We start from the raw sequence: 124,549 nt of genomic DNA on the forward strand, positions 1-124,549 counted from the left end.
CCCATAGGTACCAACCAGGATTCCATACAGCATTGAGATATTAAGTAAGACATAATTAAAACAGAAAAAGCACTGGCTGCCTTAGGCTCAACTACTTACTGAGCTGTAATTGCTAACATGAAGAGTTATCTGGCATTCAGATTCAGTAACATGCAGCACACTTACTGAAAATTTTCAGAAAAATCTGTTTTCAAGATGCTTTAGCCAAGGTTATCTTATGTAATTTCCTTGATTAAGAAAAATAAATTTTTAAATAACACTATTAAATAATTTGTCTTGATAAACTGCAAAAATATTTCCTAAATACATGAGAACTATGCAAAGTGATTGCAAGGAAAGTTTATAGTTATAACTGGAGTCCTCCGTCCTCCTCTCACCTGGAAAGCATACAGTATTCCCTCCACTTACAACCAGGAATAATGTTTAATGTGCTCATGTCACATCTCTGTGGCTGCTTCCTTGTCATGTCTCAGAAGAGACTTTAATGACTCAACCTACAATACGAAAGATAAAGGTAGCAAGAATGATCAAAACTCTGGATTAGCTTCTGCCTGGGGAAGGACAAACTTTCAAACTTTCTCGTTTGGGTGTCCCTTCTACTATATACAATGGAGAGAAGAAATGAAGCTAGCAGAAGGCAGGTTCAAAATAAATGAAAGCAAGCTTTTTATTTGTCTTTTTGGCCTTTTTTTTCCCCTAAAAGACACAGGAAATGATAAAAATGCTTGCCACAGGAAGTTTTTAAAAAGCAATAAGCAAATTCAAGTATAAAACAAAAAACTATCAGGCTAGAAAAATACAAAATATCACTGATGGACCAGTAAGTCTTAGAAAAATGCTGAAAGAACATTCTGGTAAAGTACTACTTGCTAGTACTCTAGAATGTAGTTGGTTACAGACATCCCCAGGCATCTGTTACTAACCTCAGCTGGAGTGAGAATTCTGGAAGGGACGGTCACTCAGCCCAGCCCCAGGCAGCCAATGTGACAGACCTACCTCCAAAAGCCCCGGGACCATTTCTTTCATTCCAAACAGAATGAGCACTCCAAGCTTTAGCCACACAGTAACTAAGTATTAATATTAATCCCAGCACTTGTTTTCCCCAGTGCACTGCAAAAAACAGAACATACTGAAAATCAAAATTGCTTCAAACCTTCCTTTGTTGTGCTGTCATGTCAACAGCTGCTCCAAGTAGCCCCCATTCCTCAGTAAAGATGCCTAAAAGCTAACAACTTTTCACTGATCATGGCCAAGTGCATAGGCAAGGATCATCCTGATCTACATCAGATCTCAGATTCTGATCCTTATCACACACAGACTCACAGACTCACAGAATGGTTGAGGTTGGAAGGGACCTCTAGAGATCATCTGCTTATCTTAATATTTCATTTCATCTGAAGATTTCTATCACAGCCAGCCTGAAAGTTGTCATTGTGCTTAAGCTCTCCAATAATAGAACATTTCAAGAAACACTTCATTCTGCAGTTGTGTATAGCTTTGGGCAATAGATCTGTTGTTTTTCGGAAACAATCTGTCACCCGAGTTGCTTGCTTTTCCTTTATTAAACCTTAATCCAGGAAACAATGCACAGAACATTCCCAACATTTATTATGAACCCTCAAGTGATCAAAATTAAAATCTTCTCACCATATATTAAGTATTTTTATGAAGGATTCACATGACTCATTTTTCTGCAGCAGTAATTAAAGCAGAACTAATTACTAAAATACGTTTTCCAGATTTTCATTAAGAGCGACTGTAATTATATTTGAAATGGCTTAATTATTGTAAGGCTAGCTTATAAAGTGTCTTGACCACAGTTTGTTTTCCTGCATGTGTTGCAATACTGTATTTGCTACAGATATATATATATATATATATATAAATATATATATATATATATATAAACACAATAAAACATCAGAATTGCCCAGTATTCTAGAACATTTTAATATTTATTTGCAACCAGCATCAGTAAACCTTGAGTATTTTTAGGATTGGCCGCACTTGGGAGCTACAGTTTTTCTACATGTCAAAGATAATAAATATGTGTGTTCAGTGTGTGTTTAATTAATGGAAGTGATAGCTACGCACAAACTATGCTGGCCTAAAGGCACCATTCTCTTGTTCCTGACATAAGGTTCAGGTTAGTATTTGAAGAAATATGGCTCTCAGTGAAGGTAATAGTTTAGGAATATTATATTTGTAATTTGAAGGATTAGATACAATTGTAATAAAAACAACAATACTGATCTAGATTGAGTCTAACACATCAAAGATCCAACTCAATAAGAAACTGAAGTAATACGCCTTCTTCTCACTAAACAAGTTCTGCAACTAATACTATACCACATCAAAAACCCCTCAGAGATTTTACAGTCTTTTCTTACATATTTTTGTATGAGAAATTCACCAAGACATCTGCTAAAAATCTTATCTTCCCATTTTGACCTCTTCCTGCCTATGCATAATGTGCTACTTTCTTGACAATCTCTCTATTCATACACAGTATTTTTTTCTCCTCATATTATTGGTTGGGTTCTTCTTTCATTTGAAAGAAAGAATGACTTTATTTTTGAAAAGCCGATGAATTGGATTCCCTGCTATTTTTCAGGTCTTAATTACATACACCTATATGCCCTGGGATGTAATTAAGAACACCTATATCCATATATAAATTAACTTCTTGGTTACTGTTGATTTATATTATTCAACTTACATGAAACCAAATATAACATGAACTAGTGTTAAACCAGCATGCTGACAGATGGCATCAAGTGAAACTGGGAACAGCACCAATAATGAATATATTGTTCAGAGGAGATTTTAAAAAAAGGGTATTAAGAAGTATTATGATGAGGTGTTACTTGAAGGCCACAGTGCACTCTCACCCAAAGAGCTCAGCAGAAGCACTTGCAGACTCAGGGGCATTTTCACATGTGGACTATTGTCCAGTGTGTTTTTGGCATCTAAAGGTTTCTTTTCTGAGACACAGAAACCAGGATGGTCACTGGAAGAGATCTAAAACAGACTGATACTCTAGCAAGAGCCAGAAGATCATACCAGCCTTCAGGTAAACCTGAAAAACTGCTCTGTATCAATTCCCTACTTTTCAAGGTTCTGTCGCCTCTAAAATTGCAGTTACCTCAAACCGACTTGCTCACCTTAAATATCTCTCAAATTTATGCCTAAGTGCCAAAAGTCAAGTAGAGAATAAACAACTTTATTTTATAAACAGAATTACAGAAAGCAAAATATCACTTAATAGAACTTCAAGCTGCTATAAATCTAATTTGGCATTTTAACTATACACAGTCAACAGCAAAAAAAAAAAATTGCCCCAAATAAAAATATAATCCAACATCAGTGACGGGTTTTCTCAACGGCAGTCCGTATCAAACGATATTACTGTCTTACTACTTTATGAATGAGATCCATCACTCAGTTTTGCTCAGTATCCTAAAAACCTGCATTAATTCATTAGACAAAGCATCTGAAACACATACTTTCTCAATAACAGAAATGTCAGTTCTAACATGTAGACAGTGAGGTTTAATAGAAAGCAAGTATTCTACACATGTATTCAAATAATGGAAGCGTTGAAATTTGGACATAGTAAGAAAAAAAATGAAAGCACTAAGGTTTTAAGCTGCCTATATCATCTCCTGTTGGAAGAAGAGAAGGATGCTTTGAACAAGGATGCTTCCTTCTTTCCTTATCTGGAATGTTGCAGACTGCGAAGCGTCTATATTATATAGAGTTGAGCATTGGCACCAAAGTGCAAAAGATTTTTAAAACACAGTGCTCAGTCAGAAGAAATTTCTCTGTACTCCTTTTTCTCTACGGACAGCCACACTATCTCTGTCCCTCAGAGAGAAGGAGATCCTTAGAACAGAAGGAGTTATAGATATATCAGTATAAAATTTATCCAAAGAAATATATTTTGTCAAATTTTAGGAAATGTTTTACTGTTATAAAAAACTTTGTTATATATATATGGTAATATATATACCTGAATAATCTGGAAAAAAAAATCTGTAAATTATTCCAGTAAGAGATTTCATTTGAAATATCTGGAGAAAAAAAAAAAAAAAAAAACTTATCTAAATTAGTTAAGATCCTCCTTTCTGCACAGTTACCACCTGCTCCAACAACGCTTACCAGATCTTTTGTTCACTTTCATGTAGTAAAGAAATCAGCTTCCAAAGTGGCAAGTAGGTGTGCAAAAAAAGATGAAATCCTCTAAAATGTCATAAAAAACTCTAAGATTGTTAAGTGGTTATAAAAAAGGAACAAGTCAGACTGCAAGGGAATATAGACCCAAGATGTTAGAGCAACGTTTGGTTTTGGCAGTTCAGTCTGGAATGTCTGGTCCTCACTGCGAGGCCTGGGGAATTGGAATGGTCACAACTCTTCATGGGCATGACCATGGTCACCGTCATTCCTTTTATTTCTGTAAGAAAAAGAGTGCAAAGATTATACACACATTCATGAGGAACAGTGTGAATTTCACATCAACGGATTTCAGATGTCCTCACTTCTCTAGAGGGTTTTGGAAATGGGAGGGTATGGGTGGGGGAGAGGAGGTTCCCTACTCAAGAATTCCCCTAGTGTTTAAGAGCTCACCTCTCGCACGGTTTACTGAAAAATTTAACCCACAATCTAGTGAATAGGTAAATACAAAATAACTCCTTCAAACAATAATCCTCGAGAACCCAAGTGTAGGATTTCTCATTTTTATTACAGACAACAAAGTTCTACAAAGATTATTGCTGTAGTTATAGCCAGGGCAGAGTTTTCATTACCTTAGAAACAAATAATCAAGAGTCACAGTGTAATTCAAAAGCCTAAACACAATCATCTAGAACTATTTTTGCCATTATGTGATGTGGGGCCTTGTCAGCCATTACCACCTTACAGTTCAGCGCCACCCCATGTCATCTCCTATATTTTCAGAACAAAGCTGGGGCATACATGCCATGCCTGCAGGGAGCTTTCCACAGTTTCCAGTGTTACTAAGCAACAAAGCTACAAAGCAAATGTAGCTGAACACTGAAATAAGAAATGAGAGTGACAACATATAGAGCTTCCTGAGCAGTTCTTTATTTTTGGTGACTTGGTCACATTAGCCTTTACTAAAAAGCAAACAAAAAGGAAACAAAACAACTCCCAAACCCCTACCCACTCCATCACCCTTCAACCCATTCAAGTATGAGGGAAGCCTTTCTTCTCTACAGCCCTCTTACGTATCTGGCACATGAAAACAAAGAAGCGTCTGCCAGGCACAGCACTGGGTGTTTTAAGCTACTGACAGCTGGGCAACTACTTGAGAGAGGTTGCAGCTTTTGAAATTCTTTCTAAAAAGGCCAGAATCATTCACGTCCACCAAAAGACAGACCTTTGATATTTCCACAGTTTATAACATTACATCTAGCAGGTGAAGCAGTGTTAACCTAACACTTCCAAACCTGATCCATTTTCTTCATGGATTTTATAAATTATGAGCAAAGGTTATTAATTACTTTTTCAAGTAACTGCACAACTAAAGCAATTTTCAGAGGGTAGCTCAAGCTTAGCTCTTGTACTATGTGAAAAATAGTTTCTGAGCAAGCTCAAAGGCAAGAGGTAATTGGTAATTCAGGTTGCTTGAAACAACCTTTAGATCTAACACGAGGCCTCTGATACAAACAACTGGGATAATCTTTCTGTCTGTGGGCAGAGGTTAGACATCCTACCTTGATCATCCTGGACTTTTTCACAGCATTCAATACTGTCAATGTAGGTATGCTGTATGTCGCAGGAGTTCAGTGTCTCCTACTAACAATAGCCAGGGTGTTTGTGATTGCTTTGTAGTTCAGGAAGACTCAAATTCTTTCATAATGGCAATTTGCAGGTGACACAAAGCTAAGAGGAGTGACTGATGGACCAGATAGTGTCCTGCCTTTTGGCCCTCAAAAGGCTGGAGTAATGGGCAGGGAGGAACCTCATGAAGTTCTACCAAGGGAAAGGCAAAGCCCTGCAGCGGGGCAGGAACACCACCAGCCACCACGACAGGCCAGAGGCAGCAGCTTTGCAGAACAGGACCTGGGCACCCTAGTGCACAAAGCTGCACGTGAGCCAGCAACAAGCCCTGGGGGTGAAGGTGGGCATCAGCGTCCCGGGCTGCCTTGGGAACACCGGCATGAGCCGCCTGAGGGGGTGACGTTTCTCCCCTGCACAGTGTAGGGGAGGCCACAGCGGGAGTTTTGTTTCCTTTTTTTATCGCACTTATACCAACAGAGGAAAAAGTCCAGCCTCAAATACAAATATGCTGGAACTGAAGAATACACCAACTGAATGAGGGCCTAGTACACGGGTGTTCCTTTGTATATTTCTTTCACCTGATAAGAGGCATTAAAACTTCAATATGCAAAGCTTTTAACTCCTTCTCTGTAATTGTACTGGTACAAAAAACATGACATATGCTTTGTATTTACCAAAATGGCCCAAATTCACTTATGATAAACTACAGTCACTTGACCAAATGTCACAGGAAACGTCATAGTGAGAGTACTGTAATATAACTGGGAGACCCTTAAAAGAAAAATTCAAATTTAAATAAAAATTTGCGCGAGTGGGGACTTACGATCAGTTCTTGCACTTAAGTGCATGTTTCATTGCACCAGTTTGTGATAGTATATACCAAAAAGCCCCAGCACTCGTCAAACCAGTCGGAATGCAGAATAGAGCAGAAAATTGATGCTACTTTTTCAAACTATGTTACTTACACATATATGTTATTGAACCTGTTTCACATTGAAGGTTTACCTGAAATATTTGCTTGATGGCATTTTGATTTTACTCTTCATCTTCCTCTGCAAGTTCAGTTTCTTTGTGCACCACTACTCTTGTGACAGACATGTCAGGGTGCTGTTCTTTGGCTTCTTTGATTGCCTGTGCCAGGGCCTGCAAAAATATTTGAAATATAACTTCAGTGGCTACAAAAAGATACTCATAGAGACGTGGGAGGTAGACAAGCTGTACTGGAAGTTTTCATAATAGACTTCTGAGCAACTAAATTTCTGAGTTTGGAAGGTCTCCATCAAATAAATGAACAAAAGAACACCCCTCTTTCTTCCCTTCTCTTCCCCCAGTATTAAATCTGGCTTTGTAGATTTACTGAAATTTCCAAAAAGTAACAAAAGACACCCATAAAATAACTTACTTACTTTATTCCATGGGAAAGTACTCCTATACCTGAAGTTTTAGAACTTTTACAAAAGATTCGGCAAATAAAAGACAAAGCAGTACTAGAAGTAAAAGTTGCCCCCCCACCATTTTTTTTTTTAAACTATCTGGTCTAAATACCTTGCTGAAGCTCCAGGAGAAGATCATAACAGAAATGTCATTCCCAAAACAAGAATCTCCTTTTCCTCCTTTTACTAGTTGAAGACAAAATTCTCTAGTTTAACTCGGGGAAGTATAACTGGTCAGTTTCTTTTTAATGCTTTCTCCACATTTTAAGAAATTTTATCCTCTTAAGAGATGTGTCACTGCACATTAGGTTTCACAGCCAACCACAGAAGTGCACTTCTGTGGCAGAGCACACAAAAGAGCTCTGGTTCCTTCATCTGAAACTTATTTTGGCCAATTGCATTACTGATGGAACAACAAAAGAAATCACGAAGAAGCTGAAAGGAGCTGGCAAAGGTACTGTATGGCAACAACAAACTCACAGTCAGTCTAGCCTCAAGCACCACTTAAAATATATACTAGAAGCAGGAAGAAAAACATGATGCAACAAGAAGATGGATATTAGTTTAAAAATGTGAAAAGTTCCTGAGCCGTAGATGGTAGTTAAAAAAGAAATAATAAATTTTGAAAGAAAACTGGAAGAACATCAACATTTTCCACCTTAATGATTAACAGGCAAGGAAGCTGAAGATATGATAAGAAAACATGTACAGAAGCATACATAATGCACTGGAACAATATCGATGTTTGCTCTTGTATTAATTGTATTTTTTTATTATTAGTTTGTGTTTTAAGGTACGCCAAATGTATTCTATGTAGTACAAGTGAAGATTTAAAAAACCGGCTGTTCAGATTTAAGAATTGCTGTTTTATATATTTCTTCATTGTTTGAGGCTTGATTAAAGTCCCTCATCCCTGTATCACAGGAAGTGTATGAATCATTTGTATTCTGAAACTCAGTTTAAAACATCTCTTCGTTAAAAACTGGTTAGTGATGTAGAGGGCACAAAGACAAAAGAATGCAGTTTCATTTTTTTTTACTTCATTACCTTAGATTAAAGGAGGGCTAGGAGAACAGTTTTACTAAAGCGAAAGTATTGTCTGACCTTTTCAAACATCATAAATACATTAAAGGGATGTCAAGGCAGATACAAACCGTGCCTAATGCTTAACAGCTCTGTCATTTAATTACAAGCTTCAAAAAGAGATTGAATTTGTCATGAGACACTTTCCAGAGGTACATCAAAATCTGAAATTAGATTCACAGAAAGCTCTCGCTATGTCACGACCGAGAAGTTAAATTAAATCCTGTTGATTTGGGTAGCTACCATAAAGTTAGAGTTGGATTCAGTGCAGTTTTATGTAGAGGTAGGCATTTTAATATGTATTATTTCCACTGATTGTCAATTAACTTTGTCATTCCAAAGAAGATCTAATTACACTTTTCTCCAAGTTTTGTCTATGTACTTCTCAAATTCAGCTAATTGAGCAGATAGAAGTGATAGTAACTTTCTTCTAAGACCATAAAAAATTGCAATCGATTTTGTGATAAAGATCAAAGACACTTATATAAGGCTCCAGTGAATCAACAATTACATTTCTTTCATTATACGCAGTTTTGCACATAGAGAGCAAAAACTATTATTTTTGAACTCAAGTAGTTTATGCCTTAATATATTTCAAGGATTTCATTCAAAATGAGATTTGCATTCAAATGTTGCTGACATGAAGCATAGGACTCCTGCCTATCTAGATTAATATTTTAAAATGGATGACTGTAGTAATGCTTTTTTTTTCCCCATTTGGCAGGAAAAAGCACTGCACAGTACTATTCCAGAAAACGCAATCACTTTAAAGAGGGTAGAAAAACCACTCCTGTAATCTGCAATGCAAAGTTGCAAATGTTTTTTCCTCAGTTATACTCTAAATACTCCTCATTCAGAAAACACGATTGCTAACAACTTTGCTGCAATTGCCCGACTATCCTAGCATCTATCTGATTCTTCATATTCAACTTATTTACCTATTTTTTTATTTTTGGAAGAACTTTTGGATGACTGGACTGTTAGCAACACACTGGACATATTAACAGCTCACACACTCACCTCATCATGGTCAATATCTGCATCTCCAGTAATGACAATGCGCTTCTCAATTCTTGTTTCTGATACCCCACCTTTTACCATCTACAGATGGCACAAAAACAAGAAAACATCTTTACAGTTATTCCGTATAACCAGGAAGAGGATTCGCAAAGCACTCCTTTCCACTGCACTGAAACAACGGAATTTCTCTGTCAATGGACTGCAGTTAGCAGTAAATATTCTTGTATTTTTTTTTTCCTCTCCTCAGTTATGCAGCTAGATATATTGTAGTGATAAGAAAAGCCTAGAAAAAAAAATCCCAAGAAAAAACAAGCAAGGAGGGTTCCTTCTGTGTTTTTAAACTCAAGTTTGAACACATCTAGAAGCACACACGAATGGGAGTTCCAACCTCCTCCATCAAATAAGACTGGCAAGATGCAAGATGGAAATAATTGTGCCTTGTTTCTTCCCATCTCACTCTAATGATTAAAAAATTGTTGCTTAGAGAAATATTTCTAAAAATAAATTAAATCCTATGCTATTTTAAGTCCTGTCTGACAGAAAAGAAGAAAGTAGTTCTTAAGAAGCATTAACTGTATTAGAAAAGTTTCAAGATGATTCTTTCAAGAACATTGTTAGAAAAATAACATTTCAATTTTTTCAGGTTCCGATATTAATAGTGAAAGTTCATAAAGCCTTTTGAATCAATGATCATCAGTCTACAAGAAAAGATGTCTTTCTAGTCATTTTTGAGAAGACTAAAATACTTCTCATTTAAACAGTTGCTTCCTAAATGAAACATTTTTTTTCACATCTGAACTTAACAAGAAAATCCCACTTCCTAATTTTGAATGGGTAAAGCATATTTTATTCAGTAAGGATGGTGATGGCTAATGAATCCAAGAAGTAGGAGATTGAAGGGCATCTGTTGGTTAATCTATTTAATAAAATATCATATTTTAAATTCTAAGCTCAGTTTCTGTTGGGTGACTTTCATCTCAACTTTCCAACATCATCTCTGCAAGGTTCTTCTGCAAATGCAAATTTATCTTTAGATTATTTGTTTGCAAAACTAACCACTGATGCAGTGAGTTACTGTTCCATTCTGTGGTGACATGAAGCTTTTTGTCTTGGCGGGAAAAAATACCCCAAAATGTACCTTACATTTTTCCTCTTCCCTTTTTCTTTACTTCAAATAATGCTTTCTGCAGTCTTCTCAGAAAAAATATGCTAACAGTTCAAAGACATGAGATGAAAACTCTGCTGTTAGTACCCATCTTTTAAATTTTTAGAAATGCTTGCATAAATGATGAAAAAAATAATACTTGGTAGCTCTAACATACTGTGAAGAGATATATGAAGGAGATAGCTCATCTCCCAAAACACTTGTTTGCCAAAGCAATCTAACAGTATGACTTGTTTCTAAATCTGCTTTAGAAGCAACAGTGCAAGGAAGAACACCACCAAGATGAAAAAACAACTGTGTCTGTACATCCTTATGGCAGATTCCATTAATGGGGCTCCTGTGTTTTCAAAGGCTGTACACAGTGAATGAGAACAGAATCAAGACTGTAAAAATCTAGGTCCAAACACCTTGTCTAACCCCAGAAATCACACCTATATGAAGTACTGAAGCACTTCAGCACATTTCCATACCCTTCCCTGTCCGCTTCCCAGATGTTCTCCCTTATTCAGACTTCTCTGTTGGAAAGTCAACTCACTCCATATGCCTAAAATGAATCCAGTCTATTTTAAGTCAGCTTTGTTTAGCAGAACAGAGGTCTGAGGAGCTACATTAGATATTTTTCAGTTCAGAGAGACTTTATCCATCTTACCTTTGTGATGTGTGTAGTTGTGGTAGTGGAAATTGATTCTGATGTAATTGTCTGTGCACTCAGCAGGACACCAGCATTGCTGCCTGGACTGCCATCAAACTGTGAGAAGAAAAAAAGGTTTTATTTTTCATACTTTGGCATTAAAAAAGAAATGTTTTAACTTGAAAAACTGCATTTTTAATCACTGAGCAGACACTTAAATCTTCAGTTCAAATGGAAAAAGTTAAAAACCAAAAATCTGAATAGAAGCTGTCAAGTTTACTGAATTGTGTAGACTGTTATGTTTTAGTCTTGGACAAGATTTATAATTAAAGTTGGTGCTCTTTTCAGGGGCAATTAGAATTAAATCAAATTTCCAATAGTAAATATGGCTTTACATTTGCAGACAATTATAAACTAGCTTTTTTTTTTTTTTTTTAATAAAAGAGGGGTTGGGCACTGTTAAAGTAATAGTTTCTTCAGTCCAACTAATCCATAGTCAAAGCATAGTCTTGGCTGCTAGAAGTAAGCACAGGTTTTTGTAAAGCATTTCTTGGGCATTATATCTCTTTAATTCGAGCCAGAAAGGGGTGTAATAAAACTTGACTTGCAAACCATATACCAAATGATAGATCAAATGACCAAGTCACTATACCTGTGGAGATTCATATGTGATGGTTTTAGTCTCTGTTTGAACAATTGGAACTTCCTTAGTGGAGATTTCAGTTCTCTGTGAAGCATCCGAAATGGTTACCATCTCTGTTTTCACTACTGGAGGCTGTGGTGCAACAGACAGAAATAATTCAAAAGACGTAACAAAAAGTCTTGTGAACTGGACCAAGAAAGCGCAACGAAAACCCTGTCAAAAGCGTAGCAGTAAGATAAATATTTTAAACCATTTTCCCAATCAAGAAGCAAAAATAAACAAGCAAAATGAAATAAGGACTAATAAACCAGTTTTCTAGTTGTCGTAGCCAACTGTGAGAGGGAATTCTAATCTCCTAATAGCATTTGCTAGAGTTGCTAGCACCGAATATATTAGAAAGTAATTTCTAAAACTAATTTGCAACATAGGTATTTAAAATGGGTGAAACAGCATCAGCAGGAAAAAAAAAAATCTACCTTAGGTAAATGTTCCCTTAAACAAGAAATTCACAGCTAGCTCAGGTGGATAAACTTCACACTAGACTTCACCAGAAAAAGTATCATCTCAACTAGCCTAGCTGCAAATAAGGACTAAAAATTCAAGAAAATATCACAAAACGTTTGCTTTTCAAAGGTACTACTTCTGGGTCAGAAAGACAACTTTGACTTTTGGTTTTTAAGCAGGCTACATTCATTGTACTAAGTCTAGATATCAATAGCCTCTTTTGACCTTAAAAAAAGATTTTACCCACTTAGAGGTCTGCTAGTTGTGTTCTCCACGTCAAGAGGGCAGTGATTAACAAGGAGATCCCTAAGCCAATGAACTCGTGACTTACGGTATTGCAAGAGACTTTCAATTATATTCAATAACTTAAGGAACACAAGTAAAGCCTTTTATAATTCTGCTGGATGCATCACTTGCTATCTCCCATTGATTTCAAAGGCACTTAGGAAAAAGGTCCTAGATCCTTATCTGTATTTCACACACTTTCACACACAGGTGGCTTTCTTGCCTTCTAGAAGACTTCCCACTAAGATAATTACATGTGCATTCCCTTTAAATATCTACCCAGTTCCTAACCATACTTATTCTAGCCCCCAAATCCATAAATATTTTTCAAAAAAAAAGAGAAGGAAAAAAAAGAAAAAAAGAGCAGCAGCAGATAATAGCGGAAAAAAAAAAAGGTACAAAAATTGTGACTGACATTTTCCAATTCCTTTTCCGATCACAATTACAGGTCACGGACATGTCAAAAACAATTGACAAATACAAGACGAGACTTAAAACAATAAAAACATGTAAAAAATATATTATGCATGTGCCTATAAAATAAGAGGGAGAGAAAAAGGAGATGGCAGCCTTCGGAAGGTTTGCTGTACTGGTGACTTGCATCCAGTTCTAGCAAAAAGCCAGAAACCATAACTGAAGGAGACAGAATTTCTCTGCTCTCAGTGGTTTCCCCTTCCAAATGATCTGAATCTTGCTGAATGCCTGAAGAGCTGGAAGAACAGGAGAAGAAGAAAGCCAGGTATATTTTCACCCCGAGAAACCTCTCTGTTTAATCTAGTCGTCAAACTGATCTACCATTTACCTCTGAACAACAAATTATTTGAGGTGCAACATCAATGTCAACATGAGACATATCTCCATTCAGTCTGAGCTGCTCTTCCTCTTTTTCTTCACCTACGTCTTGCTTCACCTCCTCTGAGACCTTCTTCTCTTCTGTAGCTAGGGTAACTGCATTTTCCTGGACCAAAGCTTCAGCTGCAACTTGAGCTACGTGCTCAGCTGGTACATGTACTTTACTGCCTTCTGTTGTAGCTTCTACAGGCTGCATTATCTTTTCCTGGTGCTCTTTTTTCCTGTTTGCATCATCTTCTTCTTCTTGTTCTTCCCTGATGACTTCCTCAATTGCCCTATGATGTGGCTGGTATTCTCCCACCTCTTCATCCTCACTCTCACTACTACTGCTGCTGTTACTATCTGACGGCAACGACGATGAGTCCTTTTTGGCGAGGTGTTCCACCTTACATGTTTCCCCAGCATCAGTAGCAACTTGCATTTTCCCTTTGTTGGTTTCGTCTATGACTACTGCTTCTTCTCTCCCAACCTCTGCCTGCTTCTTCTCCTCCACTATGTCCAGAGTCTCATGTGAACTCTGCACAAAAAACACGGATGAGGAAAAACAAAAGTATAGTATATGAATAAATTAAAATGATGAGAGAAAAAAAAAAGAGATTAGCTGATGGCTGGTTCGTGTCATGTAGAAGACAAAAGATGGTTGTGGTGGTTAACTGAAAAGGGAAAGAAAGAATGAAGATGGATTGGAAGCGTCAAAGCCAGATTTAACTATGGAAAAATCAGTAGAACCTTATCAGCATCGCTGACTCCAACGCAAGGCCTTTCTGCTCGGGAACCATGCCTCTGTGAAACAAAAAGCAATCAAAGGACACAAATGAATGCAATTTCTAAGCACCAGGAAACACAAATACTTAATATGCTACACAAAACACAGGCACATCCCTTTACAACAGCATAGCCATGGCACGGCAAGCTTTAGGAATGTATATTGGTGAAATTAGACAGGTAATGCGCGTTTACTGTGAGAGCCGCAAAGAACTAAGCTCTTTTCCTTCCACTTCATTAAAATATTCTACTCAAAAAAAAAAAAAGGATTTATTAATTAGGATAAAACAAGATAATTATGTAAAATGTGAAAAACCATGAACACACTAGTCAGTCATGCTATGGAGGCAGATATCTCACATCAGGAATTAGTAACAAATAATATTGCTGGAAAACAAAAACTTTAGCAGTCTCCTATCAGGTTATCATCACGCACAATAAGACTTTATTGGAAGGCTTTATTAGTTCAGCTGTGGTCTGCCACTTTATGAAATTTAACAGATAGTAAGGGGGAGATTGTTTAGGCTGGTACGTTATTAAAACAGCAATAGGCGATCACCAGGATGATGCCGTTAGGATTCAGTGTGCTGCTCGAACGGTGAGGGTGAGTAAACTGCATTAGTATTTCTTCCATGACAAAGTGACGCAATGGATATCTGTAGGTTAGATTTAAAAACTCCATAACTTGGGTTTTAGGTCCCCCCCTCCCCCGCTCTCCCAGCCAATCTTAATCCCCCACACATCATCTGTGACTTAATCCCGGCTCTCGCGGCACTTCCGCCGCCCCGAGGCCGTCGGGCGCTGACCGCACCTGGCGCGGCGGCGCGGCGGCCTCGGCCTTCCCGGCAGCGCCCTCCGGTGGCCGCGCGGCGGCGGCGGCGGCGGCGGCCAGGGCCTCGCGGCTCGCCAAGAGGGAGGCGATCTCTTCCGCCAGGCTCTGCGCGGGCGAGAGGAGGGAAGCGGAGAGACACGTTAGAGAGCGGCAGCCACGGCCGAGCGGCGCCCCCTGCGCAGGGAGGGACAGGCGGGAGGGAAGCGCAGCGCACGGCAGCAGCGCAGCACGGTGCGTGTGCCCGCACACACGTGTGTGTGTGTGTGCGCGCAGCGCGTGTGCCCGCCAAGCGGCTCTCTACTGCACACCAGGAAAGTCACAAACATTAAGCGGAGGAAAGAAGCGATAAACATTTTGTGGAGGATAATTCCTTAATTCTATAATATTAATTATAGATTAATATTGGGATTATTTCCATTAAAAAAATAATAAAAAAATCATTTCTTAGCATCTTGCCCCTAGTGGTTCAAAGCTTCGGGCACGGAGTAGTCAAGTACATCTTCTTTGAACATAGCCAGAAGGCTAAAGTAAATGTATTCACTGTAACTTCTAAAGGTTGTTTTTCAAGTAGCTATTTGAAAAATATAAAATCACAAAACAAAAACAACTCCCCTCTGGCCCCCAAATCCCACTTAAGCAGATCTGTATTTATTAAGGAACCACTTACTAAAAGCCTTGCCCACTCTATTGGGAATTTTTGGAAAAAGGGAATTGGGAAAAGTTATATTTAGTCCAGTCTACTTTCTGGAGCGCTATCAATCTGTGTGGTAAAACAAAAATTAAAATTTGTGTGGGCACAGCCTTCTGAAAAAGCTCTAATTCTCATCTCAGTTTTCCTTCCACAAGCTCTTGTATCACATCACAAGCAGGCAGTTAAAATAAAAAGCCAGACACATAACAAGTATAATATAGATGTAACATACATTTTGCTAACATTAAATATTTCTATCTTAGGAAATGCAGACAATCAAGGCAGAAGCACATTTCAGAGGAAAGACAAAACGCAATGCAGAGAACTACAACATGCACAGAACTACTTTTATATTAGCATTTTAGAAGCCGGACATGTATTTAAGCAGCACTGTGCTACTGTGTACATAGTACTATGCATAGTACTACATGTATGGCATGCAGAACAGAAAAGAAAGAACCACCCCTCTGTTTTCCTCCTACAATAAAATTTAAGTATCATTCAAAAGTGGCTAGGAAAACAAACTGAATGCAAGCTGATAAGATCAGCAATGTTGCTAAATTTGTCATTCATCAGGGTAATGTGTTACCCTCGCTTTCTACTCACCCTAGTTTATTATGCCTAACAAAAGTTAATCTAATTATAGTTTACAAGAAAAGCCAAAAATAATTCATGATGCCTCTGCTGTACTCTGACACCACATTTATTCCAACCACTCAAAATTGTAATATAGAAAAAAGTCACAATCTCTGCTTGCAGTCAGACTGCACATCTCAGAGACACGTATCCCCCCATCTATTTGCATTTTACCATCATCTTTTTTTTTTTTTTTTTAAGTCTTCTGATTTTTTTAAAAAAACTTTTAAAAGAAGGAAAACACTAGTAGCTATGTGCCTGATAACACAAGCCCTGTCCTATTATGCATTTCATATAGATTAAGCAAATAGATGGCATTGGAAATCTTTACTATATTTACAATAATTATGTATTATGTATGTATGTATATATGTACGTATCACCCTCTGTAGATCCTTAGCTTCCTAGCAAGCAGTCAGGCACATGCAGAAACACTAACATGAAATATCGCTTATAAGCAAGCAGCAGGTTTGGGTAGCAGGGAAAAACGTTGATTCTGGATATCCAGACTCAACATTTCAAGTATTTGTAACATCCATACCAGTATACCATATTTTTGTCACAATTAAGTCACAGATGCTGTGCATTTAAGAGGTACAGTGGTAAAAATGAAATTTAACTAAGATAACATTTTTCATACTTAGCAAAAAGACTTATTGACCTGTATTTTCAGTGAAGCAAAAGGAAGGGGAAAAAAAAGAAAATTAGCAGTAGTAGGTAGCAGCTTTACTCATGTCTATTTTCCGAATATCCTATCAAAAAAAAAAAAAAGCATTCTAGCAATAAACTGAGCAATGTCGACTAATTACAAGACTAATAATACTAATGAGGCTGAGCATTGTCTACAAATACCAGGCAGGTTTATCATAAGTCAGGGGTAAGAAAGAACTTGGACTCCAGATTCTCTGTATTCATGAACAAATACTTCAAGAAGAAAATGTGCTGTTTTCCAAACCTGGTATTTATTTATATATGTTACTGAAAAGGAACCTATGGCTCCTAGTCTATTTTAATTTCAAATTTTAGGTGGTGGAAAACAGTTCAAAAGTGATGTCAAAAAGCAGCATCAAATTGCTAGCCACCATCGCAATCACACTGCTAGACACACCACTAAGTTTTTATACCGTGCTTTTCACTACAACAAAAACGTCAAAGCAACTTACGAGGGGAGAAAACTTCTTCCTTTTCATGAGTGAAAAAAAAGAGGTGCAGAAGCACGGACATATTCAGAACCAGGCTGCATTTCAAATGAAGCCGTTTTTACTACAGCATTATTGATCTGGAAAATGGCTACATAACAATATACCCCGTTGCAATGCAAACAAAAAATTCTTGTGCATGAAGTGTCAAATAATTTCAAAGTGTGCAAACAACTATTTCCACCTGGAATGGAAATATATTTTGCTGTCATCCTACTCACATAAAACAAATAAAGTAATTTTCCTGTGAAAATTGTATTTTCAAGTGGGAGCCACTCAGAACTTCACACCTGGTTTGGTGTTTAAGCAAAATGTTGCTAGAAAATATATATATATATATATGTGTGTGTGTGTGTGTGTGTGTGCAGATCTTGGTTTAAGACTTAGGCTTCTCCCTTCACTACTGGCTTAAGCAAGTTATTTCCATCAGGGAAAAAAAAAAAGGAAAAGAAGAAAGTGCACCAGCCAGCCCATAGCAGATAAAGCACAAGGGCAGTAGGTCTCAGGGCAGCCACCTTGTCAGTCTCCTCTGGTTTTGCTTCAGCAGTCCACGGCATTGCAGTCCATTGCTTCTCCCTCAAAGGCGGCGTTTTCAATTGGAAAATGTAGTCTCCTTTTTTCTATTTGGTTTTCATTTTGTAAAACCAGCGTAAATCATTAAGCAGTGAGACAGACACATACTACACATAAACATAAAGCCAAACTGGTCTGAAAGCAACACAACATAATAAATGAGAAAAAGATAAAAGTGCAATACTGGAAGTCTAGTCAACTTCAACACAAAGAAATTGACATAGAAAATATACACAAGCACATAATAAAAAATAATCTGCACCTTTACATGAATGCTTATTGTAATAGGGAAAAAAGTATTGATATTAGATGAACCAAGGTTTCTGGAACATTTGAAAGCTTGAGTAGCATTTGTGTCTACCCGTACGCTACTACACTCATCTGAAGGCTCACTGCCTGCCAGTGACCACACTTTTAAAAACAGTCATTAAAGAAGTAGCTGTGGTATCTGCACACACTTGTGCATAGCTCAGAGCACGTAAGTCTCTTGCTGAAGTAAAGCCTTGATAACAAAAATCATTTGATAGCCTCAAGGAAGCTTAATCTGGAAGTTCATCCCTCTGGGGCATGAAGATAGAGCTGAACAAGTGCAGTGAGATTAGTACGACAATACATTTTGGGGCCTGAGGCGGGGGCAAAGTAAGGGGAAAAAAAAGGATAAAGATAAACTGACTGCTTTTGAAGACTGATTTGCCTTTCTACTCAAAGAACCAGCAAATAACTCTTTGTAAAACTGTTAAGTTTCAGAACAGCAACAGAAGTTTCTTTGAGTAGTTTTCTGGCCACAAACATTTAGGATATCATCTTTGGAAAACTTTTTTTCCAAACTGCTCTACTGAGATTCAGTCATATAGGAGATATGGAAAACAATAAAGCTAAAAGGTCCTAAAAGTTTTTGAGGTCAAGGTGAGTAGATTTTAAGAGCTACACTAAGTATTTCTCAAAGAAGCCAATGTCATCAGCTACTAGATCATGTGGAAGACCTCCTGAAACACCATACAGCTGCTTACGCACACCCCACCTGAGGAGAGTTAAAGAGGCAATGGAAGAAGAGTTTTATTGCCATTGGAAATCTAATTTCATAAAACCTGGGTAAACCAGAGCGCATTTTAAGCTCTGTTTAACAGAGTAAAACAGGGCCATGGCTGCAGTTTTTTTTCTGGCAATTCTAGCTCAGAGAGCTGCTCTCCCAGGAGGAAAAGATCCCACCCTGAGGTTAGGAAAGTCAGGTCCAACAGTAGGCGGTAAAGAGTCAACACGCACTTAGTACCAGCAAATACTCCACCCCACGGGCTAGAAGAGCAGCATTAAGGCACAGGACAAGCAGACCCGGGAGGGGAGGCGCATGCAGGGCCGGGGCCGCCACGTACCGCGGGTGCCTGCAGGGCCGCAGGGGGGATACGCCGCTTTTCCCACGCGCTGGGACGGGGCTCGGGCGTGGACTCCATGAAAGTGCGCTTGAGCTCACTAATGCTAGCCTGGTGTTTCAGTAGCTCGTCCTGGGTCTTATCCAGGTCCTAGCAACCCACAACGTAAAACAAAGTAGGACAAAACACGACAACAAAAGCAAACTTAACTGTAAAAAAGAAAAAAAAAAAAAAAAGGGAATCAAACCAAGGAAAGTGCCTTGTGTGTGAAGAGCCAGCCTTCTCTGAGAAGGGCCTTAAAGTAAAAAAAATAAGGCTATAAGGAAACTAAGTTTTTTTATTTTTATTTAACAGAGGGCTGTTTTGATCCAAATATGATGCTATTAGCCTTTCAAAGCAGTAATAATTTCCAGTAGTTGCTTGGCTTCATTGAAAATTTGTAGACATTGAAGCAAACATTTAACATATGGAGCGTTGCAAAAATGCATCCTTTCTACTGCAAGCCCCAGGAAAAAAGAAAAAAAGTGCAGACCTTATTAGAGCCCCAAGAATGCAAGCACCTAACACCTGCCTAACCTCGGAGGGGCTCCTTCTTGTGCCTATCACATAGGCGTACAGTTATTAGAAGAATCAGATTTAAAGACTTTTATCTGTCAGTAACACATTTAACTGCAGACAGAGCAGTTGAGCAGAGATAGTCTTTGTGGATGTCGATACTTGAAAGACATCTCCTTTAAACTGCACTTAATGCAGACAAGCACCAAAGTGGACATCACAGTGTGAATACCAGATTATATTTTATGATATCTTATTTTCAGTCCCTCCTTTTACCCTGTCAGGAGCAGTGAAAAGTCTAGGTTGGGTATGTACAATGCTTGTTGAACATTCAGTGGTGAAATTCAAGTTTAAGACTTACATCCATTTTTAGGATGGAATTAGAAGATCTACCATTCACTGAAGTCAAATATGCACTATCATCAATGTAATCATAATTATTGTTGAAGCTTTATACAAAGAATGTATTTAGATATAATAATTGAAGCCAAGTAACTAGATTTGTAGAAATATTTCCTATACTTAGTAATAAGACCATTTTGAAAAATTACTTTTAACAATTTAGAGAGGATTTTTTTATGTTCCCCAATGTTTACAATGCAAACACCTGCATTAAATAATGAAAAACAAATAAAAAAACACCAATACACACAACTCCTCAGTTCTGATTTCTTTCGATTGGCTTTTCCAGGACCAAATAACAGTTTGATGCTGCAAATTTATTTCCAAATTCTGCAAATGTTTACACATGCACTTAATTTTAAATGCTAAGAACCCCATTTCTGGCACCTCAGGTTTATATTGTTATGGGACTAATCCTTTACTTTTCAACTAGGACTAACACGCAGGGAATGTTAAGTATGTCCCCGAAAGTAGCTATCCATTTTGTGTATTAAAAAAGCATATCAAAGAAGATCCATTACACAACTGAAGCTAGTAACAATTCTGATGACATAATTCTAAAATCTAAAAACTTGGCTTGAGACAAGGCACGTTTCTTGGACTTGTTCAAAGCAAAGTTATGCAATACACACTTATAGCGTTTTAATAAGTTATACACAAGCAAAGTTTGAATAGTGATCAAAAGCTGCAAAAAGCCAAAAAAATGGATTAGTTTGGTTACTGTAATCCATACATCTCCTTAAGACTGGTCAAAAAGAATGATTAAAAAGGACTATTTTTGCGACAAAGGGATTTATAGCCCCATTTGGATGGATAAAATAAGCTAAAGAGAGGATTTTTCGCACTTTCTTTAGTTTCTAGATTTTGTTATTAACCACAGTAAGGACACTGATTGTAACTAACTAGAGACAAGCTATGATAAAATTCTGCAGATTAGCAGACTCTATGAAAATTCTTATTATAAGATCTCTACTTCAGTAATAAGTAAGAAGCCTAAAGCTCTTTATAGTTGCTCATCTTCAGTGAGACACAACCTTTAGGAAGCAAAAATTGCTTCTATTTCAAAAATGAAATAAATAAAACTTTTTTAAGCATATCTAAGTTTTCATTCAAAAATCTGATTCTAACAGAAGTTTACCAAAGCTTGTAAATCAACAAGTGTCAGAGCCAGAATTACTTTTTCAATTCTACCACTGCTTGTGCCTTGTTTGGTAACTGCTGATTAAACTGGTGAAAACTCAAAGCCCTGCTCAAAAAAGACACAAACTTTCAGCAGCCATGTATAAAAACACCATTTAGAATGATGAACTGGACCACTGTGAGTTAGCTAAACAGGGCTATTATTCCCAATTGTCACCTTGAAAACAGCTAGCAAAAATTCACATTCAACATCCAAGCTAAGCTTTTTTTTCTTCTTCTTCTTCTTCTTAAAACATGAAAACTAGAATTATAACATGCAATATATCCACTTTTCCCCATGCACTTCATGCACTGTGTCCATAACAGCCTGCAAGTGACCTCCCATCCCATGCAACTTGGCAGCCACAAGAAGAGAAAGTTTTCCTTATATTATATACAAACCTCCAACATTAAATTGCTATGTCTGACATAAATATTTTCCCCGTCTACTTTCAAGGAATGTAATTTCTGTGAAATTAAGTCACATAGACAAAAAAAAAAAAAAAGGAACACAAAATATATCACTAAGTAAATAAAAATGATCAGACAGTTAAATAAAGAAAATAAAATGGTAAGATGAGGAGACACTATTCAAACAAAATGCAGAGAAACTTTAAGGTACTAACAAGGCAGGCAACTACAGCCAGATTTAATCAATAAAAAAAAAAAAGTCCACCTTCTGCTGTGCTTCTTCCTCTTCAGATTCCAGCTATGCAAGCACATGGCAAATCATCAAGAAAAGGAACTGTTAACATCTGCTTATGCAGCAACAGAGGCTTCAACTCATTGAAAATGCTGCAACTATATGCTATATTTACAGACCTTTACTCTTTTGGCCCCAGATGTTGCTGAAATTATTAAGCGACCTTGGTCTTCCTTCACCTATATTTGTCGTAGAATGACTGAAGTCATATTTGGTGCAAGTGGAATGAAAAATGGAAATTTCAACACTATATCCCTTGCTTGCTGTACTTTCCAGTGCTTTTCCCATGGACAGATGAAATTAAAGAGGTAGTAAAGAAAAAGGCTGATATGTATCATTTCTGTTTTAAAAGCCTTATACTCTGACAAATTGATGGGAAAATGCAATTTAATGCATGAGCTTATTTTGGTAAAAGGGTCTAGGATTTAAATCAAACAACTGCCATAACAAACTGCCTTGAATGCTCGAAGAATGTTACTATGCGGGAGGGAGCCCCTTTTAATATTATTATAGTCCCTTCCCATTTTAATAGGACTATATTGCTGTGCATGCTGTTGGAAATGACAGCTGATCTCCTCACCTGTCCTACACGGCTCCTGAACGCGCATCTATGGAGGAAATGCAATCTTTAAGCAGCAGCCTGGCCCCAGCCTTCCCACAGGTACAAGCACCAATTCCAGTCTTTGAAAAGGTGCATTTAGACCTGGGCCCTCTGTGAGCTCCTAAACGTGAACGCTGCTCTATTCGCTGCCTGCACTGGCACCTTTTTGATTGTGTGTGAATGTGCAGCGAGGTACATACAGCTTTTATTCCTCTCTTGCTTATCTGGGCTTTTATATTTTATGCAACTTTCTGTTACAGGTTTAATCAGGTCAGGGAAAAATTGACATGTTTAAAGTCATGTTTTTTCAATACTTTAGACTTAGATTTGTGTCTTTTAATGATGTCACATCATATTTAGGAACTACTTAATATATCTATTCTTTTGACTGAATCTGCTAACTATGAATGGGCTCCCCTCTTTTTTGGTTCTATAATATTTTGTTTCACATTTCTTTTGGAGACTGACCACTTTTTCTAGCACATGGTCTAGTACTGATAGCATGCACAGCAGACCCAAGACAGGAGGCAATTTCTCAGCTACTCCAGAGCAAAGTACTAGTGTGACTGAGGTTTCTGTAAACAATTTTAATAGCACATTTCAAAAACTGTTTAGACTGCAGTGTCTGAAGTCTGACATGTAACCTGCAATCCAGTCTAATGAGCCAAATCAGTCTCCACCTTAACTATTGCTGGAGATTAATGAAAGCAGTTAAAAAAAAAAAGGGCTGTGGACAGACTCAGCTTTGCACACACCCTTGTGGAACAGAGACATCCAAAATGTGGAATCTAAAAAGCTCATTTTAAGTTTACAATTTTCTGAACTCAAAATAGGTTTTCAAGTTTCAGTTTTCGGATTGAAACAGAACTTCGGAGATGTGTATTTCAAAGGCAACGCACTGAGAAGACATGCATTTTAATCCACAAATAAGTTGCTACTGCAAATAGCACAACAGAATAATGTTACCAAAGCAATCATATTTATATGTCTGTTATTTCACTCCTTAATGTTTTGAACTACAAAGTAACTCTACCTGGAGCTCGGTACCTCTGTAACTGAGTGAAATTATGCATGCTGTGTGAATTCAGGCAAAAGAAGAAAAAGTTATCTCTTGACCAAAAACCTCTTAGTACTATTGTGGGCTGTTTTTGACAAATGAGAGAACTTACCAAGAAACAAATACACGTGTGTGTGTGTGTGTGTGTGTGAATACATACACATGCACGTATACATATACACCCACGCACACACTTGGAAGTGTGCAAAACTGAGACATCTCTGGGAGAAGTGCTTTGGAAGCTATGCGGAAGCATTAATGTTTAAGCAGCAAAATTACACACCTCCGCTTCCTCTGCTTTGTCATTCAGGTCATTGTCATAAGAGGTGACAAATGCAGTTGCCTTAGGCTCCAGGTAGCAAAGGGACAGAGCAAGAGGAAGGGAAAATGTGAGCGATAAAGGAATAGACTGGAAAGCAGAGAAAAGCAGCACAAAAATAAGGAGAAAAGAGGGGATGAAGGAAGGGGAGGTAATAGGAACATAGTGCTGAAGGCCAGGTGGGAGGAAAGAGATGCAAACATCAGGAAGGCTAGGAAAACTCAGATAACCATCCTCATCAAGCAGCGAATGGAAACTAAAAGGAAAGCATCTGATAAAGCTGAATGAGACGCAAAACTCGGTGCTTTTGTAGTCCTGTTTATGGATTTTTCCCTCCATTATGGAAGGGCATCGACTAGCTAGGGGTCTATTATTATTTGGTGAAGAGATTTCTTTGTCATTATGATCTAGTGTTTCTTTCATGGGACTGCACTCCAAGATGTCTGGGATGGTAAGGATGGGCTCCACAAGGGGGTCTTCCTCTGAAATATCTGAAAGCCTGTCCATGTCGGGGATGGGCGCCAGCTCTGCCGGGTGGGATGGCACACACTGGATGGGCAGTGGTGGTGGATGAATGGGAGTGAGCGGAAGAAATAAATTCTGTGAACAGTGGAAAATGAAAATACGACAAAATGCAAGTTGGTAGGCACAAGAAGAAGGGAAAAAAAGAAATTAGTAGTTAGTGTTTTTTTTTTTTTTTTTTACTTAGAAGCAGGAATAGCTCTAATAACGCAATAGAAACACCAAGTAAAAATAGAAAAAAAAAAACGTTTTACGTTCATGTTCATTTTATGTTCATGTCCAACTTGTTTACTTCCACAGATTATGGAGCTGAACCCATTAGTCCTGTTTTGCTCTCAGGATGTTAAGAACTTTGCACTTCTGAACTGTAATAGTCACTTACAACAAATGGGAGCAGAAACACATTCAAAGCCTTGGCAGAAAGGTCGGGGGACAGTGCAGAACACGAAAGACAAGCTGGCACTTTGATTACTGGCATTACAACCATGTCCTCCAAGATTTAAACAGAGCCAAAAGAGAAAAAAATATCTGCTTTAGGAGGAAGAGAAAGCTGTTCATAGAGTTGGCATGTGTAACAAAAGCTTACAGAACAGCCTCATGGAAAAACCTCCCAAAATACTGCTTTTTTTTGGTTGTTGTTTCTTCTCTGGTGAAAAGATTTAAAGATACTATCACTTTGGAACGAAGGAACTATCATTATTTTACCAAGCCCAAAGAATAAGACACAATAATTTGTTTAACCGTTTTTTCCCCATTAAGAAGTGTGCATGTGTGTACTCCTAGACTAACTTAAAGTTTTTCAAACTTGCTGCGGAAAATGCAGCTGCTGGTATTTGTTCCCTTCCCACACTGGAAAGAAGTGGGAGCATGTGAACTGTGCTAAGAAACTCAGCAGAAACAGACCACAAAGCTACTTAGTTGTGTCCCCCGCCCAAAAACTTATACTTCATTTCATTATGGTAATTTTTAAAGGATGAAGGTTTTCTGCAATACCTGCTGGACCAAGAATATTGCTATCCATCATAATTACTTAAAAACAGCCATGATATATCCAGTTTCATGGAATGCAAACAATGAATGCAAACAACTGTGGATATGCTAGTCTTTTTTTTTTTTTTTTTAAAGTCTGAACAAACCAAGAAAGAACCAAACTCCTACTTATCTCTTGGATATTTTTTTCTTCAAATTCATGCAACCTTTGAGATATTGTACTAAATTAGTAACAATGAAAGACAAAACCCTAGAAAGAGGCAATGCCACACAAGGTTTCATTCTCTTTGGCTTGTATACACATGCATTAAGTTAAACATACAAAAAATATTTGAAAGTTATCCTTAAATATTTGATGTGGTGTTCCATACAACTCTGAAGTGACAGGCACTAAACCACATACACACACATCCCCACATGGATAAGAACTTTGGTGTGAAAGTCAGACATACCTTTCCATCCTGAATCAATTCTAACTGTGGAGTTTTGACTGGGCTTCCATTTTCTTCTCTGCCACCCTCTTTTAGCTTGGCCTGACCAGCACCTTCAATGTCAAGCACTTTATCTCCAGCAGGTCCCCCTCTGGCGGTAGAAAAATCTCTCAGCAGACTTTGGTCTGAGATACCTATGGGAGCTAAAAAAGAACAAAACAAAACAATGGGGTAAGTTGGAATTTTTCTTTTCAAGACTTTTTAACAAAATTATTTTATGGAGGTATCAGTAGTGAGGAATACATTGTTGTTCATCTTCTTGCTATGTATCATGCACTTGGCATGCAAGTAAGTGCATGTCATAAGATATTTGAGTCAGGTAGATATTTAAATATCAAGTTTTTGATTGTTCTTGAAAGATATTGAAGATATTACTGGAGCAAACCACCACAACAGCAACAACAAAGAACACAGTGCTGGTCGCAGTCTTGCTAATGAAGCCCAGTACATGCTGGCCTCTCCTTGCCGTGAGGACATGCTATTGACCTGTGTCCCACCTTAAGTCCTTGCTTTGCATAGCTGCTCTGCAGGCAGTTGGCTCCAGCCTTTGCTGGGCTGCGGGGTTATTCCTGGACTTGGCAGGACTTGTCACTTTGAGGTCGCTTTAAAAACCAGAAGGGAAAAGCGGGGAAGGAGCCCTTGCAGAGCCAGAGAACTCGGCTCAGCAGCCAGGAAGAACCGGAGCGACCCTGGCCCTTGGCAGGGCTCCGAGGGAGAGGCAGGGAGCGGGCGCCCCCAGCCGCGTCCTCGGCTCCCGGCGGCAGCGCTGCGGGCGCGCGCGGCACCGGCCTGCCTCGCTGCCTGAGCAAGGAGCGACGCAGCCAAGCCGGGCTTTGGAGAAGTGTCATTGGAACTGTTGTGGCCTGCAGAGGGCAACACCACCAAGCTGTCCTAGTGCTGCTCGAAAGAGCTGGGAATACCAAAGCAGTCTTTCCAGAAGAGTTAAAAGTCTGGGGTTTTTTTTTTTTTTTTTTTTTTTTTTTTTACTGGACAGATTACCACAAGAGTTATATTCTCTTTGAACTTGTCTAGGACGCTAATTTCATGTTTCCTCCCCTCAAGGATTTAAATCGTCAGCTATATTTTTCACTCACAGATAACTGGAAAAAATTGACTACGCGCCCCTCAGCATATACATGTAACACACGTTGGTGAAACAGTGATGATTGGGCATACAACAATGCAAGATATCTTCAGAGTTAGCTATATATAACTTCTAAACACAAAAATTTGGGAGAAAAGATGTCTGGCAGACTTTGAAGCAAAAATGCTGCTGCAAAGGTAAAATAATACAGTCTAACGTGGTTGAATTAAGAGACATACTTTTAAAAATAGTAGTAACATTCTGTCAGTCCCTCTAAAATCAATGAGAGCAGAGGCATCACAGCCCTGCCATAATACACAGCTTTGCACATTCAACTTAATGTTTTGCACATCGTGTCATATAGATGCAATGCATGTACATGCAATAGGCAGAATGAGCATCTCCTCGCGGCACTTTCCTAGTAGTGCCGTAGATTTTAGGCAGTAACTTAACTTACTATTCAGGTCTGGTAAAATTGACATACACGTAAGAGATGCAGTTATCACCAAACTCTCAAATTCCTGTTAATGAACATTCCAACCATCCATCGCAACATCAGTCACATCAGAATGCCATCATGTAACGGGATCAGCACACCAGGCAGGCCAGGGGGGTTGCGTACCTCCGTCCAGGCTTCTGGAAACCCGCTTGCTCGACGTGCGCTCGAAGTGCGGCGCGGGCCGGTCGATGAGGTTGCTGGCCTGCCGCGTCTGCGCTTGCGTGCGCCCGCTGTAGCGGAACTTGGAACCCAGGGTGAGAAACTTGGCTTTGGGTGGCTGCTCTGGTGAGATGAGTCTAAAATGTAAATAGGACAAAAGTCAGTTGGAAAAGGCTTTGGTTTGTGCACTTAATGAGATACTTGAAAGCTCACAGCTTCAGTTCACTGGGCACGATTTGGACACCTCAAGAAAGGATTCTGCCTGAAACACTGAGAAGACTTCCAAAACTCTGTATATTATTTCATATTTGCATTTGGTGATGAAGTAAGGCTGAAAATCATCCCATATTCCACACTGTGATCAAGTATCTGGGATTGTCATCTTTAGGTGCTATCTTGGTTAAATGCTATGGATAGCTGAGGCCATGTAAAATCCTCCAAATTCATTTTGCTGAGAATATTATTTACTGTGGTAACTACACCTTTCTCTTTGACTGTCCTTCCAAAATTTCAAGGTTCAAATAAGGCAACTGTTATTCCTCAAAGTCAGGGAATGAGGGCTCAAAACTGCATAGAAGGCTAGACCAAGTTATAAAAAAGAGCGGGATATTCCTCCAGATGACTGGAGAGCTGGTGACCTAACAGTAATAAATTTAACAAGCTAGATGCAGATTCCAGTTTCTTTATGCCACGTAAGGATTTATGTAAGTTGATGCTGGTTGGTATTGGGAACCGAGTTCTGCGCTATTTCTGTTTGCATCCAAGTGCTGCTGTCAACATCAGACATGCTATGATGTCTTCTGCTCCTTCCCACCAGTTTTTGGCTTTGCATAAATTTGAAGAGAGAGGTCCTCTGTGTTTCCTTATATTTCCTCAGTATAAAGAACTGCAAGCTCCATTTCAGTCTCTCTCATACTTCAATATCTGAGCCATCAGCTTGAACACAGAGGGTACCGATTGTTCGAGTGCCATCCTTGATGATAGCACCAACACAATCATCTCTGCAGGATCTTTTCTTGTTTTGGCTTCTCTAGAAAGGTCTTTGACATTGTTCTCTGGATCAACACAGTGCTGAAAATACATGCTTACCTAGGATGAGCATTTCTATGTCCTATTCACCTCTATGTAACACTGAGACACTACTCCAGAAAGAGCTTCTTGACTTGAAGAAGTCACTGAACATCAGCTTCTTTCCAGCAGAGCAAGAAACTGGTATGTCCCTCGTATTTAGGGTGCCACAGCTGGGCAAGGGAGACAAGGCCTGCTTCATTCTACTCTTTCTGAAACATTTTGCCTGGGCAATATCTGTCAGAGGAGTTGGACCCCACATACATTTAAGACTGTTTCCAAAAGTGAGTTCTGAAAAGAGTCAGGCGTTCTAAAGATATTTCACAAAAACTGAAGATTTTCAGATATTTAGCAAGACCAATGGTAAAATGAGGTGGAATGCTATTTTTTTTCCTCTAAGTAATTGTTTACAGCTTTGTCAATGCACGATCCAGAAGCATCCAAATCCTACATGCCTGAGATGCACATGCATATCCTCATCTGTACAAACACATTTTTGAAGAAAGTAGAATTCTGAAGACAGAGGAACCCACCCTTCTTCATGACGGGCACATCTAAAATAAAATTACAGAATATCTAGAACTTAGTTTTCATTTGTAATGCACTCTTTGCGACAATTTCTGACCAGTGTTTCCAATATCGAGTATATTATGCATTGACAGAAAGGAGGCTTAGAATGTTTTTCCAAGGTTCTTTCTCTATTTCCCAGTCTTGGCAAGGCTACAGCATTAATCGATGCTTTTATCTTCCACCCTGCTGAGATAAACTTTTAATCTCTTAATAAGGAGAAAAAAAAAAAAAAAAAAAAAAAAAACAAGAGAACTAATTACTTCCTGATTAAGGGCAACTGAATGAATTTTTTGTATTTAAAGCTTAATTACATAGAATAAGTGAAAATTATGCTGCACCTTTTTAAGAAAGTCTGGAAAGACACTAAAACAATTACAAAAGTTTCAAATAAAATAGTAAGCAGCTATAAACAGGTTTCTGCTGCTGTTCATTAAGATCCTAAATTGCAATCTAAGCTTAGCTAAAGAGATTAATGTTGAAACATAGTGTGACAGTATTTCTTAAAGCAGGTTGTTGCTTTTTGAAGATATTACTGGCATCCTATAAGACTGAGCCAATAAAAAAGAATCCAGTGACGTTGTCAGCTTTGTTATAGCTCATATATAAATTTTGACATATAATTTTATATTATTTATAAATACACATTAGTATAATACCTTATATTATATATTAGTAATTTAGGTTTATTTATATAAGCACTTTTATAACTATATATAAATGCAGCATGCAAAGATGGATATTAATGTAATTATTACTTGAGGAAAAACTGAAGCTTTACGAAGGCAAAATACAATTTTTATATAACATCTTATGATGTTATGTAAAAATACTATAAGGTCTGGAAACTAAAAACGTACATCTGGATAGCATACATTTACTGTGGTGTCACATGCTAGGAATACGTATAAGCTCAGAAAAAAAAAAGCTACAGTTTCTTGGACTACAGCAACTGCTTTCTGCTGTTTATCTCCAGACACAAATAAAGTTGGATTTATTTTACTGTTTTTAAATCAGGATGAGAGGTCCTAAAGGTTTTCTGTCTGATTACATCAGTGGAGTATGTGGATTTTACAGAACTGTTGCAGTATTTGTTATTTAATTTATTGTTAGAATGTCATTCACGGTCAGGAAAAGCTACTTCTGATAGGAATAAAATCCAATTAAATTTGGAATTAATTTCAGAATTTCTATTGAAAGATTATCTAATAAGTAACAAAAGTGCTGAATTTTATGTTTGCAAATACTGGTTCTCAATTTTGTATTTTTGGCTTCCATAGGATTTTTTTTCCCACTTTGGTCTATTTTGTTACCATAAAGTTTGGAAATAAAGTTGCGTAGCAAAGCAAGCTACTGCATAAATTATTTCATTTGTGCTGATATATTTGACTGATCTTCTAACATAGACAAGATTCGCATGCCATTTGTGGTATCAGACGTCACCAGCAAATTCAGGTTTCAAATTTTAGGAAAGGATGGAGTGGTGAACTATATATATATTTATTTATTTATTTATTTTTATTTATTTATTTTTTTACAAATTTAATTAATGAATTCTATCAAAAATTTAAAAAAAAGATCTTTGAAAAACTTTTCAGAAAAACGTGTTTCTAAATCAATTATTTAGAGAACTATTGTCAGTGGTTATATGAATTCTAACACTGAATTCAAATGTATTCTATACTCACTGAAGAACTGAACTGCTACCTACCAGTTACTGAATAAAATGCAGAGAAAGATATGTATTATTACATAAACAAATGGCACTCTGTTCTTTAAAAAAAATGACTCTCTGTTCTTTAAAGAACGACAGTGGACTCAGTCCAGTCTATAAACAAACACAAATTCATCTGTCAGCATTTTATATACTCAGCAGATTCTTAAGAGTGAATGAAGGTTACTGCCAAACCCCAAGAGCTTCTGTTGAAGGAGCACATGGGTGTTGCAGGTAGCCAATATGAGGAGCTGAACTCTCAGGAAGGACTGTATATGATCACTAGCTTAGTTCTATATGATTATCACCTTGAAATGCAACGCAAAAAATATAAGCAATTAATTACTTGCATCAATGATTGGTAGGGTGTTTTCTGTTTAAGAGGTGTTACTGCTTTGAGAAATTAGGGAGAAAGAAGAGAGAAATTCTGTCTTCTTTCCTCATATCTTTTCCAAATACATCTGTATTTGGAAGTACAGGAGTACTTCCTCCTGTACAGGAGAGTACTTCCTCCTGTACAGGAGTACTAGCAATACTCCTGGGGAACCTCTTGGCAACAGGGGAAGCAGAACATTATCATTTACCTGAAGAAAGTATGGTGCTCCACACAAACCTTCCATAATCTTTTAGCAGCCCGATGGTTTGGCAGTTTGAAACCAATAGTGCTCTCAAACTGTTCCAGCTGGAAAGAATCCATAAATTAATTAATACATCTCTTTAAATTTCCTGTTAAGAAGCAGGCAGAGTTCATACAGTTATTGGAAAAAGCAGTAATTCTCTTTTCATAACATTTCAAAAAATACCAGTTTCCAGCCCTTTAATGTAATTATATTGTCTGGACTAGGTATGAAGGGTAATAATCACATTATCATTTCCTGTACTAATGACTCCTTTAAGAAAGTCAATAATGCTCCAGTGTTCTTTGCTAGTTTTCTGACTAGCTGCCCAATGTATTCACTTTTAAACTGCAAGAAGTCATGGTACTGTGGGTTGTGCTACACATTTTACTTGAATAAAAGTCTAAAATCCACATTGCAGTATTAATCTTATCTGATTTCATTTACTAACTTCTTAGTAGAAATATTACATCTTATGTTCTTCTTGCACTCCCAGATGTTACCTATTTGAATTCAAGAACCACAGAACCACTACGTTACATTTCTGACTTGTAAATTTCAAACAAAATCACTTCATCTTTTGAAATGGAGGAATTATCAATATTAGTGTAGCTTCTGTCACATCACGTAAAATCTGCCTGCACTAAAATATTTCATTGACTTCTGCACTTTAATAAGCCCCCTTTCTGAACAGGGTATGGAAATTGCTTTGTGAACTTCATGAGTGCACACATATACACAAAGTGCTTTGAGAAATTACAAATTGTTTACAAGGTTGTGTGAGCTAATAATCTGTTCATAGAAACTTCAACAAAAATAGAAAGTATAATTAATATACTTTTAAAGATATCTCAGACTTGTCTAATTGTTTTTAGGTTCTACAGTGGATTTTACATCAAGTTAAAGTAGTACATTCCTCTTATATAAGGCTGCAGGGGAAAATAAAAAAATGATGTGACTTGCCATTTAAAATTTTCACCAATATAGATCAGAGTAGCAGACAATACACAGGCTTCCAAAAGCAATTCAGGAATAATTTTACACCCTTTTCTCAAGATAGATATAAAATACCATTAATTTATTCTTATAGTAAAAATTAATTATACCCAAGAATGTGTAAGGTGGTAGCATTATGCCGTTCATTTCTTTGCACACATTTCCAGTTAAATGTGTTTAAAAAGTAAACGTGCCTCCCTCAGTGACTCCCATAAACATATTAGAGCATCTGAAAAGCAAGATGAATTTGCAAGTTCCATACTGTCTAACAGAAAGAGTTATAAAGTCCTTCAGGACAAGTCAGGGCTTTAGTTACACCCGTACAACTTGGTGCCTTGACATTTGGTGAACGGCTATACTGAAAGGAGGAACAGAGGCTGGCTCTCCCCAGTACTGTCAGCTTGTGTAGCAGTAAGTGTGGCAGTGTTACTAGCTTTTATTTTAAAAATAATTTACAGGCATCTACTAGCAAAAAAGAAAATGGATTTTCTGTTTGGTATACATTTACTAACTAAAACAAGTACTAAATGTAAGCAGTAGAATCTGAAGAGGAAAGTAAAATGCTCAATTCCAAGCTTAACCACGGCTCAAAACCCAGCATAGGCTCGTCAGGAATCATCCTGACCTCTGAAGGAAAGGGGAAAAAAAAAAAAAAAGTGTGTTATCTTGGTGGTGGATAGAAGGGATCTCAAAGTGCTAAGCTATGAAGAAAGTGTTACTTACTTCTGCTGGCCTGACTTTGATGTAGAAATTACTTCGCTTATAGGAAATTTTTAGAATTTTTGGCCACGCAAAGCGGTTGATACGGAGTCTGTCTTTGTAAATGAGCAGTCCATTAGCACATACACCGAGCATGATATCCACACCTTCAGAATCCTGCCACATGAGAGACAATTTCAGAAAATTTAGTTTAATAAAGTAATTATTTCTGGCATACCTTGAGAGAAGAATGAAGCAGGGCCTTGTTTCATATTGAAACCTGAAAGACTGTGAAAACAAGATTCTTAAACGAGAAATAGCCAAGGAAAGTTGGGGGATTTCAGTATTGGTTTTGGCACTCTATTACTATATGCCACAGCTCTGGAAAACTCTCTGATATTTTGGCAATAGAAACTAAATTAACAACTTAGAAGCAAGGGAAATGTAGTGGCTGTACAACCAAATACTTCAACAAATATTAAAGTGAGATAAATTTAAAAAGAGGCTTTTCTGACTTAAACTATTCTATAAAAAATATAGGAAACAGTGATCTGGTGATTACAGTGATCTTCTCCATACACTTATTATTGCAATAAGGATACAGAAAGCAACAAATAGTTTGGGGGAGAACATCAACATCACCAGGCAGGGTCTCTAAAGCACCCTGCTCTACTGACAGGGTTTGAGTGGAGCAGGCTGCAGAAACAAGTCCTCAGTGAGAAGGCTTAGACACTGTACCACCCCACAGGCACCCAGCAGAACCCATGTCCTCCCAAGCCACACACCAACCATATGAAGTGCTCATGTTGTACTGTCATTAAAAAGCAGCCTCACTAGCAGATCTCCAGCAGCTGCAAACAGGTCCTGGCCATACAAACTCTTGCAACTACTTCACTATGACAAAGCAAAGTTCCAAAACCCTCTGAAAGTGAGAGCTCCTTAGAGCACTTCACACGAAGTGCCACACTGCACTTGGATTAGAATATGAATAAATATTACAGACATATTTAATGTACATGGACAGAAGTATATTTCCTTCAAATATTTCTAGGGAACACAAGGAGAAGTCCATATTAGTACACCTGGCAGAACAAAACAAGTTCTCCAGTATTTAGAAGACTTTTCTTCTTTTTTAAATATAGGACTGATATTCTTACCATGCATGAATTTTCCTAATGACTTAAGTCTCTGCATGTGTAGGAGAGGCTGGGGGAGTTTGGTTAATTTTTATTTTTTTAAATAGAAAAAAAAAAACCCTAAAATAGGGAAAAAAAAATCCCCTTTTGATTCCACCTCAAAGATGGAAAGGTCCAGTTTCTACCCCTTCCTTCTCCCCTTTTTTTAAACAGTCATGATATTACAAAAATAATCACTGATTCTTTTAGGCTTTACTTTGTGTCCCCAAGTCTCCTTGGCAAGAAAAAAAACTGACACTTAAATTTAGATATGCTTATGAATAAAATACCCTTTCCAGGTTGTGTATAACTATGCATTTAACAAATCTAGACTGAAAATAATCCTAGGAATGCCAGATCTGTAAACTGAATAATTATTATGATCAAAAGATAAAAGGCTTATAGCTAAGAATTAAGGGAATGAAAATTTTCAATAAAGTAATTGTACAGACTACGTCTTTGATAGTAAGTATGTCTTCTCCCAAAGCAAACAAATGAAATTTCAATACCTTGGCATGATGTAAATCCACTCCATACATGGAGAGTCTCTTGGCGTTTTCTAGGAACTGAGAATCTGCCTGTGCTGGAGACAAGCCCCTAAAACCATTGAATAAACCTTCAGTTAATAGGCAAAATAACCGTGCATCATAGAACTCAGTGAAAACGTGATATTCAGCCATGGAGAAAAACTTCTGTTGAGAAGGCAGCAAAAGCCTTGTTTCCCTAAAGAGGGTTTGTTCCTTCCTTCCTAACAACACCACACACATGAAAGAGGCTGTAGATACTTGGTAGAAGAATTCCAAAGCAATAATAAACTTAATTTTAGTAGTTTTGCACTACTCTTAAGAGAAATTTACAAAGCGCATGTTTCTGCACCACGTAGTAACCCCAAGTATCTGTAGAGGCTGGGGCGGACCTGCTGGACAGGACCCTGTGGTCCTGGTGGACAAGTTGACCATGAGCTCTCAGTGGGCCACAGTACCAAGAAGATCGGGGTATCTGGGTTGCCTGAAGAGCACTGCCAGCAGGTGAAGTAAACCTCCCCTTTTATTCAGCCCTGGAGAGGCTGCATTTGGAGTGCTGGGTCTAGTTATGAGCTCCCCAGTGCGAAACACACACGTTGCTCCAGCAAAGGGCTGTTGAGATGAAGGGACTGGAATATCTTTTATATGAGCAAAGGCTGAGAGAGCTGGGACTGTTCAACTTGAAGAGGAGAAGATTGAGGGGGTATCTTATCAATGCGTATAAGGATTTGGTGGGTGGGTGGAGACAGATTCTTCTCAGTGGAGCCCAGTGACAGGATGAGAGGTAATGGGCACAAATGAAGACAAGGAAGGTCTGCCTGAAAGTGAGAAAACACTATCTTACACTGTGGAGGTGACTGAACACTGGAACAGGTTGCCTAGCGAGGCTTTAAAGTCTCCATCCTTACAGAAATTCAAAAGTTCTTTGGGTAGGGTCTTGGGCAACGCATTCTACATGACCCTGCCTACGTAGGTGGCTTGGCCTAGGTTATCCAAGGTGTCTTCCAACCTCAACCATTCCATGATTCAGTGAAAGGACATAAATGTGACACAGCATGACAATTTATTTTATTCCCACTATATCTTGCACACCTGTGTGTTTTGTGTAGCTCAACAACTTTTTCTTCCATTTCTTGAGTTTGATTGGGTGCAAATTGGAATTCACTGATATAATCACCACGGTGCTCCTCTGGGTCGTGATCCCCCAGTTCAGCTTGCACGGTGTATGACCCAAGGAGGGCGTGAGTCACAAAAGAACAGGGCAGTCGCCCCGAAGCGATATCCTGGCGAAGCTGTAGGCACAAGAAATATCTGCAAGATGAAGGAAGAGGGAACAAACGAAAACAAGAACAGAGATAGAGTTACCCATGGCAAGATTTATAGGAAAGATGGCAGAGTTTCTTTACATATATGTGGTCTCATAAACGGACTTTGTGAAGTGAAAGCATTAATAACTCATTACACCTGATTCTATTTTTGAGCACTATTACTGCATAGTAGATTGACTTCACATTGTTAGCATTATTTTCATAAATAATCTGAAAAAGAATAATTTTGATTTCCAGTGCCAACAAAAAAAACCCACAGCTATCAAACCAAACTCACTGCTAATTCTGAACCAAAACTGCCTGTTGAATTTTCCATAATCTTGAAAAAAATGGAAAGACTCAATTCTGTACACTCCGCTCATTGGTTATATTAGTTCTAGAAGAGTACTTTTGAAGTGTTGACAAGTTCTCAGTAGACATCAGTGAAAAACTAAAGTTGATTTTTTTTTCATGTTTTGCTGTGTTTTAAGGATCTATTTAGTACTTATGTAGTACACTGTTTCCAACAGCCAGGCATAGAAAACTACTAAATTATCTTGGGCCTTTTAAGTTTTGCTCTTAAAAAACGAACCTCCGCACACATACCTTTAATATATAGCATATGACTGCTATATAATAAACGAGCAGCCCACAATACACCACTAGTTTCTTTCACTATGATCATTCTTACCCTACCTTGTCTGTCTTCCTTCCCCCTGAAATCACCTCCCAACTTATTAAATTCCTCTTTCTATGCTTTCTTCCTACAATTTTTCAGTTTGTCTTTAGTGATTTGTGTTGACTCCCTTTGCAGTTGTCCACAATCACTTTCTTGTACCCAGCAGCAGTTGCCACCACAGCTTCAGCCCTTGAAAAAGCCCTATTCAAATTCACTCTTAACCACTCACAGAATAGGCTTATCCAGGTCACTTCTGATGAGGTTGGCAAAGGCCTTCCATTCTAAATGAATTAATTTCTGCTATCTCAAGATGCCTTTTATGCCATGGCTCTCCTCATCTCCCCATTCCAAAAAGTATTTGACGTCTGTAAGTATTCTACAGTAATATTTCCACGTGCCACTGCATACAGATTCCCCAGCACTTTACCCCTCCGGAAAAGTTCTGCCATTCAGAGGCCATCAAAAAATCACAGTATTTAAGTCATGAACTGTGCAAACCTGGTGATGTCTTCAGTCAGCTGTGAAGGATCAGGAGGATAAAACTTCACATTAAAGGTGAATAGCCAAGGTAAACCTAAACATGGAGAAAGCCTGATTGTTATTCCAAACAAGCTTAAACAAAGAAAGAACCTTGCCAAAAACTGTTAGGTAGTTTCATTCATTAATCACTGAACTGCTAAATAAATTTTTTCTTATTAATAAACTGCAAAAAGAAATATCTATTATCTTCATCACTACCCAGTAGCTCCTACAGCAAAGGATTAGAATCTTAAAACAAAATTTCTTATGCTTTATTCACATTAAGTTACATAAATATCAAAAGTGTTTAATTTGAAAACCACCATTTACCACTACTATTTTAAGACCTTTGAGGCATTCTGTGTTCAGCTACAAATAACTGTGTGCAATGAGTTTGCAGTGATTTCCAAAGCACTCATGTTCCCATCCTGTTTAAACCGAGAGAAGCTGAAAGTACTGTACAAATGTGAACATTAGATGTACGAGTGGAATGTATCGCATACAGGGGAAAACTTATAGTAGCAAACTATTTGTATTTACACAGAACGTTTAGCAAAGTTGTTCTTTTTTTTTCCTGGATATTAAAACCATATTTTTTCCTAAAGCAGTTTTAACAGTAACTGCACTTTAAACTTGCTTTTATTCTCATGTTTTGAAATTATTAGCAGCACCTGTACCTTTTCAGTAAAAGCATGCTTAAAACCAGAATAACAATTTGACAAAGCACAAAATGCTGCCTTTAGTCATATTTCTAGTTTTAAATTAGCCCTCAAATCTTAAAAAAAAAAAAACTCATAAATAATCAAAATCAGTTCTTAGAATGTTACTTTTTCCAGCATTGTAATTTTATGCATGAGAGAATATATCACTGGAAAGTACCAACAACTTGGCAAATATAAAAATTTCCAAATCCAAATAGATTTATTACAAGGTTGGGATACATACATAATAGAAAAACCTAAAGTAGGAAATAAAGTTATTTAATGGTTTGTTTTTACATGCTACTTCAAAGCAAATACGGTTAAGTTTTTCCATATCTTGCCAAACAAATATTACACTACAGTGTTGTTCAGCCAAAAATAGCAAAGACAGATAAGAAATCATATTACATTATCAAAACAATTAATATGCTTTATTGTCTCTCCCTTTTTCCTAATGCAAATGAATATTCAATGAAAAGTCTTCCTGAGAATAACCTTCTATTAAGAAAGGAGAATCATTTTATAAAGCTTGTTAAGTGATGGACATTTAACACTCAATAGAGTTATAAAAAACTGTTTTGCACACAGAAGAAGTCATGCTTTGAAAAATGTGCATTTTGACAAAAAAATCAACTGTTCCAATTCCAAGATTTTGCTAGATAAGAGTGCTGAAATGATTTTATTTTTTACAAAACTATTTTAAAAGTCCAAAGCTGTTAAAGGTGAAAAAGTCCTTTATCTCAATAAAAATTTCTGATGCAAAATTCAAAAGTTCATATTTTCAGATTCAAGTATTCATTGCAGCATTTTAATTCCCACAAAATTCTGTTTAAATGTGAGCTTTTCATTTTTCTACCGCCCGCACAGCTCCTCTTCTCTTTTGAGAGCTGAGGATTTCAGTGCATCTTCGCAGGCCTGCTAGTAGTTTATTAGAACGACAGTCGCTTTCTGTAGAATGTAAGGCAGGACTCCTTAACAGAGAAAGCCTCATTTATCCAGTGTACAAATAGTCACTGGATATGATTTGCCTCATTGCATAATCTAATATACCACAAGACAGAATTAGACCAAAATACCCTGAAAAAGTACATCTAGTAACATCTAATACATATAGCATGAAAAAAACCCCAAAAACACACACGAAAAAAACAGAATTAAAGCTATAATTCATTAACCCACTTTCATCATTTAAGGGAACTAGTCTTATTTAATGAATTCTGCTAGCCCTGTGTAAACCAAACTGATAGAGAAAAATAATCAGGATGAAAAGCATCCATGTAAAGAGTGCTTAGGAAGAGTTGTCATAAAAAGTGGGGGGTGAGGGAATGAAAGATGAGTGACCAGTCCTTCCGCAGTGATACTAACCTGTATTAACAACGTTTTCCTGAACGCTGTGAAGCATTTTTCCTGGTCTAAGTTACAGTTAAACTAGCCTCAGGCTAACTGCTACTTAACCGATTTCTGTTTCTTCTCACCTTTTCTACAGTTACTCTTCAGAAAGCACAGTAACCAGGCAACCTGCACCCTGACCAAAAATCTATATCCTCTGCGAAAAGCTGAAAAGAACATAAATCCTCAAATCTAAAGACTGAAAATTTCAGATGTCCACTCATACTAAATCCTATAACTAATCCATAGATAAAATGTTGTAGTTGACTTTCTACTTAATCTCTGGACAGTTGGTAGACTTATATTTTACCTGATTACTGAAAGCACATTTATCCTCTGAAAATAGACTAGCAAGTACATCACACTGTTTGTGTACAGACCATTTTTATGCCTTTTTTAAATTATTTTTATAGCTATGCAGCAGAGACATACAAAAAATATTTGTCTTGGTGTAATAATGCACACTATTACACTGGTGCTTTGAATTGGCCAAAAAACAAACTCCACAGATTTGATATTTAAAGTGGTATTTAACATTCTGTCCCAGATAATGCTTTTTGTTTTGAAGCTTAACACAGAGAAATGTCAAACATTTTATGGTCAGCTTGTTACCTCAAAAATGCTTCTGAGGCAACTTTAGGCACATTCTTATAGAAGAATGCAATATAACCAACCAACAGCATACAATTAACATGATTCATCACATTCAAACTGGGAAACCAGTGGTTTTTTTATTCCAGTAAATGCCTTCTGTGCCATTTACTCATGATACTGCTGTGTCTCAGCTAACATTTCTAGAGTACTGTGTGACTAAGACAGATAAACTGTACACAAAGAGATGTAAAACTTCCCCTCAAAATTAATAAAACTACTACTTCTAAAATTTTGCTTGAATCACCTTTAAGAAAATAAATGACATAAGGAATATCCATATCCAAAACCATCCTGTCAAAACTTTAAAACGCAGAGTCTGGCCATCGTTCTACCACACTGAGAAGATTCAGCTCAAACTCAGCCATCAGCACATTGCAAAATCCTTTTTTATCGTTAGTGGAGATATAGGAATTTCTATAGCACAACTCTTCTCTTAGCACATAGAGCTACAAAATTCTCAGATCATGGTATCCTGTCTCTCATGATCCTGTTTATGAATTTATCACCATTTGGTGCTGTTTGCTATTTGAAAATATACATACTTAATTATATCAATAGCCTTCCATATCGTTCTCTTTCCTGGGCAGTCTAGTGGCTAGCCAGTATGGTAGAATATATTTTAGGACGCAAAAAGGCAAAGTTCCATGACACCTCTAGGTCTCCCTGAGTTGCTGGCTGTGTAGGTCCTATTATCGCATGAGGCTCTGGTTTGTCAGCACTCTGGTACAAATCACAGAATCACAGAATGCTCAAGGTTGGAAGGGACCTCTAGAGATCATCTAGTCCAACCCCCCTGCACGTGCAGGGTCACCTAGAGGACATGGCACAGGACTGCGTCCAAGCGGGTTTGGAAGATCTCCAGAGAGGGAGACTCCACAGCCTCTTTTGAAATATAATTCATGTTCTTTCAATTCATCAAGTAAATTAATACTGTCAATTTCTGAATGAAGATAGGAATGGGGGGAAAGGAACATAGTAGTAGAAGCAGCAGCTTCATGTTTTAAACTTCACGAGCAGCTTGAAATGCGCATAAAAATACCAATGCAAATGTCACTGTAAGATATCATTCTAAATGCCCACTGAAAATCAAGATGTAGAGAGGAGTCCCTCTGAACAGTCTTCAGAGTTGATGAGGAGCAAGGTTAGAGCTTAGATCTCTGGATTTGCCACAAGCTGCTTTAACTCCTGCACTACTATATCCTCTCCAATCCACTTTTCATTGAATCAGATTCTCTTCATCCCCTCAACAGCTGAAGCGAATCCAGCAGCAAGGCAAGCCTCCTGTTTTCACTCCTTTGGTAACCCATTTCTTAATGAAAAAGGAACAACGCGCCCCTTTTCTATTACATAAGTATACAGTTTAGTCATCAGCTGGGCTACTAACTTTAGGAAAAACTATTTCCATGCAAAAATAAAGACATATAATATCTCAATTCAGAAATACTTACTTCGAATTTGCCTCTTAATTTCCTTTGAAGGATCTAGCCAGTTCTGGAAAAAAAAAAATATATATATATTAAAACCATTTCAGGCTGAAGACAGTTATGTAATTGCTTACTTCTCAGTTAAACCTTAGATTGTTCCACAGCTTAGACCTGTTCTGCTTTAAAACATCCTAGGAAATCCTGAAATTAAACATGCGATTTGCTAGTGGGTCTGCCTCCACGGGCGCATAACAAACTACGTTCTCGGTCGTCCTATTATCTTAGACTACACTGCACAATACTGAAAATTGAATAGTTGGATGGCATTTTCTCATTTTACTGATTTCTCCTTTCATTAATATAAGTGGCCATTTCCAGGAATAGCTAACTAATCTCTGAAGTTACTGACAATGAGATTTCTTTTGATGTCCAAAAACATACTTCTTCCCTCATTTGTACATCCATTTTAGTTCTGATAACACTCAAAGGGGATTAGAAAAAATAAAGTTTTTTAAAATTATTAGTTTTTAATTTTTTTTGAATATCCACCAGGTGAAACTCTCTCTGCACAAGTATGATTTCAGCACTGATGCATAGGCAAGGTTCAAATCCAGGTGCTCAGCTCTACTTAAGAGTTTTCTTAAGTTATTAAGAAGTGTTTGTTAGGCAAATAAAGTTGTCTTTTTTTCCAATATTTGTTGTTCTTGTAACACCAAAAATAATGTTGTACAAGCTAGAGCAAAGTAAGTAGCTCACAGCATTTCAGTTGAAGAATCACTTTTTATACTGTTACTGATCACCCAAAATATCACTTTGGAAAATGAGACAGAGAAATCAGCAAGATGTATTCACCAGTAATTCAGGTTAAGTTGTTTACTTTTATCTACAAATGTTATTGAAAAGACTGGGTAAAAGACTAGAAATATAGGCCTTTCAACTGCAGTTATGGAAAACTTAGGCCTGTTTATCCATTTATTTCCAGCAGGCAGACACACACACACACACACCACCATACCCATGGAGCACACGCACAGTGAGCGCTGCTCGCAAGCTGCAACTGAAGGAGAGAAGTACGCGGCAGGGAAGCGCCAGCAAGCAACTGCTGCGCTTGCAGTTCCACCAGGCACTGCACACAGCAGCAGCTTCACTGCCAGAGGGCACCTCAGTGCCAGCACAAACCCTGCCAAAAGGGAACCTCCTAAGGATACGTCTCTTGCCTTGGGAAATAGCTGGTTCCTTTATACGGGGCCTGGCTTCTCACTCCGTGGTGCCAGACACTGCCTTGGACAACTCTTCTCCAACATGGTGTCCTTGAGAGTCCTCTCCACACAAAGTTAAATTAATTTAAAGAAAAACATGCTATGATGCAGTTCTATGGGCCTGTATGTGTTAGGAGAACACGTAGCTATTTAATAGTTTTGCCTCAGTGCAAATCCTTCACATTGATCATTTCTGCTGGTAAAGATCATCTCTGCTGGTGCTTTATTGCGATGGCTCCACATACTAAGCTCCCTGTTGCAAAAGATTTTGATCCAAGTCAATTTTGTCACTAATGCAGCCTGCCGACATTAGATAAGTACTATTTACAAAGAAAGCTAAAAATTTATTTATACATGTAACTAAAAATGTAAGGATAATTTCTTTTTTTTTTTTTTCATTAAAAAGCCAGCAGCTTCTACATTTCATAGTTATTACAATTCTTTCAGAGTTACTCAGTCATAACTTCATTACATAAGAAGGGATAAAAAAAATCTCTCAAAAAAAAAAATCTGGGTATTGTTTAAAGGAAACATAGGAAAACTATCTGTTGGAAGACCGTTGACACTGAGAGGCCTTGGAAGTCAACAAAAGTCTTCAAACAATTTTAGCTGAGCTGCATTTCAGCAATAGAATTGTCCTAGATTTCCAGTTAGAAAGCCATGGTTACAAAGCTCATTCAATTACCAAGAAAACTAGAAATACTTTAAAACTTTGCATTTCAGATATTAAAATATTTTTTTTTAAAAAAAAGGAATAGGGATATATAAGTATAAAATATAGCACGGCATAGCTATGAAAACTAGGATATGTGGTTTTGACACAAATAGGACAAAATAACATACAAGGCAGAAGATGCTGCAAAATAAGAATAATCCTTCCTTTACAGAAATTATACAGCTGATTTCTGTGTTTCTAACTTGTAACAGTATTTCCAACTAAGCTTGAGCTTAGAGCACAAGCTTTCCAGTGCTTCTACAGACCAAGTGCAGTGGGAATGAACCATTTAAGAACTTTAGCGATTTGTCCTCTCCTCCCTCTGCCACCTTTACAGAGGCAAAAATTACTTGTTTAAAGCTGGCTCATCAACAGATGGCTAGAATTAGTGCACAAGAAGGAGGAGAAAAAAAAAAGTGGTATTATTCATCAGCACTCAGCACCAACATCAAAGATTTGCTAAACATCAAAGATTTGTGGTATTTTTATCTGGGAAGGTAACAGACACAGCATAAAAATGCATTACAAAACTGCTGCTAATATGAAAAACAATTCAATTAAGCTTAATACAAAAAGGTGAATGAGAGGAGAAAATTTCAAGGCTATAAACTTTTTTTGGCAGGAACTGCTGAAACCAACTTATCCCTCACAAATCCATAACAAAGAGGTATAACTTCAAATGGTTTATATTAGCAAGATCTTTTTCTTCTAGCTTACTCTTTTCCTACTTTTCTGTCACTCCGTGATCCTTAGATTTCTTTTAATACTGTACAATAATGAAGTTTTAAGCATTTACAAGAAGGAACAAAACTATCTTTCGCAAACAGCTTTAGCAAAACCATCCGAAAGATGACTTGAAAACTCCTTAATTTTATATTTTGCTTTAACAATTTTACTTGTATTCTATCTATTGTACTAATCATCACAGTAGGAAATCAGAAAACTGGTTGCAGATGGCCCATGGACGCACTGGGATTAAGTAAAGGCAAATGACAATTGGTCAGTGTCCCTAAGCATCTGTCAAGCTCTGAGAAGTCCCTAAGAATTGCTTATCTATTAAAAAAAAAATCCATAAAGCTCCCAAATTGTCTTTTTTTTTGCTTCCTTCAATTCCTGACTTCAAGTTGTACTACAACCTTGCCTTCCTCGCCTTTTTGCACCTGACTTAGAATTCTGCCAACTCTTTTTTTCCCCCCTCTTATCTCTCTCATCGGTTTTATCAACACAGTCAATGTGCTGCATGGTAGCTTAGACACAAATAGAGTCTTAAAACTTGAGTACATCTCTCATGGGCTGATGCTGCTGGGTATCAAATATAGTTTGCTAGTTACTGAGCAAAGGGCAAGAATACGACAACTGGCCTTCAGGGAAGGATAAGAAAAAACACTAATAAAAATACAGCTGTTATCATCTTGTTGATATATCTAAATTTGTAAAATCTCTGTCAGTGGCACAAAACAAGTAATGTCCTAATAGCTTTGGAAATCAATTTAAAATGAAAAGCTCATTCATCTTGATCAACTGGCAAACAGACAACCCCTGCTTAACAAGCACAAAACACTGCGCATTCGGAGAACAAAATTACCTGAATTTCCGAATTTAAAGTACCTCCCTTCTCCAATCCACAACTGACCTCTCCTTCCTTTTCCTTCTCACATTAAGAAGGAAATCGGAGTGAATGTTCCAAGGAACATAATAGTTTAATAATTTAGCCTTGATAATCAATCTCTTTCCAAATTACATGTCCAAAGTAGGGATAGAGGTTCCCCCAAACACCCCCCCTCTCCCGTCAATTAAAGATTGAAGAAACCCACTGGTTTACTTGAGTTTCTTAGGAAGCCTGAATCGGAAAGACATAATTTATATTGGTCCAGACTTTCCTGCTCTGCTTTTAAAAGTTGAAGCCTGAAAAAAAACACAAAGCCTTCTATATCAAGTACAGTACTCATGCAATGACGTTTCCTATCACAACAACAGAGATTTTAAAATTAAAATATTACTTTTTTTTTTCATTTCAATTTGCAAGTTAAATTAGTTCTAGTAATTGAATGCAATTGAATGAATGCAATTAACTGGCTTCAGGATTTTTCTCATCTCAGCAATCTAGGTGTGCTTGACAATCCTCTTTGTAAGCCATAGCAAGAAGAGTATACTAACAAGATGTATTTAAAGTCTTAGTTGAATATAGTCATATCAAAACACCTCTTTTAAACCAAGTCTTTCTAAAGGAAACCTTCAATGCCCGTGATGAGCTAACTCTTGTCTCATCTTTACAGGATGCCAGTATTTTCATACTTGAGACAAGCTGGGAAACTACTGCAAAGTCAGGTAGCAGATATCCTTCTGCTTTAAAGCAACAAATGAGCACATTGTTACATATCTTTTCATAGATGTCAGTATCCAATACATTGCAAGCTTACAACAGACCGTCACTGCCATTTTGGGACGATTTAATCAAACAGTTTTTCACAGCATACATTTAACGCAGCCTCCTTAATTGATCACGAGCAGCACATAAGAATACGCAAAACAACAACAACAAAACCCAACAAGAACTCCACAGACTTACCTTCTGATCCGAATTCTCATAGAACACCAGTCCAAAATAGTCTTTTTCCAGTAAATTGAGATGCTCACATACTTTTTCGAACAGCACCTGGCCTTTTGATCTTTTCTGAAAAACGAAATTACTGTTAGTAAGTGTTTAGTTTTATGTACACATTCAGCTGACAAAACAGATTGCTGTAATTGGAGAATAGTAATTTTTAAAATATTAATAAGACATTATAAAGCTTTGTTATGATACACTGCTAATAATATTTTGAGTGATATTTATATATATAGCATTTGTCAGTGCTCGTGTGTTCTATCTCTCTTATAAACATATATATAAATATATGTATATATATTCATGACAAAGATAATTTTTAGGGGGGTAAAAATTTATCAAAATCCGACTTGAATGGATAGGTAAAATTCTGCACCATTTTTACACAACTGAAGTGGCAAGAAACTCACTAAATTGCACATGCAGGAACACGCTTCAAAGCTGCTTTTTAAGTTATCATAAATGTAAAAAGTTGTATTGTTTTTATCTCAATTTATCTCAATTTCCTTTTATCTCATCCTATTCATGCATAAACATTTATAGAAAAAAAAAAAAAAAAGGGATCTTTGCCTGCCTGCAGAAGAACTGCTAAAAGGATCCTGACAGGAAAAATGATCATGATAATATGAGTTGATGTCAATTCTTACAGTCAAACTGCTCAAACGCAGCATGGAAAGCTATGTTTTTCCACTACACTGTCTTTGACAAACCAAAAGAGTAAGTACAGCAACAAGAGTGAGGAGATGTCGGAGTCTGGAAAACGAACTGCCCTAGCTAAAGCACTATGCAGCTGAGAACTGTCACATTTCCTCCTACTGATTATCTTTGAGTCAAAAAAGAAAATAAGACAGATCACATCAAACCAAAAAGTTAAGCCCCTCCCCCCAACACACACGTTTCTTTTAATGAACGTGAATAACTTCTGCCTAACACTCAATACTGCAGAGATTTTGACGGGTAGAAAGAATGAAGACAAAGTCGCTTTGCCTTTTCCCATATATAACCGTGTGATCTCTCAAAGCAACTAAGCCACTCGTCAGGTACTCCAAGATAAAAACATGTTTTACGGAAGTTTAGTCTGCCTAAAAATAATTTCTGTAGTAGTCATTAATGGAGTCATTCCCTCCACAAATGGAGGGAAAAAGAGAAGCAAAAAAAATAACAACAGAAAAGAGAGATCACAGGTTTGTTTGATGTTCATTTCAACAGTACAGTCAGCTGCTTTATAGCAGCAATGAAAGACAGACACTCCTCAACCAGCTGCTTCTGTAGCTCGCAGGTACAACAGCCTCAGCAAATGGCAATTAATCCTGAAGTTTTACCTGCCTTTCCTGCACCAGAAACTGGTAATGTAAATAAGGTTATCCCATCTCTTCCTATTGCTGGTAATTAAAAGCAGGCCAACATGCTATTTCTGAGTGCCAGATTTGGGGAAAGGATTTGTTGCACTGGTGGTGGCAGCTGGCAAAAGATGAGCAGTTTTGGACCAGGCAGCTCGCAGTGTATAATCAGGGCTGGGGAGGGCTGGAATTTCTCTGCAGGGTGAAAATGCAGCCGCTTGCTGGAACACGAACGGCACGTCGCCTCGCCTCTTGAGCCGAGTCCTACATGCTGCCGCTGCTGCTATTCGTGGCATTTATCAATGAGGCGACAAGCGGGCATTTCTGGGAGCCTGGCGGCTCACAAGAATTTCTGTGTTTGCTGACCCTGCAGATGCCGGGGGATGCCAAGCGCGGCCGCGACGCGCGGGAGCCGCCCCAGCAGCCTGTGTGCAGGCCCCGGCACAGCGGGGTAACTGCGCGGGCCCGGCCCGCCGCGCGCGCTGACGGGCTGCGCCCATCGGCGGACATCGATTTGGAACCACGGAGCGAAATTCTCAGGAGACACGGTTACAAAGCAAACACCTTCAGCAGCCTAAGCATCACAGAACGTTACTGGAACTTTCTCTGGAATTTGAATCTTCAGAGACAGGTCACCATTTCCCCAGCAGGTTAAGTAACCAATGTGTCTCCTCAACTTCAGTTGAGGAAATCAGCTATTTAGAGAAGAGCTAAGATGAAATGGGAATTAAACATAAGAGAAGTTTTCAAGAATTGTAGCCTGCTTGCTTGCATATAGTATATATAACCTTTCCTCCATAAATCACTGCATGTGTCAGCAACCATAACTATCAAAAGCATAGTCCAGATAAACACATTTCAATGAAGGCAATCTACCAATTACTGCAGAAATAGCATACGCTATCATTAATTCCATCTCTGAAGTCACTTGCTCATTATGGGTTAAAAAAAGGGTTAAAAAAAAAAAAAGGCTATCCAAAGAACACATAATATAAGCACTTACAGACAATACCCAAGTCTTTAATATATGTAAACCCAGAGTGGCCAGAATTAAGTCAAAAACATTTTGAGTATAATATTATGACAATACATACATTATCTTTTCTAATATTAGGGAGTAACTGGGTCATCACAGGAACTGGATGCTGACAACAACCAATTGCATCTTGATGGCTTGATGCATTGTGAAGACACGATGACTTCTAACTATGTTGATCAGCAGGCCTAATGAAAAGCTCAGACATAACACACTTGCATTGAGTAATCTGTACCCAAGTACACACCCAAGTTCACAATGGTTCAATAGCAACATCAGAACAGCAGCAGTTAGGATCAAAATCTAAAGAATTTCCTTACTGAAGTCAAAGACTCAATTTACTTTTATTTCCATCTCTTCCCCACTTTCTCTCTCTTCCTTCTTCTCTTACTTTGCATTTGCTTCTACTTCCTCACACCCAACTTCCTCAAATATTTTTCCTCTATCTTAATGTTCCCTTTCCTCCTTTTCGCACTACATAGCTTTTGCTTCCCCTGATCACAGCCCAGCAAAGGTGGCATCAAAATCATGGAAATCTCCTTTCTAATGCTGTAATGGCCGCAGAAGGGAAATCTCCTACATTGTCCCTTTTTGAAACAAGCCCCTACATTGTTACCAAGAAAGTACTAAGAGGCTAAGATGGTAGGACTAACTAGTGCAGCCTGTAGTTTAAAACAATGCAGGATTCAGAGCAGTATTATTCTGTTTTGCCCCCGAAGTAGCTTTCTCTTTAAGGAGAACACAGAAAGATGAAATGTTCCACTGCCCTGTTTAAGCCCGTGTTCAGACTAACGGATGTCTCCTTGTAATACAGTCACTTCGAAATAGGTATACCCAGGTTTCCAGCCTGACCTTCTCCTCTGCAGGGCCAACCAACTGCAGCAGGATCACAGAATGGAAGATTTCCATCCGACTGGAAATTAAAATGGGATATCATGGACCCCTTTTGCTATAAAAGGGTCACCATCTACAGATACACAGATAAGGATTACAATAATCAAGGAGATAATCCTGAAAGGTGCAGTCATGTTTTATCTCAGCACAAACCAGCATCTCTTTTGGCTTCAAGCTGACTACACACAGATGTTAATTTTAGTGGTGTCTGCTCAATCTGGAACTATGCTTAAAATGTGTCAGATGAAATGTTCCCCTCAATTCCCCTGCAAAGCCATAGCACTTAGTTTCATTCAGACACTAGTCTGTACATTTGAGAAGTGAGAAAATTAAGATTTGCAAATAAAAACTCAACTACAATTATTTAAGCATTTTTCTTAGCAAGCTCAGGCACACTTTCCTTAATTGAGGTTTTTTTCAAAAAATGAGCTGTTCTAAGTAAAAAGGTATTTTTACTTAGATTGGCACACTGTAGCCATAAAATGTTGATGTCAACTTCAATATATCTCAGTTGTTCAAACGTGCATAAGATACAGTCACGCAGCATCCTCTAAATGCCTTTCACTATAAATATTTGATTAGATTAATGGCTGAGTGCAGTAAAACAAATTCAAGAGCATCTTTATTTGCTTATAACCTGTAGCCATATAGTTATCACTTATTTTATTAAAGCTGTGCTATCTTTACTTAAACATCGATTATATAAAAGCGGAAAACTGGAAAGAGCCTCTACTATAAATCACAAATTTAATCAAGAAATCAAGAGCAACATTCAGATGATCCCAGAAGAGTGAAAACTCTTACTTCTCACTGCTAGTTTCAGATAATTTCTCATCTCTTTTAGCATAATGCTTCCATACATTATTATTACAGTATATTCTTAGAAAGTTCCTTACACCTAAACAGGTTTGGATTTTTCTCTTTAAATTATAGGATGCAGAAAAACAATTTATTTTGTTAAAATGGAACTAAAAATTATTTGTATTTTAGACTCTAAGTTAAAAGCCTTAAAAACAACCCTTTAACAGAGGTTATTTTGATTCTTTATGAAACTTTCCTAGTTTCCTAGGAATAAAACTCCTAGAAGAAAATGGACAGTTAAAAAAAAAAAAAAAGGAAGATAAAACATCAGTTTAGCAATTTAAAATTGTAATGAACTAAAGAACAGATTTGGCTTGCCACAAGGCTTAGCTTCATTATATTGACAGGTCATGGACCTTTCTGGATGATAGGGAAATACACTTTAGGTGTTGTCTTTACCAGTAGCAAGTCAGGGGAAACTATATCAAAGAAATGAAAGTTCTTCAAATCTGCCTCTGTTTGAAAAAGAAAAAGGTAATAAAACTGTAAAAGTAGACAGGGATAAATAGAGGGAAAGTATCACTAAAAAAAGGCTAAAGTATCTGCTTAAACAGTATTACAGAAAAGAAATTATTGACTCAACATGCACAGGTCCAACTGGCAAGTTGACACCAGTCAGAAAGACCTATCAAGTCAAAATAGAGAGTCCCAAGGGCAAAAGTACAAACAGATTCTTTTTTGATGTGATAAATTGATTTATAAAGAAATTTTCAAAAAGAGAAATATCCAAAATGAGCTTTATGCAAGAAGCCAAACATTTACCATGACAGGCATGCCCTGAGCAACAGGAAAGGCATGCAAAAACAAGCAAAAGAGTAATTTCTTTGTTAAACAACACTGGCCTGCTACAAAGAAAGACTATTATCAATATACAAAAAGTGGCAAAGAAACAAAGACAGTATGAATGTAGCCCCAACAGCAGCATTTGATGAAAAATTCTCAACTACGAAATAAGAGCACTAAATTACAGATTAATTTGCAGAGATTTCTCTACCTCATAGTAAAAGCACAATGATTTCCTCTGTTTGATATTTTTCTACACAGTCACACATGTAAGACTACTTTCTCAAAAGGTTAAAGTTGTCTGCCTTAACCAAGCAGCTTCTTTCAGCTTCTTTATGGTACACACAAGGAGATAACACATTAGAAGCAAGGCACACATAGGAACTATCTTTCAGAAATATATGAATATTTAAGTAAGGGTGAAGAGATTAGGATTTAATTTACTCTGAAATGTTTCTTGTTATATGCTACGTCACATATAACTACCTGGGCATTACTCCTCAGATCCCTATTACCTCCTCACTTCTAAGCTTTAACTAGATGCATATGGATGAAATACAGGTGCACAAGGAACATAACTAGAATAAGAAGGCAAGGTGAGTATTTGTCAGAGCCATAGGCTTGATGAAAAGGCCTAAGGTGTTTGTTTTTTTTTTTTGCCCCCCCCCCCTCTCATATAATGTACTTCCTGGATCAATGGTAGTGATCTCATTCGTTTCAAAGGGGAAAAAGAAAGAAAGGGAAACATTTTGGATTTTTATTTTCCCTAAAAAGAAAACAAAATTCAAAATAATGTTTTTTTCCCCAAAGGATGACATAGGACAAGCAATACTAACCATTAGACTGGGAACACAGCTTTTCTGCAGACATTCTTTGTGAACAACAGATCTGGTTCAGTTTTCTCATGGTTCCAAAAATGAATCGGCACTTGTGAAAGAAAAACCTGGATGTATTCTGTTCAGCTACACCGGAAAGAGTTATGAGATCAGTTGTTTGGTGGGAGATGTTAGGGCTTCAAAGAATATCCTTATTTCCACTGACTGCAGTATAAACCTGTATTGTTACTGCTTCTTTTTCCCCAGGACTCTAAGCATTGACAATGTCAATGAGAATGAAAAAACAAGGAAGGAGAACAAAACTCAAGCTCAAGTGATCACACTGGTATTCAAATGCTAACAAATTATGTTGAAAACTTAATGAGAATTAAACAGATCAAGACGAAAGGACCTCGCAGCAAGTTGTGCCCATGAAGGAACATAGTATTTACAGATACAGATGCTGCTACAGAACACTCCTAGCAGACAGACACAGAAGTACACAGCTTAATTTCTTTGTCAAGGTAATGTTTGAGTTTGGTCCAAAAAAGTATTAAGAACTATGTCTAAACTTTCCATTATCCTTTGTGGAATTTCATAAGATTCCTCTGTGCTCATTTCTACAGTCTGTTGAGGTTCCTCTGCATAGCTGCACTATCTGGTCTACCAACCACTGCTGCCTGTTTTGTATTACCTGCAAACTTGCTGAAGGTTTGCTGGACTCGGCAACTGTGCAGGTTATTAACAGCTTCGGCCTCAATCCCTGGGAGAAAGCACTAGTGACTGGCCTCCAGCTGGACTTCATGCCACTGAACACAACTCTGAGTCCAACAGTTCAGCTAATTTTCAGTCCACCTCACTGTATACTTTTCTAGGCCTTACTTTTTTGATGAAGATATTATGTGAAGTAGTAACAAAAGCCTAGCTTTTTGTAGCTGAAGTTGAGGTAAAACCCCCTGCTCTCACCTCATCTACCAATCTAGTCATCTTAGTGTGGAAAGTGATTCTCAGGAGGGAGGTGATCCTGCCCCTCTACTCAGCCCTGGTGAGGCCACATCTGGAGTATTGTGTCCAGTTCTGGGCTCCACAGTACAAGAGGGATGTGGAGCTGCTGGAGAGAGTCCAGCACAGGGTCACAAGGATGATCAGGGGCCTGGAACATCTGCCCTATGAGGAGAGGCTGAGGGAGCTGGGCCTGTTCAGCCTGGAGAAGAGAAGGCTGAGAGGGGACCTGATCAGTGTCTATAAGTACCTCAAGGGAGGGAGTGCAGAGGATGGTGCTGGTCTCTTTTCACTGGTGGCCACTGACAGAACTAGAGGTAATGGCCACAAACTGAAGCACCAAAAGTTCCACAGGAACTTAAGGAAAAATTTCTTAACAGTGAGGGTGACAGAGCACTGGAACAGGCTGCCCAGAGAGGTTGTGGAGTCTCCTTCTCTGGAGATCTTCAAAACCCTCTTGGACACAGTCCTGTGCCACGTGCTCTGGGTGACCCTGCGTGTGCAGGGGGGTTGGAGTAGATGACCTCTAGAGGTCCCTTCCAACTTTAAGCATTCTACGATTCTATGATTCTATGAAGGGGAACTTATGCCTGACAAAAGCCTACTCTCAGTTACCTTCTAGTCCTTCACATATTTGAAAGTTGTTTCCAGAATTATTTGCTGTCTTCCACTTTGTCCCTCTCTTTATTTCTGGCTTTTGTTCTTATAGAAAACTTTGCTTACTACAAATAATAGGGAAACGTAACTAGTGAAAGGGTGGAATAAATGAGCAAAATGACTCTGCCTACAAGTCTATGATTTCTGGGGGTAGTCAAAGAGACAGGGACTTTTGGGGCCTAGAGTCTAAATAAGAGGAGGAAGAAAGAGATGAAGGGACAGACAAGGGGTTCTGATGTATATAAAGTATTTGACTGCATGTGGAAGGAGTTGGCAGAGGCTGAGTGTGCAAGATGCAGTAGGATGTGAACATTAGCATGTCAGAATGCACAACTGCAGGGCAAACAAGCCAGTAAGAATGCACAAAGGAGAGTGAAACTGGCAGCCCACCTCCTTGACCTACTGGCAACTTATGAGTCACAGGATTTCCCCAGCCTGCAGGGATTAGAGATGAGTACTATATTCATATTGCTGCTTCCAACTCTTGAGGACAGAAATCTTGCTACACAGAATCAACTTCTCCTCAGTACTCACCAGGGCATTTTTTGCTTTTCAATTGCTTTTATGTTGTCCAAGCACCTGAAAGTTTTCATATCCAATACTGAAGCACAACGGCAGAAATGCACATTGCAGTAGCAATACAAATGATGCTTTCCATTTAATTTAAGTGATTAGAGTTGGTTTGGATAGTTTGATGGTAGGCTGACTTACCAATGGCAGTGAGCAGTGAATGCTTAGCAAATGCTCCCTGCTTCTCTTTACTCTGTGGGAAACAGCACCAAACCGGCTGAGCAGCCCATAGCTCGCGATGCTGGCACGCTGCAGCCGAGGCAAACTGCGCTGCTGCCATCTGCCCGGGGGGACGCTGCACAGCGAGCGAGGTGCAGAACACCCTCTGATAGAGCTGGGTATTCGGAAACACTGTGCACCACAACAACGGGTGCCACTTCAAAATCCTCATTTGAGATAAAGCTAGCCCTTAAGCTGTATCTTAACTAATACTAGTCCTATTGGAACATAGATTTGCTCAGACTAAAAGAGTAAATAAACATATTGAAATATAAATAAGTTTTAAAATAAATTTTAATAGCTTTTAACTCATTAGGTCAAGGATGATCCCATGAGATGCATACACAATGCAGGGCATGCCCAGTTTTTAGAATCATGAGGAGCTTCAGGAGCTACTGGTGGGAATGATCTCCTCAGGTTCCCCACCCTCTGTGCCATGGGATAACTTCAGGCTCGGCATGTATCCCAGCAAAACCCAGGAGTGATGGATGTTATTACTGGCTCCTGTTTTCCAGCTGCAGATTTCCCATAGGCTACTCTGTTAGCACCACCCTATCACTGTGAGCAGCTCAAGAGCTACAATTTGACTGCTCCTGCCTCAGACTGACACCCTGATGAACTGTGGATATGGTTTAGTTCATGTGGAGACTACTCCATTGCCTAAGGAGGAAAAGTACTCATTATTTTGCATTAGCTCTATATAAAAGTTAGTTACCCTGTAACTGGAGTTCTGGGCCATGCGATCCCTCCATACCTAGCATATATTCCATGCTGCTAGAGGCAGTAACTTTGATTCTACCAAGAACACTTGTTTGGCTTACACATGAATCCTAAGACGAATGTTTACCAACAGACGGAGCACCAGTTCCCTTTTGCAGATTTCAAGTACTTACTGAAATTCAAGTAATTTCAAGAAGTTAAAGACCACAGGACAAATAGTGTTAGATTTTGAGTTTCTTGCAGCTGTGGGCCTTCCCTCAGCTTCCGTGGGAGCTTTTCCATTGTGCAATTAACTAACTGTAATGGCATGTCCTGTGCTGCAGAAAATGTTATAGTGTGCAGACGGACTTCCATTCCTCCAGGCACAACTAATACTTTTTTCAGAAATGAAAGGTTTCAAAACCTTTTTAAAAATAAAAAGTCACAAAAATATTTTGAAAGTAAAAAATATTTTCTTTAAGCCACAATCTAAGCAAACTCTAGGAGAACTTGGTTTTTGAGAGGAACTGCTCTGACTGCCACAAATTACTACAAATTCTTCTGAGGAGTTCCTCCTTAAAAATAATGCTAGTGCATCTGCTGCTACACTTTTGATCATTTTCTGCATTGTCCTAAAGTAACCAAGGAAGAAAGGAGAGGCAAGTAGCATTTTTCTCTAGAGAAAATGAGGATTTGCAGGTGGCAAAAGTTCCTTCTGTTCAAATTTTTCCAATTCTACTGCTTTTGCAGAGGGATGTGGCTTTACTGTTTTATTTGTACTGTTAATTCTTATGTGCAACAGCTGCTGTATATAGACAATACATGTAGGTCCTGTAGATACAAACATGGCTGTTGCTCACACTCAATAAAAGGATGAGCTCCTAGGAGAGCAAGCCGGGACTTGGTGCTATTCCTGAATAAAATGGAGAAAAACCTGTTATAGGAGAATAAAAATGTGTCACTATTCATCTAGAGAAATAGGGAACATTTCAACTGTTATGACAGAAACTACTCACAGAAAATTTGCCAAATATTAACACAGGCTCAGAAACAGAATTAGCAGGGTAGTCCAAAGAGTTCGCAAAAGGAAATGTTTTAAAACTGTTAGTATATTCTTGGAAACACTTGGACAGATGAATTGATATCACGTATCACAGACATGACAACACTTTCTAAATGATTTATTTATGCATTTATCTTATTTACTAGGGTATGCAGGGGATGAACTAAGGACGACTTGAAAACTGAGTTTTGAAATGAAAGGTTAACTGACCCTAAACGATAGCTGTGTGAACGTAACATTGTAATTGAATTAATTGGATTTACTAAAACAAAAATTCCTTTGTTAAATTCCCTGCAATGAAAGCATACGGTACTCACTGCCTTTCCCCTCCCTACCATACAGATAAAGATTTCTTTATGTAAAGACTTGATGCCTTACCTCTAGATCACAGCTGTATTCTGTGCCATCCAGAAGCATCACTTTACATGGCACAGTTTTAATTTTCTTGGGAGACTTCTGGGGGATGCCCTCTGCTTTGATTTCACCTGTCTGTACCTCTTTGGTCTCCCTCTTTTCTTTTTCTACTTGCTTTTCTTCTTTTTCCACTCGTTTTTCTTCTTTTCCCTCAGCAACTTTTTCAACTTCTATTTCTTTACCATCTTCCTTGGCAGGCTGTATGAAAAACAATTAAATAATGAGCCCTGCTTAATAGTTTCTTCATTTCTTTTAACTGCCACCAATAAATAAGCCATTACTTATTAACCTTTCATTAAGGTATGAAGGTACTGGATTAAAAACCACCAGTTCCAGGATTAAGGTTTTCCATGTGCGGACAAGATACTGGAAACACAGATTTCACCCCCCCGCCCCCCATCTTCCTCTCAGACCACAGATGGTGCCTTTCTGTCCCCCAACCCTTTTATTTTTAATAAGAATTTATATTTTATTGACTTCCGTCTTCCTCCTGCCACTGCCAACACAAAAGAATTTAATGAGAAGTTTCAGGAGTTAAACAAAATGAAGGGACAGTGCTTACAAAAGTCAAGCTATACAGAATACGAGGTTTGAGTTTCAAGAAGAGATGTGTGAATTTTCCAAAAGCAAAACTTTGGGGCATCACAGAAAGAGGGTTTGCCTTGAGACTCAGCATCAACCTCACCAGGGGCATCAGTAAGGAGACTAGCCACATGCATGGCTTCAGTAGAGATAAAGTAAAGCATAAAAACCTGAGATTGTAAGGACTTTGAGTTAACTAAAAAAAATAACAAATAGATTAAGTTACTACAGGGGTATTAGTGTGATACAATCACTTCAGAAACAAAGCTGACTTAAGAAGTTTCTGCCTTCATCCCTGCTCATTCCCCCGCCCCTCGGACTATTACAAAACAAGTGTTTGTGAGGTTACACTCTTATTAGTTTGATGAAATTATTGCAGGCAAAAAATAATCTGTCACAGAGCAGGAACTTTTAAAGCCAGCTTTACTACTCATATAACGGTATCAACCCACTGGCAAAAAAAAAGCAGCCGAGTGATACTCATCCTTCCCTGCCATAATTTTTATGAAGCTTTACATGAGTTAAACTATGAAACGGGAGCGCTTAAAACTGCTCCAAGTATTCATTAGGTTTTACACATTTACCTGTGTTTCAGCACTGCTAACGGAGCGCTTTTCCTCCTTCTCATCTGCTTTAGCGTTGTGCTCTTTTTCAGTTGCTGCTTCCGTTAAGCTCCTTTCTGGCTGAGGCCCCTCCTTGGGAAGCTGGCAGTCACTCACTTCAATTGCTTGGTCCTCCCCTACAGCCTTTTTCTTGGTCTCTTCTTTGGGCTCTGCCAGGGTGTAGGATTTTTGCTTCTTAAGCCATGGGGGCAGGAAGCGAGAAATACCCTTGCTTTCAGACGAATCCTTTTCCTTCTTCTGGCTACTCGGGCTGCTTTGGCTAGTTGGCACTGGGACAGAAGACGAATCTAAAGCTTCTTCTGAGGATGTTTTTCTGGACTTTTGATCTTCTGTAGTACGTGAGGCTTCGTCAGGCTTGTCCTTGGCTTGCTCTGCTCCTGCCTGCTCAGAATCTTTCTTTACTTCAGTCTCGGAGCCAACTTCAGTCGTCATTGTCACAAGTTACACTAAAAAGAAAAAGACACATACAACTGTTTACTGGTTCCTATGGTTCTTATATTATCTGTAGTAAAAATCTATAGGGGTGCCAGATTAAATATATTAAGACTCAAGACTCAAGAACTACTTTACTGCATGCTCTTCAAAGTCTCAGCTCAAGAGAAAAACAAATCAGGAAGTTAAAGCTTGATGCCATATAGATAATAAACATTTTCAAAAATATTAATTTCTAGGAGCATTATAATTACTTTTAGACACATCTGCTACAAGAAAAGGCAAAAAAATAAAAAAGTGAGGTAGGTTCATTTTGATAGCCAAAAAAAGCTATGTGAACACACAAAGAAATAAATCCAGCATGTGGATATTGAGTTGGTTATAACTATGAAATGGAGAGAGAAACAGATACAAGTGAGTAAAGAGAAAGGAACAAAAAGCTGTAATTTGGGAAGACTCACCAATATAGCACATATCAATGGCAAACGGTTGGTCCAAAACTGGTAACTTTTCAACCATTCTCTAAATGTTAACTTCTGACTAAATCCTAAATCTGACTTAATTATATGTTCAGTCATATATGCTCCTTTTACTTTGACCCAAAGTCAAAATAAGCCCATCAGATAACACCTAAAACCTCACTGCTTTTCCTTTATTGTGTCCCTATGCATGGCACACAGGAAAGCAACCCAGAAGGACACTAATCCCCCACAGAAAGCCACACAGGTAACCCAGCTGTGAGCCTCAGATAACGCAGCTGCCAACCCCAGGTACCAGAAGTCACTGCTTGCACACAGACCAGAAGGGACTCTACACCCTTCCTTGCCAGGGCTTGCAACAACTTTGCTTCTCACCTAAGAGCAGGGCAGAGTGCTGGGCTATGCCTGCCTTCTCCATCACACCTCTCAAATGTTCAGATTTGACCACTGGCTGATATAGGTCCTAGGATCAATTCTAGAGATGAAGCTGTCTGAACAGAAGGCTTCCTGCCACCATAGATTAATCTCAGCCCCAGCCTCCGTAGCTAGGTGCTTTGCCATACTTCCTATGAAATCAATTGCTCTGCAATTATCATATATCAAATATTTGCATTAGATGCACCAATGCGTACAACTTTAGAGGGGCTGGTCAGCTAAATCTGTCCCAGAAATCAAGAGGCATAAGAATTGATTTCAGACAAATCAGTTTACCCACTTTGCTGCAACCATAACATTGATTAGCTCATAGGAACAAAGGGCTCCCATTTTGCTTTACCCTAGTCCTGTATTGGAAGCTCTTGGCTATGAACATTGAAGTCTTAATCTTCAAAGAAGTCTTGATCTGCAGCCTAATCTTAGGATCCTGTTCTATTTATGAAGGACACTTCCACCAAGGATCGCCCCTTTTTGCCAAGGAAAGCTCCAGAATTCCTCTATAGGAACCTGCCTCATAGCCAAAAATGGAAACTATATTTTGGGTAAAAAAAGGAGTTTAAACAATCAAAATAAATCAAGGGACTGAAGCTCAAAATCATGGTCAAGTATCATGAAAAAATCTACAGACATCAAAACAGAAGGGAATATGGACGTGAAACAAATCCCAGAAAGCTTCTTTTCACTGCACTTAATAGTCTGCATCTTAATTCACTGCTTCCATTACAGTATCTCCTACTCATCAGCACAAACCACAAAATCCAATGCCTAAGTAACTCACTTGTTCACATGTTTGTGGATTTTATTTTCACAAAAAAGACCTGAGTAAATACAAGTAGCAACTGACAGTACAAACTCGATGAAAATCTATAAACGGCATCTTCTTAACTATCACAAATATTTAAGGAATCAGCTGATTTTAAGTTTCAGTCAAGAACAAAATATCATGTATCCTGTGCCCATCCAAATGCATCCCAAACTAAGTCTTGAATATTCAAAACCTCCAAGAGTAAACTGTAATCCAAGAATCCATTGAAACCATTTGAAAAATGAAAACTTGGGAAGGTTGTATCTGTGCCTGAACAATCCACAAGCCCAGAATGAGGCACTTCAACTACCTATTTGAGAACTTTTTGATATACGAGCAATTGGTTTATTTCTTGTTGCATTGTTTTAAAATATAGTAGAGAACTAGTCTGTATTTCACAGTTCATTAAGACAGGCCATCTACTAACAGTATACTCACCGTTTTCAACATGTTTATGTCAGAAGAAAAGTAAAATCCTGTCTGAAGCAGTCAAATTCTACGCATTGCAAAAAGATCTATTTTAACTACCGGGTAATATGTGAACCAGTTCCTACTGTTGAACTCTTTTGTCAAAAGTGTAACCCAGTTTTTTTCTATAGAGCACAGTCTCTTATCCTCATAAAGATCACAATGCAAAGGGTTTTTTTTTGGACATCACTGTTTTGCAATTACTTCTGTAAAAATTTAAAGCTTGCATTTCATCAATAGCTGCACAAGAAAATTCATGAGCAGTGCAGCTCAATGCAGCATGCCGTTTTGCCATAGGCAATGAGAAAACATTAGCAGCCAAAGCAAAAAGCACATTTAATTTCCTTTCTTAGTTACTATTTAGGTGGGCTACTACAATACTGCAATGGCCGAAGAAACAATTCAAACTCAGAGAAACAGAGTAGCAATGAAAATACACTTTGGGTCTTTAAGAATCTTAAAAGTTGAAACAAAAACATCCCTAAATTCTCTCAGTTAAACCAATCTACTGCCTCTTAATACAATGGGGCCTGCAACATACCCCACGACAACTTGCCCATTTGCACTTAGGACAAAAAACCCAAAACATAAACCAATCTGCATATAGAAACATGCATCCTCCTCTGTATGCACACATACATCCAACTGTGTACAAACATTTTTTGATTATCAAATAAATCTAATAAGTCAGATTAACTTTGCATTTTAAAAAGCATTCTTGGATGAAACCAGAATTAAAAGTCATCAGTCTAGCAAAGTATTGAACAAATTTTAGAAAGGCAAAAGAGAACTTGCATATAAAAAACAAGCTTTTATGCATGAATTCTAAGTATTTATTTTAAAATTAAGGTGATCCTTAGCAGTAGAACCCAAATCTCTGTATTTATAGGCGGAAGGCAACAACAAGCAGCCCTGGGTTCGCTTCCTCCCGGGACTGCTCTGCCCCAAACCCAGGTTAGCCGCGCAGGCTGCAGATCCAGGCTGCCGACGCAGCATTTTGCTTTATTTCTGGCCCAGCAGTGGTCACGCGACCAGCTTGTCAAGGCCAAACACTTCCACGGCTCGGACAAGACCACCGAGCGGGGCCTGGCCGGAGCTCCTGCCGCCAGGTCATCCTCTTGGAGCGCTTAGAGCCTCAGCGCTGAGGGCCGGAGCGCTCCTCCGCGCCTCAGGGTCACACCATAAAACGTGGCTGCTTTAAACCTCCGCCACGCGTGGGAAAGGCCCGTCCCCATCACTGGATGGCTAGGGCTACGCTACCATTCAGCTATTTGGCAGGGGAGCAGTTAATGCCTTTTGCTAAAAATCTGTCCCACACACACGGTGATTATTTTTTTTAATCAGTTTTTCCCCGTGATTGTGTCCAAGGCACCCCCGACGCTATTCGGGAAGCTCCTCTCCGGGGAAGAGCCCAGGAGCGGGACCGAGCGGTGCCGGCGCCGGCACTGGGCAGCAGGGGGCGCCCTCCCAGCTCCCAACGGCAGCGTCACCTTCCAACGGCCGCACAACAGCAACCGCCTTCCGATTTTAAACGTATTTCCCAGGTCGTGACAAGTAACTTTATGTCGCCGGAGACGCATTAACAACATATTTAAAGTACACGGGGTTTCAAAGCCAGGCAGCTGAATTAATGCTCCATAACGCTAAAGGTTATAACAACACGTGTACATGCACGTGTATGTGTGTGTACATGTGTATATGCACGCAGCCTCTAAGCATACCTGCAAGATCAGAAAAAGGCATAAAATAATGTATTCCCAGAAGATATTACTCCTGTAAAATCCTACTTCCAAAGAATTACAGGAGTGTGCAAGGTGACTAGTAGCCCCAGAAAAAGCTTAACAGGAACTACACTCAATCATTCCTTTTCCTAGGATAGGTTAAGTCACTAGTTAAAATTACATATATTTTGTTAGTCTACATATCTACATCCATGCCATCATGCACTGACTACCTGGACGCATACAATGCTTTCTTCTCAGCCTGTATTACCAGGAAAATATTTTTGTTACATAAATACTGAAAGGTCAGCCAGTCTGCAAAACTACTTTCTGCAGGTGTGCCATCACGTCCTGCAACGCCCAGGATACCCAGGGCTCACCATAAACAGATGACATGAACTTAAAGGAGGCTTCTGAAACAATGACATTTTTAAGACAAGTGCTACAGTAATTCTTCAGATCACTGTGCAGACAAAAGAAAAATAAGCAACAAACATGAAGGATCCAGACTGCAATGACGTGAGATACAGAGAAATCTATTTCTGGCTAAAACTGCCGACTGAGTAAGTGCAGTCTAGCTGGAATACTTTCACAAGAAAATTATCACAGTGACAGTTTTCTGTAAACCAGCGCAGGAAAGTTATTTCAACTCCTCTGTCAAAACACAATCTGCAGATATGACTGTTTGTCAGTATCTTGGAGTCATTAAAGTAGCACAACTGCATATATATATTCTCTATGATTCAAATGCTCCCAACTTCTCTTATAACTTAAGTGTCAGCCACCAGTTATTCTGCCTACTAAATAACTTTCGGTTCTTGTGGTCCATATACAACTTAAACTGAATTACCCTCTCAAACCAGTACTTTTAAGAGGCATACTTTTCAGAAAGGAAAAAGATTACTTTTTGAAACATGTGAAGATTCTTTAAACACTTATATCACTAAAACAAGCTGTTTGCTGACAGTACGTTGCAGTCTAAAACGCAAAACAAAGCTATTTTCAGAATTTTAAATAAAACGCATTGAGCTCTGCATCACTTGTGTAAAAGGATCCATATAGCATATATCAGAGCTCATCATTTAAAAAACCCAAACTTCCAACCAAAACAAAAACAAATACCCTTCAAGTGTTGCACATAGGCAAGCGTCATTCACTTTGAGTTCCATATCCAAAGGAACCTGGATTCCTCTGGAATCCTGGAACAGAAATCTGTTATTTCTGTACTTAAAATCTACAAATACCTTCATATATGAGAGACAGACACCTCACATGGAGCAACTTAATTCAAGAAAACTCTTCCCCAGAACATGTATGCAGAACAAGTTAGTTCTGTGCTGTTCCCTCCAGCTGAAAAAAAAAAATACCCAAAAAATAACAACAAAAAAACCCTAAAAACTAAATTGAAACAGTACAAGCAGCTGAAAAACCACGTTTTTTTTCCAAAAGCTTTAGTGAAAGGAGGGGCCCCACCCAAGCGCAGACACTGCTGGAGAGGGATGTGCTCAGTGGAAAAGCACCACTTAGTTCCAACCCGTTTCATTCTGGCAGCCAGAGAACGCACATGGGTCAAAAAGACAGCTCTGTTTTCCTGTTATCTGTTCAAACAAAGAACAACAGTTTGAGAAAAACCTCTGCATGATCTCCGAACTCAACATTTCAAGTTTAGAGTGGTTTCTGACTGGCAGATTAAAAACGGCAACAAGCGATCATTTATCCTGAGCAGCAAACATACATTTTGTCGGAGCAACACTTACTCTCCAACCTTCATTCCCTGCCTTCACCCTCATCCCACCCCAAAGGGCAATACATACAGTAAGGCCACAATTCCAAAGCCTAGCCCATAGATTTCTTCCAATTCTTAAGAAAACTTTGGGAGAAAAAAAAAATCGTCAGGTTCTGTAATATATCTAACTTGCTCCAATTCGGGGATCATTTATTTCTAAAGAACATCATAAATTTTTAATTTCTTCTTTCATCCATCCCATTTACAATATATTTAAAAGATTTAAAACAATTATGTACTTGAGAGATTTTTTGACATTTAAACAACAGGCCCCTGTCCCCCAGAGCTCGGAAAAGCTGGAGCCAAGCACACGGCTGTGTTTTGACAAGTATCCATTTCCTGCTCAATGGAAGCCCTACATACAATTACTGCCACTTCACATGCTTAGGAAATGTACGACAGCACACACAAAAAAAGGGGGCGGAATAACTGAAATATGAGAATTCAAAGTCAGGGGGGAAAAAACAAGAGAGGTGACTAATCTGTGCTCTTGATATGACACCAACCATAGACCCTACAAGCAAACTCCATCTGCGAGCTCCTTTCACAACATCTAACCATTCACTTCATGTCATCAGTGCAGCAAAGATGGATGTCACACATGCAGACATTGCCAAGATCACATTCAAAATGTCCATTAGTATTTTAGCTTAGTCTGTCCAGCTTATGAACGATGGTCAGACACCAGTTGGAAAAATGCATTAGAACAACTTGCTCTGTCATATAAAAGATGAACGTTGAAGAGATCGGCACTGTTTACATAGTTTCAGCACATAAACACAGCCATAAAAGTGTTTTGTCCAAGTGGCATCAATTCTGTATTTCTGCATGTTCTATGTTGTCTAGTAGAAGCACTGCAGAGAGAACTGTTGTCTTTGGCAAGTGTGTTTAATAAAACACGGTGCTGTTTGCACAATAGCGAGGGAAATAGAGAAAAACTTGAGGAAAAAGAAGTGATGTTAATTATAACTCGTTTTATACAGATGATGTGTGGAAATGTTCACTTACTAACAATTTTGTTTAATATATCTATTTTTTTTTCTGAATCAAAATGCATTTGAAATACAAAACTGATGCTGCCTTACTCCTACCAATAATGAAGCCAGATTCAAACTCTTGGTTAAAGGTATTTTCTAGAAATGTTACTACTGACACATGAATTAATTGTTGAAGGACCTGCAGAGGTCTTAATATTCACACAAGAAAACCAACCCCAGATATTAATAACATAACTCTCAAAATATAGACCGAAAAGTAGAGTAGTTAAATGCACAGTAAATCACCAATGCTGCTGCAGAGAATATATGCCATCTTACATCCTCAGCCAGTGTCCGCAGCCCCACGGGCATTCACCACTGTGGAGTCTTCTGTTGACATTTTAATTTTCGTTTTGAGCTGGCCCAAGCCAAGCAAGTATTTTGCGTGCCGCTGGAACATGGGTGCATTCGTTAGGGAGCAGAACTCACTTGTGCTTTGTCCTTTTCCCTTTGGATGCACATGAGATGATTTATGTAGGAAAAAGCCTGCAGTGGTCTGCTTTACATATTTATACTTACTGAAGTGCATAACAAAGTAGTGAAACTACAGATAACAGCACTCTTCAGGAAGTTTGTATCTGTTGCTCCGGTGGGAAAATAACATTGCTGATCCCAGGCAACAAAGAGCAGTGAACGAGAGATGCCTCTTAGTTGAGCAAATAAAACTAGCAGCCAAATTTTCATGGCTCCCATAGGTTCGCAGTGCTTGTATTTGATTAGTAAAGTGACAACATCAGCGCTTTTCTGAAAGTTTCCCAATTCTAGTGGCAGCAGCTTCACTGCTAAATCGGTCACGAATCCCAGTGACATTTTAACCACCGCAACATCTCGGAGCTAGATGAAGGGAAATGATGTCCTGCTAAGTTGCAAAGGAGCCTGGCAAGACTGCACTGCAAAAGAGAATCTCATGCTAATAACACTGGGTTCGAGCCTGCACTTTAGTTCGTTAGTCATCTAAGTGCTTGAGCTGTTATGTGCTTTTTGGAAGGACATTCCCAGCGTGAAAGCTTATAATATAAAGCAGATAACAGGATATGCAGGAAAGCCCCAAGGGAGTAACTATTTAAACAAAGTTTTCTTTGGAGAGTAAGGAAAAGACAACAGATAATAAAGATTTAGAAGACTTCATGTGTGAACACCCAGAGCAGTCTGGGGAGGAGCACTTGGGACAGATCGGGGGGGAAAGAGATGGTGACTTTCCAAACCATGACTGCAGCGACACTCCTATGTAAACACACATCACAGAACACAGTTTACCAAGGCAGCCTCACCCATTCCAGAAGGGCTTTTAAAAACCACGTACCAGTGTGGACGGTGTGTCATTACAGTACCCTTTCAGTTCAAATTAAGTAGAGACCGTATTCTGCCTTCTTGGGTCACATTTTTTTCTGGATATATTAAAGAACTGTAACTTTCAAAGACATACATGTTTTTAAATCCAAGCTGACAACAACTTATCATTATGCAATGGTTTTCTTCAGAAACACACAGCAAGACACCATAAGCTATATGCCAAAAGACATATTTGTATAAATAAAACTCCAAATCTACAGACATTTGGATTTGGGGATTTTCATTTCTCCTTCTTTTTGGGTTGGGCAATTTAGGTGCTCATTTGCCAAATGTTTAGCAGCACATTTAACTTGTGAGTATGTTGTGCTATGTTTAATCCTGGAGCCAAGACCATATCTGACCTCACAGCTGTGGATCTCCCCAAGCCCGTCTAAATTTGCCTCCCCTCTGGACTCACCTCTAAAATATTTTGAAATACAAAGGAAGGAGAAAAATGAAAGGTTGGCACAGGAACGTAACCAAACCAAATACATTTCAAACTTTCTGGACTATAATATAGCAGTTAATAACCACTTTTTTTTTTTTTATAAAGAGAATGCTCCTGTATTGATGCCACAAAGCACATACATAATAAGCACATACAGAAAGCACATAGCAAAACAGACTAGAGACTTGGAATCTTAAGATTACAACATGTTTTCTCAAAACCAAGAGCCAAGGCTTTCCAAGCATCAGGGACCAAGAAGGGACCAAGTTTGGACCACTCTCAAAAGTTCTAGTCTAGAAAGACCTCCAAAACATGTGATCCTCAATAAATGAAAAACTTAAAACTTCCGGCATTCAGAAAATATGTGTATCTATATTCTATGTAAAGACGGAGGTAACACATCCTTACATTACATGGAATTTTGGGGAACAGTAGGACTGGCTGTCCAAGTAATGTTATATGCAACTTGGTAATGTGTGGATTGAAAAACAGAGCAGTTCTCCCTCTGTTCTCCCTCTTCCTAACTTTCATTGTGACCCAATATGACCAAAGACACTTGGGACAAATAAATTATCTGGGCATAAGCTGGTACACACAAGGACATCTGCACCCCTTTACTCTCATATGGGAAGTCTTCCCAACTTGGTAACACAGGATTCTTGTGAACCCCTGTTCCCTCAAACAAAATTTGAGGAGGCAGACCCTTTCCCAGCTGCGTAACTCAGGTGCCATGGAAAGATGATGAAAGGAAAAGTAAAGGGAGGACACTGGAGAGAAGGCCAAGAGCTGGAGTGGGGGTGGGGAGGGAAGGAGAAGGCAGGAAACAGGCACTGAAGACAAAACAGGAAGAGGGCAGCGTTGGTGTCACAGGCAAACACTGCTGCAAAGCCAGGAAGTGGCTGGGGCGGGAGGAGACGGAGCCAGATGCCGGCCAAGACTTGAGACACAACTAGGCAGAAGGGGAGCTCTGCAGGGTTTGGTCATAGAATCATAGAATGCTCAAGGTTGGAAGGGACCTCTAGAGGTCATCTAGTCCAACCCCCCTGCACACGCAGGGTCACCTAGAGCACATGGCACAGGACTGCGTCCAAGCGGGTTTTGAAGATCTCCAGAGAAAGAGACTCCACAACCTCTCTGGGCAGCCTGTTCCAGGGCTCTGTCACCCTCACTGTTAAAAAATTTTTCCTTAAGTTCCTGTGGAACTTTTGGTGCTTCAGTTTGTGGCCATTACCTCTAGTCCTGTCAGTGGCCACCACTGAAAAGAGGCCAGCACCATCCTCCTCACTGCCTCCCTTGAGGTACTTCTAGACACTGATCAGATCCCCTCTCAGCCTTCTCTTCTCCAGGCTGAACAGGCCCAGCCCCCTCAGCTTCTCCTCACAGGGCAGATGTTCCAGGCCCCTGATCATCCTTGTAGCCCTGCGCTGGACTCTCTCCAGCAGCTCCACATCACTCTTGTACTGTGGAGCCCAGAACTGGACACAATACTCCAGATGTGGCCTCACCAGGGCTGAGTAGAGGGGCAGGATCACCTCCCTCGACCTGCTGGAGACGCTCTTCTTAATGCACCCCAGGATCCCATTGGCCTTCTTGGCCACGACGGCACACTGCTGCCTCATGGTCAACTTGTCGTCCACCATGACACCCAGCAGCTCTCTGCAGAGCTGCTCTCCAGAAGGTCAGTCCCCAGCCCGTACTGGTGCTTGGGGTTATTCCTCCCCAGGTGCAGAACCTTGCACTTGGCCTTGTTGAATTGCATGAGGTTTTCACGAGGTCCTTCAAGTGCTTAGAAAAAGGACTCCAAGAAATGTAGTAACAACAATTTTACTCTCACATATGAAAGTCTTTGCCAAAACTGTTTAATCACAAGAGCATTTGTGCAAGAAAGAGCACACGCACAGGTAAAAGCATCTTGCCTAATGCCACGCATTTTCCACATAGTAATTTGCTTTCAAGAGCCTAAAATCTCTTCCCTAGAGAGACTGAATGCCTTTTAAAGGCAATACATTTAAGACTTATCTCACTGACTTGATGTTTGCAGATGAACTTTCATTAAAAGATTTAAAATCTGCTCCAGTATTGTATGGTTTAGAAAGAGTATCCTTTTCCTTGTACCTGTAACAAAATAAAGATGATTTAGGAAAGTCTGCTAGATTTCCTGCAAAAATTACATTACTGTCCTCTAAAATTCCTAAAGTGACATTTGTGAAAAGTTAGGCGAGTTATCATTTTGGTTTTCACACCTACCTACAGGCATACATTCACACATATCCCAACTGATCAGGGGTGGTTAAGTTCTATCCACTACCCAATAGTAACCAATGTAACCCAGAGACCACCCCCTTGGGAAGAGTAAAGAGAATAGGCTGCAGGAAATGTTTAGCTCTGTTTTAGATGATAGAAATACATCCAAATTTCATATAGGAAAGAGAAGACAAGTATCTTGAATCTGTTTACCTTGTCTTAGGTTCTGTAGGCATACACTGCATTAGCTAGACAAAGTTAGCATTGGGCTACATGAAAGTTGTGAGAAATGGCACCAAAGAGTTACCTAATGAATTTTTTGCTTTTAAAATTCTAACCTAAACTAGAATGATTCCCAGCCCAATTGCTACTGAAATAACTATGATACAATTCAAAAGCTTGTTCTCAGGAGGGGATGATGTAAGGTTTTCCTGTTGACCAAGCCAAGCTCATTAATGCTCGAATGACATCATTAAAAACGCAAGGTCAAGTCCCAGTCGAGGAGATGGACACCACTATCTAAGTGTATGTTAGAATTCAGCCCAGTTATGCACAGATGAACTGAATTCTCAGCTGTATCAGGTCAAGAAAGATTTCTGTGTTGTCAGATTCCTCTTATGAGCTTCTGCTGTCATCACGTGATTCCCTGCGACTTCATCAAGCACCATGAGTGCGTGTACACAGACACAATTCAATACTTGAAGCAAGATGAATATGCAGGCTTTCTTTTTCCCCACAAAGGAAAGTCTGCAGCATTTCTTATACCAATTAAAACAATGTTTCCTTGTCTTCTTTAACAAAGAGATGAATGGTTTCTAGGACTGTGCACATCTACAGAATATACTGCGACTGTAGGCATAAAGATTCTGAAGATTCAAGCAAGCTTACTAGGAAAGGGAGGGAGCAAAGGTAACTCAGCTCATTTGTCTTAAGATGTACTGAAAAACAATACTGCACGCTTGGTGTAGGATCCAAATTGGAGTTTCATATTTTTGAAGAGACAAAATAACTTTTATCACAGGAATAGTGGCATGATTTGGTTCATATAACCAAAATAATGGACTTTACGCAAAGTGTTAAGCATGCTAAGCTATCCCAAAATATATCCAAAACACCTAGATGTATCAAAAGTTATTTAAATATCTTGTTTTGATCAAGTATTATGAATTTGTACAGACAAAACTTTATAGAAAATTAACGTTAAAGAAACATTTAGAAGTAAAAGTTGAAAAAAGAATCACTATGTTAGAGCAGTGTGCCATATTCCTAATGGGAAACAGATTCCCTTAAATTCCTAACACAAAAGACAGCTGTTTTAAAGCTGTAATATTTGGGCTTCACCATTTGTAAAACACGGGCATCCTTCTTACTACATCTTAGTTTTATGTGTAAACATCTCTTTCATCCTCTTGTCTTCTCCATCCTTCATGTACCTTCACTTAATCTTATTTACTGTTTTTAGAATCTCCCTGATTATCAGTTAAGTACTATGCCTTGCACTCCTAATTCCCTAACCATTGCTAGAAAGCCAGGCTGCCAAGCTGTGTCAAAAGCCTGGCTGACATCCAGAGGAACTGGCATCTAACCTGTATGACAGAAAATAAATAACTCAGCAGGATGTTTGCTTTGGGATCCTATCCACAGGAGAACAAGTCGAGTAAGCTGTTTGCAAAATTATGTGAATGCTTTTATTTACCAAGCCATGGTGATCAAAAGATGAGCCCCCCACCCCACACACAGCTAAAAAGCTGTTCACCTAATCACAAGTTCTGTCACAGCCAAATATTTAATATACGTGAAACAGCTTCAGAAATATATACTTCCTGCTATCTACTATAGTGGATTTGTTTCTGTACAAAGCTATCAATACAGCCAACTTCTCACAGAGATATTCTCAGAACCTGAAAAATAGGGAATACAGAAAAGGAGGAAGAACTGAATATCACAACGTCTTCCACTTATAGCACACTCAAAGTCTCCGGTAAGTAGAGGAAATGACAAAAATTCCCTTAAAACAAAATCACAATTTAATCCGAGAATGGTACAAATCACCTAGTTATTCTGCTCTAATCCTACAAGGATAATTTCTTATTTTGAAAATTGCAAGTGGATTATGTTCCTGGTTCGCATTCCATGAAGACCTCTGCATTCCCTAAATGTGGGCTGATGGGCATGAGGAACCTGCAGCAGAGCTGCTTCGGTAGAGAGGCTCTTCCAAAGCAACCCCGATTAATAGAGATGAAAGTGGAAGGCCTTAGTACTCCTGAAAGGAAGGCTGTGTCTGGCAAAAACAAGCCGAAGCCTATCTCGAAGAAAGGGACTGTGGGCTCTGTTGACGTTGTCAGTGACCTGCTTTAAACTGTCACGGCAGGGATGAATAGCCTAAGTCACCAATCCATTTTACGGCTGCTCAATCTGAGCCAGGTTTCATGCAGCCAGCTCTGTGTTAACCGGCCTGCAAGCGAGGACGCAGAGCGCCGCGGCCGGCGCCGTATGAGCACGCACGGTGAGAACATCTCTCATCTTCACTCTGTTCAGACTCTCTTTGAGGACACCTACTTGATACTTTTGAGGAATTAAGTGTCCAGGACAAACGAACGAACAAAGAATGAATATAAAAGTTTCAGGAAAAAAAATCTGAACTGCTCTGCTTAGAGCAGGCTTTATTATTTGGAGTCCTCATGCAGTAGTAGTGTGAAATTTCCACTTTCTCAGCTTTAACCATGACTCTATCCAGAAAATTGCCTGGTATTACTTTAGGATATATAACTAATCCTTGATATATATGGCAGTAAATGAAAATAAAGACGTCGGGGGGAAAAAAAAAAAAAAAAAAAATCAATCTGCAAATGCTTTTTTATCTTTTCTTTAATTCCTAACATTACGGGCCTGAGAAAAGAGAAACAATATTGAAGTGTCCTGGAAGCTGTATAATATTTCTAACATCTCAGTGCTTAATCCCTTTTGGAAACACAGTAAGAATAGAAGGAATGCAAACAAATTTTAAGAAACTGTGTGGGAACAAGTTTTTCTTCATCTAGTTTTCAGCACTTTAAGAGTGATCCAAGAAAAGCTCACTCTTAACATTCAATCATTAAGTTGGTGGGAAAAAATGTTTATGAATGCTATGGAGGGAAAAAAAGGTAAATTTTGTAAGAAAGGAATGTCGGTACTAGATACTGTTCTTTTTTAATTTTTATTTTAGCCTTTAGTCACAGATCCTCAAACAGATATGACAGCTAACTTAAAAATAATAGTATCTAAAGATTTGTTAAGTAACCATAAGATTCTGTAAAGCCACGTTCTAAAAATGCTCACAGTTGTTATTTAAGACAACTGGGAAGGCCTTACAAAGTAATTAGTCTAATCATTCAGGAATAATGTTATGAGGAGGATAACCAGCAACCGTGAAGTTCAGTTCATGACAAAACAACAGAACTCCAGGTTGGATGACAACTCTGTGACTTAGGGTTCTAAAATAAAACAAGGACTATCTACTTCACAAACTGAAACAGAATGTGTGTTATTTTTTAACCTAAACAAAGAGGATAATGCAAGTATCCCTATATACTACACATCCTACTTTTAAATCCATATCGCTGTAACCAATATTCAAGGATTAAACCCTTCAATATCAAATACTTCTCGCTCCTTCAGGCAAGCACGGCCTGTGGAAGGGCAGTATTTGTAAGAGATGTCTAAACACACCAGCCCTACTGATGTCATGATAGATTTATTTTAAGTAGGTTTATTTCCCAAATTTAATTGGTTGCCAGAAATACTTTATCAAACATTTCTCTATGCGGTTGCATGTGCATATATATGTTTAATATATTTTTCTAAACAAATGTTTATTTGCTTTATTTGCTGGTTGTTAAAATGGGTTTATTTCAGCAGAGCACAACATTAATATCACCTTTGGAACTGATTACCTGAAAATTAGTCACACATGCTCGAGTTATGTACTTCCAGATATACTTATTTGGATTCTTTTCACTGAATGCCAAAAATTATTTTTCATTTGTGATTATGCATCACCTTATTTAGATTTAACTCATTTTTAATGCACAGCATAGAACACTATTTTAAGCTATATCAGTTAGATAAGAATAAGGGGAAGATATCCAGTTTGATTGGAGACATAATGTATAGAGAATGCATCACTAGCCTAATAACTGATTTCAAACACAATCATACTTCTTAACAACTAAATGACTTTTCAAACAGGCTTTTCACACTTGCAAACAGCCTTTGAAGGTAGCCTGTTCCTTTTCAGGCATTAAATGGCACCAAAGGTTTTCATGATTTTCCCTGATAATGTACTTGTATATTCAATCAGGTCAGCCCTGCCTCTAACTAGTAAACTAGTTTCGATAAACTAAGCAGGTTAAAATATTTCAAATCTATTGTGCAGGTCCACTTTTCAACAGCTTTCAAATATTTTTCTTAGCTCTCTTCACTTTACAGCCTGCTTTTACACCGTCAGCACCAGGACTGCACACTAACATTACTATTTACAGTATATATGGAAACAAACTTCTCTTCTCGTGACAACACTTGAAAACAAGTATTTGGCTTCTAAAGCAGACTACAGGTAGCTTACAACAGATGATGCTGTAACACAATTTACAACGCTACTGTGGGCACTGATACCTAGATACTGATATGGATCAGTACTTAAGGAACAGCATCGCCACTTAACGTCCTTCTTTTTGGTTGATCTAACCAACTCTCAGGAAATAGTACTGTCAGAAATAAACAAAAATGAGGAGACACTTTCATCTGGAAGTTTTCTTTTTAAGTGGCAGATCTCTAGAAAAGTTATGTTCTCAGCTGTCTGTCTCCACTGTATCAAAGCAGTGAGTACTTTTCCGTACACACCCAGACTACTTCAAAAACTAACAGCAATGTTTATAGAGCAAGAGCTTTAAAACTTAGACATAACAGTTAACTTTATTGGGTGGGTAGCCTGCTTCGCAGCATTTTTGGTGTCTAGCTACATGAGCAGCAGCTGCAGTCATTCTTTTGACTGCAGAGCAAACCGTGTAAAACATCAGAAAACATCGTAGACGTGACCATTAAGTGGAAGCTTTCAAATTTTCTTATCCAAGCATATTCCTTAACATTGCAAAAATATACATATGTAATCAGCATCAAGAAAGACAGGCTGAAACTAACTCTAGGACAAAATTGAGAACTGCTACACAAAATTCAAATAGGATGCACCTTGTAAACCATTAGATTTCTGCACAGAATGATCAAAAAACACTAGCTATTACATGAACAAGACACTCTCCCTAAATATCCTCAGTGCCAAAGAGACAGTGATTTCTTATCCCTAAAGGATGCATTATCAAGCCTTCATATTGCACTAACTAAGCTTTCAAATGCAGGCTCTAATAGGACTTACCTTAGTCATATCTATCTAAATTCACCAAATATACCAGCACTCCAGATGTCTTCATTACAGGGACTTCTCCTCAAACTTAACTCATCCAAGAAAGTAATGAGTAAGCAATTACAGAACCAAATTCTCCTACTGAAAAATGTCTCAACAGGCAGGGTAAAGTTCACATGGCACAGGGTCACATCCAGGCGATTTTTGAACATCTCCGGAGAAGGAGACTCCACGACCTCTCCAGGCAGCCTGTTCCAGGGCTCTGTCATCCTCACAGTAAAGAAGTTTTTCCTCAAATTCAGGCAGAACTTCCTGTGCTTCAGTTTGTAGCCATTGACTCTTGTCCTGGTGCCGGCCACCACTGAAAATCCTCATCCTCTTGTCAACCTCCCGCAAGATATTTGCATGCACTGAGAGGATCTCCCCTCAGCCTTCTCTTTGCCAGGCTGAACTAGCCCAGCTCTCACAGCTTTTCCTCATAGGACAGATGCTCCAGTCGTCTAACCACCTTCATAACCCTATGCTGCTCTCAGTCCAGTAGTTTGTTTTTATCCGATTTTAACAGAACACTATAAATTGGAACAGTGATTTTGCGGGAGGGACATCTGATGTCAGTCTGCACAAAATCCAGTGCACGAAAAAAGTAATAAGTTAAATCTGGAAGTTCACATTAAGTCTGGCATACACACACACACACACAAAAATAAAAAAAAAAGAAAGAAAAAAAAAAACTACACACACAACCAAGAAATTCTGATGCAAAAACAAGAGCATAAACTACTATTTAATACATTTAATCCAGAAATCCTCATAATTTCTGCTGTACAAATGAATGAGAATTGGGGACAGCTTTCCAAGAAAGGGCAGTATGATGAACAAGCTTCACTAATATTACAGTGGCACTCAGAAAAATACTTCGAAAAGGTGCATTAACTTTCAATGCTTGACGATCCAGGGAACCTATACAAAGCCTTTAATAGCTAGCAATTCAAATGTGATAAATCTCGCCAACACTGACACTAGTAATCTGTCAGATTGCATTGCTGTCATTGCACTGTCTCCTTTATGCATCATTTTACTCTTTCAGAAAGGGAACACAAAAAACGCAATGTACTTTCCCTGCTGCTTCGAACAGACAACTTACTTTGTAGCCGCTCAAAGAATGTGCTCTGCAATCTCTCATAATTTAATCACTGTCAGTCATAACAGCCTATTGTGGAAGTATAATCCACTCATTTATTTCACCATCAGCGCACTCAAGCGCGTTCAATTTACGAGCAACCGAGTCACACGGATCAGCCACGAGGGCCGCTACGAGCTGCTGGAAAGCCTGCCCACAAAAAAGTTACTTTCCTCGGCATTATCTGTGGGCAGAACCTTGGAGTCAGAGAGTCTTCCGTGCTATTTGCACACCAGAAACAAAGATAAAAAAACATTCAAGACACAGTTGTACTGTCACTTCAACACAGGCCTGTACAAGCAGTAGTCTCATTACAAGCTCCTGCATATGTTGTAATAAAAATCAGACTGAAGATTTAGATTAGAGGCTAAGATTTTTTAAAAAGTTTTTACCTGATAATAATTGCTGAAAAAATAACTTACCAAGGAGTAATTCAACAAATGTTGCCCTTTTTTGTGCCATAATGCGGGGCACTCACCCCACTCTTAAAGGCCTGTCATCCCTTCCATGTTAAAAAGATGACACCATTTCCAGCAACGAGAGGGAAAAGCACACGTTTCTGGTGTAAAGCTTTTCAGTTGAGGCGTGCAGATGGAGCTAGAAGCATCCACCACAAAGCTTCAAGAGGAGGGCACCCAAGGCAGCACCTCGGTGCAGGCAGCCGCCGGGCGGCCCTTTGGCGAGGCCTCCGGCAGCCCAAGCCTCCATCTTCCCTTCCCGGCACTGCGGGACACGGTGCCTGGGAGCCAGGACGAGCCTCCCAGCACGGCCTGCCAAAAGCCCACACATTTAGCTGGAAAAAATTATCCCAGAACTGCAGATGCTAGCGGTTTAGAACACCCTGTTAATTGTGTTACACTTTGCTCTGCAGTTCACCTGACAAAAACAGCAATTCAGTTACCACAATGTACCAAGATAAGGTATTTATAGAAATAAAAACTTTGCCAGAAAATATTCCCAGACAAATCAGAGGAAGTTTATGCTGTTTGCTGCAGTGAGATGGGAAGCATGTGTTTGAGTAAAATGAATTCTCTACACAGGCACTTGATCACTTAATACAGGGCATTCTGATTAGCTAATAGACTCAAAGTATTAGGCAACTAACTGTGCACTTATTTCTTGTCTTGAGGGAGATTTTGGGGTCCTAGGAGAAAAAGTGCTTTGAACAGAACTAGTTTACAACAAAAATTATCAAGAGGCTTCCCTCAATCCATAATGTACCAGAGATATATACTTAAGAAAGTATATACGCATAAAAACTCGCACCAAGAGTACAATGTTTATGCCTCCATAAAAACAAAAAAACTAAAAAATTAAAAAAAAACTAAAAAAAAACTAAAAAAAAAATTCTAATTTAACCTCATTAAATTTCCATTTCCAGTCACTTGAAAACTATACATTGAGTTCTTTATAAGTGAAAGACCAATATAGCAAAGAGCCTGCTTATTTTCTCACTAGGGTAAAAACTGCTATACTATTCAGCTTACAGATATGAAGATTTTAGCGTCAAAAAGAAACTGAAGTCATTTTAATTCAAATAAATACTTTACAGGAAACCTCTTCAGGCTCCAAAGGTTACAACTGACTGCTCTGGAAAATTCAAAAACAAGAAGCAATTTCTCAAGAAGAGTTTGATTTTAAAGTGTGCTGAGAGCTTAGAAAAGGGTGAGAACAAAAGCTGGAATTTACTATCCAATTAGGTCAGACGCACTAGTGCCTCAATACCCAAAGCAAATACACGAGCAAATACAGCACGTTTTGCCATAGTTACAGCCTCTGTAATTCAAAAATGCTCATATTCAGGAGTCAAGCAAATCGCCAGCTACAATGAAAGCATAATTCAGTCACTTGTTAGACTAATAGATGTAATTTCTAAACAAGACAAAGCAATACAATAAAAAAGCAATCCCTCACAAAATTAAGTTACTACCAAACTTCTCTTGAAAAATTAAGGACTTTGAAAAATTTTACCATCTTATACCCCCGCAACTTCTCTGACCTGCAGAATGATTCCCACTAGAAATGAGTGCTGACAGCTAGATTATGTACCTCGCCTTATATACACATCTTATACAGGTATTACCTACATGCTCCAGGAAACTGTCAGTTTCTGAAACATAACATTGATTTTCCACAAATGCCTCTATGGACCCCAGCACAAGACAAGCATAGATCTTTAAGCGTACAAAGGTCTACATAACTAACCTCACTTTATGTCTTGAGTAACAATACGAACGTGGCCAGGTTGCTACTCAAGCAAACGTGGCTTGCAGGAAGCCTGGAAGGGGCCTCCCTTCTGAGTCAATTCAGGTGACTATTGCCAGGCCATCGATGGCAAACAGGCCACGTGAATCCCCCGTAGCATAGGGACATCACGGCGTCTTCCCCGGAATAGCCCGGTGGCTCCATGTGGAATCACCTTCCAGCCATAGTTATTCCCACAGCTGCCCCTTCCTCTGGGAAGGGATATGCAACACCTCCATTCCTAGGCAAACAAGCATTTTGGTGTGAAAATACAGGATCACAGAAGTTTACTAACACTTCAGGAGAAGTTAGGTCAAATTCTAACTCTTCAGGATGGTTCTAGACAACACGGAACAATTCAATTTTCCATGGAATGTTAAAACAGACAAATCTGTTTCAGTGCCTGTTCAAAATGATAGTTTTTTTTTTTTTTTTGAAATAGCTTACCTTAATTTCCTAAATTATTAAAGAAATACCTAGAATAAGGAATGAATAAAAAAGTAACTAGACCTTGGCTAAAAATAAGACACTCTCTCATCTATTTTCAACATTCTAGTAGACTGACGCAATGCAGCCTCCACAAGGCAATGAGAAAACTATTCAACAGAACTAAAACTTTCCAGGAATACACAGCAGCTCATTTTGCAGAGACCAACTTTGAGATATCCTGAACCATTTATTGGAGATATTCCTGAACCTTTGAAATGCAGTGTTAGTATATGACCAGATAAAGAGCCAGAAGTGTACTGCATCACCAAAACTGAAATAGCCTTTTGCATTAAGAGTTGCAGTAGATGCATTAGATTTTAGAACTTATTCTCAGGCGGCCTAAAGACTTGCTTGCATCCGAGTAAAATATGTCATACAGAAAAAATGCTAATGATAAAATGCTCTTCAAATAGCTGCAGTATAAAACAAGTGGAAAATGTTTTTAAAGACAGACAGTCCCTCCAGAAATGTTGGGAACAGCAAACTCGCCAAATGAAGGATTCAGCATCGAGGAAGTTTTCAATAGCCAAGATGGTTATCTTAATTCCTCTACTAATCAAGCTATTCTACATTTGCTTTCGCCAAAAAGATGACTTCCATGTCAGTTAACGTACCTGTGAAGCTGATCTATTTACAAAATATTCATTGAAGGAGGACTTTTCCAGAATGCTGTTTTCTTCGCAGTGGATTTACAGGTTTGGCTAGTGTATCCAATTCCAGCAGCAAGGCAGAGCAATATCAGAGGTCAGGCACCACATTTATTAAGTTACCTTACCTTTACATTTTGTGCCTATGTTACTGAAATATTACAGTCTTACAGTATTCCTTCTTTCTTTCTTGTAGTCATCTTGTTATTCCAAAGAACTAAAATCAAAATTTATTTTACAGGAAAAGCAGGCTGTTGGAAAACATTGATGGTATACTGTGAATGTACCTTTACAGGCAAATCATCAAGACACCTTTAAGTATAACTGATCATTAATTTTTCAAAATTTATCCATTCTATTCAGAGCCCCTAGTTGTGTAGCTGGTTTGAAGACTGAGCCATTCAATTCACCTGCAAGTTCAGGGCAGAACAGGGCAAATTCAAGCCATATCGGGAGCACAGCCCAGGCTTCTGGTCCCTTTCAATTATTTTTTGTCACTGCGTCAGTGCAAGGCCCTGTTTCCATCCCTACTGCCACAGTGGGATCTGAGGACTCCCCATCATGGTGCCCCAGTCCTGCTGCCCTCCTGCCCCATTCCCAGTGCCCCTGTGCAGCTTCCCACAGATGCGCCAAGCGGCAGGAGAACAGGAACAAAGACAAGGTGAGGATATTGCAAGGACGGAGCTCACGCTGCCTTCCGGCCTGGCGCAGCTCCCATCTGCCCAGGGCTGGCACCTTGGGCTGCCCCAAGGCCGCGCTGCCCTCGCCGCCCTCCACCCCGCACACCGATTCCATGACAGAAGGCAGCCAACAAAGGTAGGCGCACACGTATGCAGAAGGACACATACACACTCCCAAAGGCAGCCTTGTGGCCCCTTCCCTGCAAACAAATAAGTACATCTCTTGCTTTAAAGTATATTTTAGGATCTTTAGCGTTTTGATCGCTGAGTATTTACTTGCATCATTATTTTAAGAGGAAAATCAAAAGAAGCTAAAAGTGCTATTCCTTCTGTGTAAATGGTCTGAACAAAGTGTGCTCAAGATAGCAATCAATTTACAAAGTTTAAGTATAAAAAGCCTGCAACCAAGAACATTCATTTTTGCCAAATAAAGAAATTACGAAATTTTAGCCTGTGGAAAAAAATGATTAAAAAAATAACAACCCTACTTTACCTCTCAAGCCACATGTCAAATTAAAAAGGATTATTAAGGGAACCACAGCCAAGATTTTCTTCATTCACAAAAAGGAATCACATAACCTTGATTTACCTTTTTTTCCTCTACTCATACCACATTTTACTTGCCCCCCCTCAAGTTGAGTAAAGCCAAGAAAAGCCCATACAAACAAAACAAAAGCTCAGCTTTCTTACCCACATTTTCTGTAGTCATTCATTTCAGCCTTCACATTGGCTTATTTTAAATCAAGCATTTAAAGTTGAACTTTACTTTTTATTATCAAAAGAAAAAAAAAAGAGCTAATATTAATACTGAACCAAAGCAAGGAGAAATTAGCTTGCTTCCAGCTGCAGTTAACCACCCTCTGAATTGTTTCATTAAGACTTCCTGGGGGGCTTCAGGAGATGTTCTGCATTCATCTTAGAGTTACTCTACAGGCCTATACCATACATTCTCTCCCTATCTTTATGACCTTCCTTCTGCGCACAGCTATATTTAATCTTAACTGAACTGCTGCCATCAGCTTCCTGCAAGCTAAGGACTTCAGTGGGCATCTTTTTACAAACCACTGTATGACATCTACCTTTTCCCTTCAACACTGCTCTTTAATTTGTAATATCTGTAACTTGTCAGCACTTCTCAGCTGGAGGTTCATTCTCAAGTGTTTAAAAACCATTTCCACTATTCACTCTACAGTCTCTGGGCTGTGATATACACAAAGCATCAACTTCACCTAGATACTGCTTTAAGCATCCAAGTTCTTGATAATCACAAGGAAGACAGAAAATGATACCAGAAATGCTCTTGCAGCTTCTTTAATCTCTCCCCATTAATGTTCAACTACACTTACAGAGAAGTGGCTTCTACGAGCCAAACGTCTTAGGAAGTATTTCTAAACCCTCTTAACAGCAACTGGTTGCAGAAACATTACCCTTTATATTCTTATGAAGATAAGAATTCAACTGCTCAGTAACATGCAGGAACAGCTTTTGAGTGGCACAACAGATCTCTTCTTACAAAGTCACCTGCTCTTTAGATGTTTTCCCCTGGGTTTATGCAAGTAAGTAACAGGTAAGCTAAATATTCAGGGCCAAAGTCCTACAAAGCAACTAACTCACTACCACAACCCACAACCAAGGCAGGTTTGATTACTATAAGGCTAAATTCTACATGACAACATACACAAACGAAGAGCAAACCTAACTGATTGTACTGAATTGCAAACAAAAGACAAAAAAGGGACTTAACATGCTTAAAAGATGTCAACTAAAATTCAGAAACTCCTCATCTAAACTTTATTCAAGAAGATAAAACAATAACCACCATTTTATTCTTAAAAGGTTTTGTGCTTAATTAGCATGGCCATGCTCTAGAAATTACTTCTAGATTTAAAGAATATCCTCCTCTTTCAAAGGAGAAAAATGTTAAGGTAATTTTATAACACAATCCAGAACCTGATATGCAATATGGACTTTCTTTGTATGGATTAAGGGAGAAGATTGCAAAGGCCAACTGTATGTCAATTTGGAAAGGGATGTTTTAGAGTCAGCAAAATTGCTGTGAAGCCAAAGATTATGAAAGCCCAGATTCACACTCAAAGCAGAGCAGTGCAGGGTTTTTCCATGACCTTCAAAGGCAGTGCAAAATGAGCACAAGAGAGATCTCAGTTAAGGGCTTTGTAATGCAGAAATCCTCATAATTCATGCTGAAAGCAATGCTTTCTATAGCAATTAGGAAGACTTCAAAATAACTTCCTACAAACTAACAAGCATTGCTCATTTCATTCAAAACTAATGAATAGGTATAGGATGGCACTTAGCTAACTATGGTATCTGGCCAGTGAAACCCAGCATCAGCCTCTACCCTTCACAAAAATGAAAGTTGTTTCATTCAATTTTTCATCCCAGGGCACAGCAAGTATATCCACTCCTGTTCCTACAACATCTTAACAAGTAAAGACTGAAGGAACAGTAGTTTCATACATGGAAGGCTGATGTTACGTGCTACTACATCTATAATTAGTCATTACTATCTTGGCTCAAGAGATTGGACTGATGACCAAAATGAACTATTTCACTTTCCTGGCTTAGAAAGAAACTGCCTAAATAGCCAACTGAAACAAGAAAGACACTATCTTTGTCTTCGTAGGAGGTATAGAAAAAGGTGAAGCAGCAATTTTGTACGCTGGGATGAAGAAGGGGAAGAAGGGGAAAGATGTGTACAAGGGCAGAAGCTTCCTAAACAAGAACTGCAGCCAAGGGAATCACAGTAAATAACCAAACCTTTTTGTTTTGATTTTATCCTGTAAATATAATATCTGCAAGAACAACTCCTCCCTTAATCATATCACATTAACCTATTTTGTCTTGCCTAAGACTAAAATCACTAATGAAATATCAGGTCCGTAGCACTGAAATTCAGGATCCCTGGCTCAAGAAAAATACCTGGAGATCAAGACCAAACCTCACAAGCTGCATTACTCACTTTAGAGCTCTGCTTCATGGTGCTCTACCTGGTCTGCTGAAGATCTTCACAGAGGAGCACAAATGTACCTGTGACATTAGGAACTCAGTTTCTAGACTTCACAGTACATATTCTACTCCTTCTAAAACCTTTATCTTCATGACTACCTAATATTCAACACCCTGAGTCTTGTAACTTTCCATAGGGTAGATATAATTGTGCCTGAATTCTGTAAGTTATTTCAACAGTCCTTCAGTTGGCGGCTCTTCAGGACTCCCCTGAAGAGAAACAAGTATGCTCTTCTTTTAATCCATTTTTTTTAGGAAGAAAGCAAAGTTGTTTCTGTGTGCACACTAGCAAAAGTTTTTCCTCTCTGTGGCAGCAGGTGTCCTTGTTGAAAACTTAAGCTATACCTGAGATTAAACTCCAGACTAACACATATTCAGTATATTTGGGCAAAATGCACCAACATCATTATTGCCAGCCATTTCACACAACCAAATAAGAAGATAAGTGACATTAATTATAGGGCCAAGATATATACCACAATACCTAGCTAATACTAAGTTAAAAAGGACATTGATAGACAATGACTGTTTAGATAAAAGACAGAACATCTTATATTCCACAAAAAAAAAAAAAAGAAAAAGATGGCATTCAAAAAAAAATCTAAATACCTCCTTAGTATGCAAGGGAACTGACTGGCTTTAAATTTTGTCAGGGAAAAAAAATACACATATTATATATAAGATTTAAAAATGCAAGTTGCACACATTTTAAAGCATGCTTTATATGCAAAAAAGCTCAAAAATGGAATTTGAAGATGACTTACAGGACTACATAAACTGGTACTCTTCACAGTCATTCCACAGAATCATAATAAAATGTATTTATAATTAGATTGAGTGTGTAAGATTTCAGAGCTTTATTCTTTCCAAATGACTTAAGAGAAACATGTTTACATAAAATACTCAAACTCTGTTAAAGTAATACTTTAGCTACCTGAGTTTAGGTAAAATAAGCTGTCTTTATAGCTGTTACGTAAACAGCTAGAACTTTGTTCAAATATTTAAACTGTATTTAAAAATTTGGAAATACTTGAAAGACTACAAATTAAAAAAATAGGTACCAAATTACTTCTGAAAGCCGAAGGATGTTGAACACCCAATCCTTCCCTCAGGATCTTTTCCCATGTAAGTGCATCTGTGAACTTCATTTGCATCTGTTCATAAGTTTTCACCTGTTTAAAATGTTTAAGTCAGATTTTAATGTGTTCATCATCATCACACAAAGTCTTTTATAACAAAACAACAGTCGCTATGTTTAACCGGATGGATTTTTGTCCCTCTTCTCTGACATGCAGGGAAGCCACCCACCCTCCCATCAAACTGCACGGGCATCAGTGTGTGTGTGTGTGTGTGTGTGCGTGTGTGTGTGTGTGTGTGTGTGTGTGTGTGTGAGATCACTGACTGGGAACTGAAGTTCACGACACTGTTTGACCTCAAAGAAACTGCACAAATCATCTAACCTTATGCACGGAGAATAATGATTGGGTTTGTATTTGGCAAGCGGGCAGGTGCTGTCTACAAGATACCTTACATGCTTGTGAGGGTGATGCTATTTGTATTTCTGGGGGGTTGGCACACTCAAAAAAACATTTAAAGAATCACAATCAGGCATCATTAGATTGCAGACCTTTGGTTCCATCACAACTGGCCTGGAACAGGCTCCAAGTTAGACAAATCTGCACAGGATATTCAGCTGGTTAAGAGGCTGGGTAGCAAAGTAACCGTCGTCTTCGCTTCTCCTTTTCCTCCTTACCCTCTCTTCCCTAGTGCACTTGGAAAGGCAGATGTGCCAGGGGGAGCAAATAGTGCCTATCCCCAAGGAGACTTCTCCCTTGCTGCAGGCACTGCGATTTATAACCAAAACTGCCTGGGACCAGACAGCTGCTCGCGTTGCCTGCAATACTGGCAGGCTGCGAGAGTCACAAAGAGAGAGGCTTATGTGCCAAAGTATGTACTCCTCCTTGCCAAGCATATAATCGTGATGCGTACTTCCTGATAGGAAAAGGATTTAGTAAATATGAGACAATTTCCTTTTCCCCTTGCTGAGAAACTGTCTTCTTTCCCACATGTTTAAGGTCAGGGAAAAAAGAAAAGGGCACTGCTTCCACGCTTAAAAGTAGCTCTGCTCGTTTTCTGCACAGGGTGTTTGTCTTCATTTTATCAATCATATTCCATGTTTTCTTACCAGTTCTGAGGACAGCCACCATTTACCAGCTTTTCGGGCCCATCACAGAATTTTTGTCTCCTGCTACTCTGGAAATTCTTTGAAAAATGTTTCAGGGCTACATCCATTTACAGCGCCTGTTGTCTTCCAGACCCCACGGCTTTGTGGTTTGTCACCAAGTCTGAAGCAGCGCAGGAGCACCTGGGAAAGCCTGAGTTTTGTACTTGAATCAAGGCACACATTTGGTTAAAAAATCTTCATAAGAGGGGAAGTTTTGCAGAAACTTGCCCTTGTAAGCAGTTTTAATTAACCGGGAACAGGATGCATATAGAATAATAGATAGTTTATGATGCATTAAAAGGCATTGGGTAAGCCAAAAGGGCAAAATACATCGGTCAAGGAGACAAATAGCACAGAGTATGACAGAACGAAAGCAAATTTGTAGTTTGCTTTTTTATTGTAGTACTAGAATATTCTGGTAATAGATTAATACTAATCTGTTATGAGCAACGCTAGTAAGACAGTAATCACCAAACTAAGGCTAAGATTTTAAGAAAGTCCTCATTACAGCAGAATTAAGGATAATTTCACTGATGTTGAGAAATGAATGTGAAGAGATCAGGCACCAGATGGTTCTTTAGACATTACGCTAAGAAAAAGATAAACTCTAAAGTATTGGATTTTTGCTTTAGGAGGGTGTATTGAGATTTGTGTTAAAACGCTGAAGCAAAATAAATAAATCTAATAAGATTATCTTATAATATTAAGGCTTCCAGATTAGCAGAGAATCATTTCTCACAGGAATGTCAGAGCAGAACTTGTCTGCTTCCTGAAAGACACTCATCAAATGATTTAACTGTCACTAAAGTAACTTCCATGACTGTATTTTATGCACTTCGCAACATCCTTTGGCTTCTTAACATATCTTTTCCTATTTGCAAAAAAAAAGGAGGAAGCAAATCCTTCTGCTCATAAATTGTCACAGATTTGAATTGCTAAATAAGACACATTCAGCTGAGTCAACTTAAGAGCTTAAAAAGGATGTAGCAAAACAGCTGAAGTGTTTTTGGAACAAAAGTCAACATGTATGCATGCGAGATGCACACAGCGAGTTTGTATAGCAGCCAGACTTGCCTGATAGCAAATGGCAGTTTGAAAATATTTACTCAGTTTCAGCAGAAGCATTAGCCATTTTTTCACACGTTCTTCTGCCTTTTGCTTCAAGATTTCACTGGGAAAGGAACAGAGGAAAAGTACTGCTAAATTAATTGAGAAATTCCAATTAAAATTTGAAACATTACGATCACCCAATCATAAGCTTTCCATAGCTGCAGTAAGACCACCAACTGTGCCTCACATTCAGGGCTTAAGCCCCAGTCGAGATCTCCTTAAGGCTTATCTGTACAAGCAGCGATCAAACAGATACAAAACAGAAGAATCTCTTGCCTTCAATCTAGAAGCTAGAACACGTTATTTATTATATTTTTAAATGCTACAGTTTAGAAATAATGAGCTATTTTTTTTTAACCTTCCAAATCAAACCCATGTTCTGTATTGGCTTCTTTTTTCTTTGCTGTTTCTCCCCATCCCCCTTGCCACCATCTGAAGCACATCCCAGCACACAAGCCGGGAAGTCGGACTCTGGAACCAAACACAAGCTCTTCTGGTCTTAAAAGGAGTGCCAAGGTAATCACTGGCAAAATGTACTCAGGCTATTGGTGACAGCATTAAGAGGTAGAAACTAGCAGAATCTCCCCCACACGTAACAGACACATATGGATTTACTGTATACTGCTCTTTTGGCATCGTGACCCTGTCAATACTATACAGAGTGTTCAGGGTGGGAATCCTCAGTACAAGAGGGATACAAGCGTGGGAAGAGGAAAATAAAGATACATGATGGAAGAACACAAAGGCATTCCTGTCTCTGATCACAGATGCCAAGTACTTCACAAAAGCAGAACTACCTCAAATCAGTCTGCAATGTAAACAAACCGAGACCAAGAAACACTGCCCACCATGAGATGTTTGAGGAACAAAGGGACAGTTTTCCACTCCATCCCAGACCTGTTCACAGCCATTGCCTGGTTTCCTGCAGAAGCAAGGTTCATGTCATCACATTGCCTACCTGTTTGTTATCCTTCTCTAATAATTACTAAGCTTAACACTCAATTTTAATTGAATTTGGCTATAATTCAGAGATCTAAATAATAGCCAATTCCTACCAGGTTCATGAAAGCAGCTAGGCAGGAGAGCTCGTCTATAGAACGAGCCTATAATCGTATACTCTGTGACTTGCTAGCTTTGCAGTGAATACCTGCATGCCACCAGACCAGAGAGACTTAGAAGTATTTGGTAGTTAAGGGATAATGGAGGGAAACAAAGGAAAGAAAGGTATTGAGCACTGAAACCTTTTTGAGGAACAGGAAGAAAGTTGGCATTTTGTTACAGAGGAAGACAAAGTTACAGAAAATCATGCTTCACTATGGCTTTCATTGGAATTTAGTTTAAATATTTGTATTCCTGATGCTTACAAGCAAACGTCAAGTGAATACTGAGGAGGTTTACAAGAAAGACAAAACCTTATTTGCCACTGCCAGCTAAAAGAAGCTTGGAGAAAGGAAACTTAAAACTACAGGAACTAATCAACCTCGATTACTAGTATGCTGACAGACCAAGAATTTCAGCTTCTGTGCTTAGTTTCGTGTTTATAAATGTCAATATTCCATATTACTACTTCTGCAACTATCACAATGTAAAGTGGAGAATCAGACTGGGAAGGGAAAAAAGGTGAAGGAACAAGAGGGGAGCAATATTTCAAATATATAAAAATCACCTAAAGATGCATACTCGACTTGCTTTTTTGCCACACCAATACTACATTCATTCAAAAGCTGCTGAAAGAAGTTAGTTGAACCAAACCTAGCCATATAAATCACTTTCAGCTGATATTAGGCAAATTTGTTGGACCTTCATGATGAGTTCTGACTGCGTGCGTCTGTATGTGTTTGTGCCCTTAATCCAGCATTATCTGCACTGAAAAACATGTGGCTAGAGTTAGTTGACCAACATATAAAAGCAAGAAAGACACATTATAAAGCTGTGAAGACTGCAGATGTTTCAGCTGATAATGCAGAAAGGTCTCATCTCACACGTAGCAGATGCGACACTTTTGGTCAAAGAGTCACAGTGTATTTACATGCATTCAAACTTAGTTCACCAAGACTTCACAGACAGTCATCCTTAGATTTTGGTAGCAGCTGTTCCTCATCACAGACACACAGATTGTGCTGCACTTTCTTTTATGGAGCATAGTGTCCTGTTAGCCTGGAGCCAGAGGTCACCCCCACTGGGTATGTCATGTCCTGAACCAAAATGCTCCTTTCCTCAGAGCTGGGCAGCTCATCTCCTTGTGGTTCAGGCACTAATCGACACTTTCAAAGCTGCAGTGATACTTTAGATATAGGCACATGTTCGGCGGTTGTTCTCTTCTCAGAAGAGCTACCGACAGGACAAGAGGCAATGGCCTCAAGTTGCACCAGGGGAGGCTCAAGTTAGACATTAGGAAGAATTTCTACATGGAAAGAGTGGTGAAGCATTGGAGCAGGCTGCCCAGGGAAGTGGTGGAGCCACTATCCCTGGCAGTGTTCAGGAAACGTGGATATGAGGCACTTAGGGACATGGTTGGCAGGCAGGGTGGTGATGGGTTTACAGTTGGACTCCGTGATCTCAAAGGTCTTTTCCAACCATAATGATTCAGTAAATCTATAAATTTATAGACAATACATAAAGCACTTTGGTCTCACAGAAGAGATTGACTATACTAACTTGCGTAGTAAGCTCTTCAAGAGAAAACACCTGCTCATGTCAGAAGTTTCCATCATACAAGTTCATTCAGGGAAGTTCATTTGCAGCCTTCATAGAATTTAAGTTGCTTAATTCAGTTGCTTGACTAGAAGAAAAAGCACACTATAAATCATGTTACAATTCTCATAACATTGTAGGGGAAAGAAAAAGTGAAGCATTTTGGCATCTTATTACAGGAATTCAGGAGATCTGATTTAGAACCTACTTTCTTAATATTTATGTAAACTACAAATTAAAAACAAAGTCATAATAAGATCACAGAAAAATGTCATGCCACTAAAAATGTATTTAAATTAGAAATTTCAGAAGACTTTTTTCATATAGCTTTCCATTTAAATAAATATTCTCTAAAGCACATTTGTACTGGGTTGAGACATAGGGATGGCATCTTCCCCCCCACCCCAGAAAGAATAAGAAGTTCTTCCAAAGCATGATGTTTTCTATCTGTTTACCAATCGCTGTATTTCAAAACCTTCCCTGGTGGGAATTCCTGGTAAAAGCTTCAATAAATCACTTTAATTAACCATTTTGATGATATATTTTTTTCTCTCAATTGAAAAGTCACTGAATTTAAAAATATGGTATTACTGGAATCAATGGCAGTCTAGCTTAAACAGAAGAAGACATTAGTTCTGCTAGTTAGTACTACTGTATTTCTTATACATTCTTAAAATTTAAGTCAACAACAACAGCTTGTAAAAATGTTCTAGGACTATTTTTACTTTACAGATGGAGTTAAATGTTTAACAGTCAAAGTTGCCTATGCAAAAAGAGGAAATAAAACTGCCTACAGGAAGCAAAACAGCATTTTATTGATCCTATATTACTGTGTTGACTCAAATGTCTTGTGAGCACAAAACCACAGGAATGCAGTGTCTTTGCATCGGCCCCCTACTTTGGTAACTTTTTTTTTCTGCTTCATGCTATTCAAGAACCATCTGTCAGTCAGACCTTTGGGTATCGCCATTCCTACAGTAATGCTGGGTGACTGCCCGCAGAGTCTACTAGATGTGGAAAGAGAAAAGGATTAGCAGCCTATTTCCACACACAGGTACACTCAGGTAGAGTTCACCCAAACAAGGTACAAGGCTGCAGGGAAGAAAGAGCAGAGCACAGGTGACCATGTCTGAAAAACAGAGAGGTCCCCATGGCTTCAGATTCTTCCTTTTCTCTTCTTTCTCGCTCTCAAAGTTAGGGCCTGTTCATAACCCCAGACAAGAAGGGAAGTCTCGTGGAGGTCAAAGCCTTTGGAGCTTGTGCCCAAGTGTGCTCTACATGCACATTAATGACTTTTTTTTTTTTTTTTTTTTTTTTTTTACTATCACTTCTCCTTGGGCAGGGAGAAACTAAGAATTTAAAGCTTAGTTCGAGCTTCCTGCTTGGTTCCTCAAGACTTCTATGCTAAAATTTGTAAGTGTGTTTTACACACTAATAGCAAAACAACAAAGCACAGAAGCAATTCAAGAGAGTAACTACAACCAAGTGAGCAGATCAAATGAACAGAACACAGCACTGCACTCCTTTGGCTAAAGGCACTGAATAGCTGAGGAGGCCCTAGCAAGGTCCTTTTGCTCCTTGCAGAATTACCAGCCCTTCAGGATATCAGCAGCAAAGGACGTGAACGTGAACCATCACAGACTCGTGAAAAGTGAGTGTAGCCTATGGCAGTGCCTTCCAAGCACACAGGTCAGTAATTTTTTTTTTTTTTTAATGCAAAGGGAAGATGTATCTCAAAAGATAACAAGGTATCTCCCTTTATCTAGCAAGGTAAAAGCAATAAGAACCATTTCCCAGACTGGAGGACAAAAGTGCTAGAAGAGACAACATTGGTTTAGTCCAGTGTTGCAAGAGAAATTTCAATCCTTTTGATACAAGAACTATTTTAGATTTTCTTATTTGCAGCACTAGCTATGTTGCCATATTTTAACAAAGACTTCTGAGATGGCATCTTCAGTTTCAGTTAAAGCTCTGAATGTCATCACCTTTGTATAGAGCAGCAAGAAACCTTTCATACTTGATTAACGTAGAGTTTAAAAGTCCCATCTGTGGATCAGGTAACATTTTATTGCTCACAGGAGGTGCAAAAGAAGTTATGAGCACTTTATGCATACATCACCATCAGACCATTCCCAACCCATTACAAACAGGATGCCTCTGAGCAGCAGGCCAAGTCTTCCAGTCCTTAGCAGGCCAAGGCTTCACCAACAACAATAGCAACTAGCTAAGAAATAATTTAGTCAGAGAACTGAAAAGGGCAGAAGAAAGACTGTGAGGAAATGGTTATACAGAGCTTGGAGCTGGGAAGACATGGGGAATCACATCTCTAGAGGATAAATCAAAACAGGGTGAGTGGAGTGAAAAGCAAGCAAGTTAAAAAAAAAAAAAATCTAAAAAAAAATCCTATTGAAAATGAAAGCCAACTTCAGATTCCCACACAGCCTCCATACACAGGCTACAGGTACCCAGCTTCCTATTTTAATTGATGCATTTCATTTTTAGACTAATAATGCTTCACAAAAATATGTTTATAGAAACCAAATTTTGTAAACTTTAAGCTATGTTACTGAAAAGTGGAAATAATTACAACTTTAATGCTGCAAAAATCTCACGGCAAAGTAGTTTTTTTACCCTTCATAAAAGATCACCAGTAGCACTCTTAACAATAGCAAACAAACTGAAAAAAGATGATACAGGTAGAACTCCCATTACAGCAGCTTCTTGCTGTTTTAGTAGGAATATTTTATATTCAGGCAGCTCTGTTTTGACAGATGTCATAGTTTTATTTTGTGATCTTTTTGCTCCTACATTTTACAGGAGAAACTGCTAAGCTTCCCAGCTCTCTATCTATACAGAAAACAAGCTAATGTTTTTCCATCACATAGGAATAATATAGCTGAACACATCTGGGAAAAAGACATAAGCGGGAAAGAAATCCCACATTTGTGTAACAGAGTAACCTAAGGGTCGCATTCAGCCTGCAACACCCTTGCAATTTATATGCATACACAGGTCCTTTCTATCAGATCAACATGAGCTATATTCAGGAATTTAAACATTACCTGGCAGCAAATCAATGCCATCCCAACCCAGAGCTGTTCCTCACATTCCCACACACACATGCAGCAAACAGACTAGGAGGGAAGTGACAACACATGGCAAGAGGCAGAAACCAAAGCTACTTAAAGAAGAGCAGCTTCTTCTAAAACACATGAAACTCAATAACCAAGAGAAACAGTGTTTCTCCAAATAAAAGGAATCTTTTTTATTTCATTTTATATAGGTAATTAGGGTGAGGGAAGAACAAACAAGACCTGACAAGCTACAGAAACACTTGGCAACAGCTAACTAGCAAGGTTGACAAAGTTGGGTGTTCTTCTAACTGAATCTCCAAGTACTCAGCGTGAAATTTCACCTCAGTTATTTATTGCACAATTATTTAACCTCACTAAAATTCAGAAAAAAAAAAAAAAAAAAAACTACTAAAGCTTCCCCCCCGCCCCGGAAAGAAGGAAACTACAAAATTTAATTCAAATGAATTCAATTAAAAAAAAAAAAAAAAAAACCACACGCACACCCCTCGCCCTTGCCCCCCCCCCGCAAAGCTTACTATTATAGAGTGTAAGTCAGTGTAGAAAAGAACACTCAACGAAAATGCAATGAAACCCTATTAACGTAAGCAGCATTTTTACTAAAGCTAGAAGGAACTGAAAAAATCCCACAAGAATATCCTTATGTTTTATAATATTGACTTGAACTAGCTCCTATTTAAAAAACAAACAAACTTAGAGCACTTCCTCTTTACAAAAACTGTAATAACATCTTTATATATTACACAATACAAGTTCTGGCACATAGAACCTATCTTCAAACTTCAGTTTAAAAAAAAATGTTGCAGCTCTGCTCTGATTTTCATCTTTGCTCAAAAGACAGCAGTTTCCCCTTTGAAGTAGTAGTTAATCAAATGATCACCAGAATCACAGTCTGATACCAGAGCAGCGTGGTCAGGGCACAGATTTCACCCTCAATGTGAATAGATGTATTTTGGGGCGGTGGGTGGTGGAGGGAGGAAAAGAAGAAATAATCTTTGGCTTCAACCTTTTCAGGTCCTATAATCCAAAAGATCACTATACCATGTATAACAAAGATAATTTGACATTCTTAAAAATAGACTGGTTAGTATATTACACTCATACTTTCCCCCCATTCAGAACTTTGTCTGCTACCATGTTTCATAAGATTTCATTTTGCTTTTGGATAAAGTTTTTGATATAGATTTATCTGCCAATGTAAGTCTTCTTTTAAATCAAGCATTTTAACAGAGAAAAAACCTTTTCTCCAAGAATTTTCTCGCCCACAACGTAACACCACAGTGAAAACTACTCCCAAATTTACTTATACAGACATTTCAGGAAAAATGTACTGGTAATATTGTAAAAGTTTTTTCTTTTTTTCTTTTCTTTTTCTTTTTTTTTTTTCTTTTAATTATACTTCAAATATTCAGTCTGTTCTCTAATTCTCATTCTATTTTGCAAGTATCCCAAGAAAATGAACTAACATCCATACTTATCGAAATGAAATAGGGATACAAAAAAACGGAGTAAACTAAAAAAAATTCTTAATGTTTTAATATGGTTAAGTGTTTTACTTTTTCTACTGAATTTAATTAGAAGACAGAGGATGGATTTCAGCCTACAGAAATGTTTGCTTTCCTCACATAAATGAAAGGATTACAACTCACTTGAAAAAGTTACAATGGTCCCATAATATAAGCAAACCTCATACTTGAGACAAGAAAACAAACAAACAACAAAACCAGAAACATCTACACGCTCATCGATCTCAACTACCTCTAAAAAATCACTTTCTGTATGACATATCTGGCACAAAAAGAAAGGAGAAAGCATACAGTGAAAGTGAGTCCAAGTATTCAAAATCATAAGTTAATTAATGAAAGGAATTAGTATTAAACTTATTTTGGACTTCTAATTTGCAATTTGGATTGCAGAGAAAGTACTAGCACTGATTTGCAGTAATCCTAGGCTTGCTCAGAACAGCTGCAATGGATCATTAGGTTGCTAACCTCTTGTCAAATATTACTTCAATACCAAAGCACTGACTAGAGAGGGCACAAAGCAGGCTTAAAACTAAGCACTGATATAAGTATAAAGTTTATTTAAACACATTTTGGTATCTCTTTTACAAATGTTGCCTTTGCGTCAGATGCATGCTCCAGTAGCATGCTACCAGGAAAGGTACCCAAAAAGCTATAAAAACAGAAGGATCAAGTCTTTCCACAGAAGATTAATAGCTAGGCATTGTGCACCTTTTCAAAGGAGGGAAACAACAGGTGAAATAAAGACACAAGCAAACTTCTTACAACCCAAGAAACAGCAGAAAGCACAGTTAACTTACAAATAATGCCTCTGAGATCCAAAATACTGTACTGGAAAGTGAACATGAGTTTTTAGATATAAAAACTGAAATATGAAACTCAATAGAGATTATGTTGTGTTTTTCATATCTTCAAGGTATATTGAGTATATTCCAAAAAGTTTATTATAGAATCCTTGCTCTTGTGAGTAACTGGAAGCAACAAAGATTTTTTTAATAAATGTAAATCCAAGTACCTTTTTTTTAATCACATTTTAATTTTGCTTTTTCTTGAGGTAGTAGGAAACTTGCTGAATCAGACAGTCACAAGTTAAAGGTCTGCCTATTACCAATTCAAAGCAATAAGAATATATATCTTTAAATCTCAAACACAGGATAACAGAGTATTTTAAATTTGAAAAAGCTATTCTAATTTTCCATTGTGGTAAGAGATCACATCACGCATTTTAAATATACACTGAAGAATGTTATTAAAAACACAAGGTATGTTCTTAAAATGTTGTAGTCAAATTCTTATCCAGGCCACTAAAAAGAATACCACAGTTATACTCTATACTTCTCAAGCCACAGTAATGGGATAGCAGCAATTTACAGTAAAATTCGGTGTTACATTTAGCTGTACAACACTACTAATTACAGAGTAATTTCAATAATAAATATTTGGTTAAACTCTGCTTTGTCATTAGTGCAAGTAATTTAAGTTGAAACTGATCTTTCGAAATCCAACTTTTTTTCAGAGTCTATTTTTATTTTCTGGTAACTGGACAGCTTTTTCTAGCAAATGTTTCTCTAGAAGCAGAGTCTTGCAAACAGAAAGCCACATAGACAATGTTAGAGGCAAAAGAAAAGACTCGAAGCTGGAGCAGCAAGGAAACTCGCAGTCCCCTTTAAACTGTCCTTAGCTAACCCTGTTGTGCTGCCTTCTAGGCAGCCTTAAGAGCGCTCTGTATAACTTAATAACAGCTGGATAATTAAAGGCAAACTGCATCACCTTCAGGAAGCATCAGGGGTGGGCGGCAAGGTACCACAATCAAAGTCTAAGAAGTGCTTTGGTAGATATTATATCAAGTCTTTTCAAAGCCACTGAATTGGGACCTCTTTAAATCAAACACACTTCTAAATTAACCCCGTGGACTTTGACAAAGGAGCACCCGGTTTTACAGAGAAACTCTTCCTGCCATGTTCCTTCACAGCAAGGTGTGTGAAGAGCCAAGCTGCTACTACAGAAAGCAGCACCCTAGATGAATGGCAGTAGCAACTTATCACAACCATTAGGAGGAAAAATAAACAAAGGAAATGCCAAACCAAGAAACTGCTTGCTTCAGCAAATATTCACAGCCAGCCCCTCAGTCTGGATGGGAGGAGCCAACTCAAGAGAAGTGAGGCCTCCTAAACAACTCATAACTTGAGTCCAATCACCAAGAGTCTTCTATTCTCATAAAAAAACGAAGCCCCAGTTAAGTACATGAATGTGAAAGGCAATGAGGTATAGAAAATTTGGGGGGAATGGAAACAAGATTTTGAGGGTAGAGGTGCTGTTGGGCTTTTAAGTTTCGTATAGAAATTGCAACAATTTGTTCTGCTTTTGTTTCTGTTTTATCTTCCAAAAACAAACAAACAGAAACAACAACAACAACACAACATCACAATCTGCTCAGGAAGCAAAATGCCAAACGCAAGGCGCTACACAGAGAACACAGCAAGCAGCTATGAAGCCATGGACTGAAAACTGACATTACACAGTGCTAAGAATTTGTCAGCAGTGCCTACACAGCTTGCTGGGCATGCAACGGCACTTGAGGAGATCCTGTAACGCAGCATTTTGCAGAGCTCCTCTACAAACATGTCACTACTGCAGTCGAAACTGACTTTTTAAGTCTTGCAAAATGAACAAGCCTGTGTTCCTACTGCATTTTCCCATTCGTAGTTCATGCAGCTCTATAATCTCATATGCCACGGAGCACTTGCTTTTCACATTTCACTAAGCAAGCAGAATAGCCATTGTGGCATTACCCAACAATAACTAATCCATATTCTCTTTATATGGCTTTCACATGGGCCACAACCCAAAGACCCAGGGAATTTTGCAGAAGAAGTCAGTCCTTTGCAAAGTTGTTTTTGCACAGAAGTTATACCATGAACAACTGGCAATTTAAGCAATTGCTTACAAATCATAATACTTATTATATCATTAATATACTTTCCTGTGCAATCCTAAAGATTGCCAAATTAAGTCATGTAAATTTATCTTATTTAGAGAAACAGAATGCAGAACTTTGCATATTTAGTACAATGCATTTTCTGGTATTAAAATAAAAATCACAAGTTACCTTCAATTCCAGTAAGCTTTGAACACTGGTAAAATGAGATCCACTATCACAGTTGGATAGCAGTACACCGCCTTCCTTGCCTGTAAGAGAGCATGGAATTAATTTTGCAGTCAAATTACACCCAAGATAAGCACTGTCAGCCACGTTCTTCATCTGCAAGTGTATGACTTGAGAATATGACGCAGGAAAACTGCAAGCTTTGCCTACGACTCAGGCCAGACTGAGTGAAGGCTGCAGCACAACTGCTCTTAGGGCCACCCGCCCTAAGTCAGAACAGTTCAGTCCACGGTGGTGTCACTGTGGAACCCCAATAAGAGATAGCAACAGGTCAGAGGCCTTTATTTGCTTTAATGTTCTAAATCATATAAAGAGTTAGGGGAAATCAGAAATTTCTTATGAATCGACTGCAACTGCTGAAAACATCATCAAATCAGAGCTGGAACAGAAGGTAGATTTCCAGAATAAGGAGGCCAATAAGCCTACTCTGTGTGGGCCATGCTGTTAACTTGGAACTCTCCCTCTCTTCCACTTTCAATACAATTATGTGCAGAACTTGCAGTTTTGATGGTCTTTGAGCATTCAAATGAGCTAATTAGAAAACAAGCTTGTCCACCACGGATACACAATGTTGATAAAACCAGAGATCCACAACCTTCAAAAAGCAGGAAAGGAAGGACCTATTCTAAGCTCCGAGAGGATCAAGCTCAGCAGAAAGCTGAAATTCAAGCAAGAGAGAACAGCTCAACTTATCACCGCGAGGGGCAATGCCAGGCAGAAGGTGGCATGGCAAGCAGAAATAGAAACCTGTTGGGCAGAAGAGCCTCAAGCAGAGCAGACGCTTCAGCCCAATGCCCTTTTGGGCCATTACTATGTAACATAGGGTGGCACTAAACATGCTCCAAGCAGGGGCTCTTCTCTTAACTAGTTGTCTCTATAGGATAGCGTAAGGATTGACTTTATCTCTGCTTGAGATTTAAAAGTAGCATGCCCAAAGGATGTAGGTTTGTTTCTTTGATATTTTTCCCTATGAAAGCAGTAATTTGCCATTTGAAACGCTCCAAGCCTGGAAACATGCAAGTTTCTCAGAATTTGCCAACGGGCGAGTTTGCAGAGTCCTGCCCTCGCAGCGCTTTTCCCTAATGCTCTGCTAGCACACATGTTAGCAGAAAGGAAAATGAGGCAGTAAAGCTAAGTGAAGTACTATACATCACTGACAAATGAAGCCATAAATTACATGGTTTTAATTAAAAGTGGGTCTTAAGACAGCTTTACAAGAAGAAAAAGAATGTCCCCATTGAACTGTTTGTTATCTGTTACCAGTATCAAAGCATCTCAACCTAAGTTTACTCCTTACTTGGCTATTACACGTTCCTTCCCAATGCCTTCATTTCAGAAGCTGTTTCTGGAAATTATAATCATTCGGATGAGAAAACCCTGAACCAAATCCTTTTATGTCAATCAGAGATGATTTATAGCGTAACCTCCCTTAAGCCCATTCTAGCCATACACATGCATGCACAATACTATTAACTTCAAGAGGGATTAACTTCAACCCAGTAGGATCTGCAGAAAAATACTGCCCTAAAATTGGTACCACAGCGTTTATGGCTGCTCAGAGACCGGTGACACTTTGCTGCACTGTAATCAAAGCCCCACAAAAGAACAATGATAGGAAGAGAGCTTTGGACTCAAATTTATAAATAACGTCTCAATTTGTTTAAAGAGCTTAGTGCGTGTTGTTCATCCAGAAGCCAGGTCATCACATCTTGAAAGGCAGGCCACATAATAAAAGAGCAGATAAGGAGCACAAATAGGATGCCACCCTGATTTTTTTTTTAATCCCGAAGAGAAAGCAAGAAGTTAGAAACTTAGGAAGTATAATCTTCCTTATTTGCACCGCTACGGAATTAGTGAAAAGGAGCTTCAGCATAGAGTCCCAGTCAGTTAATTTCTGCCTGCAGTTGCTATCTTGCAACTGCAAAAAAAAAAAAAAGAAAATTTCGTGGTATGAACAGAATGAAGAGTGATGGTCCAGGAAAAAATAAACAAACAGAGAAGAAAAAAAAAAGAAACAAACTTGAAAAAGCCCAAATTCTTCCCTTCCTCCCCTAGCATTCACACCAAGCGCACAGTGCTCTACCAAGAGCACAGCTCAGCTACTGCGTGGGAAAGTGACTCACAAAACCCCGCAGTTTCCTTGGGAAATAAAAAAAGAAAAAAAGAAAAGGAAAAGAAAAGGAGAAAAGCGGGAGGTCCCCCCCGCGCCTCGCAGATGAGGGCAGGAAGCGGGAGCCCCGCGAGGGAAGGCGCGGCGGCCGCGGGAGCCCCGCGCCGGCGGCACGGAGCCCGCCCAGCCGCAGCCCGGCCGCCCCCGTCGCCAGCGGGCGCTGCCGCGGCCGGAGCCGCGCAGGGAGCAGGGACGCGGCGAGGAAAAGAGCAGCTCCCGCCGCGCCGCGGGACGGGACGGGGCGAGCGGCTGCCCCCGCCGGCGGCAGCGCCTTTCCCCGCGGCCGCGGTGGCTGCCGCCCCCGCACGGCCGCCCGTTTCCCCCCGCACGGCCACCCGCCCGCCCGCGCCCCGCGCCGGCTCTACCTGCCAGCCCAACGGCCGCCCCGCGCCCAACGGCCGCCGCCGCCCCTCGCATCCGAAATTGAAGTTCCCCGAGCGGAGCCGTCAGCGCCGCCTGGGAGGGAGCCGCCCGCCCCGCCCCCGCCGCAGGCCCCGCCCCCGCAGCCCGCTCCCCGCCATTGGCTGCGCCGCCCGTCAGTCGCCGCAGTGGGTGTCGCCCCCGCGTCCCTCGCCGGCGGCCGCGGCTGCTCGGAAGGTCACGGGTTCGAGACTTGGCTCGGGAGCTCCGGGCGATGCTGTTGCCCCCTTCCCTGGGTGTTAGAGCGCGTCGGGGTGCCGTGCCCAGCTCGGGGATGACATAGCTAAACAAGCGGCACCTTCCGGGGTGGCCGAGGGTGGGAGCACCTGCCCTGTGAGGAGAGGCCGAGGGACTGGGCTGGAGAGAAGGAGGCTTTGGGGGGCTCTGCGGTAGCCCCCAGGACCTGCATTAGGGTTGTCAGGAGGGTGGCCGATCTGTAGATAGTCTTAACAGCAGGACATGTTGGGAGGCCTAGAGACAGCCAGCCCAAATGGAAATGGAGGTTGAGGCTGGGCGTGGGGAAGTGTTCACGGTGGGGACCGGCTGCCCAAAGAAGTTGTGCAGGCTCCCTCCAGGGATGCATCCCAGTCCAGACCGGAGACGGCCCCGAGCACCGGCTCTGACCGCAAGGCAGCCCCTGCTCAGAGCAGGAGGTTGGACTGGAGACCTCCTTCCACGCTGCGCCTTCCTCTGTGCTGGTGACCTGCACGCGTGGTGCCTGGAGCAGGGCTGCTTCTCAAAGGCCTTCCCAGTTTCTTCAAGGCCTGCGGTGCTTTCGTGGATGCTCCCTGCTGATGGGCTTGGAGAAGGAAAACCAGCGTGCCCGCAGCTCCTTCCCCTTGAAGGGCAACTGTCTTGCCCCGCAACTGTGTGTTTGGCTTTTTGTTCTCCTTTTAATGCTTCTTCCAGCGTACAAAAAGATGGCTCTGCTTCAGGGTCAACAACGTGGGCTTTCTATCAAAATGTGACAAAGGAGAAATAAGATTTGTTATGCTGTGAGGAGGGAATGGGGATCCAGCCTGCAAATTGTGCATACATGTACAAGAGAGAAATGAAAGGCTAGAGAAGAAATATAGTACTAACAGATGTAAAAAATTCTATTTAAGAGACCAAGGCCTCGTCTAGCTTTGATCTCTCGGTAAGTATTTACGTCACATGTAGTCACGCCGAGATTCCAGGATTCAGCACACAATTTGAACTGCCTGTACATTTTCAATTCATACCTTTAGTGCATAACTGAAAGGTAACCAGAGATCTCCTGCTTCATCCTCATATGAGCACAGAATTGTGTTGTTTTGTAGTAGACACAATAGACCTTCTGATTTGAAGCAGAGCCGTGCATTTTCTGTGTCTGTTTTCTGTGTAATTCCTCTGTCATTTCTAGGAAAATTGGAAAGAATTTGGAAAAAAAAATATGAAGAGAGTCAGATCACGACTAAGACTGCTGAGTGTTTTCTAGAGAATTCTAACTCTTAAAACCTCTAAATTCTATTTACCAAAATTTTCTAGGTAATGTTATGTGCCAGATGGCTTGAATTGGATTTTTAATACGGTTGGGGAATACCAAGTTGTGTTTTCACAATGCCTGTCTTGGTATGCTGGGATCTGCTTTAGGGTGGCTTACTATTAAAACTATAATCAAGAGGCAGTTTACAGTATATTTTCTGCATATTTTATATTGCTTAACACTCAGAAAATCAAGTCCTGTTAGGCATCTAGAACTGATGAGTAGTTTTTCTTTAATGTTGGTATTTCAGAACTAAAAGCAACCCTGCACTTCATGGCAGTGTTGCTAAAAGAAATTAATGTAAGCACACAGAAAGGCAATGAGCCCCCAATGAACAGAGAACAAGCAGTATTAGATATCCATGCTTAATTCAGCATTGTCCATTCTGCATGCACTGAAAGAGGTTAGGGACCGATAATTAAAGGCAAAATTATAATTCATGTACACAAATGGTTTTAATTCTGGCATTTTCTACATACATTGTTTAATCTTGTAATCTTAATATTTTATTATAGGGTATAACTTAAATAGAATTACTGCTTTTTTCAGTAGCTCCTGCTTCACATTCAGAAACAGCATCAAAAGACATTTGACTCTTTCAAAGAGGAGATGCAGTATCATTTTTCTTTTTCAGGAAAATCAGTTACTGTGGTTCTTTGTTTTTAAACAGCAGATGCTACAATTACCATAGTACCAACTGGGCTAGGATTTTACCCCTAGCTTCTCTTTACATGCAGCATAGTCTCCAAAACTGTTTACGCAGTCCTTCCCATCTCATTTCTCAGATGCTTTAATGTCTCTGAGCACAAAGAAATGATAGCAGAATATGCTGCAACTCATCAAGAAAATAATGCAGCAGCCTCAGGTGCCTTCAGAAAAAGAGCATCTACTTTACTACATTAAGCTTTAAAGGCTTAATTTACAGAGACACTTGCTCTGTGCTGCTCTTTCTAAGGTTACCTGAGCTTACACCATCCAATTTGTTTTCTGTTTTTTTTTTTTTCTTTTTTTCCTCCTTATTATTGCTAGTACTTGTGTGCCTGCCAGCATTTAATACCATCAGCCTGAGTAAGTTTAATTGGCACAGTACTGAAAACAGCTGCGTCTGCAACAATATTGTCTTCAATAAGGTTCCCAATATTGCTTAAACCAATGGGAATGTCTGTAGTGAAATTTCCCTAGGTTAGAAAATTCAGCAAGTTTTTAAAAAGCAGCTTCAGATTTGCCTTCTTTTGCTTCTTCAGACTAAGGCACTGCTCTTGCAGACCACATTTAGCAATCCCCCAGTAAGATTTATTCACTTAGATGTTTCTTCTCATCCTGGTTTCGGGCCATTTGCTTCCAGAAAAAAATCTGCTGCCTGATGACAACTTTTTTTTTTTTTTTTTTTTTAGATTTATAGCTTTGGAATAGTAAATTGCCTGTCAATCTGGGTTTAAGGAGCTGCGTTGCATTTCCTTAAAAATAGAAAAAAAAAGGCAAAAAGAAAAAAAAAGATTTTTGGTAGTTGCTGTTCCTTAACTCTTTCTGTGGGTAAAAGGACATACATGGCATAAGGGGTAAAAGGATATAGACAATTTCTTAAGCAGAATAAGAAACATCTGGGTAGCCAAATGAAGTCTAGGTAACTCTGCCTACAACATGTTGGGTAGTCGTTTTTCTCGGCTGCTATTTTTAAGGAAATGTACTGCTGCAGCTCTAGCACCAAAGCAACGCCATAAATCTGCTTTCTGCATATTCTTCTCCACCCCCTTGTACTATCGAAATTTTGTGTAGGTGCCCCAATGATAAGAACTGTTCTGTTGCTGAACTCGCTATGTGAAATTTCTTGGAAGTGCTGATATAGCCAAAGCAGTGTTTAACAGAAGTGAAGTTTGCAGCATCTAAATGTAAATGTGGCAAATGTCGAACCCCACATTGGAGCTGCTGTCTGTAGAGATGAGAAGTCTGCAGTCAAAACGGCTGCTTGCTTAATGCTTTTGCCACATAAACACAACAGCAGTGAAACTGCATAATCTGTGCCTGGTATAATAGTGCAACCAATTACTGTTAAACTTGATTTGGCAGTAGATGATATATTCTTTTGTTATTCAGAATCGCCATTGTGGTTTTTAATGAGTCAAAAAAACGAGCAAGTTATAAGCTTGTCGTGAAAGACTGAGACTTTCCTTCCTGAATATAGCTTTTTTATAGAAGGTTGCTTTCTGGAAAGGAAAGGAATCTTTTGGAAATATATGGTCCAAAGTTCAATCTGTGAGCAGTTCAACAAGGTCCAACTCTTTTTTAAGGGATTGGAAAAGTGAGTGAAAATAGTTTGCATAATGAATAGAAAATATGCCAGAGCATATAAGTGTGGTCTAGGAAAATGGATGCTTCCTAAAATTTTACTGTAAGAAGTTAGTTAGGACCAAGATACTCTTATTGGTTAGTGTCTCGATCTGTTGGCATGGGAGCGTTTGGGTTTGGGTAACATGAGTTGCAGATTTGTAGTACGATGGGTTACACGACTCATTCGCAGGCGTCAAGCCCTGCGAAAGGCGCCCTTGAGCATCGCAGCAGCCGATGTTGCTACTACGTGTGATTCCTGGGCAAGGTTTTTAATGTGCCCCTGTGGCCTCAGAATTGGACACGTCAGATGCTGCCCAAAACAAGAGACGAGTTGTAGTGCTGTGATGTGAAGGTGGGAGATTTCTTACCCTCCAGATGTGCTGCTGACAAGGGGACAAATGCAATAATCTCACTTTGACAGGTCCTATATGCTAGTTATAAACTGATATATGTAATTATGGGGTTCTGAAATACTTAGGATTCGAGACCCGCAGATGCTTCGAGTGAAGGGACTCTACTGCCAGCACATCTTTTGAGTTGCCAAGGTTGTTTATGGTTACTCCTACACTGATTTGAGGATTGTCTTCAAGCCATGACATGTCACCTCTGTGAGGGAGATGTTGACTGTCAGACCATGCCATTAAAGAAAATAAGCCTGCTTTTATCTTTTTACCTCTGAAAGGAAAAGCAGCCTTATGGACCTTTGCTTCTTTTATGGCAAGAGGAGTTGGGGAGTTACCAGTGTTAACGATTAAAAAAGAAAAAATCCAAAAGAACATACAAGCAGTATTTGAGATAAGCTAAATAGATTTTGTTTAAACTCTGTGCTCACAGGGAAATATGAGGGGAAAAATATGTTGGCAGTAAAGTTCTAATCTTTTATACCCACATTCTGTAGTGATGTCAAATGTCAAACTTAACTCCACGACATAAATTTTCTTGAATGGCAAAATCGAAGAGGTAGTTCAAAGTGGCTGCTGATGTGAAAGACACGTATTCTCTTGCTGCGGCTGCTCGGCCTTGCTGCAGCCTGGCTAGCGAAGCGGCTAACCGGTATTGGCATGGGTAAGTGGCAAGTGTCGCTGAAGACCTAGATTTGGGATGCAGAGCAAACATCCACAACACATGGAAAGATCCAACCTGGCAGCCCAGCCAGGACTCTAAATCAGTTATGCCAAAAGAAATGTAGTTGAAACATTATTGTGTAGTAATGAAGTAGAGGGTGAAAGGCATCAGCAAAGCAGAATAATTCACTTATTTGGCAGCTGTACCATGCTCACTAATGGAGGCCTCGGGAAAGAAGTAGTATTAAGAATAGCAAAGGATGTGAATGTCTTTTGTAACTTAGTAAAAACATCATTGCCTCATATCTTGGATTTCTACTGCAAGGATGATAATTCTAAATTTAAACATAATCTCTGTTAACATCTGTGTTAACAGTTATTTTCCAAAATGCTTCTGATTCCAATTTATTTCAGTGCTTATGTAAGCTTCTGGGTTCTGATGGAGGGAGCTTGTCTTACTCAAATCAGAAGCTGGGATGGATAAATTTGGCACATATACACTAGCTGCAACGATTAGGCGTAAAGCCGTAATGTGGAAAGCAACTTGGAATGAGAGAATCAACACCTTGTAAAGAGGATAAAACAGAGGGCCTGGTCTTACACAGTGGGACAAAAAACAGACGTATAAGAAGAGAGGGTTAGAAGGAATATTTTCTGTCTGAGACATCTATGTGAGCGTGGAAAGGCCAGATAAAATGGGTACATGTGCCTGTGGCGCTGATCTCCAGTCCTGCTGTAAGAATATGTGCTGTAAGAAACCTGCAGACAGCTCTGATCTGTTTTCTTCTTGCAGGTAAAGGTTTTATTTGGAATTTTAGTTTGCAGTTTCAGAGTGGTAGTGGGCTTGTGTCAGAAAGAACTCTCGCTCAGATGACAACTGCTATCGATGGTTCTCACATATTTGAAAGAAATTTTTATGCTGCTGCTAAATGCAATCTCGAAAAACATAGGCTGAGGGAGACCTTTTATAGTTCTACAGGAGCTCTGTGAGAGCTGTACCAAGGCGGCTGAGGTCCAGCCCTGATCCATTTTCTTCAAAGGTAAAATGGATATTGATGCCACCAGTGTAATATCTGATCAGACATATTTCTAAAAATCATCCAGCAAAAGAGCCTGAGACCGAGTTGTGGGCAACCGCCTACCACTCCACTTAGTTCAAAGAACCAAGGCTGGTTACTACATGGTGTAAAACACTTAGCACCTCCCCGGGATTCTTCAAAGTCATTTTATTGCAGTATTCTAGGGTGAGTAGATAACTCATTAACAGAGAAAGAGCATCTTGCGTTCTGACAGACCCCTCAATGAGACAGGATGGCATTGATTGATTAGATCAATTACATGTTAATCCCTCAATTCTTCAAGGGAGACTTGGCCTTTTTATTGCGCTAAAGGCAAACAAATCAGAGTATGTATCAGAATACTGCTATGGAAATAGGAGTAAAATCAAATTCCTGTAAAAGTCCTGGATACAATATCTCTCTAAGTTCTGTGATACTTACCAAAATGTTTTGATTTTTTACTACTCTATTTTTCAGCTAAACTTTTGAAATTTATCAGTTACAAGTTAAAAACAGGAATTCACAACATAGGCAGAAGATCGAATTAGCAAATCTCTTTCCCTTGGAGGGAAAATAAAAGTAGCTGGTACTTACCAATTTCTTCTCCTCACTAATTTCAGTAAAGAAGAAAAAACACAAATTTGATACCATATGCAGACCACTTGCCCATTTCTCAAAAGCTAAAACATTTTTCAAAAATTAAAGAAGTATATATTCAGCTTCTGCTGTGTTGCTCTTGTCTGGGGCACGTGCTGAGGATCTTCTAAAGCAGATGGCTTTCCCAAGGCAGAGTGATGGCCACAGAGTATCTTGGCTCAGGTCATCTCCCATTTCGTTTGACTGGAACAAACAGGGGTGACCACAGTAACAGCTCTAATGGAAAAGAAACATTAAAAAAGCACTTACTCATTCCTAACTGTTCCATCTCCATCTCCAGTTCTGGGCTCCACAGTACAAGAGGGATGTGGAGCTGCTGGAGAGAGTCCAGCGCAGGGCTACAAGGATGATCAGGGGCCTGGAACATCTGCCCTATGAGGAGAGGCTGAGGGAGCTGGGCCTGTTCAGCCTGGAGAAGAGAAGGCTGAGAGGGGATCTAATCAGTGTATATAAATACCTCAAGGGAGGGAGTGCAGAGGACGGTCATGGTCTCTTTTCAGTGGTGGCCACTGATAGGACTAGAGGAAATGGCCGGAAACTGAAACATCAAAAATTCCATAGGAACTTAAGGAAAAATTTCTTAACAGTGAGGGTGACAGAGCACTGGAACAGGCTGCCCAGAGAGGTTGTGGAGTCTCCTTCTCTGGAGATCTTCAAAACCCGCTTGGATGCAGTCCTGTGCCACGTGCTCTAGGTGACCCTGCGTGTGCAGGGGGGTTGGACTAGATGATCTCTAGAGGTCCCTTCCAACCCTAAGCATTCTATGATTCTATGATTCTATGATCTGTGGTTCTGGCCTTCACTTCTCCTCAGAGAATAGTGCATACTAGAAGCAGCTCAAATCCTGATTTCTGTGCCTAAATAAAATTCTCGACTTTTCTTGGCTGCTCCTCAAGGCGTCTGGAAGCAAGGAGGCAGCAGTGTGCATCCTATCAGTTACCTAGAGACCTTGAGAAAATTGTCTCCTGGCCCTGCCTTGGAGTTGCTAATATGGAAAACATAAAAGAAAAAGTGGGGCTTCTATATAACTGTGATAATAAATCCACGTCACTTGGCCGCACTTCTACAATTGCTTGTTTTGACCAAAAATTGCTCGGCAAAATAATTGCTCGTTTATCAATATCTTTCTCTGCTGCTATGAAGATTCAGACATTTACATGTGCATCTTTTTTTCTTACACGAATACCAGTGTGACAACAACTCTATTCCACCTTCTTCATGATATGGCTGGATTTCCGCATTTGTGCAAGTCCTTCAAAGAGCCAAGAAAACATAATTAATAAGGAATAGATTTGTACATGATGAGGAAGTTGAAAGGACTGTTCAGGCGGTTGTCAGCATGTAAGTATAAGCTAAACTTTCCTGATTAGCAAGGATTTTACTTTTATTCATACAAAAGTGTCAACTGGAAGTATAGCATGTTAGGTGTGTTTTGTAGCACTTCATCACTTCTTATTTCTTCCAAATATCTGCCTTTTGTCAGTGCAGTCCCAGTGTTCCTGTCTTAGTTTATCCACATATTTTTCTACAATTACGTGCTTTTTTGCAAGCACACATTTCCAGCACCTCTGAACTATCGGTCATGTCCCAGGATATGACATTAAGGCTAAGCTAGTCAAGTGATTTACCATACAAGGCTTCCAGGTAGGGTGTAACCAGAGCAGGGAATGCAGCCCACCCAAGTCTGAGCCTGTGGATGCCAAGTTTAAGCCACTAGCAGGCTTTTCCCCTTTAGCCCCCCCAACAAAACATATAATCTGAAGGTGAAGAGTTCAGTTATGAAACAAACAACAGTGTTTTAAAAATATGTAGCTGACTGTAGCCAAAGACAAACTATGATGTAATTGGGTGGGAACTTCCCCTCTCAAAAGCAAGCAGCATTGAGTGATGTGATGGAAGATGTGGGTAAAATCACAGGGGTCATTTTAATGTTTTTTGAGATATACTTGTTACAACTAATTTACGATATCAGTGATTTTTTTTAACATTGTTCATCTGCCAGAAATTGTGGCCCACACAGTTTTCCATTCCTAGCCACCCTACTCTCATAAACAAGCTAAAAGCTAATCTGATTTGCAAAGCTGTCAATCACAGCATCGATTAGGCGGTAGATAATGGTATTAATGCAATCATTAAATGGCAAGCAGCTTTCCAATGTTTTCTTTGAATAGCTTGTAGCCTCCCATCTATCCTGCAGTCAGAGCTGATTCAGGGAACCTGACTATTAACAAGTTATCCTCTAACTGGGTTTTTACATTTGTATTGATTGGCCCAAAGTTGCTAAGACCCCAGTACTGCTGACATTTATGTACACAGATCATTCTTTTGTTCATTTGCAGAGCCAGAAACTAGTTTTGCCCACAAGGATTTCTAGTGCTGCCATTTATAGAAAATTCCTTGAGAAAGGGCCATGTGTGCTGTTGTCGGGAAATGTGTCAGAAAATTATGACTTTAACAAAAAGTCTTACTTATGTTGATGTCTATAATTCTTGATATTCCACCCGACACTCTAATTGATATAGGAGAAAAAAAAGCTCAAATACTGTCCCCAGTGCATCACTAAAAAACATCCTCCCTTGACAGCAATGGAGCCAGAATTGTATCCCCTTTTCTGGCATTGAAATATAGCTCAGGGGCATGACTCAACCATTTACTTTTCAGAGCTTAGATCAAAATAATTCGAGGGAACAAAGTAGCTTGATGATTTCTTCCTACTCCTATATGGGCATTTGTCCATATCATTAAACATCCACAGAGTATTTTATCTTCACATGGAAAGATCAGGATTGATTATTAGAGGTTTTACTGATCTGAAATTAATTCTATTAGTATGTATATCTGAGCAAGTTCAAGGGTAGCATCAATTTCTCTTACATTTTGCTCTTCTCATGAAAGATGAGATGAATATTCCATTTTTAATCAATCTGAGGGTACAGTTTCACTTCTATAAGATTGTTTTAATCATACTCAAAAAAAAGAGTGAATATTAAACAGCTTCACACTAGCATTGATTTACAAAGAATTTGCTACCAGATTACAAGTACTATATTCACAAAGGTCAACACATTCAAATGCACAGATTCGTTGTATGAACCCATGGAGTGCTGAGGGGAAGACATGCATCATGGAGGTCTAATCTCTTTAAAATCATCTATCTTAAGTATCTTCTTCAGGTCACTTTTTAGCGTAAAAATGCATACAATGAATAGCAAGCCATGACCTTGCTGAGGCATCTGTGATTCTCATTTTCATATAATCACTGAAGATTCACATTTTTTAATATAATTTAAAATTTGCTTGACCTATAGTCAAGAGGTTCACACCCTTCTTTCTTTCAACATGGATTGAATATTTTGCTTCTTGAAAAAATGACAGATAGATAGCAGCAATATTGGACCCAGCTTCAATTTTAGATTTTGAAATATTACAGGTGCTCAATTAAAATGATTGTTGTACAGATATTTTATCATGATAATAACTTTGATGTCTATATGACATTGAGCAGTAGTTCAGTTTTATACAATTCTTTCCTATTAAAAATGTATGTGGCTGGCTACATGACAGGCAGGAAACAATTATCCCATATGCAGTTCCAGATTTGTGTGTGTTAGGGAGTCTTGTTGAGCTTTCAGGTTAGTGGAAATGGTAGCATAAAAAAAAAATGAAGTGAATATTTACAAGACACTTTTGTTTACTTCTCTGCTATATTCCTCAGAAAGTCTCTGAAACAAATGTCTGTATTTGAGGTGTGGCTTACCCACATAACAAAGTATATCCATCTCAGTCGCATTTACAACAGATTAGTTTTCCTTGATAACTCCATATGCACAAAGTAACCTAACATTAATCTGATTTCATGTGCCTATACAGGAAATTTGTGCCAAGTATTTGAACTAATTCATGAGAGACCATGAGCACAATTCTCTGTTCAAGTAGGCCTGCTACAACCTTGGAAAAAATAAATGATAGCAATATCAGTGCTGCTTTGATACAGACATCAGTGCTGCTTACAGAGTTTTCTACTGATTGACTGTGTTAATGAGAGTAGGTGAGTGAGATATGACTGACTTCCTCTGGAATGCCCTCTCTGCCAGTAATCCACCCTACTCTGCACTCAGGCTTCCTTGGATTAGTGCGGATTGATGAAGTTCTGCTATATCATACACCATATTTATCCACTTTTTGCAGAGCTTATGGAATTTAACTCACAGCAAACATTGTAATCTCACGCACTGTCAGACTTGTTCAACACAGATGTAGAAAATCAGTAAAAAATTATTTTATGCCTATTTTATGCTAGAGTTTAATGCAACTTGTAGTCTTCTGGCAAGCATGGGACTTTTTTTACAAATGGTCCTGATTAATTCCAAAGGAAGAACATTTGCCAGACCTAGCAAATTCCTTTCATGTCATTTGTTGTCAGCTCCTTTCCCTACCATAAGCATCATGCAGTCTGTTTTTCCTTCACCTTTTTATGCCAGGCTGGAGGAAATACAATGGGTAGAGAATGCAAGATCAGGAGAATGAGGGGAGAATCCTTCACCATTTCCCTAGCACTTCTTCCTATCTCTGTCTGAAGCACCTGGTGTCCTGAGTTGCGGCAGGCTCTCTCCTCCTTGTCTTACTCCATCAGCCAAATCTTATGGCGCATAGCTGAAATGGGAAACCACCGCCACAAATGCAAAAATAGGCCCAAGGGCCAGATCTACCCAAGGATGGCAGCACTCAACTGTCTCCTCCAGCTCCTTAAGAAAGGCCCTGGCAATGCAGTGGGGTGCAGGAGTGCAAAACCCAGAGAGAAGCACTGGGGCGCTGTGGAAAGATGGTAAGACGAACGTACCAGGGAGAAAAGACAATCAAACACCTTCACAAGAGACTGATGTCAGCATGTGGCAACACACACCTACAGTTCTGCCTACCTGCGAACCTCACAAACATTGATATTGTCACTCCTCTTAAGTTCTTTAAGAAAATACTATGTCTGAAGTTGTTGGGGGAAACCCTGTGTGTCCAGTCTTTCAGGGCCCAGCCTGGGCACCTTATTTTAAACAGCTTTCCCTTAATATTTCTACCTCACTAACATTTCTACTTCACATTTTTGTTATCATCTCTGATTGTTGGCACTGAATTCAATCCTTAATCTCCATTACATCTTTAGCCGTGATAACGTGTGGCAGATAGCAAGTAAAAGGGGCAGATTCTGAACCCGCTGAGAAACTGCAAGCCTGAGTTGTACAAAAGTGAATACCTAGTGACAATGAACCACTTATTGCAGTACATTTTCAGCTCTTACACTAATTTCACTATTGACAAATTGTTGCTATTCTTACATAATGCATTTTTTGCTTCTTTAGGCATTCAGGTGGTTTCCATGTGTATGTATTATACTTTACAATTGGGTTTTAAAATACAGCCAACAAGATCGAACTCCTATTTTCCTACGGATATGGATGAAATTGTAATTTTTTTTCCCTCAGCTACTGTTGTCACTATTGCAACCAAACATAGGTAAGTTAAGTCAAACAAATGAGTTTTGTGTTGCATGCATCTCCAGCCTCCTTTTATCAGTATGTCTGGAGATTTTATCTGTCCGTCTCTTCTCCGCTTCTCACTCCATCAGATCATTGCTTTTCTGCATAACTGTCATGGGAAACCTGCCTCACAAAGCAAAAATATCCCCATCTGAATCTAAGAATGACAGCACTGAATTGTGTTCTCTACTCACTGAAAAATGCAAAGACTTATTTCATGCTGGGATAACGGTGCCTCTGAAAGCAAATCCAGTAGCACCTCTGTTGAAGTTAATGGCAGTTTTTCTGTTGGCTTGATGGAACCTTGGGGAGGCTTCTCTAGCAGCCTGTTTAATTTTGTACCCGATGTGGCATTTACCAGAGTTTCTGAGAACATTTCTAGGCAAATTGAACTGTAGCATTCAGGCTGATCACGAGGATGACTGTGGCACACAGTGGGAAATCCCACACGCCGTAGAAGCTGGAGGAACGCTCTTCACACAGTATGCACAGAAACTCATGATATAAATGTGAACAGACTATGTATCTTTGACATGTTAGTTCAGTAATCTAAACTTCCCTCAGGCAGGCTGCCTCTGTGTCTGAACAGTGTACAGCTGCTCTTTTCCACAACTTGTTTACATGTTCTTCCTTTGCATGTGCATGCCGTGCTCTCATTTTAAAGAGAATCCTTAATGGTTTGTTTATTTCTCAAGCGTATTTCATAAACACATGCTGCAACAGTAGTATGTGCTGAGGGCTGGTTTGATTCTTTTCAGGAGCTAGTGTTTGTTTTTTAATGTACTTGTGCATATTAAGAATAACTCCACTAAGTCCTTCAAGGTTAAAATCAGGCTTTCTTGCTTCAGGCTCACTAGGAAGCCTCATAAAACACCACATTGCATGGTAATGTAATTAATGAGTCTTCAGTGATACTCAGTATAGAGTAAGTGATTTAGAATAGAAAAAAAAATTAAATTTTGTAACTGAATAGCGGCATTCAAAACATTAATTTTATTAAGCATAATAACAGGAAAGCTACACAGTGAATTAATAGGATATATATATATATAAATAATGTCTATATATGCACTGTTCTGTATAATCACTGTATAATCACTGTTCTCAGACTTAACTGGCCTGATTTTCAGAAAGTTTGAAATTCTGAAATTCAGTTGAATTTCTGAAATTCAACATTTCAGAAATGTTGAATAAACATTGGTCTGGTAAAGCTGAAGAATACTGCTGAATAAACAGGTGGATTCTCTGAGGTCTGCCATCTTTGCAATATTAGTACAATGTCCTACAAATATTAGGGCAATGAAGATGCTCATTTTACTCTAAAGATGGTGTAAAGCACTGCTGCTATTTGAACACTGTTGCTAGAGCAGCCCTGTTACATAACCCAGGAGTAGGTTATAAACCTTTGTAGTTTATCTAATTTTGTGCTTTGTCTTTACTATTTAACGTGTTTACAATTAATAAGGGTTGGATAGGCTGAAGTGGATTGTTTGTTCCTCTGCTGAAAGGACAGTCGCCAATCAGTGCTATCACTAAATCAAAACAGAGCACTCAGCAAAGGGCTTGTTTACATGCGCAGTCTGCTTCCTTGCCATATCTGAGTGCTGATTAGTGCGGCCTCCCTCGATTGCCAGCTGGGCTGGGGTCTGCAGGGCAGGTTTTTATAAAAACCTTAAAAATAAAACTCACAAAGAAATATATATTTTTTCATTTTTATGTAGAAGTGACAGCAATAAGATTTATGAAAAAAGTTCCTCTGGCATTTCTATAAAATATGGCCAACAGATTTGCAATACATTGTCCAAAAGGAAATATTTTTAAGTTATAAACACAAAAATATGTATACCAATCTAAAATTTGACATTTATATGGGAAAAAAGAAAATTTCTGCTGAAATATCCATTGGAATGGAAAAGCTTCCAATGCAAAGAATGGGTCTGTACAGGATTAAAAATCAGCTACTTAGGAAACCATTTAAATAATTACCTGCTTCTTAAGATCTTTTTTTCTTCGCAGAGTAACTTAGTTGTGCAAATTTCTCTCCTGTTTGTAATATTTATAAAGAAGCAAAAAAAAAAAATGATGTGGGTATATACTCTAGCATAACATCACGTTGATTTCTGATAATTGTACAAACAATTATTTCCTTTGGGCAAAAAACCTCTGTTCATTAGCACTGAATGACATTTATCTGTCTTTTTTCTGTTTAGATAATTCGTTCAGTGTTGATGTATTTTCAAAAAATGCAATTAGTTAGAATCGTGTCTGCTGCTTCCCGTGAAAAGAGTGATGGTAGTAGCTGTGGGTCTAATTCTGAAAGCACCACTCTGTGGACTTCCTAAGTGATTAGTACAGAGTATTAATGCTCTCAACCATCTGGCTATCTAATATAGAAACAACATTAAAGGAATCAGAAGACCTATACATGCTTCAACACTTTGGACATTAACAGTTTCATAGAGAAAATGTGGAGTTAAGTTTAAATCAACAAGAGATATCTTTAAATATGAGAGAATTATTTCTAATTGAAAAGAAGATGTACGTCTGTCCTTTGTTTTGATTACTTGCAAGTATATAAAGGCATACGTATGTATACCGAGATAATACAGCTTAGCACATATAGGCAGGCTGCATGTTCAACATGCTAGCAGTGAAATCTGTTTAAATTAAGAGTCTCATTCCATTTTTTCCTGTCACTCCAATTAGTTGATGCGCTGGATGGATTTCGAGGCTTTGATTCATCTGTGCTTTAAAGATTTTGAAGTTAAACTATTTGGATAAGATTAAATAACAGAGTTGCCACAAATTTCTATCTTAAAGCCTCACATTCCAATACATAAAAACTCTTGTAATTCAGTGTACTGTATATCTTTGTGTATAAAAATATCCCTTTATAAGGAAGAACAAAAGATACGCTTCTCCACTCCAGGAACATTACATGGAATAAAGAGCCTCTGAAAACCTCCCAAGCACAGAATGCAAGCTTGTGCTGCAGACAAAAGTGAAAGCCTATCCTGTTTTCGCTCTCCCTGATGTAGTTGCTATGTCAGGCCAGGGCATCAGGGCAGATTCAAAAGTCAGAATGAAAAAAGAGAAACAGTAACGAGAGAGAGGATGAAGCCCGCTGAATTCAGTGCTGTGGACACCTAGATTTTGCTGTGCAAGCCCAGATTTAGGATCTTTTATTTATGTTTGGCTTTCAGAAACACAAAAACAAACAAACAAAAAAGAAAAGAAAAAGGAGGGGGGCAATAATTAAAAATGAGATCTCACATTCTATTTGTTTATCAGTGTTATGTGCCAGGGCATTGGGAACCCAGTATTCAGTACAGAGTGAAGCAGGAGAACAAAAAAAAGTTTTTTTCTTTTTTTTTCCGTTTCCTTCAAGCTATTGAGGAAGTAATTTATTTTTTAATTATTTTGCTTTTACTTTATTACTGCCAATCAACCCATTTCTTTTCATTTCCCGAGGACTTTGAGCCAAGATACTTCTGTCAGAAAATGCTCAGTAGCTGTTAATAAGGTAACTATGCTCTTTTTTTCCTGTGAGCAGCACAACTAACAGTGCCTGGCTGGGTAAAGATCTGTTTTCTGCTCATGCAATGTCCTTCCCCGCTGCACTAATCTCAGGTCGCCCTCTCTGTGACACCTGCCCTAGACAAAGCAGAGCATGTACTGGAGCTAACCTGGAGAAAGGAGAGCAGCTGAGCTCTGCCTGTCCTTTCTCCCCGTTAAAGATTTACTTTCCTTTCTCCTCTAGCCAGCTGTTGATTTTTCACAAAGCCTGTAAGACGTTAATTGTCTTTCAGATCACTATCCTCTTTCACATATGGCTGAAATTGGTCACTGACTTCAAAAGCTGAAGGGCGATGGTGGACAGCGCAGTTGCTGCATGACCCTTAGGACACGAGGCTACCAAATATCTCCCAGCGCAGGCTTTCACATTTTAAAAACTCGGCACCTCTGGCATCAGAATACCTACGGTCTCTGGTCACTGGTTATGTGGGGAGTTTTTCAGGATAGAGTAAAATAAGTGAAAAACCAACAAGCACCATGTGCTTACCTTGAAATTTTCACTTTCATTTTTCTTCATCTATCATTAAAAGAACACAATGTTTTTCCCCTTGTGTCCCCGCTACTTTACACATTGAGGTTGTAAATCCATTTAGTATTGCTTTGGTAGCAAGGCCAGCTCAAGTCCTTCACCTGCTCCATTCTCCATGTTTGCTCCTGACCTGATCAAATCTGTATTAGGCTTTGCATCCACATCAGTTACATGAAAAGAGCTGTGCTTTGATCCTAGCGTAAGCTAGGCTAGACTAACAAAACCAAATGAGCTAGACCAACAAAGCCAAAATGAAGTCCTGTAAGTTATTCTCATCTCCTTTACCACAGTGGTGCAGGGGCAAATGTGCTCAGCTGCAGTGGGAAAGGGGGCAGCAGCTGGAACTCAAACTAGGTTTAATACCAAAAGGGAAGAAACTCTCAACTACTGCTGAAGTGTGAAATTCTGTCCTGACTGAAGATACTAGAGAGTTTGTCCTTGCTGTAGAGCGGATACAATTTCATCTTGTGCAGCCACAGGGTAAGGGCAAGAATCCAGGCCCTACTGACATGAGGGGTAAAATATCCAGCGAATTCAACAACTTGGCACTGCTTACAGCCCAATAGCTGTGGCTCAGTTTGTGCTGGGCCAGCAGTACTACCTGTGAAACACTATCTGCGGCTTCTATCTCCCCTGCTAGTACAAATTCCAGTCATAACTATGGAAGGACTATCGTATGACAGGCCCAAAAGATCAAATTGTCCTGGCTTTTTTTCAGAAATAAGTTAAGGTACAAACTACCTGGTCTTCTTCTGTGCCCATATTTACATTCATAGTTTATGCAAATGTTTTATGCAAATATTTAAATAGTCCTGGCAATTTTTTTTTTAACCGGTATACATGAACACAATCTGCTTTCCATAAAGATGACATTAACAGTGCAGGTAAACATGAACACTAAAAATGTAAGGAGTTTGGCAGCATTAAAAATAATGTTTTTTAGATGCCTAAGAAAAGAAATAGGCTCTGGCAAGATACACAAGGAAAGAGAGAAGCAGAATTGTCAGCCTTTGTTCACAGTGTTCTGCTCAGTCAGCTCCTAATGACCTTTCATGTGCTGGTTCACAATGTACAAGACCTGCTGATGAAGTTCTCATTTTGGCAAAATTTCCTTTTCTTTCAGTAAGAAGAGTGGAGCTACACTCACATGTTAAAACTAGTACAACTTAGTCTTTATGAAGGAAAAATGTGTTTTCCAAACAACTTATTTAGTTGTTTTGTCTTCTGGTTTATACCTGGATGTTTCAACATAGTAAAGAAACTGTAATAGCCTAACTCAGGTAAATGTACTTGAGCTAAACGTTTGCTTACTGTCAGACTAACTTACAGTACAGGCTGAATGCAGGAACACATAATGGCAACAGTGTCTTTTTCTCATCCCAAGAGGACAGTATTTTTGGCAGAAATTGCCCTGGTATTCTGAAAAGTGCCCTGTTTCCTTTCTGCATCTTAGTAGTTTCACAGTGACTGTTTAGTAAGAAGCATGAGGATTTAACCACATTTTGCTAGCAAGAAAAGACTCACACAAGTAAAAGACTGACACAGTATGTCCAGCATAGTCATGCTCAGTATACACCCTTTTTGCCAGAAATGGACTTACTAAGCATTCCAGTGTCATCAGAATGGAGGGAAAACATTCATATTTCCTTTTATCTATTTATTTATATGTTTATATATTATTTTATGTATATTTTTATTTTTATATACAACGATTCATAAATCGGATTTTGCAGAATGACATGTCCTTTATGATATATTACTTACCGATATTATTTATAGGCTCATGTTTAAGTGGTGTACCAGTAATTTGGAGAAAGAACGTAAAACCAGGTTTTACAAAGAGGTATTAGCTCTTCCGCAGGGCTTGAACTAATAGTACTTACCACATGAGAAGTGCTTTGCTCAAATCTTTCATTAGATAGTGCAAGTATATTTTTGTTATTTATTCAGTTTTAAAGCAGGCAGGCTCCATTAGAGATAAACTAGGATATATACTTAAATAGAAGAGAGCTATAAGACAAGTGTTAAACAGCTTAAAAGATTGTCTTAGTGTATTACTAGGTCAGCAGTTGCAAGGATTATTGTTGTTTGGGATCTTTTTTCTTGCAACATTAGAGTAAGTGGGAGTTTAAAGGAGAATAATGCTGTATTTTAGCTGGTTCTAAGGCATTTTTTTTCAAACCTAAGAGGGAACACAGGAAGACAGTACAGTGTAACGATGTGCACAGATTTTTGAGTTGCTTCCCAATTAGTTAACATGGCATTGGGAGCAGAACAAATTCTTTAGTGCTTTTTTTTTTTTTTTTTGGTGCTAATTATGTAAGAAGCATAAGATATTAATTTAGATATACAGCTACGGTAACGCAGCCATACTTGGCTAGTTCCAGTAATCAAGGCCGTTGTTAAGGTCTGGATTGTGTTTCTCTTGAGCCCTGCAGGCAAACTAATAGTTCCTACTTAAAAATAAGTTGGCATTACATGCCATTCAGAGAGAGAAATCAAACTTCTCTCTATTGAATGAAAGACAATTTAGGTAAGTATCAACCATAAAGACTGAAAATCATGACACCTCAGTTATTTTTGCTAGACTACAGAAGAGCAAGCTGTGTAGAAATTTAAAGGTACTGACAGGCAAGAAACTGTAGCCCTTAGGGACTGAGAAAAGTAGATTATGGGGAAGGAGGAATGATTTTATTTAATGATACAGCACTTGGCCTTAAAGCCAGGCAGATGTCCACAGGCAAATGTCAAAGAGACAGACTGAGATATTAATTTTAATAGAAGAAAGCAGATATAAAGGGGAGAGATCTGAGAGTGATTTTGATAAAGATGGTACCTTGTGCTTTAGATGAAACAGGATAGGGCAGGAGGGCACACCGTAAGGTAGGAAGGAGTAAGACAAATTCTCTGAGGGTAATGCTGAAGGAATCATTAGAAAAAAGGCAGAACCATGAGTCAAAAAAAAAAAAGAGGTGAAAGAAAGGGAACTTCCGTCATCTCATTTAAAACTAACTAGTCACCAGGAATAATGACGGTGTTTTGCTTCTGGGGCTTGGATCTTTCCAGACTTGGGTGAAAGCAGTTTCAGGCACCAGGCAGAAGCTGGACTGCAATAGGTGTTTTTGGAAGCACTCAGACAGCAAATGCAAACAGCGTATTCAGTGAGCCTGGAGCTGGAGGGATAAGGCACACAGCAGCCAGGAAATCAAGGGCACGTTGGCTGCTTATCAAAGGACAAAGGCCCTCAGACTGCCAGTTCTCATGGCAGGGCACTGGGCACTATCTGGTTCATCCCTCTTGCTCTGAGATCTCCCCAGTTATCATTCGAATGACAGGGATATGACAAGTTGTTGTATCTAGTGGTACTTCCCGTGAGCCTCTGGAGTCATTCAAAACCAGTCCAGCACTTACAACTTCTGCAGTAGGTGCACACGTTGGTTTGACAGAAGTGCAGCTCAACATTTCCTTTGGCAATTCAGTTAGCTTCTCTTTTACCTTGTTTTTCTGCTGCTCCTACTCCTCTCAAGCGGACCAACAGGTCCTGGCCATATCACATCATTTAAGGAAAACTCAACTTCTTTTACTGAGTGTCCCTCAAGCATCTTCTTATAGATTGACCCACAAAATAAAACAAACTTTTCTTTTCCTGAGTGTAATTTCACCCATTTTTGAAAGATTCATGCAGCTCAGTCAGCTCTGGCCTAGTGAGGATGGCTGTTCTTAGGAGCATCGTTACTATTGTGTCAAAACAGAGCAAAATGGCAACAATATGTGCTATAGTATTATTTGTCTGCTATTTTAATTTGTCTACCATTTGCAATTTGATGCTTGAGATATCTTTTTTAGTCTACATAATGATAAGCAAGATTTAAGAAACGTGTACGAAGTAGAGAGCAGTCTTGTCATAACGTTATGTTACAAGGCAAATCATGATACCGTTTGGCCAAAACTGAATGTAGGTATATCTGATTCTGAAATATTTTGGACTGAGTTTGTCAAAACATTTCATGGATTCCCTGACTCCATCGACTAAAGGAAGGCTTTGTGACAGAGTGCATTTAATGTAGTCCCCACTTCCTCCAAAATTTTCCAAACTACTTTATGTATTTAAAATTATAGATTGATCTTTTTACATAGAAGTATGTCTGACCAATTCCATTTTTATATGAAAATCACCCAGAAATTGAGCAAAAATAGATGATTGTCCCTTTTCTGTCCTATATGGGTTCAAGTGCTTGTGGTAAGACCAGATAGGTCTTGTGGTAAGACCAAATGAACTACAGTTCTTCTGGAGGCCTGCAGAGACATTCTCTCTGCCATTTCCTCACTTTATCCTAACTGTATTAAGCAGTTATTAGATACATGCCAAAGGCGCACAGCTGACTTATGAGTCAGACTGGAAGCTGGACAGAATGGGCCAAATCTCTAGAGGTTTGATGGTGTCCTCTCTTTCAGGTCTTGCAGCATATTCAGGACTACTGTGAGGATGTGTGAACTGAAAATGGGTCAGAAAGAGCTTGGAAAATCGAGTAAGTACTTACAGAGATAACGTATTAGAGGCAAAAAAAAATGTGTAAGGTGAGAGAATTAAAAATCTCATTCTTTTCCGATTAGCCATAATGTGTCTAGATGTTTTGGTTTATTTGTATTTTTTTTCTTAAATGTTTTGCGGGCTCCAGAATGCAGATGCTTGACTTAATTTTGGTTAAAAAAAAAAAGAAAAGAAAAGAAGGGAGTTTTAAATTGGTTCTTCCTTGTGACTTGATACATTAAAACCTTGAGTCACCAGCACAGGGATGGAGAATACCTTCAGCGCAATGTGCGCAAACAGATCCAATAAAAGTAACAGATTTCCGTGGCAGAAAGTGGTTGCCAGATCACATTGCACCAGGTGTGTGTGGTAGCTGAAACGACATCAGTAATGAGTTCCTTCGTTTTTATTTAGGTTGGGGACCCTTCTTCTTCTCAGGCAATAAGTTACTGTTTCCTTGAATAATGCTTTGGAAGGATATTTCAAAGCTCACTGTTTCTCTGTTTTACATTTCTGGTTAAATACAAACAGACTTTGCATAGGAAACATAAAACAACAGCACTTAATTATTTCTTCCTAGGTAGACCCTAACTTGGCAGAGTCCCAAAGCCTATACTGTGTGAAGTTTTCGGAGCACATGAGCATTGCAGCATTAGCAATAGTCTTCACACAGAATCACAGAAAGGTTGAGGTTGGAGGGGACCTCTAGAGATCATCTAGTCCAACTCCCCTGCTCCACCAGGGACACCTAGAGCATACGGCACAAGGTGCCATCCAGGCAAGTTTTGAGGATCACCACGTTCTTCCAGATGGGTGGAGGTTAGTATAGCTTTTGCAAAGTGCTGTTTTAACAGTAGTGTTTCCAGTCAGAGAGTAGAAATTGAATTTACCTGCACGGGCTCCAGGATGCTTTGCCAGAGGCTGTTGTACCGGGCCAGAGCACAAAGCTTTTCTCACACCTCTGAACCGGGCAATTAGAAGATTTAGGCTTTGATGCCTTTCACCCAGCTTGAGCCTTGGGGTGCCCAAGCAGGACACAAGCTTGGCTGACCTGCCCCGTCCCAAGTGTGAACGCAGAGCGGGCAGCGACTCCAGCCTGTTTGTGCAACACTTCCCGCTTGGGAAGGCCAGGAAGCTAAAGGAGAAGATTTATGGCTGAAGGGAGAGACAGGCTGAAGGATAGAGGAAAGGAACGATACACAAGCAGCTGAGAATCTAGGTTTTTCAGCTTAGTCACTAAAGACGTATTTCCCCCACCCACATCTGGAGTAATATGAATTTTGGACTCAGATCTGCATTCTTTACTTGCCCAAGTCTCACAGTAAAGTGTCTTTCAATTAAGGAATGCAGCATCTAATGTCTCAACTGTATGACTTCTGCATCTGGTTGGAAATATTCATTAGATTTAAAATTAGATTTTTGTTTTGTAACTATAGGCAATTTCTTCATTTTAAGTACAACACTTCTATTAGGTCTCTACTGCAGTCAGAAAATAAGAGCAAATAAACAAGCTGAGGTTTCTAGATCAAACTTACTTGACCTTTAGGGCTAGCAAGTGCAGAGAGTTTATTACAGTTCCTAGAAGGCAGACATTCTCTCATTCCAGTCTCTCCAGTTGCAAATCTAGGGAAACTTCCCATTAAAATGTTCGTTTTGCAGGCTGCTATTCTCAGTGGTCTCCAGAACATGCAACTTTTTTGCCTAAGTCAGAGAAACAAAACAAGAAATAAGAGCAACAAGGCATGGTTATCAAAATCATTCAAAATTATTTTGTTTTATATTTATTTGTGTTTATGTCTGCATACAAATATGCAATAAAGGAATGCTATCTACTCACATCATAAAATATAAAGTAGTAGTAGTAGTATTCCATAATATTATTTGCAATCTAGTCACTTGGGAAACCCAAGTAATGTATATCACACTTTCTTTAACCTGAGGTTGGAGCAACAGAAAGGAGACTTGTTCTGTTGGCTGCTTTGCTGCATGAGGAGGGGAACTTACTCTCGAAAACTCCAGGTGGAACTTTTGTGCAAACAAGTGAAAGAATAATTACATTAGGAGAGCATATTTTGCTCCTCAGCTGCCTCAAGTATTTTACAGCATATATATTTAAAACTAGCCAATAAGATGCAACTTGCAAACAGCTAAAGGAAAGTGTCCTTTTTTTTTTTCAGGAAGCAAAAGCTGCAGAAATCACAAAGACAACCAGGTTTTCTGTCCATCCCGCCCTTCCAATTGATCACGCTCTGAAGGGTGCTACTCACCTCCCCTACATCCCACTCCTTTTCCCCATCCTTGAAAGAAAATTTGCAAGTGAATCAAAACTCTGCAGCAGAATCAACTAGGAAGAGCTCCACAGGATGCGCATGGGCTAGGGACATTCAACATGTCCTGGGTCAGTCTCGCTCAGCTTACCCAACATTCTTGCTGACCTGGTCATAGCTGGCTCAGCAGGAGACACCTCCTCTTCTTCCGTTTGTCTTACGGGGTACCAGGGTCATTGACACATGTTACCCTGTGTCATTTCAGTCTGCTTCAACCAAGTAAATGTGAGCAAATAAACTCCCTTAAGGAAGTTCCATGCAGATTTTTGAAGCTGGCAGATATTTTTCCTGCTGCTTTTGTTGCTGCAGGAGCCCTGCAGGCCTCAGAAAGGCCTCAGCTTCCACTTTTTTAGCTCCACCTCGAAGGAAAGCTGGGAAGAGTCCAATATGTTCTCCTTTAATCTGAGAAATCCTGACTGAAGTCGCAATGCAGGTTTGCCTAGCAGAATGACACGGAGCTACTTGCAGAAGTCAGCTCGAGCTGGGTGACTTGGCCAAAGCAGCGCAAGGTGCAGGTTACACCACAACAGCAATGCCCAGCTTGGAGCCACAGCAGCAAAAAATGCCACGGACTGTGTGAAATCCCACAGAAAGCAGAAGGATCCAGGTGTGCAACAACTGCCCGCGGACCTCGCTCTCCTCCCGCGCCCCGCTCACTCTGCAGCTTCTTGCACGTCCCCCCAGTGACACTGGGGACCACCAGGCACAGGGGGACAGGTCTCTGCCATCCTGCGTGTGATCTCCATGTATCTGGCACTGCTCCTCTGCTGTCTGCAGCTTTCCTGTGATTTGTAGGGATGATTCAGGGTAACAGTTATCAGCTCCAGCTAATGTGCTTTTAATTTCTTAATTTCCCTCATCTCAGTAATGGTTTATTTATTCAGGCATCTTATGAACACCATGGATACGCTGAAATACTCATGCTATGCTTGTGGTATTGGTTTGATACCATTTTAGTTCTGCTAAAAGCGGATTTTGTTTTCCTCCTCCTTTATGAGGAATATTAAATGCTAACTTATCTAAAATTGCACTGTACTCCCCTGTCAAGCCTACAAACAGAAATGTTCCTATTAGAGGTTATTTCCTGAAGATTTCAGCAAAATAACTAATGATTTGACTGGGATCAATTTTAGGCCCAAAACTATTTTCTAAAATTTGTATTTCTACAAAGACACCTAATATCAAAAGAGCTTATCCCTTTATTTGATCCATAGCTGCATGGACTCAAATTTTTATGAACATTTTCCTCACCAGTGCTAAGAGGCTAGGAAGAGGTGACCACTTATGCATTTAGTTTCCTAAAGATAGCTGATACTCAAATGCAACATTGGAATCAAACAAAATATATGGAAAATATCCCACAGCCTCATCCTAACTAAAGCTTCTCTCAGATTCCACAGGTCTTGGATTTGTGTCACAACCAGTCTTTAGGCAAACACAGAAAAAATAGGTCAAAACAGTAGCAAGATACTCCCAAACAGATTGTATCTTTCAACAAGGGAATGCACAGACAAGCCAAGCAATAAAAAACAGAAACGCTTGCAGCGTGTGCATGCACGCAGCTTCCTTCCTCCTGCTTTATTTACTTTTTTTCCATCCCTGCTCCCTTCGCAAGCGCAAGTCGGGATGTGCAGGCGCACACAAACAATCAGCTCCTTCAGATCCGCTCTACAGGCAGAGACGGATCCGCGGAAACGCAGGGCCACGTTCGCCCTGGCGCCTCCCGCAGCGCAGGGCTCCCCGGAGGCACCAAGTCTGTGTTTAAGCGGGGACGCCAGCGCCTGCGCTCGCCCGGGGGGTTATCCCGACCGGAGCTCGCACGGACACAGCACCAGCACCACGGCCGGGCTGCCCTCGGGGCTGGGCGCTGCGCGAAGGTGGGAGACACGCTGGAGGCCCCGGCAGCAGCCGGGAACACGCTGGAGGCCAGGAGCAGCAGGGGACACGCTGGAGGCCCCGGCAGCAGCAGGGGACA

At 39.2% G+C, this 124,549-nt stretch overlaps 1 protein-coding gene across 12 annotated transcripts; it reads right to left on the reverse strand.

The window, feature by feature from the left end:
* Nucleotides 1–6,807: 6,807 nt before the first annotated feature.
* On the reverse strand, nt 6,808–99,526 carry EPB41L2 (erythrocyte membrane protein band 4.1 like 2). 12 transcript variants are annotated; one of them, XM_088533867.1, is made up of 22 exons: nt 99,412–99,526; nt 96,820–96,899; nt 58,177–58,661; nt 56,975–57,208; nt 46,619–46,723; nt 42,100–42,142; nt 37,887–37,962; nt 36,495–36,713; nt 35,388–35,475; nt 33,728–33,880; nt 31,976–32,073; nt 28,007–28,179; nt 26,262–26,443; nt 22,020–22,085; nt 19,485–19,631; nt 18,057–18,161; nt 14,148–14,201; nt 13,369–13,935; nt 11,787–11,909; nt 11,153–11,251; nt 9,339–9,419; nt 6,808–6,945 (listed from the first exon to the last, which is right to left on the reverse strand). In XM_088533867.1, exons 3-22 carry the CDS (start codon nt 58,645–58,647, stop codon nt 6,838–6,840), a joined length of 3,192 nt encoding a protein of 1,063 aa, XP_088389993.1. In that variant the 5' UTR covers nt 58,648–58,661; nt 96,820–96,899; nt 99,412–99,526; the 3' UTR covers nt 6,808–6,837. The 12 variants fall into 12 exon arrangements, with proteins under 12 accessions (XP_088389993.1, XP_088389995.1, XP_088390000.1 ...); XM_088533869.1 differs by lacking the exon at nt 18,057–18,161; XM_088533874.1 differs by lacking the exon at nt 13,369–13,935.
* Nucleotides 99,527–124,549: the final 25,023 nt, after the last annotated feature.

This window comes from Tinamus guttatus, unplaced genomic scaffold (assembly GCF_059628265.1).
Source record: "Tinamus guttatus ecotype Peru unplaced genomic scaffold, ASM5962826v1 Tinamus_guttatus_pri_ptg000525l, whole genome shotgun sequence".
Lineage (NCBI taxonomy): Eukaryota > Metazoa > Chordata > Aves > Tinamiformes > Tinamidae > Tinamus > Tinamus guttatus.

Coding starts and splice junctions, on each gene's coding strand:
- EPB41L2 (XM_088533878.1), bottom strand. CDS start 58,647: ATGACGACTGAAGTTGGCTCCGAGACTGAAGTAAAGAAAGATTCTGAG. Junction 57,209..58,176: donor TTAGCAGTGCTGAAACACAG/GTAAATGTGTAA, acceptor TTTTTCATACAG/CCTGCCAAGGAAGATGGTAA. Junction 35,476..36,494: donor GAGCTACACAAAACACACAG/GTGTGCAAGATA, acceptor CAATGGTTTTAG/GGGCTTGTCTCCAGCACAGG.